Source organism: Salvelinus alpinus, chromosome 28, assembly GCF_045679555.1.
Source record: "Salvelinus alpinus chromosome 28, SLU_Salpinus.1, whole genome shotgun sequence".
Classification (NCBI taxonomy): domain Eukaryota; kingdom Metazoa; phylum Chordata; class Actinopteri; order Salmoniformes; family Salmonidae; genus Salvelinus; species Salvelinus alpinus.
Window position 1 is genome coordinate 32,667,591 of NC_092113.1, and position 144,179 is coordinate 32,811,769.

Sequence of the window (144,179 nt, forward strand, 5' to 3'; positions counted from 1 at the left end):
GAAGACTAAATGATCAGAAATTAAAATATCTGAAAGTTATATTATGAAAATTATAACTTTGTAATCTGAATATTTTCCTTGGTGCCCTGACTTCCTAGTTAATTACAGTTACATGATTAAGTAGTTTAATCACGTAATAATAATTACAGAGAATTTTTTATAAAGATAAGTCTTCAGTTTTAATGATGCCAAAGACACGACAGCTGCTTCCTACATACAGACTTGAAATCATTGGCCACTTTAATAAATGGATCACTAGTCACTTTAATAATGTTTACATATCTTGCATTACTCATCTCATATTGGGGCGGCAGGTAACCTAGTGGTTAGAGCATTAGGCCAGTAACCAAAAGGTTGCTCGATCAAATCCCCGAGCTGACAAGGTAAAAATCTGCCGTTCTGCCCCTGAACAAGGCAGTTAACCCACTGTTCCTAGGCTGTCATTGTAAGTAAGAATTTGTTCTTAATGTTCTTAACTGACTTGCCTAGTTAAATAAAGGATAAATTAATATATTGTATTTTATACCATCTATTACATCTTGCCTATGCCGCTCTGTCATTGCTCATCCATATATTTATATCTATATACATTCCTTTTCTTAGATTTGTGTGTATTAGGTAGTTGTTGTGGAATTGTTAGATTACATGTTAGATACTGCTGCAATGTCGGAACTAGAAGCACAAGCATTTCGCTACACTCGCATTAACATCTACTAAACGTGTATGTGACCAATAAAATTTGATTTGATTTTGATATGATTACTGCATACAATAGCCGTATGATCAGCAGAGGCATTCAGGGCAGTAAGAGGGCCATAAATTAGGTTACTTACATTGTGTCTTCCATCACCCCTGGGATAATGTACATTTGCTGACGCATTATGACAACTCAGCAACTCAGCAACACAATGAACTGGGCTTGATAAGTCATTGATAAGTCATTGTCTCAACGCAGCCTTATAATGCTGTGAAAGGATCCAGGAACCCAAATGATTTGGGTGGATCCCATCCTCCTTATAATACAAGCTTTGTTTCCAGAAGGTATCAAAATTGTCAATAAATGTTACACCCACAGAGCTGCAATAGTCACGTAGCCAGTTATGGAGGCTACAAGCCTGCTGGACCGTTCAATGCCATGATTTAGGGAGGGCAGAGTGACAGATATTATGGGGTGTTTGTTGGTGTCACGTAGTGACCCAATAAGTTCTTTCAAATCCATCTTCAGCTGTTCTGACCTACTGTTAGGTGTTCTTTAATAACGATTAATGAGGTGAAGATTCAGAAGCAGGAGCTGTTGATATGGTGCAGCAAAGTCTAGAAATAATACAGCATTCATATGGATGTCAATATTGACATAGCAGATGGAGATAAACTGGTCCTATATTTGCCATGACAGTAGCATAATCCCTGTATACATTCTACACAAATCATCAGATTTCTTTATGACTGTTGGAACAGAAGTCAAAGAGAAAGTAATTTCAAAACGCTAACAATAATGACATTTTCTCTGTAATGAACATAGTACTAATGTGTATCACAAATGTCGACATAATCCCAGAATACATTTGTCACAACTGATCTGATTTCTTAATAACATCGAAATGACTCAAGCAACAGAAGTCATTACATAATGCTAGATAATATGATCCGCTCCCCATAATGATCCTAGAATGAGTGTATCACACAATTAAATGTTGTGTGTGTATTTTCATGGATGTGTGTGGGTGTGTGCATGTGTGTGTATACATGTGCATTTTCAACCATGCTTGTGGGTGTGGGCTCTGTTAACATACTTGTGTGTATTGACCATGTATTGCTTCTTTTATGTGTGTGATCTGTGTGCAACAGTGTATTGAACTGTGTGTGTGTGAGCTGTGTGCAACAGTGTATTGAACTGTGTGTGTATGAGCTGTGCGCAACAGTCTATTGAACTGTGTGTGTATGAGCTGTGCGCAACAGTCTATTGAACTGTGTGTGTGTGTGTGTGTGTGTGTGTGTCAGTAATAGGAGCCGCAGGGGAGGTCAGGGGTCAGCAGTGTTTGTGTTTCAATGTCAGTGAAGTGTGCTGCAGGGGGAGATTTATGATGTGACTGTCTGGGAGACTGCAGAGTAGAGGATAATGAAGATAGATCAGATTCCTATCTCTCTCTCTTCTCTAACTCTCTCTCTACCTCTTTCTCTCTCCTTCTCTCTCTCTCCCCCCGCTTCTCTCTGTCTCTTGCCCCTCAGCCTCTCTCTCTCTCTCCCTCTCGCCAACCTCTCTCTCTCTCTCTCACCCCAGCCCCTCTCTCTCTTTCGCTCAATTCAATTTAAATTCAATTTAAGCGGCATTATTGGCATGGGAAACATATGTTTACATTGCAAAAGCAAGTGAAATAGATAATAAACAAAAGTGAAATAAACTATAGAAAATAAACAGTAAACATTACACTTACAAAAGTTCCAAAATAGTAAAGACATTTCAAATGTCATAGTATGTCTATATACAGTGTTGTAATGATGTGCAAATAGTTAAAGTACAAAAGGGAAAATAAATAAACATAAATATAGGATGTACTTACAATGGTGTTTGTTCTTCACTGGTTGGCCTTTTCTTGTGGCAACAGGTCACAACTCTTGCTACTGTGATGGCACACTGTGGTATTTCAACCAATAGATACGGTAGTTCTTTGTGGGTCTGTGTAATCTGAGGGAAATATGTGTCTCTAATATGGTCATACATTTGGCAGGAGGTTAGGAAGTGCAGCTCAGTTTCCACCTCATTTTGTGGGAAGTGTGCACATAGCCTGTCTTCTCTTGAGAGCCAGGTCTGCCCTTGGCAGCCTTTCTCAATAGCAAGGATATGCTCACTGAGTCAGTACGTAGTTAAAAATGCCCTTAAGTTTGGGTCAGTCACAGTGGTCAGGTATTCTGCCACTGTGTACTCTCCCGTTTAGGGCCAAATAGCATTCTAGTTTGCTCTGATTTTTTGTAAGTTCTTTCCAATGTGTCAAGTAATTCTCATTTGGTTTTGTCATGATTTAGTTGGGTCTAATTGTGTTGCTGTCCTGGGGCTCTGTGGGTCTGTTTGTGTTTGTGAAAAAAGCCCCAGGATCAGCTTGCTAAGGGGGCTCTTCTCCAGGTTCATTTCTCTGTAAATGATGGCTTTGTTATGGAAGGTTTGGGAATCACTTTATTTTAGAATTTAAAGGCTTTTTTATGGGTTTTGATAATTAGCCGGTATCGGCCTAATTCTGCTCTGCATGCATTATTTGGTGTTTTACGTTGTACACATAGGATATTTTTGCAGAATTCCGCATGCAGATTCTCAATTTGGTGTTTGGCCCATTTTGTGAATTCTTGGTTGGTGAGAGGACCCCAGACCTCACAACCATAAAGGGCAATGGGTTCTATAACTGATTCAAGTATTTTTAGCTAGATCCTAATTGGTATGTCAAATTTTATGTTCCTTTTGATGGCATATAAGGCCCTTCTTGCCTTTGATCTTGTATCACCAGATCATCAGCAAACAGTAGACATTTGACTTCAGATTCTAGTAAGGTGAGGTCGGGTGCTGCAGACTGTTCTTGTGCCCTCGCCAGTTCATTGATATACATTGGGGCAAAAAAGTATTTAGTCAGCCACCAATTGTGCAAGTTCTTCCACTTAAAAAGATGAGAGAGGCCTGTAATAAACAAATTATGGTGGAAAATAAGTATTTGGTCACCTACAAACAAGCAAGATTTCTGGCTCTCACAGACCTGTAACTTCTTCTTTAAGAGGCTCCTCTGTCCTCCACTCGTTACCTGTATTAATGGCACCTGTTTGAACTTGTTATCAGTATAAAAGACCTGTCCACAACCTCAAACAGTCACACTCCAAACTCCACTATGGCCAAGACCAAAGAGCTGTCAAAGGACACCAGAAACAAAATTGTAGACCTGCACCAGCCTTGGAAGACTGAATCTGCAATAGGTAAGCAGCTTGGTTTGAAGAAATCAACTGTGGGAGCAATTATTAGGAAATGGAAGACATACAAGACCACTGATAATCTCCCTCGATCTGGGGCTCCACGCAAGATCTCACCCCGTGGGGTCAAAATGATCACAAGAACGGTGAGCAAAAATCCCAGAACCACACGGGGGGACCTAGTGAATGACCTGCAGAGAGCTGGGACCAAAGTAACAAATAAGTAACACACTACGCCGCCAGGGACTCAAATCCTGCAGTGCCAGACGTCCCCCCCTGCTTAAGCCAGTACATGTCCAGGCCCATCTGAAGTTTGCGAGAGAGCATTTGGATGATCCAGAAGAAGATTGGGATATGGTCAGATGAAACCAAAATATAACTTTTTGGTAAAAACTCAACTCGTCGTGTTTGGAGGACAAAGAATGCTGAGTTTCATCCAAAGAACACCATACCTACTGTGAAGCATGGGGGTGGAAACATCATGCTTTGGGGCTGTTTTTCTGCAAAGGGACCAGAACGACTGATCCGTGTAAAGGAAAGAATGAATGGGGCCATGTATCGTGAGATTTTGAGTGAAAACCTCCTTCCATCAGCAAGGGCATTGAAGATGAAACGTGGCTGGGTCTTTCAGCATGACAATGATCCCAAACACACCGCCCGGGCAACGAAGGAGTGGCTTCGTAAGAAGCATTTCAAGGTCCTGGAGTGGCCTAGCCAGTCTCCAGATCTCAACCCCATAGAAAATCTTTGGAGGGAGTTGAAAGTCCAAAACATCACTGCTCTAGAGGAGATCTGCATGGAGGAATGGGCCAAAATACCAGCAACAGTGTGTGAAAACCTTGTGAAGACTTACAGAAAACGTTTGACCTCTGTCATTGCCAACAAAAGATATATAACAAAGTATTGAGATAAACTTTTGTTATTGACCAAATACTTATTTTCCACCATAATTTGCAAATAAATTCATTAAAAATCCTACAATGTGATTTTCTGGATTTTTAGTGTAAAAGTGTACCTATGATGAAAATTACAGGCCTGTCTCATCTTTTTAAGTGGGAGAACTTGCACAATTGGTGGCTGACTAAATACTTTTTTGCCCCACTGTATGTGTTGAAGAGGGTGGGGCTTAAGCTGCATCCCTGTCTCACCCCCCGGCCTTGTGGAAAGAAATGTGTGTTTTTTTGGCCAATTTTAACCGCACACTTGTTGTTGTGTACATGGATTTTATAATGTTGTATGTTTTCCGCCCAACACCACTTTCCATCAATTTGTATAACAGACCCTCATGCTAAATTGAATCTAAAGCTTTTTTGAAATCAATAAAGCATGAGAAGACTTCGTCTTTGAAGAAGAAAAGAGGAGAGAATGGAGGGAAGGGGGGATCAGGGAGAGAGGGAGAGGTTGAGAGGAGGGGAATCAGGGAGAGAGGGAGGGGTTTAGAGGAGAGGAATCAGGGAGAGAGGGAGGGGTTGAGAGGAAGAGAATCAGGGAAAGAGGGAGGGGTTGAGTGGGAGAGAGAGATGGAGGGAGAGATAGAGGAAGGGACAGGGAGCGAGAGAGACGGAGGGAGAAAGATAGTGAGGGAGGAAGGGAGGGAGAGACAGGGAGAGTGGTTTAGAGAGATAGAGTGACAGAGCAGGAGGAATAGAGAGTGAGAGGGAAGGAGATGGAGGGGATGAGTAGTGGAGGGGGTTAGAGGGAGGGAGAGGGTGGGCTGGTGCAGAGTGGAGGGGGAGAGAAGGACGAGAGAGAGAGAGGGAGGGAGAAAGAGAGGGAGAGAGAGAGAAAGAGAGAGAGAGAGAGAGAGAGAGAGAGAGAGAGGGAGAGAGAAAGGGAGAAAGACAGAGAGAAAGAGAGGGAGAGGTAGAGAGAGTGAGCTGGTGGCAGGTTTTAATCAGCTACAAGATGCCTATAATGAGATCACTATTTCCCTGCATTCAGATTGATGTCATGTGAAGTTTGGTCCCTTGGGGATGCAAGGCAGCCATGTGCACACACACACATACATGCAGACACAAAGACGCAGTCAGGCATGCAGACACACACACACACACACACACACACACACACACACACACACACACACACACACACACACACACACACACACACACACACACACACACACACACATAAATATACACTTACCTACTCACTCACTTACATATAGTCCGTTTTTAGTTAGCGAGTTAAATACACACCCTGTGAAATGAAGGAGATCATTCATTCAGCATGCTGGCAAAACACAAGTCTACACTCCAAATGCCATGAAGGAAAAACATACACACACAGAGGAATACAACTCAAAGGAAAATAAGATGCTAGGAGAACAGTATAATGTGTGTTAGACACACTACCACTAACACTACTAATACCACTACTACTACTACAACCACTACTACTACCACCACTACCACCACTACCACTACTAACACCATCTCCCCCACCACCACCACTACTACCACCACCTCCATCACCAGCACTACCACCACCACCTCCACTACCACCACTACTACTACTACCACCACCACTACTACTACTACTACTACTACTACTACCACCACTACAACCACCAATACCACCACTACTACTACTACTACTACTACTACCACCACTACAACCACCAATACCACCACTACTACTACCACTATTACTACTACCACAACTACTAGTACTACCACCACTACTACTACTACCACCACTACTAGTACTACTACCACTACCACCACAACTACCACCACTATTACAACTACAACCACCACTACTACTACCTCCACATCCACCACTACTACCACCACAACCAACACCACAACTACTACGACCACGACCACCACAAACACCACCACTACTACCACCGATACCGCCTCCACCACCACCTCCACCTCAACCACTAAAACCACCAATACCACCACTACAACTACTACCACCACCACAACCACCACCACTACCATCACTACTACTACCACCATTACTACAACCACCACTATTACTACTACCACCACTACTAGTACTACCACCACCACCACTACTACTACCACCACCACTACCAACACCATAAATACCACTACAACGATCGCTACCACCACCACCACTACTACTACCTCCACCACCACCACTACTACCACCACCTCCACCACCACCACTACCACCACCACCTCCACTACCACCACCACCACCACTACCTCCACCACCTCCACTACCACCACCACCACTACTACTACCACCACTACTACCACCACCGCCACTACTACTACCACCACCACTACAAACACCACCACCACCACTACTACTACCACCACTACCACCACCACTACCACTACTACTACCACTACAACTACCACCACTACTACCACTACCACTACTACTACTACAACCAGTACTACTACTACCACCACTACCAACTCTACTACCACCCCTACCACCACTACTACCACCACTACCACCACCTCCACCACTACTACTACTACTACCACCACCACCACTACCACCACTACAATCACCACTACCACCACTACTACTACTACCACCACTACAACCACCACCACCACCACTATTACTACTACCACCACTACTATTACTACCACCACCACCACCACCACCACCACCACCACCACCACCACCACTACCAACACCATAAATACTACTACAACGATCACTACCACCACCACCACTACTACCACCACCTCCACCACCACCACCACCACCACCACCACCACCACCACCACCACTACCAACACCATAAATACTACTACAACGATCACCACCACCACTATTACTACTACCACCACTACTATTACTACCACCACCACCACCACCACCACCACCACCACCACCACCACCACCACCACCACCACCACCACTACCAACACCATAAATACTACTACAACGATCACTACCACCACCACCTCCATCACCACCACCTCCACCACCACCACCACTACTACCACAACCAACACTAATACCGCTGTTACCACCACTACCACCACCACTACAACTACCACCACCACAACTACAACCACTGCCACCACTACTACTACTACAACCAGTACTACTACTACCACCACTACCTACACTACTACCACCACTACCACCACCACTACTACCACCACTACCACCACCTCCACCACTACTACTACCACCACCAGTACTACTATTACCACCACAACTACCACCACTACTACCACCACTACCAGCACCGCCACCACTACTACTACTACCACCAGTACTACTACTACCACAACTACCACCACTACTACCACAACTACTACCACCACTACTGCTACTACCACCACTACTGCTAATACAACCACAACTACCACCACCACCACCACCAGTACAACTACCAACACCACAACCACCACTACCACAACCACTACCACCACCACTACTACCACTACTACCACCACTACTACCACCACCACTACCACTACCACGACCACTACCACTATCACCACCACCACCACCACCACCACCTCCACTACTACCACCACTACTACTACCACTTCCACCATCACCTCCACCACTACCACCACCACCACCACCACCACCACCACCACCACCACCACCACTACTACTACTACCACCACCACCACCACTATTACTACTACCACCACTACAACCACCACTACCACCACTACAACCACCACTACCACCACTACTACAACCACCACCACCACTATTACTACTACCACCACTACTACAACCACAACCACCACCAGCACCACTACTACCACCACTACTACTACCACCTCCACCATCACCTCCACCACTACAACCACCACTACAACCACCACCACTACAACAACCAATACCACCACTACTACTACCACCACCACCACTACTACTACTACTACCACCACCACTACTACTACTACTACTACTACCACCACCACTACTACTACTACTACCACCACCACCACCACTACAACCACCACCACCACTACTAGTACTACCACCACCACCACCACCACTATTACTACTACCACCACTACTAGTACTACCACCACCACCACCACTATTACTACTACCACCACTACTAGTACTACCACCACCAGCACCACTACAACCACCACCACTACAACAACCAATACCACCACTACGACTACCACCACCACCACCAACACTACTACTACTACTACTACTACTACTACCACCACCACCACCACCACTACTACTACTACTACCACCACCACCACCACCACTACTACTACTACTACCACCACCACCACCACTACAACCACCACCACTACAACAACCAATACCACCACTACTACTACCACCACCACCACCACCACCACTACTACTACTACTACTACCACAACCACCACTACTACTACTACTACCACCACCACCACCACTACAACCACCACCACCACTATTACTACTACCACCACTACAACCACCACTACCACCACTACAACCACCACTACCACCACTACTACTACTACCACCACTACTACAACCACCACCACCACCACTACAACCACCACCACCACTATTACCACTACCACCACTACCACTACTACTACTACTACTACCACCACCACTACTACTACCTCCACCACCACCACTACTACCACCACCTCCATCACCACCACTACTACCACCACCTCCACTACAAACACCACCACTACTACTACCACCACCACTACAAACACCACCACCACCACTACTACCACCACCACCATTAAGACTGCTACTACCACCACTACCACCTCCACTACTACTACCACTACAACTACCACCACCTCCACTACTACTACCACTACAACTACTACCACAACTACCACCACTACCACCACTACTACAACCAGTACTACTACTACTACCACAACTACTACCACCACTACCACCACTACAATCACCACTACCACCACTACTCCTACTACCACCACTACCACTACCACCACTACAACTACCACCACCACTATTACTACTACCACCACTACTACTACTACCACAACTACCACCACTACCAGCACTGCCACCACTACTACTACTACCACCACTACTACTACTACCACAACTACCACCACTACCACCACTACTGCTACTACCACCACTACTACTAATACAACCACAACTACCACCACCACCACCAGTACAACTACCAACACCACAACTACTACCACCACCACTACTACCACTACTACCACCTCTACTACCACCACCACCACCACCTCCACTACTACTACTAACACCAGTACTACTACCAACACCACCAGTACTACTACCACAACCAATACCACTATCACTACCACCAACACCAGTACTACTACTAACACCACCACTACGACCACCACCACTACCACCACTACTACCACCACCACTATCACCACCACTACTACTACTACCACCAGTACTACTACCACTACCACTATCATTACCACCACCACTACTACTACCACCACTACTACTATGCTTAGAAAAACAATAAGCATGAGTTTATACACCAAAGGAGCCTGTGAGTGTGTGTGCGTATGTGCGCGAGAGTGTATTTTTGGGGTGCAATGAAGGGTTGTCCACACAGTTAGCGGCAGGCATGTGTGCCAGTTCATGAGCACATAGACCTATTCCCTAACATGTGTGACCAATGAAAGGTGAATGGCTCTCCTGTCTATACTTTCCTCAAAATCAGCCATGATGTCACCATGAACCCTCTGCGAACCCACCTCTGTCAAAAAACATTACTACAGCGCTCCCTCTTTCTGCTTAATTTTCTCTCTTTCTTTCCACTGCTCCCTCTTTCTCCGCTCTCTTTCCCTCGCTCTCTCTCCCTCTTTCTCCGCACTTTCCCTCTCTCTCTCTCCCTTTCTCTCTCTCTACGTTCTGCTTCCCTCTCTTCTCGCTCTTCCTGATTTCTTTCACCCAAAACCACAGTATTTTTCTTTCCTTCCACTTTTTTTTATTCTTTCTCGTATTCTTCCACTCACTTCCACCCCCTCCCCATCTTCCACCCCTTCCCCCTCTTTCACCCCCTCCCCAACTTTCTCTCCCTCTATCTCGCTCGCCCTTAAACCCCCCTCTTTCTCTCCCTCTCTCCCCCCTCTTTCTCCTCTCTCTTTCACCCTCCCTCTCTCCTCTCTCTCTCCCTGGCTGGCTCGTTCTAATTGAATCACCATAAGTTGCGGTGTAGAACCCAATGTGCCAAGATGTTCTGATTAAGATAGACTTTGTTTAAGCAGTAGTTTTGAAAAATTGCTCCGAGTGCTGTGGAGAGAGATAGAAGACTTCTGTGAAGGCAAAGAGCGAGAGAGCGAGTGAGAGAGTGAGAGAGCGAGAGAGCGACTAGAAAGCAGTCAGAGACACATATGGAAGTGATTCAGTAATTACAGCAAATCTGTTCTCTAAAGGAAAGGTCCTTTTTTCCATCCCTCCTTCTCTCCTTCCCTCCTGCTCTAAAGGAAAGGTATTCCTTCCTTCCCTCTCCATCCATCCTTCCCCCATCTCTCCCTGCACATAAAACTGTGAATCAATGACCCATAGTGTGATTAAAGAGTGATTAATACAACTCTAGAAAGATGCAGATGAGTTACTGTCTCCCATGCAGTTGTAAAGCCATGTTGAAATCAGGAATAATACCACACTTGAAATAGTTTTCTGCATTCTTTACTCATAAAGTGTGCTTTCTGAAGTTTAATCAGCCATTCTATAAGCAATCTAAACCAACTGTGAGGCAGGCTCAGCATGGTATAAACTATAAGCTCTCATCACCCACAGCTAAACTGGCATCACTTCACACAACAATGAACTCTTTCAGCCAAATGAAATGGTGTGTGAGAGAGAGACAGTGAGACAGCGTGAGAGCGAGACAGACAGTGATGACTGTCTCTTTAGCCCCGAGGCACAAGGTGTTTTGCAGGTGTCTGTGTTGGCAGCGACTTCTGTTCTGTTCTGTTCTGTTCCGTTCAGTGCCCAAACAGCGAGAGCACCCAGTAATTATTTGCGTGCCTTGCCATAATATGTTCTCATCAGGACATGTGCATGAGTCAGCCAACACACACTTCATAATTTGATGCACTTTGAATCTGACACCAAATGAATTCTGTCAGGGAATGATTTACATAAGAGCGGAGAGTGCTATATTTCCTGGCAGTACACATGTAGGCCTGCACACCTAATTTACAAATGGCTGGTTAAACGGTAGGTAGGATAGTAGCGCAGATTAAGCAGGTTTTGGTAGTTTCAGATAAAAAATAAACACAGTTACAACAAGTCTTAACGCAAAATTGCTTGAGAAAGACAAACAAATGAACAATGTGTTTACGCAACATCTTCATCATCAAGTAGGCCTAATAGACCTAGGTGTAATATCATGGTAACCTACTGCTCAATCCTAATAGTACAAATCACTACAAATTAATCTAAAGAACTCAAAGGCTGCGTTTACACATGCAGTTCAATTCGGATCTTTTTTTCCCCACTAATTGGTCTTTTGACTATTCACATCAGATCTTTTTAGAATTTATCTGATTAGCCAAAATACTAATTTGTGAAACATTTGTGAAGAATTGGGCAGCCTGTATAAATGTAAACGCATCCAAAGTTATGATAAATCAGTTATCTGCGCAATGGGCCATCTCGAACCATCGTCCCGAAGAGAAGGGGCTCGTTTGAGTGGTAAGGCTGAAGCAATCCACTGCAGATGAAAGTTGAGGAATGAAGTCGGGGGAGGTGCATCTGCAACAGCCAAGTCGGACACCAATGTGGTTTTCCAACAGCAAGGTTCAACGCAACAAGGCAGGATTGCCATTGTTTATAAAAGTTTTTATTAGTAATGAAATACACATGGCTCCAACCCCCATATTACACACTTACAAACTGTTAATATATGTGTGTATATTGTCCAATCAATTCAATTGGTGAGAGAGACTAAAGTATCACAATAATTTGTACTGTCACGTGGAGCGGAACAGGGGAACCCAAGAGCAGACTCAGACAAGGAGACTGGGATGAAGTAATCAAGGTATTTATTAAAACACAGGGGGGAAGTCTGAGTGCAGGACAGGGGAAGCTCAGACGGGTTGCCGGAAACCAGGTGCGGAGGCAGAGGCTGGAGCGAGAGGTGTTGGGACATGGTAAGCAGGTCCGGAGGGGAATCCAAGGGAGCCGTAGTGTGGAGAATCCAGGACAGAGTAGCAGGACTGACGAGAAGTCGGACTGGAGACAGGGACCACAGTCAGAGCGGGCAGAACTGTAGCGGTGAGGAAAACTGCGTCAGGCAAGGGAAAACAGGCCAACAGGATCTAAACAGGAACAAATGGCTAGAAACATGGACTGACTGAGCAGAGATTACGATCTGGCAGAGTGAAAGAGGCAGGACTGAGTATATGTATAGGTTTTGATTATGGAACAGGTTGCAGCTGGTGGGGATCTGCTCTGACTCCAGCACACCTGTCTCCGCCCACACAATCATACACACACACACAGAGAGAGGGGGAGAGGGAGAGGGAGATGGAGAGGGAGAGGGAGAGGGAGAGGGAGAGGGAGAGGGAGAGGGAGAGGGAGAGGGAGAGAGCACTGGGGGAGTGGCGGCAGATCAAGGAGACACAGGATGATTACTAGAGGGCGTGGCAGGAGCAGATGTAACATGAACATTGAAGTCTATCAATGTACAAATGACCTGTCATCAAGGCAAAGGGTGGCTACTTTGAAGCTACTCAAATATAAAATATATTTTGATTTGTTTAACACTTTTTTGGTTACTACATGATTCCATGTGTCATTTCATACTTTTGAAGTCTTCACTATTATTCAACAATGTAGAAAATAGTAAAAATAAAGAAAAACCCTGAATGAGTAGGTGTGTCCAAACTTTTGACTGGTACTGTATGTGTGTACATTGTACTATCAATTCAATTGGTGAGAGAGACTGAAATTTCACAATAATTTGTACATTGGAGTCTATCAAAGTACAAATGACCTGTTCCAGTCATGAATTTGGTCACGCATGCGTTGGTCAAACAAAAACACCCTAATGATTGGCTGACAATAGAGGCTCCCACAATGCAGCCGCTGTCTGCAACATGAAGTGGATGATGAGCAACTGCAGAAACTTGCAGTCGACTACAGTCAAAACTTCATGATCTTTGATCACATTGTTTTTGTAAAGTCATGCAGTTGTCATGTAGGTGCAAGTCAGACAATTTTGATTCTCATAATGCAACACACTTTGATAGGCTTGACAAAAGTGATCATCTTGAACTCACCCACACTTCAGAAAACTGAATGTGTGGAGAATTGAGGCTACAAAGATGGGTTTGCTGGCGTTGTAGCGCTCTCTAGTGACAAAATAATGAACTGCAATTGAATGTTACTGAGGTGATGCGAAAAATCCTGCCACAGTAAAATACTGTATGCTGAAGTGACAGCCTACATTTCCTCCACAAACACAAACACCCACTCACAAACACATTTAGGACAACATGTGTCACTTGTTTGTTTATTTGTTCCTAAGACACATGGTCTGAATGTTCGGACATCAACTTTAAGCGGCACAGTCCGCTACTAACAACTTCCGGACCAGTCACGGTGTGCGCCGCCCATTGTGCATGTGCCTCATCCGCCCACTTCTCGTTATCGCACGCTCGGTATTATGGTATGTATAAAATGTACAGTATGTCAGTAGGGCGGCGCACGCCCCTTGCACATGCAGAGCTCACATGCACCGTGGCTTTACTAAACGCGTAGCACGGTCACATAAGCGCATCAAATCTCCCCTCAGCTCTAGATACCGGCCAATGAGAACGCATTACAGAGTAAAAGGACGGAAGGAGAGAGTGAAAGGAGAGTTCAAATGGGACATATAGTGAGATGAGATACATCCAAACAGACACAACAGAAATTGAGAGAGGACGAGTCACATTTTTTAAGCCACCTGAAAACGTGATTGATGTGGAAGTGAGTGTGTGTATTATTTGGTCTAGTTTACTGTTCAGTTCATCCTCGGAGATGCTGATGGAGCTGTGAATTATTGGGATTTTTTATTAAAATCACTTGTTCTCTGCTCGCGACACTCCCTTCCGCTGAACCAAGCAACTCACTAGCACAGTGCAGAACGGATCCAGGTAGCATGCAATAATAATATATCCTGCACACCTGAGACAGTTGGACATAACTCTTCTGCATAGAATACAGCTGGACATAACTGTGCTTACAGTATACTACGGAGTGTTCTGTCGTTGACAGATCAATACGATTGTCTTCTTCTGTTCCATGGCTCAGGTATTTTACGCACAGGTAGTTCTCGACTATCACCTGTCTGTAGTTTAGTATTGATCCTGCATATTGACATTCAGAAGCAGCTGTATATTGACAAGTCGAGCTTCATTCATCACAGCAAACAAGACACACCAAGAAACATGGACAGTCCGGGTGGTAAGTGCTATGATTGCGATGATATGTTTTGTTATTTCCATTGATTGCTAATTTTCAAATTATATTTTGTTATTGCATACACTTTATATATCAGTCGCATAGCAATACTATTTTTTGTAGCTCAATATTGAATTTGGCATTGGAGTTATACATTTTGAGTTGAGTATGGTGATGATTTAAAAACATTTTTTTAAAGAGTATTTACCATGTTTTATTGTGTTTGTTTCTCTTTGCAGTCGTGCGTATTTGTGTGTAAAATACGTTCCCAAATGTCCTGCATGACGAGGTTTTACATTTAAGGTGTCTCTTCATCAGCATGTTAGAAAGGGGGTCGACTTAATACGATTTGAAACAGTTTTATAAGGCTGGTACTGTATGTCCAATTGTATATGTTTAGAAAGTAGCGAGATGGAGATGAGAACAATTCAACTTTATAACAGGACCGTCATGCTTTTTGTGCATTATCCTCCCATGCGTGAACTTGGAAAATGCAATGAATACTGACTGATATAAATTCTGAAACAGGTGTAATATCCAACAAGTGTATGTTTTCTTTCAAGCATACAAAGGTGCACTTGAAAAACTGCTAAAAAGATTGACGATGATATGTGACTGTGCTTGAAGTTCACGCAACTTCCCACATAAAAAATGACTACAGTTTACTATAGACTGCTACAATACTTACTATAGAATTCTGTAGTAAACTGTAGTATATTGTAGAATTGTACACACTGTAGCATCCCTCGATCATATGTATTACTTACTATATAATTTTGTAGTATACTGTACTACAGTATACTACAGATCGCAAAAACACTACAGTAAATACTACAGTAATGTCGGCAAAAACACTACAGTCCGCAAAAACACTACAGTAATTACTATAGTATATTATACTACAGTATTTATTTGCATATACCCTGCCCATTTTCCTCCCCATACCCAGTTTGTACTACCCATAAGTGTGAAACCTACATGCCAAGTATATATACAGTACCAGTCAAAAGTTTGGACACACCTACTCATTCAATGGTTTTTCTTTCATTTTTACTATTTTCCACATTGTAGAATAATAGTGAAGACATCAAAACTATGGAATCATGTAGTAACCAAAAAAGTGCTAAACAAATCTAAAATATATTTGAGATTTATTTGAGATTTGAGATTCTTCAAAGTTGCCGCTCTTTGCCATGATGACAGCTTTGCACACTCTTGGCCTTCGCTCAACTAGCTTCATGAGGTAGTCACATGGAATGCCACAGGTGTGCCTTATTAAAAGTAAATTTGTGGAATTTCTTTCCTTCTTAATGCATTTGAGACAATCAGTTGTGTTGTGACATGGTAGGGGTGGTATACAGAAGATAGCCCTATTTGGTAAAAGACCAAGTTCATATTATGGCAAGAACAGCTCAAATAAGCAAAGAGAAATGACAGTCCATCATTACTTTAAGAAATGAAGGTCAGTCAATCTGGAAAATGTCAAGAACTTGTAACGTTTCTTCAAGTGCAGTTGCAAAAACCACCAAGCGCTATGATGAAACTGGCTCTCATGAGGACAGCCACAGGAAAGGAAGACCCAGAGTTACCTCTGCTGCAGAGGATATGTTCAATAGAGTTAACTGCACCTCAGAGTTCAAGTACCAGACACATCTCAACATCAACTGTTCAGAGGAGACTGAGTGAATCAGGCCTTCCTGGTCGAATTGATGCAAAGAAACCACTACTAAAGGACACCAATAAGAAGAAGAGGCTTGCTTTGGCCAAGAAACACGAGCAATGGACATTAGACCGGTGGAAATCTGTCTTTTGGTCTGATGAGTCCAAATTTGAGAGATTTGGTTCCAACCACCGTGTATTTGTGAGATGCAGAGTAGGTGAACGGATTATCTCTGCATGTGTGGTTCCCACCTTCAAGCATGGAGGAGAAGGTGTGGGGGTGCTTTACTGGTGACACTGTCAGTGATTTATTTAAAATTCAAGGCACACTTAACCAGCATGGCTACCACAGCATTCGGCAGCGATACGCCATCCCATCTGGTTTGCGCTTAGTGACCCAAAACACACCTCCAGGCTGTGTAAGGGCTATTTGACTAAGAAGGAGAGTGATGGTAGTGCTGCATCAGATGACCTGGCCTCCACAATCCCCTGACCTCAACCCAATTGAGATGGTTTTGGATGAGTTGGACCACAGAGTGAAGGAAAAGCAGCCAACAATCAAGTAATCAGCATATGTGGGAACTCCTTCAAGACTGTTGGAAAAGCATTCCTCATGAAGCTGGTTGAGAGAATGCCAAGAGTGTGCAAAGCTGTCATCAAGGCAAAGGATGGCTACTTTGAAGAAAATAAAATATACAATATATTTTGATTTATTTCACACTTTTTTGGTTACTACATGATTCCATATGTGCTATTTAATAGTTTTGATGTCTAAACTATTATTCTACAATGTAGAAAATATAAAAAATAAAGAAAAACCCTTGAATGAGTAGTATACTAAAGCCCGCAAAAACACTACGTAATTACTATAGTATATACCATCAATTTTTTTCTACAGTATTTATACTATAGTAAACTGTAAATACTACGGTATACTACAGTCATGGCCGCAACACTACAGTAAACACTACTATAAAGTCTGCAAAAACACTACAGTAAATACTATACACTGTATGCTTGAAAGAAAACATCCACTTGTTGGATATTACAAAAAAGGTCCTATCTAGAACCTAAAATGGTTATTTGGCTGTCCCCATAGGAGAACCCTTTGAAGAACCCTTTTTGGTTCCAGGTAGAACCACATAGTGTTCAACATGGAAGCCAAAAGGGTTCTACATTAAACCAAAATGGGCTCTACCTGGAACCAACAAGGGTTATCCTATGCGGACAGCCGAAGAACCCTTTTGAAACCGTTTTTCTAAGAGTGTAGTATTTATACCATAGTATACTATAGTATTTTTTCATATGGGTAGGAGACACTTCCTGTTTTTCCTCATGAAAACAAACTCACATGGAGCGAGCTGTCACTGGTTCCAATGCATTCTATGCTTATTGCCAACAGACGGCAGGTGATTTTGTTTTCGTGTGTATCTATAAGTAAATGATTCTCTACCACCCAGTGTGCATTGAGATACTGAATAGATAGGAGAAGTGTTGTGATTACTACATTAATAATTAGGTGGGTGCCTATGTTTGTCCTATTTCACACATGTACAAGTGTGTGTTATACACATGTGAAATGTAAATGTGTTTTTTTGCTTATCCTTTCGGTTATTGCTCCAACGCTCTTAACCTCTAGGCTACCTGTCGCCTTTGGAGGCTGGGCCAGTGACATGGGTTGATAACGCAAAGCTTATAGCTATGGGAAACTATAGAGTTATGCATGGAACATTGGGCGGTGTTTCCACAAGGTTAGCCAAAGTACACCTGGCATCATAATATTTATTTACATATTCTACTTCCACTCCCAGCTGTTGAGTGGTGATTCATTTACTAACTCTGCAGTCACGTTTCAGTCCAGGTGATGGAAATGACTGTGGCAAACGGCCTGGGTCAAGGCGCCCTTCTGCATGTTCCATGTGTTCCACTGGTTCCATGTCAGTTATTATCTGGAGGACAAAACTTGGAGCTGTTCAGACCTCTGCATCCTACACTAAACTTACTTAGTCATTTATTTGTCAAAATGTTATATAAAAACGTTTTTATTAATTTATTCATCATCTACTTTATTGGCCTTAGATATTTTGTATGGGCTATTCGGGTAATCTAAATACTGTATACAATTTGCGGATGTTTGCATGATGTCAATACGGAGGTTAAAAGGTCACCGGTGCAGTAATGTGGGATATCTGATCCCCATGCCACAGCATTTTTCTGCCTGCAACTTGGAGGCGGTTTTGAATGGTGGCTCTCTCTCTTTTCTTCATTGAGAAGGTCATCCAACTTGACTCTATGAATGCATGGCTCAGTTAACCTACAGCTGGTGCCCCTGTTTGACCTTGATATGTATTGGTCTCAGAGGGCGAGATACAGTACATGCATTCTTGATTTATCTTATCAAACCAAGCAGAAGTAAACAAAATCAGATGTAATCCATATACATCCTAATCTAAATAACACAAGATAATTCAACTGATTGCATAATATTGAGAGTGAGGCTACTGCTGGTTTAACCCAGAGCCCCATATTCACCTGCTGCCCAATTAGGTAAACCTCACAGAGCAATGCAATGGGTGATGGCATTTAACTGAGAAGCCCGGATGCACACACACACACACACACACACTTTGGAACCATGCCAGTCAGGTCAAGTGTTGGCACAATCTGGGTGCTGTGAACTACATCTAAACGTACCCACAACCCACAGGATGTCTAATCAGATCATCCAACCTGTTGCCAGAACGGTAATCCAGTGTTTCTATGTGGTCAATAATGACCACTGTCTCTATGAATGATCGGTGCGGTGTGTGGGGGGGTCCTTGCAGTTCGCACGAATGATTCTAGCGCCCATTCAGAACATCCCCAACCAACCGTACACCATGCTCTATTTGCGTTTCCTCTAAAATTATAACAGAGGCTATAAAGCGCAGGTGGTGATTATAATTTCTGACTGCTGGTGATAGCTTCATGCAACGCGAGTCTTCCCACTGAATGCACTCCTCTCATTCTCGAATCGTCCTCACGTGGATGCATTTGCTAAGCCGCGTGCGGCGCGTGATTTCACAGGCCGATACAGTTCTCTCTCCCCATTTATTTTTTCTCTTCGCTCTCTCTCTTCCGGCACTTCTGTAGTGATGGTGCCTCCGGTGGTGGAAAGGGGGGAGGTTAGGTTGGAAAGTGTGTCAGAGATTTCATGCATTAACTTTATTTCTCGTCACGTTTTCCCATATTATGCGCGATTTATTGTAATCAAATGCATTAGTCCTGGATCCTATATCCCAAGTCCCCTGCATCAACATCAGTGGCGTCAGTTCATCTAAACCCAGGGTATGGCAAAGTGAGGTGTGGTGGGTTGGGGGATGTGATTGACCTCAGGCATTAATTATCACCGCAATATTGTGTTTAAAGGTGTGTGGAACGCCGTGGACAATGTCAACCACTACTCAACCTCATCATAAATTGTCTCATTTACTTGTGGAACGACGCATACAGTGCAACATGAAATAGATGCATAATACGTGCTATCAAGTCACAACAAGGCCGACTTCAAACAATGACATCAATGTGAAAGTAACCGGTGCATAAAACAGCTGACCGCAAATGCAAACTATGCCAGATAAATCCTATACATGAATAGAAATAAAAAGCATAGCCTACATCAAAGCCTACAATGACAACATTGCTTCGTGCACATGTATACATTTGCCTGTCTGCAGTTTTCGCCAGGGAAGGTAAACATTCTGCGAGTATTGAAGCAATGTATCAACATGGTTGCTCTGAGAATATTGAAACATTGTACCAACGAACGATGCAGCTTGGAGAATATTGAAACATGTTGTATCAACAAGGCAGCTACGAGAATAGTGATTGCAGCATAGTAGCCAACGAGGGGGCGCCTCGCGGATTTCCCCCGGGACAGCTTGTCTGTCTGATATTGTCACGAATCCCGCCGAGGATGGTGCCTCTTCCTGTTCGGGCGGCGCTCGGCGGTCGTCGTCACCGGCCTACTAGCTGCCATCGATTCTTTTCTTTTTGTTTCTGTTAGTTTGGGCTGATTGGGTGCACCTGTTTTGAGTTTAGTTTGGTGGGTAGGCTATTTAAGGGTAGGTAGCCCGCTGGCTGTTGTGCGGGCTTGTTCTCTGTTATTTGGTGTTGGATTTTAAGTGGATTCTATATTTTCCGGACAGTTTAGTCAGTGTGTGTTTGGACTGGTATTTTCATGCGCCCGTGTGTTTGGGCATGATCGGTTTTCCCTGTCTACAGGAAATAAAATCCACGTTCTTGAATACCTGCTCTCTGCGCTTGACTCCTCCACCCAGTACTCCTAGCAGCTCTGACAGAAGCCCGCACCACCATATGGAGTCAGCAGGAGCAGCGACCACCCCTCTCCCAACTATGGAGGAGCGTGTCCATCATCATACCGCTGTCCTTCATCGTATCGGGTCAGCGATGGACCAGATGATGGAGAGGATGGAACGATGGGAGAGGAGTGGTCTCCCGACGGCCCCTTCAGCTCCCCTGCAGACGACACAACCCACTCCTACAGGGTCATCGGCTGGGACCAGCACTTTGCGTCTCACCCCCCCGAGGGTGTACGATGGAGCAGCGGCTGGTTGCCAGGGATTTCTGCTCCAGCTTGAGCTTTATCTGGCTACCGTGCGTCCGACTCCCTCGGGTGAGGAGAGTGTAAGCCTCCTTGTCTCCTGTTTGTCGGGGAGGGCCCTGGACTGGGCCAACGCAGTCTGGAACAGCCCAGACTCGGCTCGGGACCATTACGCGGAGTTCACCCGCCGGTTTCGGGCTGTGTTCGACCACCCACCAGAGGGCCGAGCGGCGGGTGAGCGTCTGTTCCACCTCAGACAGGAGACGAGGAGCGCCCAGGAGTTCGCTTTAGAGTTCCGGACGTTGGCTGCTGGTGCGGGGTGGAATGACAGGGCCTTAATAGACCATTACCGTTGCAGCCTCCGGGAGGACGTCCGTCGGGAGCTAGCTTGTCGGGACACCACACTCTCCCTCGATGAACTGATAGACATGTCGATCCGACTGGATAACTTGCTAGCTGCCCGCGGGCGTTCAGAGGGGGTCCTGTCCATTCCACCTCCCAGCCCTCCCGCTCCAACTCCGATGGAGTTGGGAGGAGCTGCATCTAGGGGGACCAGAGGAGGTGGCTCCTCTTGCACCTACTGTGGCCGGAGAGGACACACTTCGGACCGGTGCTGGAGGAGTCCATCTGGGAGTCGAGATGGCAGGCGGAATACTCCTCGGCCACCCCAGGTGAGTAGGCACAAGACTCACCCAGAGCTCCCTGTTGGTCACATGTTTTTGGTTATTTTTTTCCCTGCGTTTTTCCCCTCTCTTCAGCATAAGGCGCTAGTCGATTCAGGCGCAGCTGGGAGTTTTATGGATCGCGGACTCGCCCGTAAGTTGGGTATTCCGCTGGTGCAGATAGACCCACCTTTTCCCGTGCACTCCCTAGATAGCCGACCGTTAGGATCAGGGTTGGTCAGGGAGGCCACGATTCCGCTGGACATGGTAACCCAGGGGGATCATAGGGAGCAGATCAGCTTTTACCTTATCGATTCACCTGGGTTTCCAGTGGTTTTGGGGGTTCCCTGGCTAGCCATTCACAATCCCCTCATTTCCTGGCGACAGGGAGCTCTTCAGGGGTGGTCAGATGAGTGTTCAGGTAGGTGTGTGGGAGTTTCCATCGGTGCCACATCGGTGGAGAGTCCAGACCAGGTTTCCACTGTGCGCATTCCCCCAGAATATGCCGATTTGGCTATCGCTTTTAGTAAGAAGGAAGCGACTAAATTACCACCTCATCGACGGTGGGATTGCGTGATAAACCTCCAGGAGAACGCTGCACTTCCCAGGAGTCACGTGTACCCATTGTCACAGGAGGAGACGTTGGCTATGGAGACATATGTCACGGAAGCTCTGGGACAAGGGTTCATTCGGCCCTCCATGTCACCCGTCTCCTCGAGTTTCTTTTTTGTGAGAAAAAAGGAGGGAGGTCTGCGTCCGTGCATTGATTATCGAGGTCTAAATTCAATCACAGTGGGATTTAGTTATCCACTACCTCTCATCGCTACGGCGATGGAATCATTCCACGGAGCACGTTTTTTCACAAAACTGGACCTCAGGAGCGCGTATAATCTGGTGCGTATTCGGGGAGGAGACGAGTGGAAAACAGCGTTTAGTACCACATCAGGCCACTATGAGTACCTCGTCATGCCGTATGGGTTGAAGAATGCTCCAGCCGTCTTCCAATCCTTTGTAGATGAGATTCTCAGGGACTTGCAGGGGCAGGGTGTGGTAGTATATATTGATGACATCTTGATCTATTCTGCCACACGCGCCGCGCATGTCTCCCTGGTGCGCAGGGTGCTTAGGCGACTGCTGGAGCATGACCTGTACGTCAAGGCTGAGAAATGTGTGTTCTCCAAACCAGCCGTTTCCTTCCTGGGTTATCGCATTTCCACCTCGGGGGTGATGATGGAGTGTGACCGCGTTAACGCCGTGCGTAATTGGCCGACTCCAACGACGGTAAAGGAGGTGCAGCGGTTTTTAGGGTTTGCCAATTACTACCGGAGGTTTATCCGGGGTTTTGGCCAAGTGGCGGCACCCATTACCTCACTGCTGAAGGGGGGCCCGGTGCGTCTACGGTGGTCGGTCGAGGCAGATGGAGCCTTCAACCAGTTGAAGGCAAGGTTTACTGAGGCTCCAGTGTTGGCGCATCCGGACCCTTCGTTAGCGTTCATAGTGGAGGTGGATGCGTCCGAGGCTGGTGTTGGAGCCGTGCTATCACAGCGCTCGGGCACACCACCGAAGCTCCGTCCTTGTGCTTTCTTTTCTAAGAAGCTGGAGCCGGCGGAGCGGAACTATGATGTGGGGGACCGGGAGTTACTAGCTATGGTAAAAGCCCTGAAGGTGTGGAGACACTGGCTTGAGGGGGCTAAATACCCTTTTCTCATCTGGACTGACCACCGCAATCTGGAGTATATCCGAGAGGCGAAGAGACTGAATCCGCGTCAAGCTAGGTGGGCCATGTTCTTTACTCGTTTTAGATTTACGATCTCTTACCGACCAGGTTCCCTCAACACTAAGGCCGACGCGCTGTCTCGTCTCTATGACACGGATGACCGGCCCATTGATCCGACTCCCATTCTTCCAGCCTCGTGTCTGGTGGCCCCGGTAGTATGGGAGTTGGACGCGGACATCGAGCGGGCGTTGAGGGTAGAACCTGTGCCGTCTCAGTGTCCTACTGGCCTGAGGTACGTACCGTTTGGTGTTCGTGATCGATTGATTCGGTGGGCTCATACACTACCTTCTTCGGGTCATCCAGGGATTGAGAGGACAGTGCGGGGTCTTAGAGGGAAATACTGGTGGCCCACCTTGGCTAAGGACGTGAGACTCTGTCTCTTCCTGCTCGGTATGCGCACAGAGTAAGGCTCCTAGGCACCTGCCTAGAGGGAAGTTACAACCCCTCCCGGTTCCACAACGGCCATGGTCTCATTTATCGGTAGATTTCCTGACTGATCTTCCCCCGTCTCAGGGGAACACTACCGTTTTGGTCGTTGTGGATCGGTTTTCTAAGTCCTGTCGTCTCCTTCCATTGCCTGGTCTCCCTACGGCCCTACAGACTGCGGAGGCTCTATTTACCCACATCTTCCGGCACTACGGGGTGCCGGAGGACATCGTATCTGATCGAGGTCCCCAGTTCACGTCCCGGGTATGGAGGGCGTTTATGGAGCGTCTGGGGGTCTCGGTCAGCCTTACCTCTGGGTATCACCCCGAAAGTAATGGGCAGGTGGAGAGAGTGAACCAGGAGGTGGGTAGGTTTCTGAGGTCGTATTGCCAGGACCGGCCAGGAGAATGGGCAAGGTACGTCCCATGGGCAGAGTTGGCCCAGAACTCACTCCGCCACTCCTCAACTAAGATGTCGCCATTTGAATGCGTATTGGGGTACCAGCCGGTCCTGGCTCCGTGGCATCAGAGCCAGACCGAAGCTCCTGCGGTGGAGGAGTGGGTACAGCGCTCTAAAGAGACCTGGCGGGCAGTCCAGGCCTCTCTCAGGCAGGCCAGTGAGCGGCAGAAGAGGAGCGCTGACCGCCACCGCAGTGAGGCCCCTGTGTTCGCACCAGGGGACAGGGTCTGGCTCTCGACCCGAAACCTGCCCCTCCGCCTGCCCTGCCGGAAGCTGGGGCCGCAGTGTGTGGGGCCATTTAAAGTCCTGAGGAGGATAAACGAGGTGTGTTATAGATTACAACTCCCTTCTTACTATCGTATTAACCCCTCGTTTCATGTGTCTCTCCTCAGGCCGGTGGTAGCTGGTCCCCTTCAGGAAGGTGAGGTACCGGAGGTCCCTCTGCCCCCTCTGGATATCGAGGGGTCCCCGGCGTACGCTGTACGAGCTATTCTGGACTCGAGACGCCGGGTGAGGGGCCTGCAGTACCTCGTTGACTGGGAGGGGTACGGTCCGGAGGAGAGGTGCTGGGTACCGGGGAGAGACATTTTAGATCCTTCCCTCTTGGCTGATTTCCACCGTCGCCACCCGGATTGTCCTGCGCCTCGCCCTCCGGGTCGTCCTCGAGGCCGGGGTCGGCGCGCTGCGGGAGCCGCGCGTCAGAGGGGGGGTACTGTCACGAATCCCGCCGAGGATGGTGCCTCTTCCTGTTCGGGCGGCGCTCGGCGGTCGTCGTCACCGGCCTACTAGCTGCCATCGATTCTTTTCTTTTTGTTTCTGTTAGTTTGGGCTGATTGGGTGCACCTGTTTTGAGTTTAGTTTGGTGGGTAGGCTATTTAAGGGTAGGTAGTCCGCTGGCTGTTGTGCGGGCTTGTTCTCTGTTATTTGGTGTTGGATTTTAAGTGGATTCTATATTTTCCGGACAGTTTAGTCAGTGTGTGTTTGGACTGGTATTTTCATGCGCCCGTGTGTTTGGGCATGATCGGTTTTCCCTGTCTACAGGAAATAAAATCCACGTTCTTGAATACCTGCTCTCTGCGCTTGACTCCTCCACCCAGTACTCCTAGCAGCTCTGACAGATATTATTGTGTTGTTTACGCATTTGGGTGATTATTATATATATATTTTTAAAAACAGCCCTACATCCACACTATAGTTACATAACTTTAATGACGTTTTAGCAACAAGATTGATCTGTAAGAATATCTCATTTTAATTGAGGAAGATGGACAAGCAAGACTGATAGCGTGGAAATGCATTATAACAGACAGAAGTAGGCAACAGGTAGGGATTTGGGATGCAGGAATGGGATGATGAAAAAGTAGGCCTACAGCAAGAAGTTTAAAAAAGTTATCCTAACTAAGTAACAATTAATGATTTGCATTATCTCAATTATCATTCTGTCACTGCATGACCATGTACATTTGTTATTGCCTACAATTGTTATTGTCTTTGAAGTCAAAATCATGACATCCATTTGGGGGAAATGCTCTAAATAGCACGTTCAGTTGTGTTTATTATCATACCACTATATGAAACCAAAATTATACTAGTCTACTGGTCAAATTAATTGAAATATCAATCAGGCCTACAGCTATCACAGCCTGTATTTTAATAGCAATAAAATAGCTTTTGGTTTCGAATGGTCACCTCACAATTCCGAATTGAAATAATTGATAACAAATATATATCTATCAGATAACAACAAGGCTTAGAAGGCCGAGTTCAAATGTCGACGTCAAATTCAAAGCAATTGGCGCACTGCCTAAACGGCTGACTGCCAAAGCAAACTGGCACTGTCTGCGCTCTGCTCTCTAAAAGTGAAAGAAAGGGTTGCAGGCTGGCAGCTGCTCTCCGCATGGTCCTAAAACCAGCCAATCATCATCGTTTAATTATAATCGGGATTGGAACGATTTTAGTCTACTTTGTTTTTGCCTACTTACCATTTTTGGTCTTGAGCTAGGGTATGGCGATACCCAACTAACGCCGCTGATCAACATCTCTCCCATCTCTCCCAAACTGAAGGTTCAGCGCACACATCCGCTAGGCTAGACTAAAGTGTGCTATGTACAGTTGGAACGTGACAGCCCTTCCTGTCAGTAGGCTATTTGTAGCCTGCAAAGTCATTCGATCCGCTGTAGTCCTCAGAGTGATGCTAAAACTGCTATAGGGCAATCCGTGACATCCTGCATTCTTGGTAATGCAGTGTGATGGAGATAATCTATTATAATCCCCAAATGATGCATCATGCATTTAGTCTTCATGGATATTTGGTGGCTGCCAAATAGTCCCATTGGTGTCATTCTTCTTTATAATGCAACCTAAATACCTGAAAAGAGTAGACTTTTGAATATACTTGCAATATAAATATACATAAATGCAATCCATAATATAAATTCAACTCCGTCTATTCAGGCCCCTCCAATGAATCCAATAAGATGGTATTTGTCACATGCTTCATGAACAAGAGGTGTAGACTAACAGTAAAAAGGTTACTTACAGGTCATTTTCCAACAATGCATAGTTAAAGATAAAAAAAAAAAAATTGAAATAGTGACGAGGAGTAAATACACTGTGAGTAACGAATAACAATAACGAGTAAAAATAAAATGGCTAAATACAGGAAGTACCAGTACCGAGTCGATGTGCTGGGGTACGAGATAATAACATGGCTGTATACAGGGAGTACCAGTACCGAGTCGATGTGCAGGGGTACGAGATAATAACATGGCTGTATACAGGGAGTACCAGTACCGAGTCGATGTGCTGGGGTACGAGATAATAGCATGGCTGTATACAGGGAGTACCAGTACAGAGTCGATGTGCTGGGGTACGAGATAATAACATGGCTGTATACAGGAAGTACCAGTACCGAGTCGATGTGCAGGGGTACGAGATAATAACATGGCTGTATACAGGAAGTACCAGTACAGAGTCGATGTGCTGGGGTACGAGATAACAACATGGCTGTATACAGGAAGTACCAGTACCGAGTCGATGTGCTGGGGTACGAGATAATAACATGGCTGTATACAGGAAGTAACAGTACCGAGTCGATGTGCTGGGGTACGAGATAATAACATGGCTGTATACAGGAAGTACCAGTACCGAGTCGATGTGCAGGGGTACGAGATAATAACATGGCTGTATACAGGAAGTACCAGTACCGAGTCGATGTGCAGGGGTACGAGATAATAGCATGGCTGTATACAGGGAGTACCAGTACCGAGTCGATGTGCTGGGGTACGAGATAATAACATGGCTGTATACAGGAAGTACCAGTACCGAGTCGATGTGCTGGGGTACGAGATAATAACATGGCTGTATACAGGAAGTACCAGTACCGAGTCGATGTGCAGGGGTACGAGATAATAACATGGCTGTATACAGGGAGTACCAGTACCGAGTCGATGTGCAGGGGTACGAGATAATAACATGGCTGTATACAGGGAGTACCAGTACCGAGTCGATGTGCTGGGGTACGAGATAATAGCATGGCTGTATACAGGGAGTACCAGTACTGAGTCGATGTGCTGGGGTACGAGATAATAGCATGGCTGTATACAGGGAGTACCAGTACCGAGTCGATGTGCAGGGGTACGAGATAATAACATGGCTGTATACAGGGAGTACCAGTACCGAGTCGATGTGCTGGGGTACGAGATAATAACATGGCTGTATACAGGGAGTACCAGTACCGAGTCGATGTGCAGGGGTACGAGATAATAACATGGCTGTATACAGGGAGTACCAGTACCGAGTCCATGTGCAGGGGTACGAGATAATAACATGGCTGTATACAGGGAGTACCAGTACAGAGTCGATGTGCTGGGGTACGAGGTAATTGAGGTAACTATTGAGGTAATAACTATGTACATATACATATGTACGTAGAGGTGACTAGGCAACAGGATAGATAATAGACAGTAGCAGCAGTGTATGTGGTGAGTGTTAAAGTGTGTGAGTGTTTTTGTGGCATCAGTATGCGTGTGTGCACGTGTTGTGTGTGTGTGGTTATAGGCCCGCTGCAGCATCTATGTCAGCCACGGAGCGCACATCCAAATACCATTGCACATTGTTACTGAGACAGTGGCCTACTCTTCTCCTAGCTGGATTAATGCAGTCTTTTAGAGACATAGTAACATGCTCCTCATTGTTTACTGTAATGTATTTACTTAGGATGCTTTGGCAGCTGTCATTTTGGATCCTGGCTTCAGCCACATACTATACATCAATAATTCACGAACTTTTATGATCTAGCTATAAATTACAGTGTTTGGAGCCAAATGGGTGAACTCCTCTACCTCAACCCTACCCTCTTCCTCCACCCTACTCTCTACCTCAACCCTACCCTCTTCCTCCACCCTACTCTCTACCTCCAGCCTACCCTCTTCCTCCACCCTACCCTCTTTTTCCACCCTACTCTCTACCTCCACCCTATCCTCTACCTCAACCCTACCCTTTTTTCCCACCCTATCCTCTACCTCCACCCTACCCTCTCCCTCCACCCTACTTTCTACTGTCTTCCTCCACCCTACCCTCTTTCTCCACCCTACCCTCTACCTCAACTCTATCCTCTACCTCCACCCTACCCTCTACATCCACCCTATCCTCTACCTCCATCCTACCCTCTACCTCCACCCTAACCTCTACCTCAACCCTAACCTCTACCTCAACCCTACTTTCTACCCTCTACCTCCACCCTAACCTCTACCTCCACCCTACCCTCTGCCCTCAACCCTAACCTCTACCTCAATCCTACTTTCTACCCTCTACCTCCACCCTACCCTCTACCTCAATCCTAACCTCTACCTCAACCCTACTTTCTACCCTCTACCTCCACCCTAACCTCTACCTCCACCCTACCCTCAACCCTAACCTCTACCTCAATCCTACTCTCTACTCTCTACCTCCACCCTACCCTCTTCCTCCACCCTACCCTCTTTCTCCACCCTACTCTCTACTCTCTACCTCCACCCTACCCTCTTCCTCCACCTACCCTCTTCCTCCACCCTACCCTCTACCTCAACCCTACCCTCTTCTTCCACCCTACCCTCTACCTCCACCCTACCCTCTGCCCTCAACCCTAACCTCTACCTCAATCCTACTTTCTACCCTCTACCTCTACCTCCACCCTACCCTCTACCTCAAACCTACCCGCAACCATTCCCTCTACCTCAACCCTACCCTCTACCTCAACCCTATCCTCTACCTCCACCCTACCCTCTACCTCAACCCTACCCTCTACCTCCACCCTATCCTCTTCCTCCACTCTACCTCAACCCTACTCTCTACCTCCACCCTATTCTCTACCTCAACCCTATCCTTCATGACAAGTCATTGCAAAGGCAAAACAAGCTAGGAAAACACTAGCAGCCTTGCCAGGCTTACAGCTGTAGCATAGTGTAGCACAGAGAACAAACCAGGGGAAGGCTATAATGGGGGGGGGGGGGGGGGGCAAGGATTGTTGTGCCTGTTAAGTGCTCAGCGCTCACGTTTCCCCGCCTGACAGCCTCAGCCTGCCTGACAGCCTGCAAACAGCCTGCCTGGCTCTACACCTCCACTCAGGCAGATAGATTAGTGGCAGAACGGGTTGGTTAAGGTCACGATGGGAAACTGCTCTCCTCACTTCCCAACCTGCTGCTGATTCCACAATTAACAGTAGTGTCTGTCTGCACTAACGTGCATTTTAACTAGCTTGTGCTAGTGAGTGTATGGCTCCTATTCTGTCTATTCCAAGGGTTACATTGGGTATCCTCTGGTGCGTGCTATAGGCTATGTGCTATCCTTCTGGCTGAACATCAAAGCCAATTTACATTCCTAAAGTCCTATGGCCCCCTATGGTTTTCTATACTCTCATGAGGGCCATGTTCTCTGAATTTGAGTTAGTTGACTTGACACAAAGGCCATATACTCTACTTAGCCACTGGTCAAGTAGATGACATATTATTGCAGTGCAGTATATAGCAGTATAGTCAAGCTTTGCCTTGGGGAGACTGTAAAAGCTGATAATTAATTTATCACATTTATGGCACCAGTTGAGGGCCCCTCACGCACACAAACTAACATAAAAGTAGCTCACGTGAGTGTTCAGGTGGACATGCCAAAATATTTGTGTGTGGGTGAAGGTGGGGCAAGTCCTGGCTGGGTCAGCAGCAGGCTGTCTGTTTCCAGTCTCAGGAAGTGGCAGGCCAGGGCAGGACCAGGAGGTCCCTGTCAAAAGACTAGCACTAGCTCTGCTGTGTTAACAATCAAGGGAAAAACAGGGAAGACAACAAGAGGAAAGAAAAATGACAGATGGTCATGTTTCCCTGTCACGATCGTTATAATAAGTGGACCAAAGCGCAGCGTGATCTGGGTTCCACATCTTTTTATTACTAAGTGAAACTCACAGCAAAACAAAATAAAACAATAAATCTCAAATGAAACGTGAAGCTAAACAATAGTGCTAACAGGCAACTATCCACAGTCAAGATCCCACAAAACACAAAGGGGAAATGGCTGCCTAAATATGATCCCCAATCAGAGACAACCATAAACAGCTGCCTCTGATTGGGAACCATACCAGGCCAACATATAAATATAAATCACCTAGATGACCCACCCTAGTCACACCCCGAACTAACCAACATAGAGAGAATAAACAGCTTTCTATGGTCAGGGCGTGACAGTACCCCCCCCCCCCCCCCCCCCCCAAAAGGTGCGGACTCTGACCGCAAAACCTGACTCAATAGGGGAGGGTCCGGGTGGGCATCTACCATCGGGGGCTGCTCCGGTGCGGGGCGAAGTACCCATTCTGCTCGCGGATACGTCATCTTCAATGGCGGCTCTGGTGCGGGGATCGTTGCCGGAGGCCCCGGACCGTGGGTCGTCGCCAGAGGAAACGGACCGTGGGTCGTCGCCGGAGGAACCAGACAGTGGGTCGTCGCCGGAGAAACCGGACCGTGGGTCGTCGCCGGGGACTCCGGAACCCCTCGACAACATGCCACTGAAAAGGCAGCGCCCGAAATTCAAAAATATTTTTTTGAAATATGTAACTTTCACACATTAACAAGTCCAATACAGCAAATGAAAGATAATCTTCTTGTTAATCTACCCATCGTGTCCGATTTCAAAAAGGCTTTACAGTGAAAGCACAACATATGATTATGTTAGGTCAGAGCCAAGTCAAAAAAACACACAGCCATTTTTCCAGCCGAAGATAGGAGTCACAAAAAGCAGAAATATAGATAAAATGAATCACTAATCTTTGATGATCTTCATCAGATGACACTCATAGGACATCATGTTACACAATACATGTATGTTTTGTTCGATAATGTGCATATTTATATCCAAAAATCTCAGTTTACATTGGCTCGTTACGTTTTGATTCCAAAACATCCGGTGATTTTGCAGATAGCTACATCATTTCACAGAAATACTCATAATAAACATTGATAAAAGATACAAATGTTATTCACAGAATTAAAGATAGACTTCTCCTTAATGCAACCGCTGTGTCAGATTTCAATAAATGACTGATTTGTTCCATAAAGTTCCATAAAGTCCATAATTTATGTCCAAACAGCCACTTGTTGTTAGCGTGTTCAGCCCAGTAATCTATCTTCATGAGGCGCGAGCACTATGTCCAGACAAAGACTTCCGTTACAGGTCATAGAAACATGTCAAACGATGTATGGAATCAATCTTTAGGATGTTTTTAACGTAAAACTTCAATAATGTTCCAACCGGAGAATTCCATTGTCTGTAGAAAAGCACTGGAACGAGAGCTAACTCTGTCGGGACCGCGCGTCATGAGCCTGAGACACTCTGCCAGACCCATGACTCATTCAGCTCCCATTCCCCCCTCCTTTATAGCAGAACCCTGAAACACGTTTCTAAAGACGGTTGACATCTAGTGGAAGCCTTAGGAAGTGCAACTTGACCCCATAGACACTGTGTATTCGGTAGGCCAAGCTTTGAAAAACTACAAACCTCAGATTTCCCACTTCCTGGTTGGATTTTTCACAGGTTTTCGCCTGCCATATGAGTTCTGTTATACTCACAGACATCATTCAAACAGTTTTAGAAACATCAGAGTGTTTTCTATCCAATACTAATAATAATATGCATATATTAGCATAGGAGGCAGTTCACTCTGGGCACGCTATTCATCCAAAAGTGAAAATGCTGCCCCCTATCCCAAACAGGTTTTAATGTAGACTGTACTATACTGACTCTGTTATAATTGAGAGTATTTTAACTTTTTGTATTGTTTGTTGGTTTGGCAATGCCACTGTCAACCAGAGAAATAAGCTGAGGATTATCACCACAGCAAGGTACTTGAAGTCAAACAGACAGGTCTGGATGAGATCTTTAAGGTCAGGGCCCTCCACAAGGCTCACAAAATAGTTTTAAACCCAAGCCACCCCCTGTACCCGGACTTTGAACTACTCCCCTCTGGGCGCAGGTATAGGGCACCCCTCAGCAGGAAAAACAGAACTAGACAATCATTTGTGCCAGGTGTGATATCCCTCCAAAATAGCTCAGGCTAATGTTCCTATCTACTCAGTAAGGCCAGCAGGCTAGTCTTTTTTTAATGTTTTATTGGTATGTAGCTGTTATGAAAGTTGTATTGTCAATTTTGTTTTGTATTTAAACGCCACTTTAAACGTGTACATGACACTGCAACAAAATTTCACCATGGGGACAATAAAGTCGGTAAGTAAGTACCTCTCTATTCCCGGGGCGCTCCCCCACCATACCTATATTTCTAAAATCATGGACCCATTTTTACATTTTAGCAGACGGTCTTGTCAATAGCGACTTACAGTAGTGTGTGCATTTATTTTCATAATTTTCCCCCGTACTGGTCCCCAGTGGATCCAACTGAGCCACACAGAACCGGGTGGTGATTGTTTTAACTATCTACACGAGACTGTGGATTTGGTCAGCGCATTAACGGTGTCAGGGGTCCATGTAAGTCTTCGGTCAGGTGTCTTGCTGCTAGCTGGCTTGGGCACAGTGCCAACAGAGCGGGCTATAGTATAGGCAGTATACCTCGCGCAAACATGTGAGCGCGCGCAGTGGTGTCTCAGCGCGTGGACAGCTCATGAACAACAGAGATGCGAGGAGAGAGGATGCGAAGGCAGCGAAAGGCGTAGGGGCCTAAAAACGTATGAAAAACAGAGATAAAACGCTACGTTAATTTCCTTACTGTTAGCCTATTTATAACGACCGAAAATAAATACTGTGGTTTGCCTGACGCAAAAAATATGTTTCAATAACCACGTTTCCATACACAGTTTTTATGCGAGTAGCCTAACGTCATATTTTATAAAACGAAATAATGACAGCTGTGATGAAAACAGGAAGTTTCTGTGTAATTGTATAAATGCAGACAGATATTATGTTCGTTCGACATGGTGGGATGTTTTTGTGTCGTTAAAATACAAACGTTTTCGCTTTTATAATAATCTCATCAAGTAGACTAGCCAACCCACACAGCCTACCCTTCACTGTATCTGTGAGCTATTGGCTACAGCACGCACGTGCCAAGACCAAAGTAGTCACGTTTTATATTTAACGCAAATTTGTTTGAAAATTAGAAAATGTGACTGAAACACATTGAATATTCGACTTTTATTCGCTAGGCCAACATGAAAACATAAGCGAAAAGGAGTCAGTTTGTTGGAAACACACCACTGTTGGGAAAATGTGCATATTTAGAATTTGGTTGACACAGAAGCCATGCACTGTGTTTCCCACATGTTTTACCTTGCTCCACTCTCCCTGCATGCGCTTGAATGCACAATTATACCTATTCAATTCATATCATATGATGAGGCAGGACGCTTGCAGCACATTCTCAGAGCTGACCTCCTTTGCAGGGTCAGAGGGATGTGCAACATGACATCACAGTAAAACTTGCTGTTCCAAAACATGTTATGCGCTTATATAAATTGCATATTTTTCAACACCAAAATTAATTCAGTACAGCCCTTTCAAATGAAGGTTTTTGCTTGTTGAATATGGCATCCTAAACTACAGCATGAACTTTGATACTTTAAACTCCTTTTCAGAGCAAACTTCTCAGCTCTTTTGTGTCGGCTACCTGACTAACTCCCTGCTCTATCTCTGTTTTGCGAACAGGTGGTGTTATTCTGTATGCGGGCTCCTCTGGCAGTGCCAGCCCCGGCAGCCCGTCCAGTGGGTACCAGACCGAGTCCCCCCCCTCCTCCCACTCCCAGCCCTCCTCCCCAGAGGAGATCACCTTCACAGAGCTCGGGCCCCTGGGGTCCCTGAAGGGCCAGAGAGGAGGAAGATGTACCCCTCCATCTTCCAAACTGGTGTTCCAGTTCCCAGAAGTCTACAATGTGGCTACATCAACATCCACCCACCAGCACACCTACCAACACCCCATCGCTGGGACAAGACCATGTGGATTCACAGGAACTTTCACCAGTGAGTTGTTTAGCAATGTGTTATTTTTCCTCTTTACTTCCTGAACCTGAATATCCACCTTATCCATTACCCATGTCCCCTGAATCTTTTAGTTGACTGTACACACCTTTTGTTGCTTGTACAATTGGTTGGTATTCACCCTCGTAGGCTCACTGATCTGATCACATTTCTGATTATCTGTGCCTCTCTCTTGCTATGTCTACAGAGGCTGGTGGGATGGTGCTCCTGTGCAAAGTGTGTGGAGACATTGCATCTGGGTTCCACTACGGAGTGCACGCTTGTGAGGGTTGCAAGGTAAAGACCATTACAAATAAACACAAACTGTATATGATATGATATGATTACATTACACAGTCTATATTATCATTAAAACCAACCAGGATGCAAACTAACTGTACATCTGCTTGTATTTCCTGTCTAGGGTTTCTTCCGTCGCAGCATCCAGCAGAACATCAACTACAAGATGTGTGTGAAAAATGAGAACTGCCTCATCATGAGAATGAACCGCAACCGTTGCCAACACTGTCGCTTCAAGAAATGCCTCTTCGTTGGCATGTCCAGAGATTGTAAGAGTTATAGTGAAATCTTAATGATAGTGCAGGCTCAAAATGGGGCAGAGAGTCTTTTGAGGCCATCCTATGAGAGTTTATCAGTTACTAGCTCCATCAGCACTGCACCGACCTTATCTTTTTATCGGCAGGTAGTCTAGTGATTAGAGCGTTGGGCCAGTAACCGAAAGGTTGCTAGATCGAATCCCAGAGCTGACAAGGTAAAAGTCTGTCGTTCTGCCCCTGAACAAGGCAGTTAACCGACTGTTCCTAGGCCGTCATAGTAAATAAATAAATCAAATCAAATGTATTTATATAGCCCTTCTTACATCAGCTGATATCTCAAAGTGCTGTACAGAAACCCAGCCTAAAACCCCAAACAGCAAGCAATGCAGGTGTAGAAGCACGGTGGCTAGGAAAAACTCCCTAGAAAGGCCAAAACCTAGGAAGAAACCTAGAGAGGAACCAGGCTCTGAGGGGTGAATTTGTTCTTAACTGACTTGCCTAGTTAAATAAAGGTAAAATAAAAAAATACATCTTTCACCTGAGACATTGCACTGGCCTACTGTTGAAGGGCAGACATAGGAAAATACCCTATATCCACACAGCCTCTTGCACATTCAAACGTTTCCAAGTCAGTCTGCCTTTTTCTTGTTCAGATTCCTCCTCTCTCCTCTCTTGTCCCTGCCCCTCTCCGTGTTCCTCTCCTCCATGTTCCATGACCTCTCCTCCTGTGCTCTTCCTCCATCCCACTCTCCTCTCCCTCCATCCCACTCTCCTCTCCCTCCATCCCACTCTCCTCTCCCTCTATCCCACTCTCCTCTCCCTCCATCCCACTCTCCCCTCCTCCATCCCACTCTCCCCTCCTCCATCCCACTCTCCTCTCCTCCATTACACTCTCCTCTGCCTCCATCACACTCTCCTCTCCTCCATTCCACTCTCCTCCATCCCACTCTCCTCTCCCCATCCCACTCTCCCCTCCCTCCATTACATTCTCCTCTCCTCCATTACACTCTCCTCTGCCTCCATCACACTCTCCTGTCCTCCATTACACTCCTCTGCCTCCATCACACTCTCCTCTCCTTCATTACACTCTCCTCTGCCTCCATCACACTCTCCTCTCCTCCATCACGCTCCTCTGCCTACATCACACTCTCCTTTGCCTCCATCACACTCTCCTCTCCTCCATCCCATTCTCCTCTCCTCCATCACATTCTCCTCTCCTCCATTACACTCTCCTCTCCTCCATCCCATTCTCCTCTCCTCCATCACTCTCCTCTGCCTACATCACACTCTCCTCTGCCTCCATCACACTCTCCTCTCCTCCATCCCATTCTCCTCTCCTCCATCACACTCCTCTGCCTACATCACACTCTCCTCTCCTCCATCCCACTTTCATCCTGTGCTCTTCCTCCATCCCACTCTCCTCACCCCCATCCCACTCTCCTCTCCGACAGTGATTTATGAGAACAGGAGCCTTGAAGTCCCAAAAGCTATCTGTCTTCCAGAAAACTGCAGCAAACAGGAATTATTTTGGGAAATTGGAACAGGGGCAACTTGATTACCTTGTGTACTGTTTGCCCTTATAACATCTTGTGGAATTAATTAGGGATACAGCAAACAATTAAGCTTGAGATGCAGGAACAAAACAGCCTGTCCTTGACACGCAATTAATCAATCGTATCATACGCTTTTAGTCTTAATAAGCTAAATATTGATAAATTGCCCCATCATAGCAGATTACGAGAATAAGTTTCGGTTTATCTAAAAAAGCTAAGCAAAAATAGTGGTTCCTCGTGACCTCTTTCGAATAGTTTGCCTGTCTCCTACTCTTCTTCCTGTCAGTATTGTTGTAGTTATCTCTAGTTTTCTCTATTGCTTAATCTATGAGAGAACCAAGCGTGATTTATGCATGCGGTCGACAGTTTGGTTGCTCAAAGGTTGAGTACAAGAAACGAGGGTAGTGTAGAGTTTTTTTAAGGGAACAAACACTCATATTGACCCTATTAAAAAATATGTTCTCGCAATTGTCAAGAACCGCAACCTAGAAACCTCTTTCCTTCTGCTGCAACCGTTGCGAAAACAGGAAAACCTCAGTCAACTGCCTACAGTCCACATGAAAGAATACGCCCTAAATTCTCAGGAGCCTGATGATGTGTGATTCTGTGTCTTGTGATACCGTATAGGCAAGGCAAATATTTCAGTCAGTTGGCACAGTAGTGGCATACTTTCCCTCCCTGAAACCAGTTAATCTTCTTAAAGATACAGTCCATACTGTAATGACTAGACGCTACAGACTAATTTCTTGCCATATAATAGTAAATCCATATAAACTAACATAGCAGATCTCCTCTAACCTCATGCCACTGTGTATAGCCCTTTAGCTCGATCTAGGTCAATGATCTTTAGGGACAGTGCAGAGACCCATCCAATCATGTAATGATGCCAGATATGTTAAAGGCCCAGTGCAGTAAAAAACATGAATATCCTGTGTTTATTATATACAGTTGAAGTCGGAGGTTTACATACAACTTAGCCAAATACATTTAAACTCAGTTTTTCACAATTCCCGACATTTAATCCTGGTAAAAATTCCCTGTCTTAGGTCAGTTAGGATCACTACTTTACTTTAAGAATGTGAAATGTCAGAATAATAGTAGAGAGAATGATTTATTTCTTTCATCACATTCCCAGTGGGTCAGAAATTTACATACACTCAATTAGTATTTGGTAGCATTGCCTTTAAATTGTTTAACTTGGCTCAAACGTGTTGGGTAGCCTTCCACAAGCTTCCCACAATAAGTTGGGTGAATTTTGCCCCATTCCTCCTGACAGAGCTGGTGTAACTGAGTCAGGTTTGTAGGCCTCCTTTCTCGCACATGCTTTTTCAGTTCTGCCCACAAATGTTGTATAGGATTGAGGTCAGGGCTTTGTGATGGCCACTCCAATACCTTGACTTTGTTGTCCTTAAGCCATTTTGCCACAACTTTGGACATATGCTAGGGGTCATTGTCCATTTGGAAGACCCATTTGCGACCAAGCTTTCACTTCCTGACTGTCTTGAGATGTTGCTTCAATATATCCACATAATTTTCCTCCCTCATGATGCCATCTATTTTGTGAAGTGCACCAGTCCCTCCTGAAGCAAAGCACCCCCAGAAGCAATTTTTTTCTTATTTTTACCATTTTAATTGAAAACAATCACAGTACCCAGAAATGATTTGATATTGAGATAAAAAAGCCTGCATTGGATCTTTACCACAGATGTTCACAGTTCACATCTGTAACTAAAGCAACACACATAACTCCTCCAATGTCATAGCTTAGTGCAGTATCTTGTTTTGCCCTCAAACACTGTAAGTTAGTTTGTTTCTACAACATACATTTATATGTTCATGATTGCACTCTTATTAATCATTCTTTATATTGATTTAAATTTTGCCTCATGCATTGTGCTGGCTTGGTTGAAGAACTTTCACGAGGCAGGACTGCCGTATGAAGTCTACTTCTTATCTCACATTCCACCTTGTGGCGTCTCACTCTCCTCACTCACCACTTTCTCTCTGTAATTTCCTACTTCATTCCTCCTCTTCACTGTCACTTACCCCCTCCTTCACTGCAACCTATCCTTCCTGCCTCCCTCCTTCTCTGCAACCTCTCCTTCCTCCATCCCTCGTTCTCTGCAACCTCTCCTTCCTGCGTGCGGAGAGCCTCTCTCTTTTTCTCTGTCCGCCACAGTAGCAGTGACATCATGTTCATGATGACCCACTGCCCTACTTACAGAGCAGAGAGGGAGGGAGGAAAGGAAGGGAGGAGAGACGGAGAGAGAGATGGAGAGAGAGGGGGTCTATCAATAGCATCTCCAGCAGATGGATATTTTTGAAGAGGGGATAGGGAGGAGGGGAATAGGGAGGAGAGGGGGTATGAAGGAGGAGCGGGGATAGGGAGGAGGAGCGGGGATAGGGAGGAGGAGAGGGGATAGGAAGGAGGAGAGGGAATAGGAAGGAGGGTAGGGAGGAGGAGAGGGGATAGGAAGGAGGGTAGGGAGGAGGAGAGGGGATAGGGAGGAGGAGTTGGGATAGGAAGGAGGAGAGGGAGTAGGGAAGAGGAGAGGGGAATAGGGAGGAGGAGAGGGGATAGGGAGGAGGAGAGGGGATAGGAAGGAGGAGAGGGAGTAGGGAAGAGGAGAGGGGAATAGGGAGGAGGAGATGGAGTTGTGGGGTCCACTACAAGACTAACACAATCTGCTCAGATTCATCCATATTGAAGATACAGCAAGATACAATTAACACATTTTAGTATTTAAGGATATGTGTGAATATTTTGGTTTCTGTACAGACCATTTAAACACATTACTCCAAGTGTTATCATGTAGGCTACTATAGGTGTTAACCATTCCCTTCTGTTTGTGTCTTCCTCAGCTGTGCGTTTTGGCCGTATCCCTAAGAGGGAGAAGCAGAGGCTTCTGGAGGAGATGCAAAACTACATGAACAGCCTGAACGAGTCTAACACCACCATGGACGTAGACTCCTCCCCCATCTCCGAAGCCCCTCTCAGCCCAGCAGAGGTTCCCTCTAAAGAGGCAATCAGAGCCATCTCACGGTCCTATCAGGACATCTTCGCCAGCAGCCAAGGCAGGGCAGCCAAGACGGGCATCAACATTAATAACAAAAATAACAACCTCCCAACATCCTGCCCCTTCAAGAGTAACGCATCTCAGGAGACCTCCCATGGCTCCTCCGGCTCTACCCAGGGGTATCAGTCCTGTCCTGCAGGCCCCGCCCCTTGCTGCTCAGTAACCAATGACAACCACCATACATTCCCGTCTGTGGACAACAGTTGCTATAGTTACTCTGCGACATCCAATCAGAATCATGGACAGTCCAATATCGACACGCCTCAACGGGGCAGCCTGACCGATCACAACTGTTTCTCCATTAAGGAAGAGACCCAAGAGACCCAAACTCAGACTTCCTGTCCATGGAAGTTAGCAGCGGGCACCAAAGTGCTGGTGAGTAAATGGAGAGTTTTTATAAAGTTGGTCTTAAACTTGACTTTTGTTAAGCTGCAAAACGAATAGTATAGTGTGATTATAATCTATCTGTATCTAACTGTCTATCTAATTAAATTCAAGGGGCTTTATTGGCATGGGAAACATATGTTAACATTGCCATAGCAAGTGAAGTAGATACCAACTTTACCAACTTTCTCTCTCTATCTAACCCTCTCTTAACTCTCTCAGGCTTGTCCTCTCAATGCGTGTCCTGTCTCTGCGGCCAGTCGTTCCGGCCAGCAGGTATGGGAGGCTTTCTCCCACTGTTTCACCCCAGCAGTGAGGGAAGTGGTGGAGTTCGCGAAGGGCATCCCTGGCTTCCAGGAGCTCAGCCAGCACGACCAGGTCATGCTGCTCAAATCAGGCACCTTCCAGGTAATAACTGCTTGGTTAGTCAAGAACTAGGCTTTATCTGGGCCCGGGAAACCGGCCCTAAATAAGATATTTGTTTGTAACTGCAGCTGAAATTAAGTAAAAAACACCTCTTAATTTTCTCTCCCAATACATTTAATCCCACTTCATGTTGGCTAACCTTCCATTGTGTCTTCTGTCTCGGTCAGGTGTTGATGGTGAGGTACTGCACCCTGTTCAACCCTGAGGAGCGGACGGTGACCTTCCTGAACGGCCAGACATACCCTCTGTCCTCCCTGCGGGCGCTGGGGATGGGGGCGCTGCTCAACTCCATGTTTGACTTCAGTGAGAAGCTGGGAACTCTAAGGCTGGAGCCTGAAGAGATGGCTCTGTTCATGGCCGTCGTGCTGGTCTCTGCAGGTGAGACAAAGAGCTGTTTAATTCCTTAATTTTTCAGTTAATCTCTGAAGCAAGAGGAGGAGTGTTTGAACAACATGACAATAGCCAGTTTAGAAAAAAAGAATTGCATTTGCACCTTGACCAGTATGGAGATAGGCTTACATTTGTAACTTGAATGGTGTAATTTTTTTTTAAATTTTTTTTTTGTATTTAATCATGAGCATAACGATAAACTAACCAACCACAAAGCTGTGCCAACATCCATAAATAGATATTGGTGTTTCTCAAACAAACTCTCACCCTGTCTCCTCTCGTCTTCTCAGACCGTTCAGGCATCGCTGACATGGGTGCAGTAGAACAGCTCCAGGAAGGGTTGATCCGCGCCATGCGTTCTCTCATCCACCGCCGTCGTCCTGAAGAGAGCGCTGCCATATTCCCCAAGCTGCTCCTGCGCCTGCCCGACCTGCGCACCCTCAACAGCCTGCACTCAGACAAGCTGCTGGCCTTCCGCATTGACCCCTGAACAGCCCTGAACACACACATCCACACACACACACAGCCTATCACAACTTGCCCACCACCACTTTCTAGGGCAGGACTGCCCGGAGACTTTCCATGAGAAGAACAATGATGACTTGGGGATATCAAAAAATATATATTCAAGAAGCATGTTTGAAAAAATACAATATTGAACAGATTTTGATCGTCATCCTGTTTTCATGCACACTTATACACACTTATACACACTTATACACACTTATACACACTTATACACACTTATACACACACACACACACAAATAACTTCAAGATCTCCATTTGGTGAAAGATGGTCTGTTAGAACGTACATCAGTGTTTTACGCTTACCGTTACCCTCCTGGACAGATTCATGTGTATTGCTGTTTACCCAGAGACCAAAAGACTGACTGTTCACTTACTTGTTTAACTCATTTCTAATCTACTGACCATCGCCAAACCACAGTTGAGAGAGAATCAGAGAAGAAGATGTTTGTGGACAATGATGAGTCAGGGACCATTATTGGTGACTGAATGTGTGGGGGTTTAATGTGTGAATAAGAGAAAGAGATCCTGTATATATAATAATAGTAATACATAAACTTTACACTTAAGATCATATGACTCCCATTTCAGTTATATACACGTCTGGGGTTTAAATATGCAATTAAGTCTATATATATATTCAACAGCCTGGGATTTCATATAGAAATGCTATTTTCTGTGTACTGTAACATCTGCATCAGGTTTAATGGAGACAGAGACAGCACTGTGTCTCTAAGCATGTTGGGTTTTGTACTCCATTTTGTTCAGATTATTTTGTTGTTGTAAATAATATATTGTCTTATTCAAATAATACCAATATATGGTGGATCTGCTGGGCAAAATCACAGTACATAAGACAAGTTTATGGATCAGAGCCTATAGAAATGTTATTGACTCTCTAAAGGGTGGAGGTTGGCAATGAAGAAGTGGACTATGCACTGGAGAAAGTCATGTTGGACAAGGCTCTGTATTGTATTGGGGAGAGGGATGTGCCATTAGCAGACACTCTTATCCAGAGTAGAGTAGTGAGTGCATGCATTTTCATAACTCACAGTGGTGTCAGATCAGATCGCATATTGAATCAAACCAGCAGAATCCCTGAATTCACCAGCTCTCCTCACTCCACAACCCACAATATGCACATTCTCCCCTATCCCCATCCCCAAGGTTTGTCATACAAACTGAAAAAGAGACTCGGGGTGAATAAGGATCTTACCTGATTGCTACAGATCTGAGCACATCTTCTACTGTTTGTAAATGTTGTTTCTTCTTGTTCCATAGAAATTATATAAAGATGAAATGATGTAACCTATTGAATTCTGCCTTGGGTTTCTTCTTTGGTGTCCCAGAATAATCTAACACATAACAAATCTACAAGCCTTACATTTCATGATATGCAGGTTTCCACAAAAATCCTGCTTCACTAATGCCGTACAACACACTGACCCAATTTAGTACTTAATCTATGAAAATACTGCAGTAAAAATCAAGTCCTAAATAAGACTTACTAGTGCCTATACCGCTTACTGTCTTTCAAATTGTTAAAGAGAGACAAACTGATTCTCAGTAGTAGGCTACAATTATACATACTTGCATGCATTTCAGATCTTTGGAATAAACAATAATGTTATGTATGAATCCTCATTGCATAATCATTTCTGAATAGATTATTATGCAAAAAATATACATATTCTGGATGTTCTGCAAGTGTAGCTCTTGGTCTTGACTCTCAGTTCCATTATATTACACATAAGAGTCATTGAAGGAAGGCCTCTTCTGTAGGGGGGAGTTTTATTAAGAGGCGCGACATTCGGGCTGAAAATGAACAGGCATCACTTGCAGTACGGTTTTGGAAGCATAAGGACATAGCCGCGAGAAGTAGTTTAGGGGTAGGGGTGCTGTGATTTTTTTGCCGACATAAAACATGCCTCACAAGTCCTCAACTGGCAGCTTCATTAAATAGTACCTGCAAACACCAGTCTCAATGTCAACAGTGGAACTATTTAAAGAAGCTGCCAGTTGAGGATTTGTGAGGCGTCTGTTCCTCAAACTAGACACTCTAATGTACTTGTCCTCTTGCTCAGTTGTGCACCGGGGCCTCCCACTCCTCTTTCTAGTCTGGTTATAGCCAGTTTGCACTGTTCTGTGAAGGGAGTAGTACACAGCATTGTACGAGATCTTCAGTTTCTTGGCAATTTCTCACATGGAATAGCCTTCATTTCTCAGAACAAGAATAGACTGACGAGTTTCAGAAGAAAGTACTTTGTTTCTGTCCATTTTGAGCCTGTAATCGAACCCACAACTGCTGATACTCCAGATAGTCCAAATACTAGTCTAAAGAAGGCCAGTCTTATTGCTTCTTTAATCAGAACAACAGTTTTCAGCTGTGCTAACATATTTGCAAAAGGGTTTTCTAATGATCAATTAGCCTTTTAAAATTATAAACTTGGATTAGCTAACAGGAGTGATGGTTGCTGATAATGTGCCTCTGTACGCCTATGTAGATATTCCATAAAAAAATTATCAGTTTCCAGCTACAATAGTCATTTACAACATTAACAACATTAACAATGTCTACACTGTATTTCTCATCAATTTGATGTTATTTCAATGGAGTTTTTTTTTTTTTTTTTTAACAAGGACATTTCTAAGTGACCCCAAACTTTAGAACGGTAGTGTATGTTTACCAGTTTCTTCAAGTACTTTGAAAATGCAACTTATTTCTATGTGAAAATGTAAATAGTCTATTCATTCCTTTTCCAATTTAGTAGACACTCTCATCCAGAGCAACTTACAGTTGTGAGTCCATACATTTTCATACTTTTTCGTACTGGTCCCCCGTGGGAATCAAACCCACAACCTTAGCATTGCAAGCACCATGCTCTAACACAGCACAGCACATCATCACATCACATCATCACAAACCACTTGATGTCTCAATGTACTCAATTACTGTAGTGGTCATTGTTTTTCTTCATGGTGATAGAAAGTCTACAGGTATAAACCTAGATTACCAGCCTATGTACAGGACAGTAATGTACATTAAGTGGTTTGTAAGGATGGTAAATTAATGCTGCATGAAAAGTGGTTGTTTCTATGTTATTTGATCAAGAAAAATATTTAATTTGATGTGGTTGTTTTGTGTCTTTGCCCATAACTTTGCACCTTTTGATGTAAATGTTTGAGGACAGGGTTTTGTTCTTTCTGGATTCCATTAGAATGACATCACAGAGAAAGAGACATGGCAACAACTCAAATCTAAACTATTGAACTATTGAATCCTGCAAGATACTGTTTCCTAATTATACTACTACCTTTTTAGCAAAAGCAGAGATGCTGCATAAAAAAATGCCCCCTGCTACAGAAGTCTATATCGGTCTGCTAATACTAGTAAAGGCCCAGTGTTTTACTTATATATTTTTTGTTATCTGATTTTTCAGGGGGTGCTACAGCACCCTCAGCACCCCTACTTCCCGCAGTTATGCATAAGGACCTTATATTTCGTATCAGCAAGAAATAATTGATTTGTTTTATTGATACACAACTTTATAGGGTTCCCACACAGCCATATGTCCATGTTACAGAGCTTGTTCACGGAAAACAGACAGAATACAGAGTAGACTACCTATTCGAATTAGCTATCTGCTTCTCTGAACACTGACAGACGCCACAAACTTGATGTCACTGAAGAATACCATTGGCTGGAACTGTGGTAAAACCAATAAAAACAGTGTCCAGTAAATTTGTATTTTGCATTTGTGAAATTATTTTGATTTGATATGAAAGTAAAGGGATTTATGTTTTTATAACTGTACTGCAATTGATAATCGATTCACGTTTAGATGGAGTATTTGGCTGGTTTGGCTTCCAGAGCCAATTCACCCTTTAAACAGAACATATAAGAAGGTCCTTGGAAGGTGTAACGTTAGGCTCCTTAAGTCCAATATTGGGCAACTGCAAGGTTTCCAGTAGTTACCACAGCCATAAAGTCAAAAATGGCTCGTAAAAATGCATGAAAACAAACATGTGCTTTTTGCACTTAATTTAAGGATAGGGTTGGCCATAAGGTTAGTAGTGTGGTTAAGGTTAGGTTTAAAAATGACATTTTAAGAAGATAAATTGAAAAAAGGTTTATGACTTTGTGACTGTGGTAACTAATGACGACCCTACTGCAAGTGCAGAGATGGAAGTCATGCTCAATCGGGATAGAAAAACAAAGGCTGCCCCCAAGTGGTGAAACTGTTATCAGAACCCGGAAATAGGTGGTGAAATTAGGACGTTGTAGAACACGGATTGTCGGAGCTATCTCCTCTTCTTACTCGTAGTTAAAGAACTTTAAACCCTACTTTAATTTTAAACAATATGGTAAGCATATCAGTCAGGTTGTTTGACAAGTTTCGGTAGCTAGCATAATACAAAAAGGATTATGGTGAGCGAGATAGCTAGCTAGCTGTGTATCTAGCTCTGGTCCATTGGGTTACGTGCGGCTTGAGCTTCCTTCAGCGCCCTACATCGAAATATTTTTTTACAATTAACCCAGTATAGACCACAGCCTTTCGTTTCCAATGGGAAACTCCAAAATAATCAATTCCTCGACTTCTATTTCTGGGTGTCAAGCTTCTATTCCGACTTCTAAGATTCTGTATTTTTGCAACGGATTAAACTATTTTCCGTAGACTACTTCGAGAACACAAACTCTCGAATCTTTCACAGCAAAAAAAGAGCGAGGGAGAGAGATGGGAGAGGCACAGCCTGGCAGAACCGTGCATCGGTAATCAAAAGATGTATGGTAGGCTGGGCTATCGCAATTTACTGGCTTTGTAATGTCTCGAGTAAGTTCACTAAAGTAGGGGTTATCAATGAAAAGGATGAGATATTCTACACGCAATAGACCGAAGACACACTAAAGTTTTTCATAGCGAAGAGAAAGGGGAGCAGGCGAGGGAGAGGGGATTGGAGTAGGCTGAGAGAAAGGAAACCCTGGCTGGCTGTTGATGTCCTAGGTCTCTACGAAAAGGGTTGGAGAGCCCTGTCCTAGGCAGTAGATCGCAAAGTAGCATCCCCGCTAAACATTTTGGAAATGACAAGTTCACTTTCTCATCCGTAAACACAGTCAAGTGGAAATACGATTCAGTAGCTCAAATCAGCAGGATGTGGGCATTGTTATTGGGAATAACGTCTAACATGGATGGTTCGATAAAATCATGTTTATGATCACACTTTATACATTTAAATATTATGGGGAGACCTATACATTTGGCAGCCAAGCACGAGTTATCAGTGTAGCGTATTGTCGTGTGGACATGACGTTGAAATTAATGAAATATCTGCACGTCTACAATTAAAAACCTCCAGGCTCCCGTCATAAGAGTAAATTTGAAATAATAATAATTACAGGGGGCAGTTTGGAAAAACTAATCCTGTGTGAATTGGCCTCTGGAATAACGCACATGCTTGGATAATAATTACAAAACCAACGTCTCTAGTAGTAATATCTGTCCGAATAGGGCTGTAACATGGCAACGAATAGGTTTATCAGAATAGAGTGCGCCGCATCCCATGGGATCCGTCAAGGCTGCAGACAGCTGAAATATTATAGTTTCTACACATCACCTTATATATTCAAACAAAACGGGCAGCCTCATGTTCATATCAGTCTTCTAGAACGCAAATGTAGTCTTCCTACTAGGACTGCAATAATGAGATGGTGTGTATGTTTATGCACATCCGTTTGTGTGTTTTGGGAGTCGACTCCAATCACAGGAATCGGATTTGGAGTCGACTCCAAAAATCCTGGAGTCTTGCACCACAAATGAGTCATAGTGGGCAGGACAAGGGGGGCAGCCAAAAACTAACTAGCAAGATCCTATTGGCCCATTCTAGCATGTATTTGCGTATTTCCGATGGGGAACGCCTATTGAAGTATGTATGTGCAATAACTCGCACTTGTACTCCTTATAAACAATGCAATTTTATTTAACTTGGGCAAAAGGTAAATCTACAAAACTCCACTCTGTTCTTAACAGATTCTACTTTTGGGAACAGAAAACTGTATTGAGATCAAATGTTTCATCTATGAGAAAATGTGCATAATGTCAGCCAAAATCCATCTCTCACCTGATACTTCATATTTATACTCCCAGTGAAATATCATATCAAATCAAATTGTATTAGTCAAATGCGCCGAATACAACAGGTGTAGTAGACCATACAGTGAAATGCTTACTTACGAGCCCCTAACCAACAATGCAGTAAAAATAAATAAGGATAACAATAAGAAATATAAGTAACAAGTAATTAAATAGCAGCAGTAAAATAACAATAGTGAGACTATATACAGGGGGGTACCGGTACAGTGTGTGGGGGCACTGGTTAGTTGAGGTAATATGTACATGTAGGTAGAGTTATTAAAGTGACTTTGCATAGATGATAACAACAGAGAGTAACAGTGGTGTAAGGGGGGGGGGGCATGCGAATAGTCTGGGTAGCCATTTGATTAGTTGTTCAGGAGTCTTATGGCTTTGGGGTAGAAGCTGTTTAGAAGCCTCTTGGACATAGATTTGGTGCTCCTATACCGCTTGCCGTGTGGTAGCAGAGAGAACAGTTTATGACTAGGGTGGCTGAAGTCTTTGGCAATTTTCTGGGCCTTCCTCTGATCATGTTGAGGGATAGGTTGTTGTCCTGGCACCACACGGCCAGATCTCTGACCTCTTCCCTATAGGCTGTCTCGTCGTTGTCGGTGATCAGGCCTACCATTGTTATGTCATCTGCAAACTTAATGATGGTGTTGGAGTCGTGCCTGGCTGTGCAGTCATGAGTGAACAGGAGTACAGGAGGGGACTGAGCATGCACCCCTGAGGGGCCCCTGTGTTGAGGATCAGCGTGGCGGATGTGTTGTTACCTACCCTTACCACCTGGGGGCGGCCCGTCAGGAAGTCCAGGATCGAGTTGCAGAGGGAGGTGTTTAGTCCCAGGGTCCTTAGCTTAGTGATGAGCTTTGGGGGTACTATGGTGTTGAACGATGAGCTGTGGTCAATGAATAGCATTCTGACATAGGTGTTCCTTTTGTCCAGGTGGGAAAGGGCATTGTGGAGTGCAATAGAGATTGCATCATCTGTTGGGGCGGTATGCAAATTGGAGTGGGTCTAGGGTTTCTGGGATAATGGTGTTGATTTGAGCCATGACCAGCCTTTCAAAGCACTTCATAGCTACAGATGTGAGTGCTACAGGTCAGTAGTCATTTAGACAGGTTACCTTAGTGTTCTTGGAGATAGATATCTATCTGACCCATTGTTCTATATATCTATCTGTGCTACATCTTTCCATTGAGAGAACTAGTAATGACGGCTTTTTGTAGGCACTAACTTTGCAATGGTTTGTTGGACAAAGCCTATGGGGAAATGAATGGCGTTTTGTAGGGTTTTTGGATAAACAGCGAAAATAAGGTCAGTGGTAAACACAGGCTTGTTATACATTTAGTTCTATGTGATAATCTTTATCAGTTAACATCACTTTTTGTTTAAAGCACAAAGGCTTCATAATTCCTAAAGGTCATGTTAACTGACTGATATTATTTCATATAACAAAACATATAAGCACAGAGTTTATAAACCCAGAGGCGCAACATCGCAAGACTTCTGGGAACACTTGCGAAACAGACCAAACAGACAAGGCCGGAGTTTGTGGTTTTAGAAGTCAGTGAGAGAAGTGACAAATTCTTCCTTAGTTGTTAATTTTCTCAACCTAAGACACAACCTAGATTTGAGCCAATGTCTTCAGTAGTTGAACATGTTAATGCTCCAAACTCGTGAAGGCGACAAACTGACACCTTTTCATTTTGGTCAAAAACAACTTTATATTGAAGGAGTGTCTTTAATTTGACAGCCTGCACATGTGCAGTTCAGCGCGAGACGACCGTTAGACCCGATGACGTGTTTCTACACATGAGCTCAGCTAGCCAACGTCGCCATGGCATCACCTACAAGTGTGATCAGGGATTTCTATTGGAGAAGCAGTTTTAGCTTATCTTCAAACCACAGGAGGTTGGTGGCACCTTAATTGGGGAGGACATGCTTGTGGTAATGGCTGCAGCGGAATCAGTGGAATGGTATCAAACACATGGTTTGGTGCCATTCCATTTGCTCCGTTCCAGACATTATGATGAGCCGTGCTTCATACTGTACCGAAATAATCAAATATGTCAGTTGTGTATCTTACTTAGTTTTTCTTTGATTACTTTATTATTTTTAATTCCTTAGTCATCATCTCTGCTCAGGCAGTAGTACTCGTTACATTTTGAATTCTTAGCAGGACAGGAAAAGTTTCCAATTCACACACTTCTCAAGAGAACATCCCTGGTCATCCCTACTGCCTCTGATTTGGTGGACTCACTTAACACGCATGCTTCGTTTGTAAATGATGTTGGAGTGTGCCCCTGGCTCCGCAATTGCGTCACACCCTCCGTAAGGAGCCTCTGGACTACATTTCGCAGATCAAGCATAAATCGGCTTTTACATTTTACATTTTAGTCATTTAGCAGACGCTCTTATCCAGAGCGACTTACAGTAGAGTGCATACATTTTATTACATTTTTACATACTGAGACAAGGATATCCCTACCGGCCAAACCCTCCCTAACCCGGACGACGCTATGCCAATTGTGCGTCGCCCCACGGATCTCCCGGTTGCGGTGTATTGAAAGTTAACGGTGGTTTGAGTGCTCCTTTTAAAGTGTGTAGAGGTATTAGGCAGGGATGTTCTTTGTCAGGAATGTTATATGCCATTGCTATAGAGCCACTACTAAATAGCATTAGAAGTCGCATTGCAGGGGTGTACCTTTCAGAGGATATTCCTCCTATTCGTCTCTCAGCCTATGCTGATGATGTAGTTGTGTTAGTGAAAAATCAAGCGGAGGTGGATAGTTTGAGTCTAATGGTTGATCGTTTTAGGGGAATATCCTCTGCAAAGGTAAATTGGGAAAAGAGTTGTGCTTTACAGATTGGAGAATGGTCTGGAGGGATCATGGCTTTGCCAGGGGGGCTAGAATGGTGTAAGGGAGGTTTTAAGTATCTTGGAGTGTACCTAGGAGATGAGGGGACTATGGAAAAAAATTGGAGTGGGGTGGTTGAAATGGTGGAAGGGAGGATGAGGAGATGGCGTTGGTTACTATCTCGTATGTCATATAGGGGGCGCACTATTATAGTTAACAATGTGATTGCCTCTGCACTGTGGCATCGGTTGTCAGTTTTAGAACCACCATCTGACCTTCTGGCTAAGATATAGGCAATTATTGTGGATTTCTTTTGGGATAAATATCACTGGGTTTTAGTCAGCACTCTAGTAACAAAATCCTCCGTGGGATGAATGGAAAGATGCAGGCTGTTGAAGAAAGTCATCCGTACGTATTGGCCTGGACCAGAGCTACTAATGTTATCTGCCAAGCTTATGCTAGCTGTTTAGCTATCTTTTGGAAGCAAACTTACAAAATGTACATTGGTATCCAAGGAGGTTGCTACCTGCCAGATCTTTAGTTTGAAAAGTATTTTGCTGCACCTGCTATAATGCCTCGTTCACGTCATGTCGGAATCTCTGAAATCTCTGACTTGCTAACCTTGGCGGGAGAGTGGGATGATCCCGAGTTTCCCACTTAGGAGGTATCGGAATCAACCAATGGGAAGCTCGACGCAAATAACTTACATTCATTTTAACTCAGAGGTCCCGAGTTTCCGACATGATGTAAAGGTGGCATAACACCTGCACATCTGTGTAAACAATAAACTTTGATTTGATTTGTAGTCATCTCATGCAGCAGTATCTAGATGAGATGACAACCCTAAGCAAACATCTTCTTTAGATAGCTAGTATGGACGCCACGTTTACATAACTAGGCTTTAAGTTATTTATGTTGGTAGATATTCACAATAACTGTCTTTATGGTGCCATTAGTAATAGAGTCTGTCTCCGCAGCCTTTGACTGAGCCACAACGGATAAGACAGGAGTGAAGAGACCTCCCCGCCCCTAACAGTCACACTTGGACAAACCCATCATGTTGGTGACAGCCTACCTGGCCATAGTGGTCCTACTGGTGCTATGTGTCTGTCTGGAGCTAACGGCACGTCGCCTCACCCCACCTCAACCCACCCCCTCTGCCATGGGCACCAACCCTGCCTTCCGTAGGTTCCAGACCTTGTTCCTCCGAGGCTACCTCTTAGCCTTGTCGGCTGACTGGCTGCAGGGGCCATACCTCTACAAGCTCTACCGCCATTACAGCTTCCTGGAGTCCCAGATAGCCATCCTGTATGTCGTTGGCCTGGCCTCCTGTGTGCTGTTTGCCCCCGTGGCTAGCTGGCTTCCTCAGGTAACAATAACCAGGACCACACTGTAAATAAATCAAATTAAACTGATCTAAGTTTATTCATCAAGTACACCATTTACTGCAGGTATAAATGATAGTGTAATGTCTACTTGCAAGCTCCCTCAACAGTGCAGTATCAATATAATCCAAATTTACATTTAAAAAAAATAACAAGTAGTAGAAGAAAGTGTTATGCATTTTAGTAATAAAACTGATATACAGTATAAATTATGAATGTGCTATGTCAAGTGTGACTATTTACAAATAGGAAGTCAATAGTGTCTTGGGTGGGCAATTGAGTAAAATAGTATATAAATAGAACAGCAGAGTTGACTGTGTGTGCGCTTGTGTGTCAGGGTTGGCTGTGAGGAGAGTCCATGTAAATAGTCTTTAAGGTGCAGGTCTGAGCAGGTAGACAGCTAGCGTTAGCCGTTCAGCAGTTTGATGGCCTGGTGGTAGAAGCTGTCTCGGAGCCTGTTGGTCCGAGAACCTGAGAGCCAATAAAAATAAGTCCTTAAACCATTGTTTCCCAATCCTGGTCCTGGGGACCCAAAGGGGTACGCAGTATTGCTTTTGCCCTAGCACTAACACACCTGATTCAAATAATCGAAGACTTGATGATTAGTTTAATCAAGTTTGTTAGTGCTAGGGCAAAAACCATAACGTGAACCCCTTTAGGTCCCCAGGACCAGGATTGGAAAACACTGCGTTAGATTTTGTACAATATATATATTGTTGAACTGCTATGACTGAGGTAACTCTATGTATTTAAAATGTGCATTAATTAATTCAGGTCCTGGGGCGGAGACGGACCTGCCTGCTCTTCTGCGTGGCCTACTCAGCCTGTTGCTTCACCAAGCTGTCCCGTGACTACTTTGTCCTGATCCTGGGTCGCGTGCTAGGAGGCCTGTCCACCTCTTTGCTCTCCACAGCCTTCCAGGCCTGGTACGTGCACCGACATGTTGACGTCCACGACTTCCCTAAAGAATGGATCCCCAGTACCTTCACCAAGGCTGCTAGCTGGAACCACGGGCTAGCGGTGGGGGCTGGGCTGGTGGCTAACATGCTGGCTGAGTGGCTCCACCTGGGGCCTGTGGCGCCCTTCCTCCTGGCCGTGCCCTGCCTTGGGGCCTGTGGCTGGGTGGTGCTGACTGATTGGGGCCTGGAGGAGAAGGATGGAAGCCTGGAAGGGGACAACAAGAAGCCCTTGCTCGGTCCTTCTAGTTCAGCACCACTGGCCCGGGCTTCTGCGCGGGCCCGGTTCTGGCGCAGCTGTCAGGAAAGCCTCCGCTGTCTCTTATCAGACAGACGGGTGATGCTGCTAGGAGGAGTCCAGGCTCTATTTGAGAGTGTCCTCTATATATTCATCTTCCTGTGGACCCCCGTCCTGGACCCCTACGGCCCTCCACTGGGCATGGTCTTCTCCTGTCTAATGGCAGCCAGTATGGCGGGGTCCCTGCTCTACCGCCTGGCCACCTCCACCCGCTACCGCCTCCAGCCTGGTCACCTCCTCTGCTTCTCCATGCTGCTCGCCTTTTTCTCCTTCTTCATGCTCATCTTCTCCACCGCCCCGGGCCAGCCCAGACCCCGCGAATCCCTGCTGGCCTTCCTGATGCTGGAGCTAGCCAGTGGCCTCTACTTCCCCGCTGTCAGCTTCCTCCAGGGGAGGGTGATCCCTGAGGAGAAGAGGGCCGGAGTGCTGGCCTGGTTCAGGCTGCCCCTTCACCTGACGGCCTGCCTGGGGCTGCTGGCGCTCCACAGGGAGGTGTCGGGGACCGGAGGGGGCGAGGGAGGTAGTGGAACCAGGCATATGTTTGGTGGTTGTGCTGTTTTGATGCTAGCTGCACTCTTGGCTGTGGTCAGTCTCTTTACACTGGGAAGGAACGATGTGGATCTCAGACTGGATGGGCCCAAAGGAGAGGGAGATATATGACATTTAGATTCAGAAAACTGAACTGTCCCAACATTGGGCAATGCCATGGTGGAGAAGGCTTTGTTTACAGCGATGAAGACTTGTTTGGGAACTGAACAACTTTTGTATGACTGAAAACTGAAGCTTAATCAACATAGGAGTTACTAATATAAGACAATGATTTAAAATAATCTGGTGTTGGTAAGGTATATATTTTTTGTTGCAAGATTTCCTGATATTTATTTGTTTTAATTTTGTTAAGACTAGCAAATATCTTATTAGATTGTTGAGTATATGAAGAAAATGAGTTTATTTGGATTTACTATGTGGCAGTCTGCATCTTCTCAAGGGGTTGGGTTAAATGCAGAAGAAACACTTTGGTTGAATGCATTAAGTTGTGCAACTGACTTATTTCTTTAAACACACACACACACACACTCTGACGCACTTGCTTGTGTATTAATGTTGCACCCGTTGGTAGCTCCAGGATGTTATTTATATCTCACCCTGACCACGTTGTAGGGTTTATCAACTGCATTGTTCAGGGTGTACCTCTCAGCCAGGGCAGAACAAAGCTTCCATCACTAGCGTTGTTCAGGGTGTACCTCTCAGCCAGGGCAGAACAAGGCTTCCATCACTAGCGTTGTTCAGGGTGTACCTCTCAGCCAGGGCAGAACAAGGCTTCCATCACTAGTGTTGTTCAGGGTGTACCTCTCAGCCAGGGCAGAACAAGGCTTCCATCACTAGGGTTGTTCAGGGTGTACCTCTCAGCCAGGGCAGAACAAGGCTTCCATCACTAGTGTTGTTCAGGGTGTACCTCTCAGCCAGGGCAGAACAAGGCTTCCATCACAAGCGTTGTTCAGGGTGTACCTCTCAGCCAGGGCAGAACAAGGCTTCCATCACTAGGGTTGTTCAGGGTGTACCTCTCAGCCAGGGCATAACAAGGCTTCCATCACTAGCGTTGTCCAGGGTGTACCTCTCAGCCAGGGCAGAACAAGGCTTCCATCACTAGTGTTGTTCAGGGTGTACCTCTCAGCCAGGGCAGAACAAGGCTTCCATCACTAGCGTTGTTCAGGGTGTACCTCTCAGCCAGGGCAGAACAAGGCTTCCATCACTAGTGTTGTTCAGGGTGTACCTCTCAGCCAGGGCAGAACAAGGCTTCCATCACTAGCGTTGTTCAGGGTGTACCTCTCAGCCAGGGCAGAACAGGCTTCCATCACTAGTGTTGTTCAGGGTGTACCTCTCAGCCAGGGCAGAACAAGGCTTCCATCACTAGGGTTGTTCAGGGTGTACCTCTCAGCCAGGGCAGAACAAGGCTTCCATCACTAGCGTTGTTCATGGTTTACCTCTTAGCCAGGGCAGAACAAGGCTTCCATCACTAGTGTTGTTCAGGGTGTACCTCTCAGCCAGGGCAGAACAAGGCTTCCATCACTAGCGTTGTTCAGGGTGTACCTCTTATCCAGGGCAGAACAAGGCTTCCATCACTAGCGTTGTCCAGGGTGTACCTCTCAGCCAGGGCAGAACAAGGCTTCCATCACTAGTGTTGTTCAGGGTGTACCTCTCAGCCAGGGCAGAACAAGGCTTCCATCACTAGCGTTGTTCAGGGTGTACCTCTCAGCCAGGGCAGAACAAGGCTTCCATCACTAGTGTTGTTCAGGGTGTACCTCTCAGCCAGGGCAGAACAAGGCTTCCATCACAAGCGTTGTTCAGGGTGTACCTCTCAGCCAGGGCAGAACAAGGCTTCCATCACTAGGGTTGTTCAGGGTGTACCTCTCAGCCAGGGCATAACAAGGCTTCCATCACTAGCGTTGTCCAGGGTGTACCTCTCAGCCAGGGCAGAACAAGGCTTCCATCACTAGTGTTGTTCAGGGTGTACCTCTCAGCCAGGGCAGAACAAGGCTTCCATCACTAGCGTTGTTCAGGGTGTACCTCTCAGCCAGGGCAGAACAAGGCTTCCATCACTAGCGTTGTTCAGGGTGTACCTCTCAGCCAGGGCAGAACAAGACTTCCATCACTAGCGTTGTTCAGGGTGTACCTCTCAGCCAGGGCAGAACAGGCTTCCATCACTAGTGTTGTTCAGGGTGTACCTCTCAGCCAGGGCAGAACAAGGCTTCCATCACTAGGGTTGTTCAGGGTGTACCTCTCAGCCAGGGCAGAACAAGGCTTCCATCACTAGCGTTGTTCATGGTTTACCTCTTAGCCAGGGCAGAACAAGGCTTCCATCACTAGGGTTGTTCAGGGTGTACCTCTCAGCCAGGGCAGAACAAGGCTTCCATCACTAGTGTTGTTCAGTGTGTATCTCTCAGCCAGGGCAGAACAAGGCTTCCATCACTAGTGTTGTTCAGGGTGTACCTCTCAGCCAGGGCAGAACAAGGCTTCCATCACTAGCGTTGTTCAGGGTGTACCTCTCAGCCAGGGCAGAACAAGGCTTCCATCACTAGTGTTGTTCAGGGTGTACCTCTCAGCCAGGGCAGAACAAGGCTTCCATCACTAGCGTTGTTCAGGGTGTACCTCTCAGCCAGGGCAGAACAAGGCTTCCATCACTAGCGTTGTTCAGGGTGTACCTCTCAGCCAGGGCAGAACAAGGCTTCCATCACTAGGGTTGTTCAGGGTGTACCTCTCAGCCAGGGCAGAACAAGGCTTCCATCACTAGCACAACTGCTTGCTCCGGCAGAAATATCACCCAGTCTAATATCACATAACAAGTACTTCAGTGTATCAATTCAGTTTCAGCTGTAACTTTGCAATCAATTGACATTACACATTGTCAGTGTAAGGAAAATATATTATGAATGGTTTGTTGTGGATCATTTCATCATAATTTCCTTCTTTTTTTTTTTTTAATAGCTGTTATAGAAACAGAACTTGTATGGGGCTTGTCAGACCTGAATACATCTTGGAGAGGCATTGGTACTTGCCTTATTTTGAAATCCTTGTCCTCCAGGACCTTCAGTAAAACAGGACATGTTGTAAATATCTAATAAATACGATTTTAATATCCTCTGCCATTTTGTGGTCCTTTGAATTGCAGTGATGATGCTGTTAGACTGATTTGTCATAGATAACATCAAGGCATATTCTACAGTCTTACATTAATGTTTTACAAGTAGGAGATTCTAGTATTTTCATGAATGTAGTAGTCGTTCAGGAATGAACCGTAGAATGCTGAATCATTGCATTACCTAAAAATAGACCATTTTAAACTTTGTTTTTTCTTGCTCTTAAGTTACTACAGAAAAATATGAATGCTGTTTTTATTTATAGCCTAACTGCTTCTGACAGGGATGTAGAGGGTAAACACAACTTTCAGAACATGTAATACCATCTACGTCATCCTATATATATTTTTTTACTGCAGACCAAATATTCCAGTTCTCTCTGGCCCTATCCTTACTTGACTCACACAATGATACATCTGTACCCCCCCTTTTTTGCCAAGCGTCTTGGTACAGTCCAATCTTCCCACAGCACTGCTGCTTCACCTGGATGTTGCTAGAATGTTCCTTTTTGGGTAAGGGGGGGGGGGGGGGGGGTCTGTGAGAATCCTAACTGCGTGGCTGTTGGATTAAGAAGCTGCAGCATCAGAAAGGGTTTAATCTAAGAGAAGCAACAGCAGAGAGAGACCTAGTGTCAGTCCTTTTATTTTGACTACAAGTACATCTGGGCAACAAGGATACATATAAGGATATAATAACAAAAGGAAACCAGAGCTTCTTTGACTGGAGCAGAGAGATAAATAAACCATTGTAGTATCTGCTGCAGACACCAAACACAGCCATTATGACCCAGGGCAAGGTAAGGGCCTTACAGATACATCCTACAGATCTCATTCTATCATTCTATGCTCTGTTCATTCCATGCTCATTCTGCTGCAAGAATATAGTCAAATAAGTTTCTTAGCTTCTTTCCTTTTTAATGCGTTGTGGCAGCATGTACATAGGCTGTGTGTCTGTCTCTGCCATCCTCTCATGTGCCTTTATTGTGGAGCTCATCTCATTGTGTTGCTCAGTAATGATGCAAAGTCTGTTCCGCAGCAGATAATAGTATTGTCATCAGAGAATGAATAGAGGCAAATAAAATGACAGCTATAAACTAGATTGTATGGCGATAGAGAAAAGGTAGTGTTTAGCCTGCGTCACTACCTTCACTCCAGAGACGTACTACTCCTCCTCTGTCTCACATTGCTATTTCTCTCACAGCCAAGTGCTAAATGTCAAATCTGAAATGTTGCTGTTATGCATTGACTGGAGGCTGATGAAATAATAAAAATATATTTAGCCTACTTATACGAATTACTGTAAATTAGCTCATAAGACTGCTAATTATATTTCTATGCAGGAAATATGGAGGTACAGAGATACAGGAGATGGATATTCATATTCTTTGGTACTTAGCTCAGGGCCAGATAAGCCATCTGGACAGTGTTGTGTAATGTCTAATTCACTGATTCTGGAACAGTCTGGGGTTCTGGAGCTATGCTACAGCAGAGGACTTGTCTAAGAACTGATCTCAGTCCACATCTTACAGTCAGCGATCAGAGAATCAGATAACATTTCAAATTCACCTCAAATTGTGAATGCAAGTTATTTGTGTTTTCTGCTTAAAATGTGGATTGTTTTTGTTGTTAAAAAATGTACATTTTCAAAGCAAATACAATGAAATTGGATTCACAAGTTGGGGCTAATTTCAGATCAAGTATCACTTCTTAGTTGGTTAGATTGGCTCATAAGAACTCTCTGTCAATTATTAAAAAGTATTTACAGACAGCTATTTAGTCCTGAATGGGGATCTTATGTTATTTACCCCCAGCTTTCAGTCGCGAACAAGGCTGCTGAAGCAGGAGAGAAGCAGTATGGCACTTCAAGTGGAGAAGCAGGAGGGCCACCAGCCCCTCCCACCTATGAGGAGGCCACTGGCACAAGTGAGAAAGGTATGTCAGTGTCGCAAAAACAAACGCCATATCTCCACCACTCTCTATCAATGAAAGTGAGAAAAATAACTGCCCATTTACTGTGTGTGTATGTGTTGAACTTGTCAGCGGGCCTCAGCGGCAGCCCCTGTTACAGTGGGACTTATCCTGGTGACGGGGAGATGCTAACAGAATTCAGCTGGAGTGATAAAAACATCCGGCGGATCTTTATCCGCAAGGTAGGCGATAATTAAAGCTATTACTACCACATTACTACCAATGACGTATATAAACCCTGGTTTGCTGATGCTATGTATTAGCCACCGGTTGGCCATATTGGCACATCCTAGTAGGAGCAGTCCTCCATAGGAATGAATAGAATTCTACAGTATTTCAATTACATGTTTGAAGGACAAAATTACATGTAAGTAATGTTTTGTTCTAATGTGGACAGTAGCATTAGTACTCTCTAAAATAAACACTTTAAGGAAAATGTTTGTATATATTTTTTCATTTTATTTTTTTATGTTTATCTCACATAATATAATTTAAAAGTATGCATTAAGGTGTCTGTAATAGAATAAACGTGTCACAAACAAATGTAGTCATGAATAAATACATTTCTATTGCTTCCAAAATCTTTTTTACAATTGAGGAGTGCCAAGATGGACACACCTACTTATTTCAGAGTTTTTCTTAATTTTTACTATTTTCTACATTGTAGAATAATAGTGAAGACATCAAAACTATAAAATAACACATGGAATCACTTAGTAACCAAAAAAGTGTTAAACAAAATATATTTTATATTTGAGATTCTTCAAATAGCCACCATTTGCCTTGATGACAGCTTTGCACACTCTTGGCATTCTCTCAACCAGCTTCATGAGGTATTCACCTGGAATGCATTTCAATTACCAGGTGTGCCTTGTTAAAAGTTAATTTGTGGAATTTATTTCTTTAATGCATTTGAGCCAATCAGTTATGTTGTGACAAGGTAGGGGTGGTATACAGAAGATTGCCCTGTTTGGTAAAAGACCAAGCCCATATTATGGAAAAAACTGCTCAAATATGCAAAGAGAAATGACAGTTCATCATTACTGTAAGACATGAAGGTCAGTCAATCCGGAAAGTATCAAGAACTTTGAAGGTTCCATCAAGTGCAGTCTCAAAAACTATCAAGCGCTATGATGAAACTGGCTCTCATGAGGACCGCCACAGGAAAGTAAGACCCAGAGTTACCTCTGCTGTAGACGATAAGTTCATTAGAGTTAACTGCCCCTCAGATTGCAGCCCAAATAAATGCTTCACAGAGTTCAAGTAACAGACACATCTCAACATCTACTGTTCAGAGGAGACTGTGTGAATCAGGCCTTCATGGTCGAAATGCTGCAAAGAAACCACTACTAAAGGACAGCAATAAGAAGAGGAGAATTGCTTGGGCCAAGAAACACGAGCAATGGACATTAGACCGGTGGAAATCAGTCCTTTGGTCTGATGAGTCCAAATTTGAGATATTTGGTTCCAACCGCTGTGTCTTTGTGAGACGCAGAGTAGGTGAACGGATGATCTCTGCATGTGTGGATCCCACCATGAAGCATGGAGGAGGAGGTGTGATGGTCTGGGGGTGCTTTACTGATGACAGTGTCAGTGATTTATTTAGAATTCAACTTACACTTAACCAGCATGGCTACCACACTATTCTGCAGCGATACGCCATCCCATCTGGTTTGCGCTTAGTGTGACAATCATTTGTTTTTCAACTGCACAATGACCCAACACACCTCAAGGCTGTGTAAGGGCTATTTTAACAAGAAGGAGAGTAATGGAGTACTGCCTCAGATGATCTGGCCTCCACAATCACCTGACCTCAACCCAATTGAGATGGTTTGGGATGAGTTGGACCCCAGCGTGAAGGAAAAGCAGCCAACAAGTGCTCAGCATATGTGGGAACTCCTTCAAGACTGTTGAAAAAGCATTCCATGTGAATCTTGTTGAGAGAATGCCAAGAATGTGCAAAGCTGTCATCAAGGCAAATGGTGGTTACTTTGAAGAATCTAAAATATGAAATATATTTTGATTTGTTTAACACGTTTTTGGTTATTACATGATTTACATGATTACATGTGTTATTTCATTGTTTTGATGTCTTCACTATTATTCTACAATGTAGAAAATAGTAAAAATAAAGAAAAACCCTTGAATGAGTAGGTGTATCTAAACTTTTGACTGCTATTGTCTACCTATTGACTCTTCAAGAATATAACTTATCAATGCCTCATGAGCTTAGTTTAACTGTTTAACACCCCATCAGAGCCAAAAATATAAGCTTGTTTTACTCCAACATTTGTAAGCATTGTAAATGTAAACAACTACTATAAAACCTCAAAATATGCTTAAAACTATCATTTTGATATATTGCATGGTCAGTCCTTGCATCCATAGCTCTGTCTATGACTGTCATAGTGGTTACACTTCTCCAGACCCATCCTTCAGCTTTTACCACAGTTGTGTTTTTTCGGGACCTCCTTTTAGGTTTACTCCATCTTGATGATCCAACTTCTTGTCACTCTTTCTATAGTGGCTCTCTTCACATTCTGGTAAGTCTTCTAATACCTCTGAATATGGATGCTACTTTTCACCCTTCAATAGTTCTATCTGGTCAGGCCTGGTCAGAAGTCCTACACTTTGATACAGTAATGCTCCATCACTCTGTGAACCAGACATGAACCATTCAGTAATGCTCCATCACTCTGTGAACCAGACATGAACCATTCAGTAATACTCCATCAGTCTGTGAACCAGACATGAACCATTCAGAACACTCCATCACTCTGTGAACCAGACATGAACCATTCAGTAATACTCCATCACTCTGTGAACCAGACATGAACCATTCAGTAATACTCCATCACTCTGTGAACCAGACATGAACCATTCAGTAATGCTCCATCCCTCTGTGAACCAGACATGAACCATTCAGTAATGCTCCATCACTCTGTGAACCAGACATGAACCATTCAGTAATACTCCATCAGTCTGTGAACCAGACATGAACCATTCAGTAATACTCCATCACTCTGTGAACCAGACATGAACCATTCAGTAATGCTCCATCCCTCTGTGAACCAGACATGAACCATTCAGTAATGCTCCATCACTCTGTGAACCAGACATGAACCATTCAGTAATACTCCATCAGTCTGTGAACCAGACATGAACCATTCAGTAATACTCCATCAGTCTGTGAACCAGACATGAACCATTCAGAACACTCCATCAGTCTGTGAACCAGACATGAACCATTCAGTAATACTCCATCAGTCTGTGAACCAGACATGAACCATTCAGAACACTCCATCACTCTGTGAACCAGACATGAACCATTCAGTAATACTCCATCACTCTGTGAACCAGACATGAACCATTCAGAACACTCCATCAGTCTGTGAACCAGACATGAACCATTCAGAACACTCCATCACTCTGTGAACCAGACATGAACCATTCACAGGAACTAGATAGGAAGCTGCAAGTTTTGAGATGACTCATACGGAACGGTTAACATAAAATGAAGAAAACACATATACCAAATACTTTGAGAGAAATGGACAAACATTGCATACTTACAATTCTTTGTGCTTCCTTCATCAGTGAACCAGTGAAGAACTACATTCAGTCCAACCCTGGATGGTACTGGGCTTCTTAGTAAGTCACAGCTTTGATCTTGCGTACATCATTACTATGTTGATTTCATTCTGAAAGTACTAAAATATATGTTTTATTTCTTTACACAGTGCTGTATTCTTTGTCACATACATTACACTCGTCTGCTGTCCTGGACCAAGGTGGGTTTAACACTTTAATGTGTGTGGTTAACGCCATTTCAGTTATTACGATAATAGAGAATGTATCATTTTAGCAGAATATAACGACAGTACTTCTATGTTTTATTTGTATTTCCGATAGGAGACAGTTTCCATGGAATCTGATCCTGCTCGCCGTCTTTGTAAGTATCATGTAGTGTTTAAAACAATAACATTTATACACATTTATACACATTGTCTGAAGACAATACCTCACATAATTCAGACTCACATACTTTTCCTTTGAGTGTAACCTACAATAGGTTTTCTCAGTAATGTCTCTTTACTTTGTAATCTCTCCTGTTGCAGACCCTCTCTCTCTCCTATATGACAGGGATGCTATCCAGGTACAGTCTTTCATAGCTGTGCCTACAGTTGGTTTGCCTCTGTTGTCTTACTTCTCACTGTGTCTGTCTCGTCCACTATGCTTTACATGCCTGCTTCTTCAGACTGATATGGCTAGTATGATGTTTTTTGCAGCCAGGTAAACTGCTAATGTAATATTAAAGCTAGTTAAGGTCTTGGTGAGCTAATCAGGTATGCTAAATGAGGGTTGTACTGAAAGGAATGTAGATCTCCAGGAAGAGGGTTGGGCAGCCATGCATGAAACTGTGTCAGTGTCAATCAGTTATGCCAAAGGTATACATGGTCTTACTAACAGGGACTTACGATACGTCACCATATCACTGCTGCACTGTTGTAGATTTTAGCTTTGCTTTGTTACTGTGTATTTACCAAAATAAGTCATTCAAATGTTATTACTGTATGATAACCATTTTAGTATGTCATTTCTTAGAAACTAAATACTTGTCAAATCATTTCTCAAACATATATTTCCCCTTTAATAGTTATTACAACACCAAGTCAGTGGTGATGTGTCTGGGTATTACTGCTATGGTCTGTCTGACCGTCACTCTCGTCAGCTTCCAAACTAAGGTCAGTCTGCCTGAACGTTCCTCCAGCGAAAAAGGAACTGCTACAATTTAAAAGAAAGCTACTATGAATGACAAATTGTTCTAAGTTCTTATTTTTAACTCGTGATCAAGTTACCTTCTCTTTTCTCTCCTATCTTCCCTTCTGTCCTATTCAGTTTGACGTGACCTCATGCCAAGGCGTATTGTTTACCTTCTGCATGGTCATGATGGTGTCTGGACTGGTCTTGGCCATCGCCCTGCCCTACGGATATGTAAGATAATAATACACTTTATTTGTAGAGCACATTGTCATACAGGAAGACTGCTAATCAAAGTGCTGTACATAGTAAGAAGTTAAACTACCCTAATCAGAACCTATATAATTAATTAGATGAATAAGTTAATGCAGATGGAGACTAACATGAAGAACTAGACAGAGGTCTCTACCAAGCCTATAGCTGGGTCAGATCTAATTGAATGTGTTGGATATGATATTTCATAGATATAATATCACATGTCATGTGCTGCAGGTGCCCTGGGTGCATGGTGTCTATGGCGCCTTGGGAGCGTTACTGTTTACCATGGTAAGTGTAAAACCGATATAGTCTGATTTACTACACAGTCTATCAATGACAACTATCAAAGAGAGATGTACAGTCGTGGCCAAACGTTTTGAGAATGACACAAATATTAATTTTCACAAAGTCTGCTGCCTCAGTTTGTATGATGGCAATTTGCATATACTCCAGAATGTTATGAAGAGTGATCAGATGAATTGCAATTAATTGCAAAGTCCCTCTTTGCCATGCAAATGAACTGAATCCCCCAAAAACATTTCCACTGTATTTCAGCCCTGCCACAAAAGGACCAGCTGACATCATGTCAGTGATTCTCTCGTTAACACAGGTGTGAGTGTTGACGAGGACAAAGCTGGAGATCACTCTGTCATGCTGATTGAGTTCCAATAACAGACTGGAAGTTTCAAAAGGAGGGTGGTGCTTGGAATCATTGTTCTTCCTCTGTCAACCATGGTTACCTGCAAGGAAACACAAGCCGTCATCATTGCTTTGCACAAAAAAGGGCTTCACAGGCAAGGATATTGCTGCCAGTAAGATTGCACCTAAATCAACCATTTATCGGATCATCAAGAACTTCAAGGAGAGCGGTTCAATTGTTGTGAAGAAGGCTTCAAGGCGCCCAAGAAAGTCCAGCAAGCGCCAGGACCGTCTCCTAAAGTTGATTCAGCTGCGGGATCGGGGCACCACCAGTACAGAGCTTGCTCAGGAATGGCAGCAGGCAGGTGTGAGTGCATCTGCACGCACAGTGAGGCGAAGACTTTTGGAGGATGGCCTGGTGTCAAGAAGGGCAGCAAAGAAGCCACTTCTCTCCAGGAAAAACATCAGGGACAGACTGATATTCTGCAAAAGGTACAGGGATTGGACTGCTGAGGACTGGAGTAGTCATTTTCTCTGATGAATCCCATTTTTCCGATTGTTTGGGGCATCTGGAAAAAAGCTTGTCCGGAGAAGACAAGGTGAGCGCTACAATCAGTCCTGTGTCATGCCAACAGTAAAGCATCCTGAGACCATTCATGTGTGGGGTTGCTTCTCAACCAAGGGAGTGGGCTCACTCACAATTTTGCCTAAGAACACAGCCATGAATAAAGAATGGTACCAACACATCCTCCGAGAGCAACTTCTCCCAACCATCCAGGAACAGTTTGGTGACGAACAATGCCTTTTCCAGCATGATGGAGCACCTTGCCATAAGGCAAAAGTGATAACTAAGTGGCTCGGGGAACAAAACATTGATATTTTGGGTTCATGGTCAGGAAACATTCCCAGACCTTAATCCCATTGAGAACTTGAGGTCACTCAAGAGGCGGGTGGACAAACAAAAACCCACAAATTCTGACAAACTCCAAGCATTGATTATGCAAGAATGGGCTGCCATCAGTCAGGATGTGGCCCAGAAGTTAATTTGACAGCATGTCAGGGCGGATTGCAGAGGTCTTGAAAAAGAAGGGTCAACACTGCAAATATTGACTCTTTGCATCAACTTCATGTAATTGTCAATAAAAGCCTTTGACACTTATGAAATGCTTGTAATTATACTTCAGTATTCTATAGTAACATCTGACAAAAATATCTAAAGACACTGAAGCAGCAAACTTTGTGGAAATTAATATTTATTTCATTCTCAAAACCTTTGGCCACGACTGTACTAACTCTTCAATTGTTTGCTTCTCTGTTTAGTTTTTGGCGTTTGACACACAGCTACTGATGGGGAACAAGCGCTACACAATAAGTCCAGAGGAATACGTCTTTGCCACTCTCAACATCTACCTAGATATTATCTACATCTTCTCCTTCTTCCTGTCCCTGTTCGGAACAGAGAGGACAAACTGAATCCACATCCAGGCCAGCATCGCAGATCACCATCTACACAGGATCTGTATTCATAGTCTCAAACTGCATTTACACATGTAGACAAATTCAGATCATTTTTTCACTAATTGCTATTTTGACCAATCAGATCAGCTCTAAAAAAATGTCTGATGTGAAAAGATTAGATGTGATTGGTCAAAATACCAATTAGTGGAGAAAAGATCTGACTTGGGCTGCAGCTTCAGAGTAGTAGTGTTGATCTAGGATTTGCCATTTAGATCATAGTATTATATACAGGGGGATCTGATCCTAGATCAGCACTATCAGCTATAAATGCAGGCTCTGATCTCACCATCATTATGTACTGTACACAACCCATTGATCCTTGATCCACCACCTCCTCCCACAGTCTCTGCCCCTCTAGCATTATATGGACCTATAGTACTGTACCAGTATTGAGTTTTTTAGCTTGTCTGTTAAGCTGTTGATCTCAGCACTAATGTACAGCAGTTTTCACCCATAGGGTCACAGATCTATAGATTTACATTGCTCACAGTAGACAGATGTGAAAGAAAAAATAACACGCAAAAATACTGAGTCTAAAATCTATAACTGACCGTAGGTGTTTGTGTCATGCAGATGTGAAGTCCTTGTGTTCTCCTATCTTTTAACAACAACAGTCATCTATGACACTGCTCTAAAGGAGATCCCCTCTTACCACTCCTGAACACATGAATATCAGAATCACCTTTATTCGCCAACTACATTTAAATATACCCGGGATTTGATTCAGTAAAATGGTGGTGAAAAGGCTCCTTTCCGATTGGCTTGAAGGGCATTCTGGAGTGTGCATTATTTCCCTATAATGCACAGTATATTTGCATGGTAGAATTCAATGGCTATATTTCATTTTACATGTTTTGTTTGAGCTGCTTTTTAAAGCAAAAGTCGAAATGAAAACAGTATTGCTATTTTTTTTATTTTTTTTTCATAATAACTAGTACTAATGGTTTGAGCGTTCTCTGGCACTCCAGGATGGAATGCCGTTTGAGTCTTTGCGTGTCAAAAAAGATACATGTCAAATAACACTATTTGATGTGTCAAATAATACTATTGCATTGGTGTTAGCCTGGTACCAAGCTAAAGCTAGCTAGCTACCCCAGAAGTTGCTAATAACAGCTGCATCAAAGATATTTGCAAACATTTTTGATCCTGCTCTTTTGATCCTGATCTAATTTCAAATGCTCACTCAGATGTTTTCCCATTCGGTCGAACAAATAATGACTTATTACCAACACAGTATTGTACAGCTTTGACAGTGATCGTAATAATGGTGGTGCTTGGCTTGCACGTGCAAATCCAGCACACACAACATTCCATAATGGAATTGTGTTATTTGACGTATCAAATTAAAAGCTTATTTGAACGTGTATATTTTTTGACACATAAAGACCCAAACGGCGTTCCATACTCCAGAGTGAATTTACAAACGCACCCTACATCAGTGTTTTTAAATTTACATTTAACCTTTATTTAACTAAGCAAGTTAGTTAAGAACAAATTCTTATTTACAATGACGGCATACCCTGGCCAAACCCAGACAACGCTGAGCCAATTGTGCGCCGCCCTGTGGGACTCCCAATCACGGCCAGATGTGATACAGCCTGGATACTGGTACTCAAAGCTCTTTACATAGTAGAGAGGAACCAGGGACTGTCATGACACCTCTTACACTGAGATCCATTGCCTTAGATCTGTGCGCCAGTTGGGAGCCCCTCGATTACAGATGTAGGATCTTAATTTGATCACCCTGTTGCAGGAGAACTTTCCGGCAATGCAGAAAATGTAAATTGTAGTGTGTTTGAGTTTTAAAATGTATTTGGGAGTTTGTCATTTGAAAATGGATCAACCCCTACAGAAATGTCTATTAATTATAATCCACATAATAATTCACATTTCCTGTTGCTGCAGGATTATTTTCCTGCTGCAGCAAACTGGCTCAAATGAAGATCCTACATCTATAAATGGCACCTGTGCACAGTGTGTCTGTGGTTTGTTGTTTCTCTAATGCCTGTCCTCTGGTCTGTCAGCTCTGAGCCTACTGGTTGAAATCTCAAACGAACATAAGATCCAGAGTATGCAGGCAATTGAATCCAATTCTGAATAAATTTGCATGTGGGCTAATTGCTTGGTTTCCATGGCTGCTTTAAATCAAGTTGCACTTAAACTGGAGATGCAATCCTGTCTATATGATGAGCCATAGTCCAATGATGTCCAATGATGTCAGTAGGGGTTTCACCACTCAACCCTGGTTGGCTGCTATGAAGTTCTAATTTATTTATAGATGGTCTAAACCAATGACTTCATACCCATTCTTTGCTGAGCATGTTTTGGGGGTCAATCTGGACAACTTTTAAAATGTAGGGTTGTGGTAAATGTATTTGCTCCAGATGTTATAAGTTCATGACTGAACTTTGTGGTTGTTACTGTTTTTATAGAGACCAAAAGAGTTGTTATATTTTGTAAAATCAAAAAATGTTAATTATTGTAAAAGTTAATAGTTTTGAATATTGTAACTAAAAATAGTTAATCATGCTTGCAACATGCCTGATGTGTACATGACAAAAATAATAGCACATTCTATTCGACCTGAAAAATAGGAAACATACAGTACCAGTCAAAAGTTTGGACACACCTACACATTCAAGAGTTGTTCTTTATTTTACTCTTTTCTACACTGTAGAATAATTGTGAAGACATCAAAACTCTGAAATAACACATGTGGAATCATGTAGAAACCAAAAAAGTGTTCAACAAATCAAAATATATTTTTGATTTTAGATTCTTCAAAGTAGCCACCCTTTGCCTTGATGACAACTTTGCACACTCTTGGCATTATCTCAACCAGTTTCACCTGGAATGATTTTTCAACATTATAGAAGGAGTTCCCACATGTGCTGAGCACTTGTTGGCTGCTTTTCCTCCACTGCGGTCCAACTCATTCCAAACCATCTCAATTGGGTTGAGGTCGGGTGATTGTGGAGGCCAGGTCATCTGATGCAGTACTCCATCACTCTCCTTCTTGTTAAAATAGCCCTTACACAGCCTGGAGCTGTGTTGGGTCATTGTCCTGTTAAAAAACAAATTTTATACCCCCTAAGGGCAAACCAGATGGGATGGTGTATCGCTGCAGAATGGTTGGTTTTGCAGCAATTCGACCATGAAGGCCTGATTCACGCAGTCTCCTCTGAACAGTCGATGTTGAGATGTGTCTGTTACTTGAACTCTGTTAAGCATTTATTTGAGCTGCAATCTGAGGTGCAGTTAACTTTTACCAAATAGGGCTATCTTCTGTATACCACCCCTACCTTGTCACAACACAACTGATTGGCTCAAACGCATTAAGAAGGAAAGAAATTCCACAAATTAACTTTTTACAAGGCACACCTGTTAATTGAAATGTATGAGGTGACTACCTCATGAAGCTGGTTGAGAGAATGCCAAGAGTGTGCAAAGCTGTCATCAAGGTGAAGGGTGGCTACTTTGAAGAATCTCAAATATAACATATATTTTGATTTGTTTAACACTTTTTTGGTTACTACATGATTCCATATGTGTTATTTCATAGTTTTGATGTCTTCACTATTATTCTACAATATAGAAAATAGTAAAAAATTAAGAAAAACCCTGGAATTAGTAGGTGTGTCCAAACTTTGACAGGTACTGTATTTTCTTACATAACACCCTGAATGGTTCATATGTGTATGAAATTTGTGGCCTTGGAATAGTATTATCTGAACAAATTGTAATGAATTTGCAGGTGTAAATATGCGCCTCTTGGCTAAATGCATTGAGTGTTATTCAATATGAATGTGTTAGGAAAATAATTTGTATTTACAATTCTTGCTGTACATAATACATATGTATTTATTAGAACGGGAATGTGAATGTTTATTGCATTTACCTCTAAAATAAAATTTTAAAAATGGACTCACCGATCTTCTAGTTTTTTTTGTATCTCAGACACTAAATAGAACACAACAGAAAAATCCGTGTAGAATATAATATGCGTGTCGAAATCTGTGAACATCATCAAAGTAGCGCCAGAAAAAAAGCACTCCAATCAGCCAATCACGTTTCAGAATACTTTAATCTACTCGAGTTACTCATCCAATGAAAACGTTTCATGGTTGAACTTCGAGCTCAGCCATGTTGTGGTTTTGAATGAGGAAGAAGCGGGAGAGGTTATCATTTAGTGAGTTTATACACCGTATTTTTGTATTTGAAGTATTACATTGGGTTATTTAAGAAACATCAATTGCATTGTAGAATGTGGTACTAGTGATTAAACTCAGTCAAGTGCTGATTAAAATCCTAGTAGCTAAAGCCACATACAACCAGCTTGTTAGCTAGCTAGTTTAGCTAACCAGCTTTCAAGCTTGTTAGCTGTGCGAGCTAAATAACTAACTCATTTCAAGGGAAGGAAGGGGGAAGGTAACCTGATTAGTAGTGTTGGTCAGCTAGCTAACTAGCTACGATTTACTTGCCCCGGCCGAATGACGTTGGGTGGCTTTATGTGCTTTTGGCTGCGCTGGCAGGCAGGTTGGAAGCAACCATAGCGATACCTTTTTTCGCGGGCGGGAGGTTTTAAACTTCTCTAGGTAAACATGTTCAATAAATTTTACGAATGGATTGGAACGGGTTTCGCTAATCTCCGCTACGGAGTGCCAGCTCCCGACCAACAGGATAACGTTGATACACACGGAATACAACAACGGCGTCCGATCAGGAGAAAAAGACCTATCAACTGGTAAGTTAAGGTTAATATTAGCTACAATAGCTAACTATCTGTTATTATATTTGTTGTGTAGTAAGTTAGTTAGATAATTTAGCTTAGTTTCAGTTGGTGGTGACAAGCGATGACCAGTCAGTTTGTTTTTTGACATAACTAGTTGTCTGTTAGTTATGTGTGAGTTGTACATTTGCTGTCTAGTTCATTAGAAATTGTGGTGAGATGCTAGCAGGTATGGCACACATTGTCTGACATGTTTAAGTGGGTTGTTGAGCAATCTAACTTGCATACTCAACAACCCCTATGTATGGAGTGGATTATAACAGGTCGCTGTCTAAAGTGAATGTAGTTAACTAGCTATGAGAGTTCTAATGACAATCCCCGCCATCACTGACTAGGTCTCTGGCTTATTCTCATTTTGAGTGTTTTCCCCTTTTTCTCAAAGTTTGGAGGACGGAGAAGCCGTTGACCATGATGACCAAGCCCTAGCAGTGAAGAAATTCCGGATGGGTAAGCTTTGCTGCTTTGCTTCAGCCTTGGCCATGCAGTCATAGGCATATATATTGTGTTGTCTAACATGTTCTTGGCACTATGTATACTGTAATCTATAAACAAACCATGGCTCCCTGACTTAGACTGCATTTATGTCTATTACAGGGAATCTTGTTGATACTGTAAAGACTACGGCTGAAGGGGTGAAGAGCCATAGCACCGATGTGGCTTTGTGGGTACGGAACAGTGTGACCCCTACCTTGAGGAACATACTGCCTGCTTCCCCTGGGCCTCTAGAAGAACACCCAGGGGAAGAGCCTCCAGAAAAGCCCCAACTGGAGCCCTCAACCTTTGCACCCCCTCCCTCCCATGTCTGGGAAGAAACGGAGGTATTGGAGTTCTGTTTCAGGGCCCATAATTTGCAAAGCATCTCGGAATAGGGTGTGCTGATCTTGGATCGGCTTTGACTTTTAAATCATAATAATTACGAGGGGGGACCTGATCCTAGATCAGCACTCCTTCTCTTAAGATACTTTTTTAATATGGGCCTAGTAGTAGATTTCTACGCATTCATTACTCCAGTTTACTGCAGTCCAGAACTTTGTTTTATTCATATTGAACATTAATATCCTGTGTTTTTATGGTGGTGTTTTCAGGTCCTCGAGGTGAGGAACTCTACTCCTCTGGATGGGACGGTTGTTGCTCCCTCAACTCTGAATTGGAAAAGCTCTAAATCAGGCAAGACTATTGTACATTTTCTAAACTCTATTCTAAGAATGTCTTTGCCGGCTGGAAATGTCGCTATGGAAATGGAACAGTTGTTTGACACTCTCTTTCCTCCTTCACTGCAGAGTCCTTTAGAATTGAGAAGTCGATGATGGGATCGACGGTCTGCAGACGGCAAGTTTGCATGGCTCTTACACATCGTGAAGGACCCAAAACAAATGGGCACTCTGTCAGTCAGCCTCCTTCCTCCAGCAGCACCTCTAAGCCATGTCCCTCTCCCCACCCGGGAAGGACCCACTTCAGAACACCTACATCAAATAGGTATGCTCATATTGTCAATAGATATAGGCCTTCATTTCTCACTGATGAAAAAAGTAATTCTGCTATTAATTAATCAAGCATTGTACGGGTGCTTGAAATCCTCAAATTAGATTGATTTTGAACCGTACCATTTCAAGGTTGTGAAAGTGTTTGATTTTCAAAAAGTGCTTTATTTTCTGTGCGTGATAGTGCTCCATTCACAATAATCTAATTTAATTCTCTGTATCTCCGTCTGTCCGCAGACGGTTTACCTCAGCAGGGTTAGGTACAGGAAGTGGCTCCATCACCAGCATGAATGAGAAGACCTTCCCTATCCGCGTGGTGCAGAGTCCTTCACACGGCAGCTCCTCTTACCGCCTCCTCAGAGCCAGGGCTCGCTGCACTGCACAAGAGGTCACATACCACCTACCAGTATTTTTATGAATCCCACTCGCTGCACCGTTTGCTGAACTTTTGATATTGGGCTGTTTTGGATGAACTTTGTTATATTACTATTATTCTGCTTTGTCAGCCAAGATAAACCTGGATAGATACAATATAATAACTTTCCCCCAGAGGGAAGTTTGGTTAAGATGTAATGTTGCATCTTTTCCATATAAAAGCCTCATTTATAATATAGTGTTGGGTCCTCTGGGTGTCTCCAGTCTGTCCGTGAGGAGGAGAAGGAGGTGTACAGACAGCTACTGGCCATGGTCTCAGGTGGACAGTCCTCCTCGTGTCACAACGGCAGCTCCCATGGCTTTCCGCGCTCACACAGAGACTTGTGAGTACAACAATCACAAAGCCAATACTACATTCCTCTCACTTCCCCAGTCTACACAGACAATTCAAACCCAATCTTTATTGGTCACATATACACATTTTTAACAGATTATGTTGTGGGTGTAGTGAAATGCTTGTGTTCCTAGCTCCAACGGTGCAGTAATATCTAACAACTCACAACGATATACAAATCTAAAAGTAAAATAATAGAATTAATAAATGTATAAATATTTGGACGAGCAATGTCGGAGTGGCATATTCTAAAATACAGTAGAAATAGAATACAGTATATACATATGAGATGAGTAAAGCAGTATGTGATGAGTAAAGCATTATTAAAGTGGCCAGTGATTCCATGTATATGTGGCATCAGCCTCTAAGGTGCAGGGTTGAGTAACTGGGTGGTAGCCAGCTAGTGATGGCTATTTAACAATCTGAGGCCTTGAGATAGATGCTGTTTTTCAGTCTCTCAGTCCCAGCTTTGATGAACCTGTACTTTGTTCAAATATTTTTTATTGAACACACACAAGAATGGTGTATAGGTATAAAAGACAAGTATGCAATTCTTATCTCAACATGAAAGAGCGGACAGGAACAACAAGACCCAGAGTCCTGGGTACAAAACAAATAATACAAAACAAGACATACAGAACAAGGACAGGTAGAAAGAGGCTAGATGTCACCCCCCCCCCCTCCCAACTGCTCGGGTGCCGGGGCCAGCACATGCTGCCCAAAGGTAGATTCAAATATTACAATTGAGAGTGCGTTAAAATGTACAAATTCACAGCGCCGACTGGTCCAAGTAAGAGAGGAAAGGCTGCCAGATTTGATCAAATGTTGATCATTTATTGTTCAGAATATATCTAATTCTTTCTAAGTGTACAGTGTTTGCCAATTAGCTGAGCCATAATTTGGTAGAGGGAGCTTCCCTCCTTTTCCAAAACAGCAAGATACATTTTTTTGCCGAAATGAGACTGTAAGAGATGAGTTGTTTTTGGGGGTTGGTTAATCTGTTTAGGGAATCAGACACTCCCAGGATTATCAGAAGCGGGTCTGGGTCAATTGAAGTCTCCAGAACTTCAGAGAGGATCCTAAAAATTCCACACCAATAACCATACAAGCTAGAGCATAGGGCAAAGCAGTGGAGTAGTGTACCCTGTGCAGCATGACATTTATCACACATAGGGGATGTATCAGGAAATATCCTATGCAGTTTTGTAATAGTGTAATAGCTTGAATTGTATGAGACGATGTCTGGAGTTAATGGAACAGGTGTGGATATACTCCAAGCTATCTTCCCAGTCTGCCACAGAAATGTAAGTCCCTTGTTCTTCCTCCCATTTTGCCTTAATGGCATCTGTAGAAGGTGTGCTAACAGATTGAAGAGCGAGATATAGACGAGATGTCAATTTGTCTGAGGTGGGGCATATTTTTATGCGTCTGTCAAACATGGAAGGTTTAGCATTCCCAAATGTTGGGAGGTGTTTTCTAACATAGTCTCTAATTTGTAGGTATCTGAAAAAGTTACTTCTGGGAAGATTCTAAGTTTCCTTCAGCAACTGAAAGGAGGCAAAGGTCCCTCTATATATAGTTCCTCTATGGTATTCATCCCTAGCTCTCCCTGTCGCTCAAAGGTGTTATCAAGGTTAGCGGTGGCAAAGGAGGGATTCCTCGCAACAGGGAGCATGAATGATATTGGTCTAAGATCAAAGTGGACTTTAATTTGCTTCCAGATTCGGACTGCTATTATAACGACATCTCCAGATTGACAGGCGACAAAATCACAGCGCCAATAGAGAAGGGGTGACACTCCTCACGCGCCGTACTAAGCCAGCTGGATGACGGAAGGATACACCTGTACTGACCTCGCCTTCTGGATGGTAGCGATGTGAACAGGCAGTGGCTCCGGTGGTTGTTGTCCTTGATGATCTTTTTGGCCTTTCTGTGACATCGGGTGGTGTAGGTGTCCTGGAGGGCAGGTAGTTTGCCCCCGGTGATGCGTTGTCCCTCTGGAGAGCCTTACGGTTGTGGGCAGAGCAGTTGCCGTACCAGGCGGTGATACAGCCCAACAGGATGCTCTCGATTGTGCATCTGTAAAAGTTTGAGTGTTTTTGGTGACGAGCCAAATTTCTTCAGCCTCCTGAGGTTGAAGAGGTGCTGTTGCGCCTTCTTCACCACGCTGTCTGTGTGGGTGGACCATTTCAGTTTGTCCGTGATGTGTACGCCGAGGAACTTAACTTTCCACCTTCTCCACTACTGTCCTGTCGATGTGGATAGGGGGGTGCTCCCGCTGCTGTTTCCTGAAGTTCACGATCATGTCCTTTGTTTTGTTGACGTTGAGTGTGAGATTATTTTCCTGACACCACACTCCAAGGGCCCTCACCTCCTCCCTGTAGGCCGTCTCGTCGTTGTTGGTAATCAAGCCTACCACTGTAGTGTCGTCTGCAAACTTGATGATTGAGTTGGAGGCGTGCATGGCCATGCAGTCATGGGTAAACAGGGAGTACGGGAGAGGGCTGAGAACGCACCCTGCTATGGCCTGCTATGGTTGTCTGCAAACTTGATGATTTGAGTTGGGGTGTGTGTGGCCACGCAGTCGTGGGTGAACAGGGAGTACAGGAGGGGGCTGAGTATGCACCCTTGTGGGGCCCCAGTGTTGAGGATCAGCGAAGTGGAGATGTTGTTTCCTACCTTTAACACCTGGGGGGGGGGGGCCTGTCAAGAAGTCCAGGATCCAGTTGCACAGGGCGGGGTTCAGACCCAGGGCCCCGAGCTTGATGATGAGCTTGAAGGGTACTATGGTGTTGAAGGCTGAGCTGTAGTGAATGAACAGCATTCTTACATAGGTATTCCTCTTGTCCAGATGGGATAGGGCAGTGTGATGGCGATTGCATAGTCTTGTGGATATATTGGGGCGGTAAGCAAATTTAAGTGGGTCTAGGGTGTAAGGTAGGGTAAAGGTGATTTGATCCTTAACTAGCCTCTCAAAGCACTTCATGATGACAGAAGTGAGTGCTATGGTCATTTAGTTCAGTTATATTGGCTTTCTTGGGTACAGGAACAATGGTGGACATCTTGAAGCAAGTGGGGACAGCAGACTGGTATAGGGAGAGATTGAATAAGTCCGTAAACACACCAGCCTGCTGGTCTGCGCATGCTCTGAGGACGCGGCTAGCAATACCGTCTGGGCCGGCAACCTTGCGAGGGTTAAAACGCTTAACTGTCTTACTCACGTCAGCCACGGAGAACAAGCGCCCACAGTCCTCTGGGGCACTTGTTCACCGGGCCGCGTCAATGGTGTTGTGTTATGCTCAAAGTGGGCGAGGAAGGTGTTTAGCTTGTCTGGGAGCAAGACATTGGTGTCCCTGACATGGCTGGTTTTCCCTTTGTCTTGTGACTGAACTGTTGAATTGCGACTCCACTTTGTATCTGTACTGAAGTTTTGTACTGTACTGAAGTGGTTCGAGCTTCCAGTTTTGCGCGAATGCTGCCATCTATCGACTGTTTCTGGTTTGGGCAGGTTTTAATAGTCCCAGTGGGATCAACTTCCTGATGAACTCAGTCACTGTGTCCGTGTATACATCAATGTTATCCGAGGCTACCCGGAACGTATCCCAGTCCGCGTGATCAAAACAATCTTGAAGCATGGATTCCGATTGGTCAGACCAGCGTTGAATAGACCGTAGCATGGTTATTTCCTGTTTGAGTTTCTTTAGTCATGCTCAATGACATGTACTGGCAAGTTGATGCAAGTGCACATGTTTTCTACTTCTCCTTGGGGTTTATAATCCTACATTTAGTCCATACATTTTTGTGTACTGGTGCTCCATTCTAGTATTCTCCTCCCCTTTCCCTTAGTTCTGACCTGCGTCCGTCTCTCGCCCTCACTCACTCTCAGCACCAGCTTCCTGAATACCAACAGACGTCTGCTCCAGTGTTCGTCCCCTGCCGGGTCAGGAGATGCCTCACGAGGCCCCAGTGGACCCCCAAGCCCCCGTCCAGAGTCCAGCCAGGGGTACAGCAACGTCCCCAGCCCAGGGCAGGGCTCTTCCAGTGGGGCAGGGAACCAGCCATGGGCCTCTGACTCAGACCTCAGCCCCAGGGGACCAGAGCCAAAACAATCTGTCCCTTCCCCAGTTACCATACTGGACACCTCTTCTCAGGACTCACAATCATCAGGTAATGCATGAGACAATAATTTTTCAGTTCCTCCAAGGTGATTCAATTCAATTGATATAAACTTAATTCATTCCTTTCAATTGCTCGTAGGGAATGAATAACGTTTATTGAATTGATGGTTGGATGCTGTAGAACCAATTAGTGTTATGCGTCATGTTTCCGTTAAAACCTACCTGTTTGTCTCTCCTCACCATCATGTAGTTGTGGTCACCTCTTGTCTTCTTCTGTACAGTTCATGATGGGGACTCCGTAATCATTGTGAAAGAGCAGAAGGGCAAAACCCCAAACAGTTCAAGGTAAGCATTTTGAATAGGTTGTTTTTGGTTCTGTTGTGGGTGTTTTGTTATGTGCTTTGTTGTCCCCATCTAACCTGGTTACTTTCTATCTCTGTCTCTGCAGTGTACCATGTTTCCAAGCTGAGCTCTGGATCAAAGAATTGTAAGTCCCCTGATTCCTTACATTCATGATTGGTACTGTTTTTGTTTCTTGGTAGATTCATAGTTAGCTGTATATCGCCATGTGCATACTAGATGCTACGCAGAAATAAAAATGAAACCTTCTTACCCATTACAGAAGTCCTTTCCTCAAGTCAATTTGTGTGTCTGTTTCCCAGGACTAGCATGTACGACTTCCGTGCCCGGGAGAGACGGAGGCAGATAGAGGGGCAGGAGGCCCTAGCTGCTCAGCTGCTGCGACAGGTACTTTCTCTGTCCTCCTCATTGGTGTGATGTCAGCCGTCAGCCGACATAGTCCTACACATACCGCAGGTCCACATAAATAAGTTCTTCCTCTAGGCTTTATTCATCATTGCATAAGAATATGAAATGAGATGCTCTTTTACCACTCTGAAATAAACATTCCCTTTGCAGCGGTAGCTCTTAACCTAACCCTCTTCTGCTGTGGTCTGGTGGTCCAGCGTATAACAGATGACAGCCAGCTGGGCCACAGGGCTGTGGAGCTGCATGTTAGAGTCCCTCTGGAGAAGGAGGTTCCTCTGGCTCCCTTCATAGAGGAACCCAAACCCACAGAGGAGAAACCAGAGTTCCCCGAGCTCACGGAGGTACATTCACTGTCTTTTAGTTTTGTCTATTGTGAGAAAAAGCATTGCCAGTAAAATGCATTATTGTTAAGTACATTGAGGTGTTTTAAATGCAGTTTAAATAAATCAAATTGATTTGATCACTGTGTGCATCAGGAATGTATATAATAATAATAATAATAATAGATTGGATTTATATAGCACTTTTTATTTAATTTAACTAGGCAAGTCAGTTAAGAACAAATTCTTATTTACAATGATGTTCAAACCCGGACGACACTGGGTCAATTGATACAGCCTGGATACTGGTACTCAAAGCTCTTTACATAGCAGGGGAAAACTCACCTCATCCACCACAGTGACCATTTCTGTGCCAGAATGCTCACCACACATCAGCTATCAGGTGGAGAGGTGAGGAGTGATATATGCCATTTAGCCTTTAGCTGGGCCGTCTTGTTTGTGTGTCCGTGCCATCCAGGATATGGAGGGGGAGGTGGGCCGGGCGCTGACGGTAGGCAGCCAGGACGAGGTGCTGAGTGAAGGCTTCAGACTCACCATCACACGCAAAGACCTTCAGACCCTCAGCCACCTCAACTGGCTCAACGATGAGGTGAGAGCTCATCACGCTGTTTCTGTTTGTCATGCTGCTGCCTGCTCATTTTTCTGTGCCTAATGTGAGTTGTTTTCATTTAGTGTGGGTGTGAGTGACAACTGAGTGTACTGGACAGGTGTCTATAGTGTACTGGACAGGTGTCTATAGTGTACTGGACAGGTGTCTATAGTGTACTGGACAGGTGTCTATAGTGTACTGGACAGGTGTCTATAGTAGATTTTTCAACTCCGATACCGATTTTTGAAGGACTAAAAAAAGCCAATACCGATTAATCTGCCAATTAATTTTTTTGTGTATGTATGCATACAGTTGAAGTCGGAAGTTTACATACACCTTAGCCAAATACATTTAAACTCAGTTTTTCACAATTCCTGACATTTAATCCTGGTAAAAATTCCCTGTTTTAGGTCAGTTAGGATCACCACTTGATTTTAAGAATGTGAAATGTCAGAATAATAGCAGAGAAGGATTTATTTCAGCTTTTATTTCTTTCATCACATCCCCAGTGGGTCAGAAGTTTACATACACTCAATTAGTATTTGGTAGCATTGTCTTTTAAATTGTTTAACTTCTTATGGGCAGGTGGGACGGTAGCGTACCACCTGGCCAACATCCGGTGAAATTGCAGAGCGCGAAATTCAAAATACCAAATTTAAATATTTAACATTCTTGAAAATGTGTTATACATCAAAATAAAGCTTAACTTCTTGTTAATCCAGCCGCTGTGTCAGATTTCAGAAAGGCTTTATGGAGAAAGCAAACCATGCGATTATCTGAGGACAGCGCCCACATACAAACACATGAAAATCATATTTCAACCAGGCAGGTGCGCCACAAAAGTCAGAAATAGCGATATAATTCATGCCTTACCTTTGAAGATCTTCTTCTGTTGGCACTCCAAAATGTCCCAGAAACATCACAAATGGTCATTTTAGTTCGAATTTCTCCCTCATGATGCCATCTATTTTGTGAAGTGCACCAGTCCCTCCTGCAGCAAAGCACCCCCACAACATTCTGCTGCCACGGTTGGGATGGTATTTTTCAGCTTGAAAGCCGCCCCCTTTTTCCTCCAAACCTCACAATGGTCATTATGGCCAAACAGTTCTATTTTTGTTTCATCAGACCAGGGGACATTTCTCCAAAAAGTACGATCTTTGTCCCTATGTGCAGTTGCAAACCGTAGTCTGGCTTTTTTATGTTGGTTTTGGAGCAGTGGCTTCATCCTTGCTGAGCGGCATTTCAGGTTATGTCGATATAGGACTTGTTTTACTGTGGATATAGATATTTTGTACCTGTTTCCTCCAGCATCTTCACAAGGTCCTTTGCTGTTGCTCTGGGATTGATTTGCGCTTTTTGCACCAAAGTACGTTAATCTCTAGGAAACAGAACTCGTCTCCTTCCTGAGCGGTATGATGGCTGCGTGGTCCCATGGTGTTTATGCTTGCGCACTATTGTTTGTACAGATGTACGTGGTACCTTCAGGCGTTTGGAAATTGCGCCCAAGGATGAACCAGACTTGTGGAGGTCTACAAAATCATTTCTGAGGTCTTGGCTGATTTCTTTTGATTTTCCCATGATGTCAAGCAAAGAGGCACTGAGTTTGAAGGTAGGCCTTGAAATACAGCCACAGGTACACCTCCAATTGACTCAAATTATGTCAATTAGCCTATCAGAAGCTTTTTCCAAGCTGTTTAAAGGCACAGTCAACTTAGTGTATGTAAACTTCTGACCCACTGGAATTGTGATACAGTGATTTTATAAGTGAAATAATCTATTTGTAAACAATTGTTGGAAAAATTACTAGATGTCCTATCCGACTTGCCAAAACTGTAGTTTGTTAACAAGAAATCTGTGGAGTGGTTGAAAAACGAGTTTTAATGAATCCAACCTAAGTGTATATAAACTTCCAACTTCAACTGTATGTATGTATGTATGTATGTATGTATGTATGTGTAATAATGACAATTACAACAATACTGAATAAACAATGTACACTTTATTTTAACTTTAAATAGATTTTATGTATTATATTGTCTCAAATAAATAATGAAACATGCTCAATTTGGTTTAAATAATGTAAAAACACAGTGTTGGAGAAGAAAGTAAAAGTGCAATATGTGCCATGTAAAAAAGCTACCGTTTAAGATCCTTGCTCAGAACATATGAAAGCTGGTGGTTCAATATTCCCAGTTAAGAAGTTTTAGGTTGTAGTTATTATAGGAATTATGACGCGTCGACTATTTCTCTCTCTACCATTTGTATTTCGTATTCCTTTGACTGTTGGATGTTCTAATAGGCACTTTAGTGTTGGCAGCCTAATCTCGGGAGTTGATAGGCTTGAAGTCATAAACAGCGAAGTGAATCAAGCATTGCTAAGAGCTGCTGGCAAACGCAGTAAAGTTTGAATGAATGCTTACGAGACTGCTGCTGCCTACCACCGCTCAGTCAGACTGCTCTATCAAATGTCAAATCATAGACTTAATTATAATATAATAAACACAGAAATACGAGCCTTTGGTTATGTCATAATTATGCCAAATTCCTGCAAATTAGTTTGCAACGAGCCAGGTTAAAAAATATATACTTCTGTGTATTGATTTTAAGAAAGGCATTGATGTTTATGGTAAGGTACATTGGTGCAACGACAGTGCTTTTTTTCGCGAATGCGCTTTTGTTAAATCATCACCCGTTTGGCGAAGTAGGCTGTGATTCGATGATAAATTAACAGGCACCGCATTGATTATATGCAACGCAGGACAAGCTAGTTAACTACACATGGTTGATGATATTACTAGGTTAACTAATGATTATATGAAGATTGATTTTTTTTATAAGATAAGTTTAATGCTAGCTAGCAACTTACATTGGCTCCTTGCTGCACTCGCGTAACAGGTAGTCAGCCTGCCACGCAGTCTCCTCGTGGAATGCAATGTAATCGGCCTCCAAAAATGCCTATTACCGATTTTGTTATGAAAACTTGAAATCGGCCCTGATTAATCGGTCAAGTCTATAGTGTGCTGGACAGGTGTGTAGAGCAGCCAATCTCAACCAGTGGGTCGCAAGTGTCTGCGTAAAATTGTTTGTTTTTATGAAAACGACTTAAACCAGGTAGAAAGTGTGTAGAAATGATAATGAACTTACATTTAAAATATTTAAACCTCCTGATGTATTTAATATTTTCAATATAGAGAGATTAGCAGCACTATGTATGGTGATTTTCTGGTCTCAAGCCAGTGAGTTTAACATCATCAAGTATATGGGCAAAATTGTATTATTGACAATGAAAAAGTTCCCTTGTCATATAATTTATACATTTACTATCAATATAGCATTAAATTGTTTTCCAGATTGTATTTTGGTGAATCTTTTTCGAAATGTGAGTTGGGTCGTGACAGAGAACCTGGTTCAATTTGGGTCCCGAGGAAAAACCAGTTGAGAACCACTGCAGTAGTGTACTGGACAGGATATTTACAGTAGTGTACACAGTAGTGTACTGGACAGGATGTGTACGCGGTAGTGTACTGGACAGGATGTGTACGCGGTAGTGTACTGGACAGGAAGTGTACGCGGTAGTGTACTGGACAGGAAGTGTACGCGGTAGTGTACTGGACAGGAAGTGTACGCGGTAGTGTACTGGACAGGGTGTGTACGCGGTAGTGTACTGGACAGGGTGTGTACGCGGTAGTGTACTGGACAGGATGTGTACGCGGTAGTGTACTGGACAGGAAGTGTACGCGGTAGTGTACTGGACAGGAAGTGTACGCGGTAGTGTACTGGACAGGAAGTGTACGCGGTAGTGTACTGGACAGGAAGTGTACGCGGTAGTGTACTGGACAGGAAGTGTACGCGGTAGTGTACTGGACAGGAAGTGTACGCGGTAGTGTACTGGACAGGAAGTGTACGCGGTAGTGTACTGGACAGGAAGTGTACGCGGTAGTGTACTGGACAGGAAGTGTACGCGGTAGTGTACTGGACAGGAAGTGTACGCGGTAGTGTACTGGACAGGAAGTGTACGCGGTAGTGGTCTACCTATGTTGTATTTTCTTCATCCGTTGCCTCTCCTTTTACTCTGCAGGTGATCAACTTCTACATGAACCTGCTGGTGGAGCGCAGTAAGGATCCCAGCCTGCCGACGGTCCACACCTTCAACACCTTCTTCTTCCCCAAGCTACGCAGTGCAGGCTACTCTGCCGTACGCCGCTGGACCAAAAAGATGGACATCTTCTCAATGGACGTCATACTGGTGCCTGTCCACCTGGGGGTGCATTGGTGCCTCTCTGTGAGTACTGAACAGCAGCCCTGTTATAACTAACTATTATACTGCAACTCTCCTCCAGTCAGCAATGCCTGATTCCATCTAAAGAGCCGAGCTGTACTGGGCTGGCCTGGAACCTTTCAGGAAAGGACGGTGTCAAAACAAAATATCAGAGCCAGGACAGTGCGGTTCAGTTGGGCCCTGTAGTATGAATCACACTAACATCCTTCTCTTCTCAGGTAGTGGATCTACGTAAGAAGAGTATCACATACTTTGATTCAATGGGAGGGAACAATGACGAAGCCTGCAGGATACTGCTGCAATACCTGCAGCAGGAAAGCAAGGACAAGAAGGGCAAAGACCTGGATACCGCAGAATGGACTGTGCAGAGCAAGAAACGCCATGTGAGTGTTATATCTAACAGGGATCTCTGTCAACTCAACATTCGTTAACACATCACTGACTGATGTTGCCATCTTTTAACATTTATCTCCAAAATATTTCTCCCATTAGGAGATTCCTCAGCAGATGAACGGAAATGACTGTGGAATGTTCACATGTAAATATGCAGAGTACGTCACCAAAGACAAGCCAATCACATTCACACAAGTAAGTACTGTAAAACTTCAATAAATATCCCGGGAGTTTCTGATTCAACCGCCAAGCTACCCCTGTGTCTGTTGGAGACAGGCTTGTATTGGAGGCCAGTGTTTAATACAGTCTGTGTGCAAAGCCCGGGTCACCCTGTTATGATTCAGTTTTCTGACTCATCGAATGTTCTATCACCAATATCCCTGTTTGATATTCAGAACACTGGTTGCATATGGAATGACCTGCATCTGTTTCAAACGGGATGAATTGATTAGTATTTTTCACTGGTTACATGGACAGACTTGCGTTTTGACAAGCACGGATCAATAATTTAGCGTGAGGTAGATTCTACTGGAGCAGACTGGCCTAAAGCGGGCACGCATCATTTTACACCCGGCACTTGTAAGAGACTGACGTTTATTTGCTCAAATGTGAAGCGATGGCCGGTCACTATATGAGACTTGTTGGAGACTCTGGGTGTAATGGAAGTGTTACGGTAAGCATGAGCAGTCCTGCCAGTACAGGAAATGTCCTACAATCCAATGACTTGACTATGAGTAACTAACTCAATATTTCCCTTCCCTCCAATTGACAGAAACACATGCCCTACTTCAGGAGACGCATGGTCTGGGAGGTATTGAATCGGAAGCTGTTGTGATGAAATCGTGGAGAGATTTGAACTGATAGCTACAGTTTGTTCAAGGGGAGGTGCCTGCAATGATGATGGTGCCTAAGACGCTGTGGCTGTTAAACTGGAGGAGGATTCAGCTGTCCGCTCCTGGATGGGAAGAGACTCAGAACAGGGACCTATGACCTTAGTCAGGTGGAGCTCTGAGGTCCCCCCCACACAAGTCCAATCCAGTGGAGGATCTGACTCTGCCATCTCTAAGGGTTTGCTTATTTGGTCTTGAGCTTGAAAGGAGGAATGGAATAGAAAAGCAAAGCACTACCTCATCTCAGTGTTTTATGTTGTCATCCACTTTCACAAGTTGGGAAGTCTGGGGTCATTTTCTATCATCCAGCAAAGTTTGAATTGGTGTTTTCAATAACAAATCATACTCATCAGAACTTCTGTCTAGTGAAGTTGGACCAACCAGTATTTTGTCACTGATATTTTTGTAAACTACTTAAGTACAGCTTAAAGAAAGTTTGGTGTTCTGATCTGAAGCAGTGACATTATTTTATTTATATCTGGACACACACATTTGATTGTTTTGAGCTAAATTGAAAATATGCAACTGATTACGGTATGTGTACCATTACCTCAGAGTATAATTTGTAAAGTTGCTATTGTATTGTACTTTTTTATTTTACATTTATTTAAGAATAAATTCATATTTACGATGCTGGGCCAAATTGTGCGCCGCCCTATGGGACTCAATCACGGCCGGACGTGATACAGCCTGGATTCGAACCAGGGTGTCTAGTGACGACTCTAGCACTGAGATGTAGTGCCTTGTGCCACTCGGGAGCCCCATACTTGAGGTGACACTAATATCTTCATTGGTAATTGGACCCCAAAACAGATAAGCTGCAGTGATGCTTCCTTGATCAAGAGTCCTATAGTTTCAAGACTAAATTGTAACTTGACGTTTAGTCTATTTTGTTTAAATATGCAAAGCAAAAAAAACTGTTTAGGGCTTTTGTCAGGATATTTTCAACATTGTACATACAGTTTCTTGGATAATGTATTTAATATACATTTTGTACCTTTTGTTCCTCGATCAATCTTTTTTAGAAATAAATCAAGTATTGTGTATATGCCTCTGTTTGGAAAGGTGTACTGTACATACACAAAGTAATAAAAAGCACATGGACAAAAACATTTTTTATTAAAAAAAAGCACCAAGTTCAAAAACCTCAAACCAAAAAACCTCTTAAAGCTGTGTTTGTCTAGAACAGGACAATTAAGACCTGCTAGTGTGGCACATGAGAAGTGAATAAAAGTACAATCACTAGAACCCACTTCTCTGCAAACCTTCAAATCCTAAATTGCAGCAAGATGTTTCAAGTGGACTCTTCATGTACATCACATGTCACTCATTCCACGGAGGGCAGAGAATCTGCTGGTTTTTCGCTCTTCCAACTTGATTGATGAATTAAGGTCACTGATTAGTAAGTAACTCCCCTCACCTGGTTGTCATTTGGAAAGTATTCAGACCCCTACTCTTTTTCCACATTTTATGTTTCAGCCTTATTCTGAAATATATTTTTTCCTTGTTAATTTACACACAATACCCCATAACAGATTTTTAGACATTTTTGAAAATGTATTTACAAAAGTATTCAATCCCTTCACGTTGTTAAAGCACCTTTGGCAGCGATTACAGCCTCGAGTCTTCTTGGGTATGACGCTACAAGCTTGGCATACGTGTATTTGGTGAGTTTTTCCCATTCTTTGCAGATCCTCTCAAGCTCTGTAGGGTTGGATGGGGAGCATTGCTGCACAGCTATTTTCAGGTCTCCAGATGTTCAATCGTGTTCAAGTCCGGGCTCTGGCTGGGCCACTCAAGGACATTGAGACTTGTCCCAAAGCCACTCCTGCGTTGTCTTGGCTGTGTGCTTAGGGTCGTTGTCCTCTAGGAAGGTGAACATTCGCCCCAGTCTGAGGTTCTGAGCGCTCGGGAGCAGGTTTTTGTCAAGGATCTCTGTACTTTGCTCCGTTCATCTTTCCCTCGATCCTGACTAGTCTCCCAGTCCCTGGTGCTGAAAAACATCCCCAAAGCATGATGCTGCCTCCACCATAGAGATGGTGTCAGGTTTCCTCCAGACGTGAGCCTTTGCATTCAGGCCAAAGAGATCAATCTTGGTTTCATCAGACCAGAGAATCTTGTTTCTCATGGTTAGAGTCCTTTAGGTGCCTTTTGGCAAACTCCAAGCGGGCTGTCATGTACCTTTTAATGAGTGGCTTCCGTCTGGCCATTCTACCATAAAGGCCTGATTGGTGGAGTGCTGCAGACGTGGTTGTCCTTCTGGAAGGTTCTCCCATCTCCACAGAGGAACTCTGGAGCTCTGTCCGAGTCACCATCGGGTTCTTGGTCACCTCCCTGACCAAGGCCCTTCTCCCTCAATTTTTCAGTTTTGCCGGGCGGCCATCTCTAGGAAGAGTCTTGATGTTTTCAAACTTCTTCCATTTTAAGAATGATGGAGGCCACTGTGTTCTTTGGGACCGTCAATGCTGCAGAAATGTTTTGGTACCCTTCCCCAGATCTGTGCCTCGACACAATCCTGTCTTGGAGCTCTACAGACAATTCTTTCGACCTCATGTCTTGGTTTTTGCTCTGACATGCACTGTCAACTGTTGGACTTATATAGACAGGTATGTGCCTTTCCAAATCATGTCTAATCAATTGAATTTACCACAGGTGGACTCCAATCCAGTTGTAGAAACATCAAGGATAATCAATGGAAACAATGCACCTGAGCTCAATTTTGAGTCTCCTAGCAAAGTGTCTGAATACTTATGTAAATACATTTCTTCTACAAATCTGTTTTCACTTTGTCATTATGGGGTATTGTGTGTAGATAAGGAAAACATTGTATTTATCCATTTTATAATAAGGCTGTAATGTAACAATGTTGAAAAGTGAGGCGGTCTGAAAACTTTCCAAATGCACTGTAGGTCTTAATTGAAAGGGAAAACCAGCAGACACTACTAGGCCCTCCATGGAATGACATTGACACCCCTGAATTAATATCTGAACTATGGAAAAGGGCAAGAGCATTTTCACATTTCAAACTAAGGCTGAACATTTTATTTGAGTGAAACAACAATCTGGAATGATGACGGCCTCAAAATAAATATGACGGATAGTGTATCAAACATTGACTTGTGGTTTCCTAAGACATACTACATATCTAAGAGAAGTATTCCTGTTTATCAAACATTTGCAGACAATGGATGAATGTTTCCAGATAGCAATGTAGTGTGTAGCTCCCTTTAAATCCCCTCTTGATGAAATCTAAGGCATTTCTGTGATTCTTACTTCCTACCACAAATGAATTAATGGCATAATTCATAGAGATTATTACTAGTGTCAACAAATCAATGGAAAGGAACAAGGAAAAACAAATTACAGATTTATTCTACAGCATTGATGACTTAGAAGAAATGTTCAAATGCCTACCGGAAGTCGTCTTTGGTAACAAACAAAAAAAATCTACTAATATTTGGTTAACCAACTATAAGGACCCTATCTGGATGGACAAGGTAGTCTGTGTACCATTGTTAGGAGATGGTGTGAGGCCTTTTGCAAGATAGCTGAGGGATTTGCTCCAATCTCATGAACCATTCCCTTTTATGCAGCCATCTCACTGTCACTATGACAACAATGATAGTCTCACAACTAGAGGTTTTGGATTAAGTTAAACTCAAATGAAAGCCACTGATAGCAGAATGATACATTTGTGTTTCAAAAGTCACTATTGACAAACAGTCCATTGTTGTCACCTGAAATATAAGTATTGCATTATTGTAGACAATAAATTAATTGCATAGATCACTGGCCATTTTGAGAAATAACAGTCGGATTAGAGGTTGGACCTCGGATGGTGGCCTAGTTTCTGAACATAGGACAGAAGAGTGAGGATATGGACACAGTACCTGCTGTGACTGAGAGCCGCCTTGAGAACCATGGAAGTTGTGACCTCAAACATCTCAGAACCTTGCACATTAACATTGGTTCTACATTGCTCAAGGAGGTAATATAACTTTTCAGACACTATTCCCTAACCGCTGACTGACTGAATGATTACAATTTGGGACACATTTCAGAAATTATTTGTAAGAGGTATAACACATTATCTTGGACTGATGAGCAGTAAGCACACCAGTGTGAAAGTTCCAAAACCTGTTGACACAGACGGATTGGAAATCTCAAACATTTAAAGCCTTTTCCATGTGATTGAAAATAAAACCAGAGATGGAGAAAAACAAAAACACAGTTCTCACTAGCAGGAATACTGCTATGACTGGAAGTGCCTTCTTCGTATCAGGTTAGGAGAATTTACGAAGCAAGTTAGGATAATTATCGTGGCAGGTTAGGAAAAGGGTTAGGGTTAGCTAAAATGTTCTAAGCTGCTACGAAAATTAACTTCCGGTCGTAGCTGTATTCCTTGTAGTCACAACCCAAAACACAAATGACAGTAATGGCAGACAAAAGAAAAAGCCAACAAATATATTTTTTCACTTGAATCTACTGTCCAAGGAAACATGTACCTACTCAATGCATACTACCAAAAATAACATTGATCAATCTTAAAAGTACTAAACTGATTTTTTTTTTTTTTATCAAGAAAACTTTCTTTAAATAAACAACATTTTCACTCATAATCAAAACAAACAAACAAAAACAGAGGAATCAACAAACAGACAGAGAGAAAGCTGGAATCAAAAAGACAAAGTATCTCAGTACTGGCCATACTTTTTGGATCTCTAATTTACTTCTTTAAACTACTAGCTCAACACTCAATGATATGAACTCCTAAGAGTAGCAGCTTAACAGTAGCAGCTTAACCCACTAAAACCAAATTGAAAGACTTATTTATGTTGTTGGGTAGCATTGGAGCAATTTAGCAATAAATTCACAAAATATAACCAACAACTAAATTACTCTGTCAAATTTGATTGTGTGTATATTTTTCATTTTCCCTGTATAGTTGTATTATAATTGGCCAGAATCTGGAAATAATAATTTCAATATATTTGATTGTCTTAAGCGTTCTTTCTAAATATCTATTTAAATTGTGACAATTTTAACTAGGGTCCCAAGTGCTGAAACAGTAAGACCACTTCCAATAATGTTTCATTCTCCTGCAATACTTGTCCCTTTAGAGAGAAAACAGTTGATACCACCAGATTTGACACACATCTAAGTAACTTGAGCAGTTTGTTCAGCCTTCTCTCTTCAAACAATTACACAATTAAAACAAGCAGCGTGAAGTGAACAAAAACAACAATGGCATTGTGAAATTAAGAAACAAATCAATGATCATTTACTTTTTGAATCTGTGCAACAAAAACAAACTGAAGAAAGCTTAAAAATAACATGACCCCAAAAAATCTGCATATAAAAAATGTAAAAGTAAAACTAAAGGACGACTAAAATGACACATGGTGGTGTAACTTATATTGCTGGTTTTCATTCTCCCCAGACTAGTGTGAAAAATAATTTGTTAATACGTGCACAGAAAATAATGTGTGTGTGTGTGTGGTGTGTTTTTCTCTTTCTTCGACTATAGAGTCATGTTCTGTTATCAAAATAGATGTTCCACGTGTCCAACAGTTTACCATAACCTCTGATTTGAAAATATCCTTTTGTCTTTAGTGTGACAGTCTGGTCCGTATTCCTCCGTCTGTCTGGTGTGTACTGCCCAGAGTCACTATGAGCTGAGCTGTACGGACGGCAGGTTGCCCAGGAGACAGACTCTAGTAAACCCACCAGTGTCTCCTCTTCACTTGCTGTGCTGGTAGGAGTAGTCTGGGTGTTCTGTGGGCGTCTCCAGGGCAACCTGTTGTAGGACGGGAAGTTTCTGTTAACATATTGAAGAGGTGAGGAGGATCAACTGATCATTGAACCGTCAGTGAAGTGACTGTGTAGGAGGACGTTTCTTACCTCGACTGAAACGTTGGTTTGGGGCACTTGGGTGTACTGAGGGATGTAGGTCCCTTGCATTGATGTGTTTGCCGGCATGTACTAAAATAGAGAGGAGAAACATATTAGAAAGGAATCATTTTAGAATCTATTCATGTGTCTGATTAAAACTGTCTTTATGGGGGGATGGAAAGTGGCATTAGGAATTGCACTGCGAACACAATGTCTTTGTCCAATGTATGTATCTAGGTGTCTATAGTTGTGTTCTGTGGGGACTGACCGTGCCACTGCTGCCCATAGAGAGGTGGCTGAGCTGCTGTGTGGGAGGCCCCATCATAGAGGTGGGCTGGATGGACATGGTGTGGTCCATGCCCTGTGTCAGGAGTTGGCCCTAAGGACACACACAAATAGTTATCATACACACAGACAAACAGAAATGCATGTATGCACATACACACAGGTGTCTCAGCTCAAACATCACAGAGAGCATTTGTTTATCCTTAGCAGGTGTGTCTCTCTCAAACAGAGAGAGATACACGGAGACGGATCACACTGATTCACTAATAGGCAGTAACAGACCCACAATAACAGTTTTGGTGGGTACAACTTACTGAGGTCTGCATGAGGTACGACTGATGATGCATCCAGGACTGTGGACTGTGGATCTGCAGCAGAGTGAAGACACAACATAAGATTGATTTTTGCAGATTTTCAAAATAAGAAATACATCCTCTTTACACAGTAATACATCCATAGCAATACAACAGACTGTGTACTGACCAAGTAGGTATTTACAGGAGAAATACAATAGACCATGTACTGACCAGGTAGGTATTTACAGGAGAAATACAATAGACCATGTACTGACCAGGTAGGTATTTACAGGAGAAATACAATAGACCATGTACTGACCAGGTAGGTATTTACAGGAGAAATACAATAGACCATGTACTGACCAGGTAGGTATTTACAGGAGAAATACAATAGACTGTCAGGGGCGGAGCCAGGCCCAACCAATCAGATTGAGCATTTTTTATGCTTTTTATTTGTCAGTGTTTTACCTAAACATGCAAACACCATCAGACCGATTCCTAGCAAGCAGGGCACTGGGTTGGTCAGATATGATTAAATATAACAGAACAGTTGAACTGGAATGACATTCACGCTCACGGAATTGGTTGCCAAAAATAACTAACTGAAAGCCACACCCCCAATAAGCCACCAATATGACCACATTGAGGCATATGTCACTGTGCTTCTATTGCTGTATGCACCATGCCACCGCCTACTTCAGTTGTTCATTTAGCAAACAAGACAGCTCATGATCCAGTGCCTTTATCACAGTCAACATACCTATATTTAAGCTTTAATTAGCTTTAAAAATGCAACATTTTCTCTCAGTCCCATGTAAACATGTGTAGAATAGCAGGAAATTAGCTTAAAATAACATTTTCTCTCTGCCTCATTGCAAAAAGTGTAGAATAGCATGAGATTTGCTATAAAACAGCACATTTTTCTCTTTGACCCAGACCCATGGACAAATGTGTAAGATTACATGAAGTTAGCTGCTTCCCTCCCCCAAAACAGACGGTGTACTGAGCTTTTAGGTATTTATAGGAGAAATACATACACATTTTATTAGTTTAGCAGACACTCTTATCCAGAGCAACTTACAGTAGTGAGTGCATACATTTTCATACTTTTTTGTACTGGTCCCCTGTGGGAATTAAAGCCACAACCCTGGCATTGAAAGCACCATGCTCTACCAACTGAGACACATGGGACAACTGACAGTGTACTGACCTGGTAGGTATTTACAGGAGAGATACAACAGACTGTCCTGACCTGGTAGGTATTAACAGGAGAGATACAACAGACTGTCCTGACCTGGTAGGTACAGTATTTACAGGAGAGATACAACAGACTCTCCTGACCTGGTAGGTATTAACAGGAGAGATACAACAGACTGTCCTGACCTGGTAGGTACAGTATTTACAGGAGAGATACAACAGACTCTCCTGACCTGGTAGGTATTAACAGGAGAGATACAACAGACTGTCCTGACCTGGTAGGTATTAACAGGAGAGATACAACAGACTGTCCTGACCTGGTAGGTATTAACAGGAGAGATACAACAGACTGTCCTGACCTGGTAGGTATTAACAGGAGAGATACAACAGACTGTTCTGACCTGGTCGATACAGTATTTACAGGAGACATACAACAGACTGTCCTGACCTGGTAAGTATTAACAGGAGAGATACAACAGACTGTCCTGACCTGGTAGGTATTAACAGGAGAGATACAACAGACTGTTCTGACCTGGTAGGTATTAACAGGAGAGATACAACAGACTGTTCTGACCTGGTAGGTATTAACAGGAGAGATACAACAGACTGTTCTGACCTGGTAGGTATTAACAGGAGAGATACAACAGACTGTCCTGACCTGGTAGGTATTAACAGGAGAGATACAACAGACTGTTCTGACCTGGTAGGTATTAACAGGAGAGATACAACAGACTGTTCTGACCTGGTAGGTATTAACAGGAGAGATACAACAGACTGTTCTGACCTGGTAGGTATTAACAGGAGAGATACAACAGACTGTCCTGACCTGGTAGGTATTAACAGGAGAGATACAACAGACTGTTCTGACCTGGTAGGTATTAACAGGAGAGATACAACAGACTGTCCTGACCTGGTAGGTATTAACAGGAGAGATACAACAGACTGTCCTGACCTGGTAGGTATTAACAGGAGAGATACAACAGACTGTCCTGACCTGGTAGGTATTAACAGGAGAGATACAACAGACTGTCCTGACCTGGTAGGTATTAACAGGAGAGATACAACAGACTGTCCTGACCTGGTAGGTATTAACAGGAGAATGCATGTAGGGGGAGAGGGAGGTCTGAGCGATCATTCTGTTAGGGGCCATACTGTAGGGAGCTGAGTAGAACCTGGAGACACACACACACAGAGAGACAGAGACAGACAGAGAGAAGAAACCCATCAGTATCCAACACATACTGCTTCCCCTGCAGTACATATGTCTAGGATTATCTCTGTGAGGTTTAGTGGAGTATCTGAACTCACCCGTTCTGTAAGGCTGTGGTGTGGTCATAGGTCAGTGTCATTCCTGCCTGTGGTCAAACAGATACATGCAGTAAGCACACATACAGTATTACATTAGATTTTTTATTTTCTTTAACCTTTATTTAACTAGGCAAGTTAGTTAAGAACAAATTCTTAATTACAATGATAGCCTACCCAGGCCAAACCCTCCCCTAACCCGGACGACGATGGTCCAATTGTGCGCCACCCTATGGGACTCGGGATCAAATCAGGGTCTGTAGTGACACTTCTAGCACTGCAATGCAGTGCCTTAGACTGCTGTGCCACTTGGGAGCCCCTGCATTTGACTGAGAAATACCTCACCAGATAGAAGTTGGAACAAGACAGACATATTAGCTTTAACATTATTGTACTTGATAGAGTAGAAAATGACCTGAACAGCCTTGATAAAATGACCTGAACAGCCTTGATAAAATGACCTGAACAGCCTTGATAAAATGACCTGAACAGCCTTGATAAAATGACCTGAACAGCCTTGATAAAATGACCTGAACAGCCTTGATAAAATGACCTGAACAGCCTTGATAAAATGACATGAACAGCCTTGATAAAATGACCTGAACAGGCTTGATAAAATGACCTGAACAGCCTTGATAAAATGACCTGAACAGCTTTGATAAAATGACCAGAACAGCCTTGATAAAATGACCTGAACAGCCTTGATAAAATGACCTGAACAGCCTTGATAAAATGACCTGAACAGCCTTGATAAAATGACCTGAACAGCCTTGATACAATGACCTGAACAGCCTTGATAAAATGACCTGAACAGCCTTGATAAAATGACCTGAACAGCCTTGATAAAATGACCTGAACAGCCTTGATACAATGACCTGAACAGCCTTGATAAAATGACCTGAACAGCCTTGATAAAATGACCTGAACAGCCTTGATAAAATGAGAGGCTACGGGGACGATAGCAGACTGTTTACTGTCTGAATGAGAACTCACCGTTTCTCCATCTCTTGTCCAGGGACGACCATGCTGCAGGTACTTTCCCTGGCTCTGTCTCTTCTTCTGTCCTCCGTCTGCAAACTTACATAACAGGGGTTCCGAGGGCACTGTGGAGGGGAGGAGAGGAAGAGGGTTGAGTGACTGTGGAACACTGAAGGGGCGTATTCTGTGTGTATATTGTTTATTAAAATAGGACAGTGACTCCAGGTACTGTGGAAGAGCCTTTCTGTTACTCCTGACCTGCTCCTTCGCTTCATACAGAACTGTCTGATAAAAATAACACCTGTTCAGATAGACATGTCTCACCTGGAACTCCAGGTGGAGTCTTGATATATTTGCCGTTGAAATGTTGAATGATAGTCTCACATTTCTCTGTTGACTCCATCCTGAAAAGAAAGTGTGATTTAAAGGAGGATGTGATGTACTATCGCCAATGACCAGCAGAGGGTCAGGCAGATAGTTGAGTTCACCTGGCAAGCCAGCTATGCCTTAACCTGACGTAGCAGGCGTAAAGAAACATCTGAGCGGGGTCTACAGAAACCGGAAGCATTAGGTTTTCAGGCTCCGCCTCTTCCTCTATGCTTTTGCCCTAAACCGGGTGCTTCCGGTTGCGTACGACCCTGCTGATGGTGGCCACGCGTTGACAAAGATATATGTACCCATAACATTGCATTTGTCACTGTTTAAATATCGAGGTACGCATTACTCAGCACGAGGGAGTCTGTTTATGCTTCTCCTACATAGCTGTGAACTTAGACTTTGTTTTCAGGTGAGAGGTGTAGAAATGGTTTACCTGGCAAAGCCCACTCCTCTGCTGGTGCCATTGGCGTCTCTGAGGATGCGTGTAGAGATGACCTGACTGAAGGGCTTCAGTATATTCTCCAGCTCCTGCTCATCCAAAGACACAGGCAGGTTGGAGATGTACAGGTTAGTGGGGTCCTGCTCCTGTTGCTGTGGGGAGAGGGAGAGAGAGAGGGAGGGAGGTACAGGGTTAAATCTGCTCGTCCATAGACACAGGCAGGTTGGAGATGTACAGGTTAGTGAATGGGGTCTTGTTCCTGTTGCTGGATTACAGACAGAGAGATGAAAGAGAGTGAGAGGCCTTTAACAACATACACACCTGAGGCAGGGCTAGGCTACGGCATTCAGTTGCCTTTCTAAACTTGAGGAAATTATATAAGATATCTGGCAGAAACAATTGTGAGATATTATCTGTGTGGTTCCTACGTGGATGATAAATGGGAGCTGAAGGAGGGAAACAGGAAGATAGAAGCAGGGTAGAGGTAAAATAGGGGGATGAAGTGGAGATCTAGAGAAAGACAGTCTGGCTGGACTTCATCTGACCTCACTGAAGAGAGGGTTCTTTCTCTCTACCTCTCTCTCTGCCTCACTCCCTCTCTCTCTTCCTCTAACCACCTCTCTCTCTGCCTCACTCTGCTTCTCTCCCTCTAACCACCTCTCTCTCTGCCTCACTCTGCCTCACTCCCTCTAACCACCTCTCTCTCTGCCTCACTCCCTCTAACCACCTCTCACTCTGTCTCACTCCCCCTCTCTCTGCCTCACTCCCCCTCTCTCTGCCTCACTCCCCCTCTCTCTGCCTCACTCCCCCTCTCTCTGCCTCACTCCCCCTCTCTCTGCCGCACTCCCCCTCTCTCTGCCTCACTCCCACTCTCTCTGCCTCACTCCCCCTCTCTCTGCCTCACTCCCCCTCTCTCTGCCTCACTCCCCCTCTCTCTCTCTCTGCCGCACTCCCTCTAACCCCTTCTCTTGCTCTGCCTCTAACCCCCCCTCTACCTCAGCCTCACTCTCTCTCTGCCTCACTCTCTCTAACCCCTTCTTTCGCTCTGCCTCGCTCTCTCTCTGTCCCCCCCCCCCTCTCCCTATCCTCAACACGTTATTATACAGCCAGTCACTGAGGAGAGAGAAAACAGGTCCATTGTGTTAGACTAGCTGTGTTAACAGGACAGAGGGTTCATGCTTCAGTCAGGTAATATCATATCGCAGTATAATTGCTATGCAATGGGCTCTGAGTCTCCACAGATATTCTCTACAATGATTGTGTGATCTTTGGACAGAGATCTACAGACTTTTGGAAATCATTCTGATTCATTTCTATGGCTCCACACACCATCATATTCCCAATGGGGATCTGACCAGGGCATGACAAAATGTGTCAGTCACATGCATAATGCATCCTGACCTTGAATTCATATGCTCTACTGGATTGCATATATCAGTAAAATGATGGTACTGGCCCAATGCTCTTCAGCTATGACAAATGCCATCTGAAACTCAGAGTCAAGAAGTCCTCGGAAAAACTTTGAGTTTTTCTTGAAATACCTGAATTATGCTTTTGATTAATTCAAGTGATTTTCCACTTCTACTCCATATGCTACCTGCTTGCCCAAACAAACTGAATTTGAATAACAGCAAAGTAAGATAGCTGTATGATAGCGTATCTGAATCTCAACCAGAACGGTTTTGCATATTCATTAGTGTGTCGATGTGATTAAAACACTATAAAATGCATTTCAGATTAATCTACATCATGAATTATGCATAGTTTAATCACTGTGACCTGTATTGAAGGTGATTCCTCTCTACGAGGAACACAGAGGGACACACTCACACACACAGCCCGCGAGGAACACACACACACACACACACAGCCCGCGAGGAACACACACACACACAGCCCACGAGGAACACGCACACACACAGCCCACGAGGAACACGCACACACACAGCCCACGAGGAACACACACAGCCCACGAGGAACACACACACACACAGCCCACGAGGAACACACACACAGCCCACGAGGAACACACACACACACACACAGCCCACGAGGAACACACACACACAGCCCACGAGGAACACACACACACAGCCCACGAGGAACAAACACACACACACACACAGCCCACGAGGAACACACACAGCCCATGAGGAACACACACAGCCCACGAGGAGCACACACACAGCCCACGAGGAACACACACACAGCCCACGAGGAGCACACACACACACACACACACACACACACACACACACACACACACACACACACACACACACACACACACACACACACACACACACACACACACACACACACACACACACACACACACACACACACACACACACACACACACACACACACACACACACACACACACACACACACAGGATCAGAACAAAGCAGAGGAGAATTTCACCAGAAATGACTCACGAGGGCCTCCCCAGTAGCGCAGTGGTCTAAGGCAGAGGCGTCACTACAGACCCAGGATTCAATCCCAGCGTGTCGCAGCCGGCCGCGATTGGGAGAACCATGAGGCGGCGCACATTTGGCCCAGCGTCGTCCGGGTTAGGGGAGGGTTTGCATGCACGCTGACACGGTCGCCAGGTGTACGGTGTTTCCTCCAACACATTGGTGCGGCTGGCTTCCGGGTTAAGCGAGCAGTGTGTCAAGAAGCAGTGTGGCTTGGCGGGGACGTGTTTCGGAGGACGCATGGCTCTTGACCTTCGCCTCTCTCAAGTCCATACGGGAGTTGCAGCGATGGGACAAGATTAACTGCCAATTGGATATCACGAAATTGGGGAGAATAAAGAGTAAAAAGTCAATTTTAAAAAATGACTCACTAGGTTGTAAAACTCCTAATGAACAATGAGGTTGTAAACCACCCAATGAACAATGAGGTTGTAAACCTCCCAATGAACAATGAGGTTGTAAACCTCCCAATGAACAATGAGGTTGTAAATCTCCCAATGAACAATGAGGTTGTAAACCTCCCAATGAACAATGAGGTTGTAAACCTCCTAATGAACAATGAGGTTGTAAACCTCCTAATGAACAATGAGGTTGTAAACCTCCTAATGAATGCCAGACAAACAGACTGAAATAATACATGTGAGTTATTCGGTATGCGAGAACTAAAGTTGCAAAAAAAGGAATGCCGGAACAAGGAGGACATCCGGTATCCGCCAATCAGGATTTCTGGAAAATCAGTGAATGTATTGAAGTTCCCGCAATTTTGCAACGCTAGTGAGAACCCTTTTGTGAATGTCAGTGATCCAGCCCAAGGTGAGATCAGCTTCTCTGTGGTGTTTGGCGTGTGACGGTGATGGTTGGAACAGTATGTGTGTGGTTTTAAAGTGTGTGTTTGGTGTGTGTTGTTGATGATGTGGCACTGAGGCTGAGGTTGGAGCTGTGTGTGAGAGTTTATGGTTTCCAAATGTGTGGTTTGAGATTGTGCCGAGGGGCTGGCCGGTGGGCCGAGGCTCATGGCTGGGCCCTGGTGACTGGGCTGGGAAGGCTGGGGGAGAAAGCTGCTCAGACAGTGACGCAGCCTCCTGCCTCACCACCAAGGAGAACAGGCTAGCCCTTTGTACAGGGTGCTGAGGAAGCAGTAGCTGCCTGCCTGGACACACTCCCCGAGCACCTCTCTAAGACACACACCACTCGGTGCACACACATACATACGAAAGTCCCCCCACACACACTCATAGGCAGGAGACGAGTTAGGGAGGACGAGACGTCTTACCTTAGCCATCTGAGCCTGGACTCCACCAGCCTTCAGTGCTGTCACTGCTTTCTGTGCCGCTGACGGACTGTCAAAGTCTACAAAGCCATAGCCTGCAGACACAGACAGACATACTTTGATTTGTGACACTGAGAAATACACAATGTGGCAACAGGCCTAGGGGCAGGAGTTAAACTGTAGCTAGGGCCCAGAGTTGTTCCTGGACAGGTAAAGGGTCATGATAATGAAAATCTCCTGGCCCTTTAAAGTACTATCTTATCTTATGCCTGACATCAACTTCTGGAAGCACTACTGTGATGTACCCAGGTAATGTACAGTACGCTTTGAATGGAGGTAAAACAGCAGGCAGGTTTGGGATCATGTTGAAGAACAGAAAAAGTCTGCCGTGGTCAGATGTGGAGTTATGTAACCAATGCTCCCGCTGTCCAGTGGTGTTATGGTTACATCATGACACACATGCTGAGAATAAACAGACAGGCGCTCTCTGGGATGTTCGAGCTTTGTGTGACATACATCGACATGTAGGTGCAGTGTGGGTGTTTGTCACAAAACACTTCTCCTCACCTTTGCATGTGTTAGTGGTCTTGTCCAGGATGGCTTTTGTGGACACAATTTTCCCATACCTGTAAAACACAAAGGTGGATGGATGGTCAGGGTTTCTAGGGACCAAACAATGCTTCTACTCTACAGACCAATTTTTTCATTACTATCATCATAGCAACGTTGACAGGATTGAAGTATTATAATGGCTTTGGGGTTTAATCTAGTTCAAAGTGATTATGGTATGTGAATTGAACAAATCGATCTGTGGAGATAAATGTTTTGAGAGGTGGAACGTGGTAGAGAGTAGAACCAGGGACTAATTCTCTTAAGGAATCCCACATCCTACTGGAATGCGGTTTTAACCAATCAGCATTCAGGATTAGACCCACCCGTTGTATAAAATCCAACATCACTCCATCAATGTCTATGAGGTGCATCATAAACCTGTCATGTCAAGATGGAGGACACAGTGAATTGGAGTGTTGTTGTATTAAAAATGAACAGACATGCAGTCCTGTGATTCAGACAGAATCACAGGACTGCATGTTCTGAATGGAATTTGTAGATGAGCAATGACACCCTGTTTAGTTGTGAATATAAATAAACCCATACGATTTCCCTCTGTTGCTGAGCAACCAGACATGGCTGTATAACTAACTCATTGGCAATTCCATGATAATGGAAGTACGATGCAACTCAGATTTTTCACTTTAAAAAGTATACCAAACAAAAAACATTGATTTCAAAGTTTAACAAACTATAGAACTCTATGCACAAAGACTACTTTTAACAATAATCCACAGAAATGTTTACTTAACCATCTACATTTCAGGAGGAACATATAGGGTCTGTACATTGCTGTTTAGTAACGTTGCAGACCTACAGTAGCTATACAGAGGAACATAGGGACGAAAGCTATTGCTGTCTAGTAATGAATATTGTAGACCTAGCTTATAAAAAATGCATGATTGATCATTAGTTTGTTGTAGTTGGATTGCTGTCTAGTAACTCTTGGTACTGTAGACCTAGCTATACCATCTCCCGTTTCTGAGCCAACACTGCAGCAGGGTGCTATCAGCTCTCATCTCTCTAGACATGTGCATGTTCTGAAATCTCTCTCTCTCCTTGCCTTGGCTGTGCTGTTCTGAAACGTGATCTCTCTCTCCTTGCCTTGGCTGTGCTGTTCTGAAACGTGATCTCTCTCTCCTTGCCTTGGCTGTGCTGTTCTGAAACGTGATCTCTCTCTCCTTGCCTTGGCTGTGCTGTTCTGAAACGTGATCTCTCTCTCCTTGCCTTGGCTGTGCTGTTCTGAAACGTGATCTCTCTCTCCTTGCCTTGGCTGTGCTGTTCTGAAACGTGATCTCTCTCTCCTTGCCTTGGCTGTGCTGTTCTGAAACGTGATCTCTCTCTCCTTGCCTTGGCTGTGCTGTTCTGAAACGTGATCTCTCTCTCCTTGCCTTGGCTGTGCTGTTCTGAAACGTGATCTCTCTCTCCTTGCCTTGGCTGTGCTGTTCTGAAACGTGATCTCTCTCTCCTTGCCTTGGCTGTGCTGTTCTGAAACTTGATCTCTCTCTCCTTGCCTTGGCTGTGCTGTTCTGAAACGTGATCTCTCTCTCCTTGCCTTGGCTGTGCTGTTCTGAAACGTGATCTCTCTCTCCTTGCCTTGGCTGTGCTGTTCTGAAACGTGATCTCTCTCTCCTTGCCTTGGCTGTGCTGTTCTGAAATGTGATCTCTCTCTCCTTGCCTTGGCTGTGCTGTTCTGAAACGTGATCTCTCTCTCCTTGCCTTGGCTGTGCTGTTCTGAAACGTGATCTCTCTCTCCTTGCCTTGGCTGTGCTGTTCTGAAACGTGATCTCTCTCTCCTTGCCTTGGCTGTGCTGTTCTGAAACTTGATCTCTCTCTCCTTGCCTTGGCTGTGCTGTTCTGAAACTTGATCTCTCTGTCCTTGCCTTGGCTGTGCTGTTCTGAAACTTGATCTCTCTCTCCTTGCCTTGGCTGTGCTGTTCTGGTACCTGATCTCTCTCTCCTTGCCTTGGCTGTGCTGTTCTGAAACTTGATCTCTCTGTCCTTGCCTTGGCTGTGCTGTTCTGAAACTTGATCTCTCTCTCCTTGCCTTGGCTGTGCTGTACTGGTACCTGATATCTCTCTCCTTGCCTTGGCTGTGCTGTTATGTGCTGTAGAAGCAACCCTGGCTGGCTGACATCCACAACCACACTCTCTGGGCAACACAACAGCCAGAACAGAGCCTCGTCTCTGGGTCCTACTGCCCCTCTATCTACCTAGCATAGCTATCCGAGTGCCACTGCAGGGTATAGCAACACATTAACTAAAGGAGTAAGGGCTGCCCTTGCTCTCTCTCAGCACCGATTTTACTACAGTAAATGAACATCATACTTGTTAAGGAGACAGGTGTTTTGAAAATCCATATCGCTGATGATGATATTGTAGTATTGATACAGTGAATCTATGAAGAATAGAACAAGTGGTAGTAGTGTGATAGTCCCTGAGAGTGTTTGAGAGAGTGTGATAACCCAGGTGTTGATATAGTCCCTGAGAGTGTTTGAGAGAGTGTGATAACCCAGGTGTTGATATAGTCCCTGAGAGTGTTTGAGAGAGTGTGATAACCCAGGTGTTGATATCCTTGTGAAACAAACCTCTCATTGTTCCTCAACCTGCACTGTGCTAACAGAGCCAGACAGAACAGGAAGTAGAGCCCCCCCTTGTCTTTTTATGTAGACTTTCCTCCAACTGTATACAGGTATTTGGTGTGTGTGTGTGTATATACAGTGGGGAGAACAAGTATTTGACACACTGCCGATTTTGCAGATTTTCCTACTTACAAAGCATGTAGAGGTCTGTAATTTTTATCATAGGTACACTTCAACTGTGAGAGACGGAATCTAAAACAAAAATCCCGAAAATCACATTGTATGATTTTTAAGTAATTAATTAGCATTTTATTGCATGACATAAGTATTTGATACATCAGAAAAGCAGAACTTAATATTTGGTACAGAATCCTTTGTTTGCAATTACAGAGATCATACGTTTCCTGTAGTTCTTGACCAGGTTTGCACACACTGCAGCAGGGATTTTGGCCCACTCCTCCATACAGACCTTCTCCAGATCCTTCAGGTTTCGGGGCTGTCGCTGGGCAATACGGACTTTCAGCTCCCTCCAAAGATTTTCTATTGGGTTCAGGTCTGGAGACTGGCTAGGCCACTCCAGGACCTTGAGATACTTCTTACAGAGCCACTCCTTAGTTGCCCTGGCTGTGTGTTTCGGGTCGTTGTCATGCTGGAAGACCCAGCCACGACCCATCATCAATGCTCTTACTGAGGGAAGGAGGTTGTTGGCTAAGATCTCGCAATACATGGCCCCATCCATCCTCCCCTCAATACGGTGCAGTCGTCCTGTCCCCTTTGCAGAAAAGCATCCCCAAAGAATGATGTTTCCACCTCCATGCTTCACGGTTGGGATGGTGTTCTTGGGGTTGTACTCATCCTTCTTCTTCCTCCAAACACGGCGAGTGGAGTTTAGACCAAAAAGCTCTATTTTTGAATCATCAGACCACATGACCTTCTCCCATTCCTCCTCTGGATCATCCAGATGGTCATTGGCAAACTTCAGACGGGCCTGGACATGCGCCTGCTTGAGCAGGGGGACCTTGTGTGCGCTGCAGGATTTTAATCCATGACGGCGTAGTGTGTTACTAATGGTTTTCTTTGAGACTGTGGTCCCAGCTCTCTTCAGGTCATTAACCAGGTCCTGCCGTGTAGTTCTGGGCTGATCCCTCACCTTCCTCATGATCATTGATGCCCCACGAGGTGAGATCTTGCATGGAGCCCCAGACCGAGGGTGATTGACCATCATCTTGAACTTCTTCTATTTTCTTCTATTTTCTAATAATTGCGCCAACAGTTGTTGCCTTCTCACCAAGCTGCTTGCCTATTGTCCTGTAGCCCATCCCAGCCTTGTGCAGGTCTACAATTTTATCCCTGATGTCCTTACACAGCTCTCTGGTCTTGGCCATTGTGGAGAGGTTGGAGTCTGTTTGATTGAGTGTGTGGACAGGTGTCTTTTATACAGGTAACGAGTTCAAACAGGTGCAGTTAATACAGGTAATGAGTGGAGAACAGGAGGGCTTCTTAAAGAAAAACTAACAGGTCTGTGAGAGCTGGAATTCTTACTGGTTGGTAGGTGATCAAATACTTATGTCATGCAATAAAATGCAAATGAATTACTTAAAAATCATACAATGTGATTTTCTGGATTTTTGTTTTAGATTCCGTCTCTCACAGTTGAAGTGTACCTATGATAAAAATTACAGACCTCTACATGCTTTGTAAGTAGGAAAACCTGCAAAATCGGCAGTGTATCAAATACTTGTTCTCCCCACTGTATATATATATGTTACTAAAATATCCTATTCTGCATATACTACAATGGTGGTTTGATTGAATGAACCCAGTGTCTACAATTCCAAACAACTCTAGAGAATTGGCTAAAGGACATTCTCCACCATACTGTAAATGTGCTTTATAGCACATTTGACCTGCAAAGCATTTGACCTCAAATGTAACATTACTATTTCACATTACATTTCCTGATCTATGCAGGATGCCATCAGTTACATTATTCTTTGGCATAACATATCCATTATTTTCTAGTAACATGAACAATACGTTCATTAGTTATTTATGGATAAACATACATTTTTAATTCCAGCCCCTGTCCATAAAGGAAGCCTTTTGCCTCTTGGTAGGCCGTCATTGTAAATAACAGTTTGTTCGTAAGTGACTTGCCTATTTAAATAAAGGTTAAATAAGAACATTTAAAAAACAATTGATAGTATTGCTCTGTGTGCACATGAAAAAAAAAACTTTGAAAACTGCATTGGGGCAAGTTAAAGGTTGGTCATGGCTCACATCAACACCATTACCCCAGAAACCCTAGACCCACTCCATTTTGCATACCACACCAACAGATCCACAGATGATGCAATCTCTATTGCACTCCACACTGCCCATTCCCACCTGGACAAAAGGAACACCTACGTGAGACTCCTGTTCATTGACTACAACTCAGCGTTCAACACCATAGTGCCCACAAAGCTCATCAATAAGCTAAGGACCCTGGGACTAAACACCTCCCTCTGCAACTGGATCCTGGACTTTCTGACGGGCCACCCCCAGGTGGTACGGGTAGGTAACAACACATCTGCCACGCTGATCCTCAACACGGGGGCCCCTCAGGGGTGCATGCTCAGTCCCCCCCCCCCCCCCCCCCGTACTCCCTGTTCACTCATGACTGCACAGCCAGGCACGACTCCAACACCATCATTAAGTTTGCCAACGACACAACAGTTGTAGGCCTGATCACCAACAACAACGGTAAGACAGCGTATAGGGAGGAGGTCAGAGACCTGGCGGTGTGGTGCCAGGATAACAACCTCTCAATGTGATCAAGAAAATATATGATTGTGGACTACAGGAAAAGGAGGACCGAGCACGCCCCCATTCTCATCGACAGAGATGTAGTGGAGCAGGTTGAGAGCTTCAAGTTCCTTGTTGTCCACATCACCAACAAACTGTCATGGTCCAAACACACTCAGACAGTTGCGAAGAGGGCAAAACAAAACCTATTCCCCCTCAGGAGACTGAAAAGATTTGGCATGGGTCCTCAGATCCTCAAAAAGTTTGACAGCTGCACCATTGAGAGCATCCTGACTGGTTGCATCACCACCTGGTACGGCAACTGCTCGGCCTCCGACCGCAAGGCACTACAGAGGATAGTGCGAACGGCCCAGGAATCCAAGATTCCTGCCATCCAGGACCTCTATACCAGGCAGTGTCAGAGGAAGTCCCAAAAAATTGCCAGCCTCCAGCCACCCTAGTCATAGACTGTTCTCTCTGCTACCACACGGCAAGCGGTACCGAAGCGCCAAGTCTAGGTCCAAAAGGCTCCTTAACAGCTTCTACCCCCAAGTCATAAGACTGCTGACTAGCTACACAAATGCCAACCTGGATTATTTGTATTGACCCCCCCCCCCCCCCCCCCCCGCATCCATTTTTACACTGCTGCTACTCTGTTTATTATCTATGCATAGTCACTTTACCTCTACCTACATGTACATATTACCTTGAATAACCTGTGCCCCCGTACATTGACTCTGTACCTCTACCCCCTGTATATAGCCTCGTTACTGTTATTTTATTCTTGCTACTTAATATATATATAAATATATATATATTTTTTTTTTAACCTCAGTCTATTTTAGTAAATGCTTTCTTAACACTTTTTTTCTTCTTAAAACTGATTGTTGGTTAAGGGCTTGTAAGTAAGCATTTCATGGTAAGGTCTACTCAGCCATGTGTGAGGAGAGAACCCAGAACCCAATCTTTTAAATACTTTTTCTGTTCTTGATTAGGCTGGCCTGGTGCATTGGAACCAATGGAAGAGTCTCACAAGTGCCCATCTGGCACACAATTGGCATGTGCAATCACGCATTCAAATTATTTGGATGAAAACAAATACTGTTTGAACCCAGCTTTGGGGGTTCTGCCTCCTAGCCCCTGCAGAGCGCTTCTTTTGGTGGCTGACTGGCTCTGGCCTGGCTCCAGCTGACCATGGGCACTGTGCTACGCTTGACACTGTACTCAGCTCTCTCACACATGGCTGAGTCTCCTGCCCCTCCAACCTCCCTCTCTCCACATTATATAGCTACGGAGTCAGACCTCCCCGCTGAATGCAATAGTAGACAGGCATCTCTCCATTGTGCGACTAAGGATTACCCCATCAGAGCTCAGAGCGCTTTACCTCCCATGGAGCAACTGGCAGTTGGTGAGTTATGTCAGCTACACATTGGGGGAGAGGGCTGTAGTTTTCACTTCATCAATTTCATGACTTTTATTCAGGTTCTTCCCTGTATCACCAAGCTCTCTATAGAACATATATACAGTAGACCTTACTGCTCTCTATAGAACATATATACAGTAGACCTTACTGATCTCTATAATAACATATACACAGTAGACCTTACTGATCTCTATAGAACATATATACAGTAGACCTTACTGCTCTCTATAATAACATATATACAGTAGACCTTACTGCTCTCTATAATAAGATATACACAGTAGACCTTACTGATCTCTATAGAACATATATACAGTAGACCTTACTGATCTCTATAATAATATATATACAGTAGACCTTACTGCTCTCTATAGAACATATATACAGTAGACCTTACTGCTCTCTATAATAACATATATACAGTAGACCTTACTGCTCTCTATAATAACATATATACAGTAGACCTTACTGCTCTCTATAGAACATATACACAGTAGACCTTACTGCTCTCTATAGAACATATATACAGTAGACCTTACTGCTCTCTATAGAACATATATACAGTAGACCTTACTGCTCTCTATAGAACATATATACAGTAGACCTTACTGCTCTCTATAATAACATATATACAGTAGACCTTACTGCTCTCTATAATAACATATATACAGTAGACCTTACTGCTCTCTATAGAACATATACACAGTAGACCTTACTGCTCTCTATAGAACATATATACAGTAGACATTACTGCTCTCTATAATAACATATATACAGAAGACCTTACTGCTCTCTATAATAACATATATACAGTAGACCTTACTGCTCTCTATAATAACATATATACAGTAGACCTTACTGCTCTCTATAATAACATATATACAGTAGACCTTACTGCGCTCTATAATAACATATATACAGTAGACCTTACTGCTCTCTATAGAACATATACACAGTAGACCTTACTGCTCTCTATAGAACATATATACAGTAGACATTACTGCTCTCTATAATAACATATATACAGTAGACCTTCCTGCTCTCTATATTAACATATATACAGTAGACCTTCCTGCTCTCTATAGAACATATATACAGTAGACCTTCCTGCTCTCTATATTAACATATATACAGTAGACCTTACTGCTCTCTATAGAACATATATACAGTAGACCTTACTGCTCTCTATAGAACATATATACAGTAGACCTTCCTGCTCTCTATATTAACATATATACAGTAGACCTTACTGCTCTCTATAGAACATATATACAGTAGACCTTACTGCTCTCTATAGAACATATATACAGTAGACCTTACTGCTCTCTATAATAACATATATACAGTAGAACGTACTGCTCTCTATAATAACATATATACAGTAGACCTTACTGCTCTCTATAATAACATATATACAGTAGACCTTACTGCTCTCTATAGAACATATATACAGTAGACCTTACTGCTCTCTATAGAACATATACACAGTAGACCTTACTGCTCTCTATAATAACATATATACAGTAGACCTTACTGCTCTCTATAGAACATATATACAGTAGACCTTACTGCTCTCTATAATAACATATATACAGTAGACCTTACTGCTCTCTATAATAACATATATACAGTAGACCTTACTGCTCTCCATAGAACATATATACAGTAGACCTTACTGCTCTCTATAATAACATATATACAGTAGACCTTACTGCTCTTTATAATAACATATATACAGCAGACCTTACTGCTCTCTATAATAACATATATACAGTAGACCTTACTGCTCTCTATATTAACATATATACAGTAGACCTTACTGCTCTCTATAGAACATATACACAGTAGACCTTACTGCTCTCTATAATAACATATATACAGTAGACCTTACTGCTCTCTATATTAACATATATACAGTAGACCTTACTGCTCTCCATAGAACATATATACAGTAGACCTTACTGCTCTCTATATTAACATATATACAGTAGACCTTACTGCTCTCCATAGAACATATATACAGTAGACCTTACTGCTCTCTATAATAACATATATACAGCAGACCTTACTGCTCTCTATAATAACATATATACAGTAGACCTTACTGCTCTCTATAGAACATATACACAGTAGACCTTACTGCTCTCTATAATAACATATATACAGTAGACCTTACTGCTCTCCATAGAACATATATACAGTAGACCTTACTGCTCTCCATAGAACATATATACAGCAGACCTTACTGCTCTCTATAGAACATATACACAGTAGACCTTACTGCTCTCTATAATAACATATATACAGTAGACATTACTGCTCTCTATAATAACATATATACAGTAGACCTTACTGCTCTCCATAATAACATATATACAGTAGACCTTACTGCTCTCTATAGAACATATATACAGTAGACCTTACTGATCTCTATAGAACATATATACAGTAGACCTTACTGCTCTCTATAGAACATATACACAGTAGACCTTACTGCTCTCTATAATAACATATATACAGTAGACCTTACTGCTCTCTATAGAACATATATACAGTAGACCTTACTGCTCTCTGTAATAACATATACACAGTAGACCTTACTGCTCTCTATAGAACATATACACAGTAGACCTTACTGATCTCTATAATAACATATATACAGTAGACCTTACTGCTCTCCATAGAACATATATACAGTAGACCTTACTGCTCTCTATAGAACATATATACAGTAGACCTTACTGCTCTCTATAGAACATATATACAGTAGACCTTACTGCTCTCTGTAATAACATATACACAGTAGACCTTACTGCTCTCTATAGAACATATACACAGTAGACCTTACTGATCTCTATAATAACATATATACAGTAGACCTTACTGCTCTCCATAGAACATATATACAGTAGACCTTACTGCTCTCTATAGAACATATATACAGTAGACCTTACTGCTCTCTATAGAACATATACACAGTAGACCTTACTGATCTCTATAATAACATATATACAGTAGACCTTACTGCTCTCTATAGAACATATATAAAGTAGACCTTACTGCTCTCTATAATAACATATATACAGTAGACCTTACTGCTCTCTATAGAACATATATACAGTAGACCTTACTGCTCTCTATAATAACATATATACAGTAGACCTTACTGCTCTCTATAGAACATATATACAGTAGACCTTACTGCTCTCTATAATAACATATATACAGTAGACCTTACTGCTCTCTATAATAACATATATACAGTAGACCTTACTGCGCTCTATAATAACATATATACAGTAGACCTTACTGTGCTCTATAATAACATATATACAGTAGACCTTACTGCTCTCTATAGAACATATATACAGTAGACCTTACTGCTCTCTATAATAACATATATACAGTAGACCTTACTGCGCTCTATAATAACATATATACAGTATACCTTACTGCTCTCCATAGAACATATATACAGCAGACCTTACTGCTCTCTATAATAACATATATACAGTTGACCTTACTGCTCTCCATAGAACATATATACAGTAGACCTTACTGCGCTCTATAATAACATATATACAGTAGACCTTACTGCGCTCTATAATAACATATATACAGTAGACCTTACTGCTCTCCATAGTAACATATATACAGTAGACCTTACTGCGCTCTATAATAACATATATACAGTAGACCTTACTGCTCTCCATAGAACATATATACAGTAGACCTTACTGCTCTCTATAGAACATATATACAGTAGACCTTACTGCTCTCTATAGAACATATATACAGTAGACCTTACTGCTCTCTATAATAACATATATACAGTAGACCTTACTGCTCTCCATAGAACATATATACAGTAGACCTTACTGCTCTCTATAGAACATATATACAGTAGACCCTACTGCTCTCTATAATAACATATATACAGTAGACCTTACTGCTCTCTATAATAACATATATACAGTAGACCTTACTGCTCTCTATATTAACATATACACAGTAGACCTTACTGCTCTCTATAATAACATATATACAGTAGACCTTACTGATCTCTATAATAACATATATACAGTAGACCTTACTGCGCTCTATAATAACATATATACAGTAGACCTTACTGCTCTCTATAGAACATATATACAGCAGATTTTACTGCTCTCCATAGAACATATATACAGTAGACCTTACTGCTCTCTATAGAACATATATACAGTAGACCTTACTGCTCTCCATAGAACATATATACAGTAGACCTTACTGCTCTCTATAGAACATATATACAGTAGACCTTACTGCTCTCCATAGAACATATATACAGTAGACCTTACTGCTCTCTATAATAACATATATACAGTAGACCTTACTGCTCTCCATAGAACATATATACAGTAGACCTTACTGCTCTCTATAATAACATATATACAGTATACCTTACTGCTCTCCATAGAACATATATACAGTAGACCTTACTGCGCTCTATAATAACATATATACAGTAGACCTTACTGCGCTCTATAATAACATATATACAGTATACCTTACTGCTCTCCATAGAACATATATACAGTAGACCTTACTGCGCTCTATAATAACATATATACAGTAGACCTTACTGCGCTCTATAATAACATATATACAGTAAACCTTACTGCTCTCCATAGTAACATATATACAGTAGACCTTACTGCGCTCTATAATAACATATATACAGTAGACCTTACTGCTCTCCATAGAACATATATACAGTAGACCTTACTGCGCTCTATAATAACATATATACAGTAGACCTTACTGCGCTCTATAATAACATATATACAGTAGACCTTACTGCTCTCCATAGAACATATATACAGTAGACCTTACTGCTCTCTATAGAACATATATACAGTAGACCTTACTGCTCTCTATAGAACATATATACAGTAGACCTTACTGCTCTCTATAATAACATATATACAGTTGACCTTACTGCTCTCTATAGAACATATATACAGTAGACCTTACTGCTCTCTATAATAACATATATACAGTAGACCTTACTGATCTCTATAATAACATATATACAGTAGACCTTACTGCTCTCTATATTAACACATATACAGTAGACCTTACTGCTCTCTATAATAACATATATACAGTAGACCTTACTGCTCTCTATAGAACATATATACAGTAGACCTTACTGCTCTCTATATTAACATATACACAGTAGACCTTACTGCTCTCTATAATAACATATATACAGTAGACCTTACTGCTCTCTATAATAACATATATACAGTAGACCTTACTGCGCTCTATAATAACATATATACAGTAGACCTTACTGCTCTCTATAATAACATATATACAGTAGACCTTACTGCTCTCTATATTAACATATATACAGTAGACCTTACTGCTCTCTATAGAACATATATACAGTAGACCTTACTGCTCTCTATAGAACATATATACAGTAGACCTTACTGCTCTCTATAGAACATATATACAGTAGACCTTACTGCTCTCTATAATAACATATACACAGCAGACCTTACTGCGCTCTATAATAACATATATACAGTAGACCTTACTGCTCTCTATAATAACATATATACAGTAGACCTTACTGCTCTCTATAATAACATATATACAGTAGACCTTACTGCGCTCTATAATAACATATATACAGTAGACCTTACTGCGCTCTATAATAACATATATACAGTAGACCTTACTGCTCTCTATAATAACATATACACAGTAGACCTTACTGCTCTCTATATTAACATATATACAGTAGACCTTACTGCTCTCTATAGAACATATATACAGTAGACCTTACTGCTCTCTATAATAACATATATACAGTAGACCTTACTGCTCTCTATAATAACATATATACAGTAGACCTTACTGCTCTCTATAATAACATATATACAGTAGACCTTACTGCTCTCTATATTAACATATACACAGTAGACCTTACTGCTCTCTATAATAACATATATACAGTAGACCTTACTGCTCTCTATAATAACATATATACAGTAGACCTTACTGCTCTCTATAATAACATATATACAGTAGACATTACTCTTCTCTATATTAACATATACACAGTAGACCTTACTGCTCTCTATAATAACATATATACAGCAGACCTTACTGCTCTCTATAATAACATATATACAGTATACATTACTGATCTCTATAATAACATATATACAGTAGACCTTACTGCTCTCTATAATAACATATATACAGCAGACCTTACTGCTCTCTATAATAACATATATACAGTAGACATTACTGCTCTCTATAGAACATATACACAGTAGACCTTACTGCTCTCTATAATAACATATATACAGTAGACCTTACTGCTCTCTATAATAACATATATACAGTAGACCTTACTGCTCTCTATAATAACATATATACAGTAGACCTTACTGCGCTCTATAATAACATATATACAGTAGACCTTACTGCTCTCTATATTAACATATACACAGTAGACCTTACTGCTCTCTATAATAACATATATACAGTAGACCTTACTGCGCTCTATAATAACATATATACAGTAGACCTTACTGCTCTCCATAGAACATATATACAGTAGACCTTACTGCGCTCTATAATAACATATATACAGTAGACCTTACTGCGCTCTATAATAACATATATACAGTAGACCTTACTGCTCTCCATAGAACATATATACAGTAGACCTTACTGCTCTCTATAGAACATATATACAGTAGACCTTACTGCTCTCTATAGAACATATATACAGTAGACCTTACTGCTCTCTATAATAACATATATAGAGTTGACCTTACTGCTCTCTATAGAACATATATACAGTAGACCTTACTGCTCTCTATAATAACATATATACAGTAGACCTTACTGATCTCTATAATAACATATATACAGTAGACCTTACTGCTCTCTATATTAACACATATACAGTAGACCTTACTGCTCTCTATAATAACATATATACAGTAGACCTTACTGCTCTCTATAGAACATATATACAGTAGACCTTACTGCTCTCTATATTAACATATACACAGTAGACCTTACTGCTCTCTATAATAACATATATACAGTAGACCTTACTGCTCTCTATAATAACATATATACAGTAGACCTTACTGCGCTCTATAATAACATATATACAGTAGACCTTACTGCTCTCCATAGAACATATATACAGTAGACCTTACTGCTCTCTATAGAACATATATACAGTAGACCTTACTGCTCTCTATAATAACATATATACAGTAGACCTTACTGCTCTCTATATTAACATATACACAGTAGACCTTACTGCTCTCTATAATAACATATATACAGTAGACCTTACTGATCTCTATAATAACATATATACAGTAGACCTTACTGCGCTCTATAATAACATATATACAGTAGACCTTACTGCTCTCTATAGAACATATATACAGCAGATTTTACTGCTCTCCATAGAACATATATACAGTAGACCTTACTGCTCTCTATAGAACATATATACAGTAGACCTTACTGCTCTCCATAGAACATATATACAGTAGACCTTACTGCTCTCTATAGAACATATATACAGTAGACCTTACTGCTCTCCATAGAACATATATACAGTAGACCTTACTGCTCTCTATAATAACATATATACAGTAGACCTTACTGCTCTCCATAGAACATATATACAGTAGACCTTACTGCTCTCTATAATAACATATATACAGTATACCTTACTGCTCTCCATAGAACATATATACAGTAGACCTTACTGCGCTCTATAATAACATATATACAGTAGACCTTACTGCGCTCTATAATAACATATATACAGTATACCTTACTGCTCTCCATAGAACATATATACAGTAGACCTTACTGCGCTCTATAATAACATATATACAGTAGACCTTACTGCGCTCTATAATAACATATATACAGTAAACCTTACTGCTCTCCATAGTAACATATATACAGTAGACCTTACTGCGCTCTATAATAACATATATACAGTAGACCTTACTGCTCTCCATAGAACATATATACAGTAGACCTTACTGCGCTCTATAATAACATATATACAGTACACCTTACTGCGCTCTATAATAACATATATACAGTAGACCTTACTGCTCTCCATAGAACATATATACAGTAGACCTTACTGCTCTCTATAGAACATATATACAGTAGACCTTACTGCTCTCTATAGAACATATATACAGTAGACCTTACTGCTCTCTATAATAACATATATACAGTTGACCTTACTGCTCTCTATAGAACATATATACAGTAGACCTTACTGCTCTCTATAATAACATATATACAGTAGACCTTACTGCTCTCTATATTAACATATATACAGTAGACCTTACTGCTCTCTATAGAACATATATACAGTAGACCTTACTGCTCTCTATAGAACATATATACAGTAGACCTTACTGCTCTCTATAATAACATATACACAGCAGACCTTACTGCGCTCTATAATAACATATATACAGTAGACCTTACTGCTCTCTATAATAACATATATACAGTAGACCTTACTGCTCTCTATAATAACATATATACAGTAGACCTTACTGCGCTCTATAATAACATATATACAGTAGACCTTACTGCGCTCTATAATAACATATATACAGTAGACCTTACTGCTCTCTATAATAACATATACACAGTAGACCTTACTGCTCTCTATATTAACATATATACAGTAGACCTTACTGCTCTCTATAGAACATATATACAGTAGACCTTACTGCTCTCTATAATAACATATATACAGTAGACCTTACTGCTCTCTATAATAACATATATACAGTAGACCTTACTGCTCTCTATAATAACATATATACAGTAGACCTTACTGCTCTCTATATTAACATATACACAGTAGACCTTACTGCTCTCTATAATAACATATATACAGTAGACCTTACTGCTCTCTATAATAACATATATACAGTAGACCTTACTGCTCTCTATAATAACATATATACAGTAGACATTACTCTTCTCTATATTAACATATACACAGTAGACCTTACTGCTCTCTATAATAACATATATACAGCAGACCTTACTGCTCTCTATAATAACATATATACAGTATACATTACTGATCTCTATAATAACATATATACAGTAGACCTTACTGCTCTCTATAATAACATATATACAGCAGACCTTACTGCTCTCTATAATAACATATATACAGTAGACATTACTGCTCTCTATAGAACATATACACAGTAGACCTTACTGCTCTCTATAATAACATATATACAGTAGACCTTACTGCTCTCTATAATAACATATATACAGTAGACCTTACTGCTCTCTATAATAACATATATACAGTAGACCTTACTGCGCTCTATAATAACATATATACAGTAGACCTTACTGCTCTCTATATTAACATATACACAGTAGACCTTACTGCTCTCTATAATAACATATATACAGTAGACCTTACTGCGCTCTATAATAACATATATACAGTAGACCTTACTGCTCTCCATAGAACATATATACAGTAGACCTTACTGCGCTCTATAATAACATATATACAGTAGACCTTACTGCGCTCTATAATAACATATATACAGTAGACCTTACTGCTCTCCATAGAACATATATACAGTAGACCTTACTGCTCTCTATAGAACATATATACAGTAGACCTTACTGCTCTCTATAGAACATATATACAGTAGACCTTACTGCTCTCTATAATAACATATATACAGTTGACCTTACTGCTCTCTATAGAACATATATACAGTAGACCTTACTGCTCTCTATAATAACATATATACAGTAGACCTTACTGATCTCTATAATAACATATATACAGTAGACCTTACTGCTCTCTATATTAACACATATACAGTAGACCTTACTGCTCTCTATAATAACATATATACAGTAGACCTTACTGCTCTCTATAGAACATATATACAGTAGACCTTACTGCTCTCCATATTAACATATACACAGTAGACCTTACTGCTCTCTATAATAACATATATACAGTAGACCTTACTGCTCTCTATAATAACATATATACAGTAGACATTACTCTTCTCTATATTAACATATACACAGTAGACCTTACTGCTCTCTATAATAACATATATACAGCAGACCTTACTGCTCTCTATAATAACATATATACAGTATACATTACTGATCTCTATAATAACATATATACAGTAGACCTTACTGCTCTCTATAATAACATATATACAGCAGACCTTACTGCTCTCTATAATAACATATATACAGTAGACATTACTGCTCTCTATAGAACATATACACAGTAGACCTTACTGCTCTCTATAATAACATATATACAGTAGACCTTACTGCTCTCTATAATAACATATATACAGTAGACCTTACTGCTCTCTATAATAACATATATACAGTAGACCTTACTGCGCTCTATAATAACATATATACAGTAGACCTTACTGCTCTCTATATTAACATATACACAGTAGACCTTACTGCTCTCTATAATAACATATATACAGTAGACCTTACTGCGCTCTATAATAACATATATACAGTAGACCTTACTGCTCTCCATAGAACATATATACAGTAGACCTTACTGCGCTCTATAATAACATATATACAGTAGACCTTACTGCGCTCTATAATAACATATATACAGTAGACCTTACTGCTCTCCATAGAACATATATACAGTAGACCTTACTGCTCTCTATAGAACATATATACAGTAGACCTTACTGCTCTCTATAGAACATATATACAGTAGACCTTACTGCTCTCTATAATAACATATATACAGTTGACCTTACTGCTCTCTATAGAACATATATACAGTAGACCTTACTGCTCTCTATAATAACATATATACAGTAGACCTTACTGATCTCTATAATAACATATATACAGTAGACCTTACTGCTCTCTATATTAACACATATACAGTAGACCTTACTGCTCTCTATAATAACATATATACAGTAGACCTTACTGCTCTCTATAGAACATATATACAGTAGACCTTACTGCTCTCTATATTAACATATACACAGTAGACCTTACTGCTCTCTATAATAACATATATACAGTAGACCTTACTGCTCTCTATAATAACATATATACAGTAGACCTTACTGCGCTCTATAATAACATATATACAGTAGACCTTACTGCTCTCTATAATAACATATATACAGTAGACCTTACTGCTCTCTATATTAACATATATACAGTAGACCTTACTGCTCTCTATAGAACATATATACAGTAGACCTTACTGCTCTCTATAGAACATATATACAGTAGACCTTACTGCTCTCTATAGAACATATATACAGTAGACCTTACTGCTCTCTATAATAACATATACACAGCAGACCTTACTGCGCTCTATAATAACATATATACAGTAGACCTTACTGCTCTCTATAATAACATATATACAGTAGACCTTACTGCTCTCTATAATAACATATATACAGTAGACCTTACTGCGCTCTATAATAACATATATACAGTAGACCTTACTGCGCTCTATAATAACATATATACAGTAGACCTTACTGCTCTCTATAATAACATATACACAGTAGACCTTACTGCTCTCTATATTAACATATATACAGTAGACCTTACTGCTCTCTATAGAACATATATACAGTAGACCTTACTGCTCTCTATAATAACATATATACAGTAGACCTTACTGCTCTCTATAATAACATATATACAGTAGACCTTACTGCTCTCTATAATAACATATATACAGTAGACCTTACTGCTCTCTATATTAACATATACACAGTAGACCTTACTGCTCTCTATAATAACATATATACAGTAGACCTTACTGCTCTCTATAATAACATATATACAGTATACCTTACTGCTCTCTATAATAACATATATACAGTAGACATTACTCTTCTCTATATTAACATATATACAGTATACATTACTGATCTCTATAATAACATATATACAGTAGACCTTACTGCTCTCTATAATAACATATATACAGCAGACCTTACTGCTCTCTATAATAACATATATACAGTAGACATTACTGCTCTCTATAGAACATATACACAGTAGACCTTACTGCTCTCTATAATAACATATATACAGTAGACCTTACTGCTCTCTATAATAACATATATACAGTAGACCTTACTGCTCTCTATAATAACATATATACAGTAGACCTTACTGCGCTCTATAATAACATATATACAGTAGACCTTACTGCTCTCTATATTAACATATACACAGTAGACCTTACTGCTCTCTATAATAACATATATACAGCAGACCTTACTGCTCTCTATAATAACATATATACAGTAGACCTTACTGCTCTCTATAATAACATATATACAGTAGACCTTACTGCTCTCTATAATAACATATATACAGTAGACATTACTGCTCTCTATAATAACATATATACAGTAGACCTTACTGCTCTCTATAATAACATATATACAGTAGACATTACTGCTCTCTATAATAACATATATACAGTAGACCTTACTGCTCTCTATAGAACATATATACAGTAGACCTTACTGCTCTCTATAATAACATATATACAGTAGACCTTACTGCTCTCTATAATAACATATATACAGTAGACCTTACTGCGCTCTATAATAACATATATACAGTAGACCTTACTGCTCTCTATAATAACATATATACAGTAGACCTTACTGCTCTCTATAATAACATATATACAGTAGACCTTACTGCGCTCTATAATAACATATATACAGTAGACCTTACTGCTCTCTATAATAACATATATACAGTAGACCTTACTGCGCTCTATAATAACATATATACAGTAGACCTTACTGATCTCTATAATAACATATATACAGTAGACCTTACTGCGCTCTATAATAACATATATACAGTAGACCTTACTGCTCTCTATAGAACATATATACAGCAGATTTTACTGCTCTCCATAGAACATATATACAGTAGACCTTACTGCTCTCTATAGAACATATATACAGTAGACCTTACTGCTCTCCATAGAACATATATACAGTAGACCTTACTGCTCTCTATAGAACATATATACAGTAGACCTTACTGCTCTCCATAGAACATATATACAGTAGACCTTACTGCTCTCTATAATAACATATATACAGTAGACCTTACTGCTCTCCATAGAACATATATACAGTAGACCTTACTGCTCTCTATAATAACATATATACAGTATACCTTACTGCTCTCCATAGAACATATATACAGTAGACCTTACTGCGCTCTATAATAACATATATACAGTAGACCTTACTGCGCTCTATAATAACATATATACAGTATACCTTACTGCTCTCCATAGAACATATATACAGTAGACCTTACTGCGCTCTATAATAACATATATACAGTAGACCTTACTGCGCTCTATAATAACATATATACAGTAAACCTTACTGCTCTCCATAGTAACATATATACAGTAGACCTTACTGCGCTCTATAATAACATATATACAGTAGACCTTACTACTCTCCATAGAACATATATACAGTAGACCTTACTGCGCTCTATAATAACATATATACAGTACACCTTACTGCGCTCTATAATAACATATATACAGTAGACCTTACTGCTCTCCATAGAACATATATACAGTAGACCTTACTGCTCTCTATAGAACATATATACAGTAGACCTTACTGCTCTCTATAGAACATATATACAGTAGACCTTACTGCTCTCTATAATAACATATATACAGTTGACCTTACTGCTCTCTATAGAACATATATACAGTAGACCTTACTGCTCTCTATAATAACATATATACAGTAGACCTTACTGCTCTCTATATTAACATATATACAGTAGACCTTACTGCTCTCTATAGAACATATATACAGTAGACCTTACTGCTCTCTATAGAACATATATACAGTAGACCTTACTGCTCTCTATAATAACATATACACAGCAGACCTTACTGCGCTCTATAATAACATATATACAGTAGACCTTACTGCTCTCTATAATAACATATATACAGTAGACCTTACTGCTCTCTATAATAACATATATACAGTAGACCTTACTGCGCTCTATAATAACATATATACAGTAGACCTTACTGCGCTCTATAATAACATATATACAGTAGACCTTACTGCTCTCTATAATAACATATACACAGTAGACCTTACTGCTCTCTATATTAACATATATACAGTAGACCTTACTGCTCTCTATAGAACATATATACAGTAGACCTTACTGCTCTCTATAATAACATATATACAGTAGACCTTACTGCTCTCTATAATAACATATATACAGTAGACCTTACTGCTCTCTATAATAACATATATACAGTAGACCTTACTGCTCTCTATATTAACATATACACAGTAGACCTTACTGCTCTCTATAATAACATATATACAGTAGACCTTACTGCTCTCTATAATAACATATATACAGTAGACCTTACTGCTCTCTATAATAACATATATACAGTAGACATTACTCTTCTCTATATTAACATATACACAGTAGACCTTACTGCTCTCTATAATAACATATATACAGCAGACCTTACTGCTCTCTATAATAACATATATACAGTATACATTACTGATCTCTATAATAACATATATACAGTAGACCTTACTGCTCTCTATAATAACATATATACAGCAGACCTTACTGCTCTCTATAATAACATATATACAGTAGACATTACTGCTCTCTATAGAACATATACACAGTAGACCTTACTGCTCTCTATAATAACATATATACAGTAGACCTTACTGCTCTCTATAATAACATATATACAGTAGACCTTACTGCTCTCTATAATAACATATATACAGTAGACCTTACTGCGCTCTATAATAACATATATACAGTAGACCTTACTGCTCTCTATATTAACATATACACAGTAGACCTTACTGCTCTCTATAATAACATATATACAGTAGACCTTACTGCGCTCTATAATAACATATATACAGTAGACCTTACTGCTCTCCATAGAACATATATACAGTAGACCTTACTGCGCTCTATAATAACATATATACAGTAGACCTTACTGCGCTCTATAATAACATATATACAGTAGACCTTACTGCTCTCCATAGAACATATATACAGTAGACCTTACTGCTCTCTATAGAACATATATACAGTAGACCTTACTGCTCTCTATAGAACATATATACAGTAGACCTTACTGCTCTCTATAATAACATATATACAGTTGACCTTACTGCTCTCTATAGAACATATATACAGTAGACCTTACTGCTCTCTATAATAACATATATACAGTAGACCTTACTGATCTCTATAATAACATATATACAGTAGACCTTACTGCTCTCTATATTAACACATATACAGTAGACCTTACTGCTCTCTATAATAACATATATACAGTAGACCTTACTGCTCTCTATAGAACATATATACAGTAGACCTTACTGCTCTCTATATTAACATATACACAGTAGACCTTACTGCTCTCTATAATAACATATATACAGTAGACCTTACTGCTCTCTATAATAACATATATACAGTAGACCTTACTGCGCTCTATAATAACATATATACAGTAGACCTTACTGCTCTCTATAATAACATATATACAGTAGACCTTACTGCTCTCTATATTAACATATATACAGTAGACCTTACTGCTCTCTATAGAACATATATACAGTAGACCTTACTGCTCTCTATAGAACATATATACAGTAGACCTTACTGCTCTCTATAGAACATATATACAGTAGACCTTACTGCTCTCTATAATAACATATACACAGCAGACCTTACTGCGCTCTATAATAACATATATACAGTAGACCTTACTGCTCTCTATAATAACATATATACAGTAGACCTTACTGCTCTCTATAATAACATATATACAGTAGACCTTACTGCGCTCTATAATAACATATATACAGTAGACCTTACTGCGCTCTATAATAACATATATACAGTAGACCTTACTGCTCTCTATAATAACATATACACAGTAGACCTTACTGCTCTCTATATTAACATATATACAGTAGACCTTACTGCTCTCTATAGAACATATATACAGTAGACCTTACTGCTCTCTATAATAACATATATACAGTAGACCTTACTGCTCTCTATAATAACATATATACAGTAGACCTTACTGCTCTCTATAATAACATATATACAGTAGACCTTACTGCTCTCTATATTAACATATACACAGTAGACCTTACTGCTCTCTATAATAACATATATACAGTAGACCTTACTGCTCTCTATAATAACATATATACAGTATACCTTACTGCTCTCTATAATAACATATATACAGTAGACATTACTCTTCTCTATATTAACATATATACAGTATACATTACTGATCTCTATAATAACATATATACAGTAGACCTTACTGCTCTCTATAATAACATATATACAGCAGACCTTACTGCTCTCTATAATAACATATATACAGTAGACATTACTGCTCTCTATAGAACATATACACAGTAGACCTTACTGCTCTCTATAATAACATATATACAGTAGACCTTACTGCTCTCTATAATAACATATATACAGTAGACCTTACTGCTCTCTATAATAACATATATACAGTAGACCTTACTGCGCTCTATAATAACATATATACAGTAGACCTTACTGCTCTCTATATTAACATATACACAGTAGACCTTACTGCTCTCTATAATAACATATATACAGCAGACCTTACTGCTCTCTATAATAACATATATACAGTAGACCTTACTGCTCTCTATAATAACATATATACAGTAGACCTTACTGCTCTCTATAATAACATATATACAGTAGACATTACTGCTCTCTATAATAACATATATACAGTAGACCTTACTGCTCTCTATAGAACATATATACAGTAGACCTTACTGCTCTCTATAATAACATATATACAGTAGACCTTACTGCTCTCTATAATAACATATATACAGTAGACCTTACTGCGCTCTATAATAACATATATACAGTAGACCTTACTGCTCTCTATAATAACATATATACAGTAGACCTTACTGCTCTCTATAATAACATATATACAGTAGACCTTACTGCGCTCTATAATAACATATATACAGTAGACCTTACTGCTCTCTATAATAACATATATACAGTAGACCTTACTGCGCTCTATAATAACATATATACAGTAGACCTTACTGCTCTCCATAGTAACATACAGTACCAGTCAAAAGTTTTAGAACACCAACTCATTCAAGGGTTTTTCTTTATTTTTACTATTTTAACATTGTAAAATAATAGTGAAGATATCAAAACTATGAAATAACCCATTTGGAATCATGTAATAACCAAAAAAGTGTTAAACAAATCAAAATATATTTTTTATTTGACATTCTTAAAATAGCCACCCTTTGCCTTGATGACAGCTTTGCACACTCTTGTTATTCTCTCAACCAGCTTCATGAGTTAGTCACCTGGAATGAATTTCAATTAACTTCTCTAGGATAGGGGGCAGCATTTTCACGTTTGGATGAAAAGCATACCGAAATTCCACTGCCAGCTACTCATCCCCAGAAGATAAGATATGCATATTGTTAGTAGATTTGGATAGAAAACTCTGAAGTTTCTAAAACTGTTTGAATCATGTCTGTGAGTATAACAGAACTTATTTAGCAGGCGAAACCCCGAGGACAAACCATTCAGATGTTTTACTTTTAGGTCACTCTCTTTTCAATGAGATTTAATTGGGAAACCAGATTTCTAATTGACTTGCTTGCAGTTCCTACCGCTTCCACTGGATGTCAACAGTCTAGAGAAATTGGTTGAGGTTATTCCTTTGCGTAATGAAGAAGTACGGCCATCTTGAACGAGAGTCACAATAAGTGTCCTTAGATAGAAGCGCGTAACCAGAAAGCTGGCTATAGTTGGTTTTAATCCTGTATTGAACACAGATCATCCCGTCTTCAATTTTATCGATTATTTACGTTAAAAAATACCTAAAGTTGTATAACAAAAGTAGTTTGAATTTTTTGGCAAAGTTTACAGGTAACCTTTGAGATATTTTGTAGTCACGTTTGAGCAATTTGGAAGCTGTGTTTTTCTGGATCAAACGCGCCAAATAAATGGACATTTTGGATATATATCGACGGAATTAATCGAACAAAAGGACCATTTGTGATGTTTATGGGACATATTGGAGTGCCAACAATAGAAGCTCGTCAAAGGTAAGGCATTCATTATATTTTTATTTCTGCGTTTTGTGTCGCGCCTGCAGGGTTGAAATATGCTTATCTCTCTTTGTTTACAATGGTGCTAACTCAGATAATAGCATCGTTTGCCTTCGCCGAAAAGCCTATTTGAATTCTGACACATTGGCTGGATTCACAACCAGTGTAGATTTAATTCGGTAACTTTCATGTGTGATTTAATGAAAGTTTGATTTTTATATTAATTTTCATAGTAATTAATTTGAATTTGGCGCTCTGCATTTTCTCTGGCTTTTTGCCAAGTGAGACAGTAGCGTCCCGCCTAAACTCAGATTTTTGGATATAAATATGAACTTTACCGAACAAAACATACATGTATTGTGTAACATGAAGTCCTATGAGTGTCATCTGATGAAGATCATCAAAGGTTAGTGATTAATTTTATCTCTATTTCTGCTTTTTGTTACTCCTCTCTTTGGCTGGAAAAAATGGCTGTGTTTTTCTGTGGCTATGTACTGACCTAACATAATCGTTTGATGTGCTTTCGCCGTACATCCTTTTTGAAATCAGACATGTTGGCTGGATTCACAACATGTGTAGCTTTAATTTGGTGTCTTTCATGTGTGATTTCATGAAAGTTTGATTTTTTATAGTAATATATTTGAATTTGGCGCTCTGCATTTTTACTGGCTTTTGGCCAAGTGGGACGGTAGCGTCCCACATATCCCAGAGAAGAAGTTAACAGGTGTGCCTTGTTATAGGTTCATTTGTGGAATTTCTTTCCTTCTGAATGCATTTGAGCCAATCAGTTGTGTTGTGACAAGGTAGGGTTGGTATACAGAAGATAGCCCTATTTGGTAAAAGACCAAGTCCATATTATGGCAAGAACAGCTCAAATAAGCAAAGAGAAACGACAGTCCATCATTACTTTAAGACATGAAGGTCAGTCAATATTATTTGACCAAGAAGGAGAGTGATGGAGTGCTGCATCAGATGACCTGGTCTCCACAATCACCCGACCTCAACCCAATTGAGATAGTTTGGGATGAGTTGGACCGCAGAGTAAAGGAAAAGCAGCCAACAAGTGCTCATCATATGTGGGAACTCCTTCAAGACTGGAAAAGCATTTCAGGTTAACTTGGTTGAGAGAATGCCAAGAGTGTTCAAAACCGTAATCAAGGCAAAAGGTGGCTACTTTGAAGAATCTCAAATATAAAATATATTTAGATTTGTTTCACACTTTTTTGGTTACTGCATGATTCCATATTTGTTATTTCATAGTTTGTATGTATTGACAATTATTCTACAATGTTACTATATATTTCCCTCCACTGGAACTAAGAAAAACATGAAAAACTGCCCCAGACCATTATTCCTCCTCCACCAAACTTTACAGTTGGCACAATGCATTCGGGCAGTTAGCGTTGTCCTGGTATACACCAAACCCATATTCGTCCGTCGGACTGCCTGATGGTGAAGTGTGATTCATCACTCCAGATGGTCCAATGGCGGCGAGCTTTACACCACTCCAGCCGATGCTTGGCATTGCATGGTGATCTTAGGCTTGTGTGTGGCTGCTCAGCCATTGAAACCCATTTCATGAAGCTCCTGACAAACAGTTCTTGTGCTGATGTTGCTTCCAGAGGCCGTTTGGAACTCGGTAGTGAGTGTTGCAACCGAGGACAGATGATTTTTACGCGCTACGTGCTTCAGCACTCGGCAGTCCCATTCTGTGAGATTGTGTGGCCTACCACTTCGCGGCTGAGCCGTTGTTGCTCCTAGACATTTCCACTTCACAATAACAGCACTTACAGTTGACCAGAGCAGCTCTAGCAGGGCCAAAATTTGACAAACTGACTTGTTGGAAAGGTGGCATCCTATGACGGTGCCAAGTTGAAAGTCACTGAGCTCTTCAGTACAGGCCATTCCACTGCCACTGTTTGTCTATGGAGATTGCATGGCTGTGTGCTCAATTTTATACACCTGTCAGCAACGGGTGTGACTGAAATAGTCGAATCCGCTAATTTGAATGTCCACATACTTTTTGTAGCCATGTAGTGTATATATAGTAGACTTTGCTTATCAACATGCATTACTGTTTTATTGCCTTTTTTTAAAATAGCATATTTTCATCTCAGTAATGGTACACAAAACTGTACACCTTTTTTAAAGCTCTCCTCTACTCAAAAACAAATTTCATGAGTGATTTGATCTACTCTGTAAAAACCACAGTAGAAACCTAACTACCCACATACCACCAGTCTGATACAGAAAACCTTAGCTCCCTATATTCCTCTGTCTGATTATCCCGCCTATATTCCTCTGTCTGATTATCCCGCCCTCTCTCCGTCCACCCCCCCTCTCTATCCCTCCCTCCTTCCCCCTCTTCATGCCATTGGTCTTGTTTGTCTTTCCTTTTCCCCTGGGCTCGGGGTTTCCTGTAGGGTTGGGCAGCCTCATGTGAGCCATATCTTCCAGACAGCTGTAAAATAGCAGGCCTCACTCCCTTTCCTTCTCTCCTGCCCCAACTCTCTCTCTCTCTCTGAATTATTCCCTACCTCTCTCTACTTCCCACCCTTTATCGCTCTCCTTTTCAGTCTCTCTCTCTCTCTCTCTCTCTCTCTTTCTCTCCCCACCCTTTCTTGTTCTCCTTCATTCACTCTCACCCCCCCCTCTCTATCTCTCTCTCTCTCTCGCCTCCCCCTGCCTCCCCCCGCTCTCTCTCACCTCCCCTCTGTCACTCTCTCGCACCTCCCCCCTCTCTATTACCTCTCTCTCTCTTGCTTCCCCCCCTCCCTCTCTCTCACCTCCCCCACTCTCACCTCCCCCCTCTCTCTCACCTCCCCTCTGTCTGTCTCTCGCTCTCTCCTTCCCACCCTTTCTCGCTCTTCTTCATTCTCTCTCACCTCCCCCACTCTCACCTCCCCCCTCTCTGATTCTCGCTCTTCTTCATTCTCTCCCGCCTCCCAATCTCATATATATATATATATATAAAAATCTCACTTTCCATTCATTCTTCCCTCTCTTTCCCCTTCCTTCCATCTCTCTCCTCTCAATGTCTTTCTCTCTCTCTTTCCACCATTTTGTTTCTCACCAGGCTCCAGTTTTCAGAAGCTCATTCATCTTCACCCGACTGTCTCTTTCCTCTGTTTCACTGAATATCTAACAAACACAGACCAAGTGACTCTGGCATTCCGTTCTTGTTATCACTGTTGTGTGTATAATGCATATTGATATATCAAGGTAAAGCACATGTTTGTGACTGCAATCATGTGGGTTTTATTATTCAGAGATACCAACCACTCCAACCACTGGAAGCTTAGTGAGCCCATTCCCTGGTGATGGCAAGACCATCATACAGAGAGGAAGCACCAGGGAGAACAGCTAGCAGATGTCTGTGACCAGTTGCAGGTGGTTCCTTTTCATTTAGAAAATGCTCCGTTATTAAATAAATACATGTTTTGCTCCATGAAGGAATCCAAAGATGTGTACGTCGCTATCTTGTCTATTTCATCACGGCGGCATACACATCATTGGATTACTTCATGGAGCAAAACATGTATTTATTTATTATAATAACGGAGCATTTTCTAAATTCAAACGAACCTCCTGCAACTGAACACAGACATTTTAGAAAATACATGTTTGGCCGAATCGAGAATGAAGATTGTATCATCAAATTAATTAATTGTCTGGGCTACGCCAAACAGTACCTATCCTGTAACAGTTAATAGAACTGCAGCACATTAGCCCATTACAATCTGCTAACTACAGGGAGAGAGACAAAATATGCTTTGTAAGCTAGCTGTTGGAAAGTCTCCCCTCAATTCAAGCGATTCATAGATGCTAACTACCTTTAGCGCCTATTGACGATAGTATCTTCTGGCCGGGGGAGTTTTGTTAAGAGCCTCGTCGCACGTTCTGAACTTTAAAACACATCACTTTCGGTATGGTTTTGGAAACATAATCTGAACAGTATCTTTCATATCAGCAAGAAATTATTTCCAAAAAACCTGTGTGTAAACGGAAGACGGATGCACGCCACAAACATGTTGTCACTGAAAAATACTGTCGGCTGCAACTGTGTTAAAACCGGTTAAAACAGTCTACAGTAAAGTGTATATTTTGCATTTGTGAAATTATTTTGATTTGAAATGAAACTAGAGGGGTTTATGTTTGTAGATCCGTGCCCGTAATTGAGAATTGATTCATGTTTAGATGGAGTATTTGTCTGTTTTGGCTTCCAGAGACAATTGGCCTCTAAACAGAACATGTAAGGCCCTTGGACAATACGAAGTGGTGTCACTCTGAAAGGTTTGAGGTTGCAACCCAAGCTCCTGTTGATCTTTCCACAGGCCACAGACTGGTGACATACATTGCATTATTTCAGGCCCCCATTAACACAATTTCCTCAATCACTATCCTCTTCTAGCTTAGTTCATTTATATCACACAGATCCATAGATTTATTGTGAGGTGTTGTGTGGTGGAAGAGTAGTTTGTTGATGAGCTACTCACGGCTGACACAGTTTGGCCAGGTCCTGATCTGTGGTTCCCGGGTGGAGGCCGCGGATGTAGAGGTTAGTTTTGCTCAGCTGCTCTCCACTGAGGCTGCCGCTACTGCTGCTGCTGGTGGTGTGGTTGGGGCTGGGTGGAGCCATCTGGTGGCTGGAGGACACATACGTCGGCTGGGGCAAGACAGAGACAGGATATGACATCAGCAACATGATACGATGACATTGGGTAGTAGCTGGCCAGCATGTTACGGGAGATTTGGTTCTGGGTGAGATTAGACATCTGGTGGTAATGTAACAGGGGGGGTCTGGTAAAACAAATTTGCGTGTAGAGTAGGCTAACCTTGCTTGAGTTTAGATTTTATGCCTATAGGCTTTAGCTCAGAAGGCAAATATGTGCAGGAGACACAGATTTAAATGGCAAATTGTCACAGTGCAATCCTACAATCCTCTACAGTCCACCATCCTGAAAAGGCCCAACCATCAGATAAAATCAGTGCTGTTATCAGTCAACTCTCCAGGGGCCTCATTTGTCAATATTGCATAGAAACTATTTAAAATTACTACTTATGAACGGAATTTAGAATGGTCGTACACATAGAAAGTGTAATTTATCAAACAATCCTACGAGCGTCATACACACACCGGTAGGAGATAATCATTGATAAATACCAATTGTTCTTGTGCACGACCATGGCTGTTTGCATTTCGAAACACCCCTAACTATCCATATACTGTATGGTCAAAATCATCTCTTTAAAACCTGTGGGGAATATGACTACCGGCTCTCACAGTCTACATCAGAATCAGATGTTCATCCATGTATCTCAAATGTCGAAGTTATCCTAAACGTTAAAATTGGCAGAGTTTAAGGTTAAGTTTAGGCATTAACTCAGAATTGTTAAGGTTAAGTTCAGGCTTTAACTCCAAATTCTTAAGGTTAGGCATTAACTCTAAATGGTTAAGATAAGTGTTAAGGTTTGGAATAGGCTTATAAGAAAAATATCAAAAACAACTTTCTATTGCAGGAATTGAAATTCCAACCTTTGGAATCAGGGGCAGATGCTTACGCCCATCCCCGTCCGCAAAACTGAAACCAACTTGAAGGTAACAGCGCTCACTATTGCTTCTAGTGGCCGGTTTCCACGTCATCTCCCGACATCCTTAGACATGGATGGACGTTGAATACTGACAGGTGACGTGGCTGGAATATACAATGCTGTGTCATGAAATACAATGGCGCTAAGAAAAAAAGTTTCAGAGACTGAAATAGACGTGCTAGTGTCAGAGATTGAGTACAACCAAAAGGTTTTATTTGGCTCACTCAGTTGTGGCTTGACCAGTAAAAATAAAAACATAGCTACAAAGATATGACCATTAGGACAACTAAAGATGCTTTAGCAATGGCAAAATATACTTAAAACGAGTAGGCAACACTCATCCATCCTCAACAGCTCCCTCCTGTAGGAGTATAGGCCAACATTGCTGTTCTGCAGAAGGTTTGAGTTGTGCATTCCACTTGGCCACCACATTCAGCAGTGTCTTCTGCACATCACATCACCTGCACATTAAGAGTAGAAGCCTTTTCTGTTCACATAGTTGAAATCATTTTGGAATGGTGATTTTATGGCAATGTGGGGGCCATTTGTATTTGGGAACCCATTGATGGCATCATGGTAATGAAACCCCTCTTGACTTCAAACTGTTGTTCAATGGTGTATGGAAATTGTATGTGCTACGGTTCATTTTGCTGATTAAATGTTTTATTTTAACTAGGCAAGTCAGTTAAGGACATATTCTTATTTACAATGACGGCCAATTGTGCGCTGCCCTATGGGACTCCCAATCACGGACGGATGTGATACAGCCTGGATTCGAACCAGGTACTGTAGTGATGCCTCTTGCACTGAGATGTAGTGCCTTAGAACGCTGCACCACTCTGGAGCTGATGATTGCATCCAAAACATTGGCTCATCGAGGGCTGTGAGATGCCGATGGACAAGCTCCCCCTGAAAAGTGCCAGTTGCCAAAAATAGGACTTGGATGTGCACCGGAATGGCATGTGTTCACCTTTTTAAAGTAGGTCTTAAAGCTGCAATTGTTAACTTTGTGGGCGACCCGACAAAATCCTATAAGATTGGTTTTGGGAAACGATATCTGATGAGCCAATCTGTACTTTCTGCAAAAAAAAGTCCCACCTGTCTCTAAAAATGTGTTCTCTGCGAAATGCAGCATGTGCCAAATCTAACAACAGAGCAAGATCAGACATCTCATTCGATTTCTCATTATCTCAGACTTTTATAGTATTTCAACAATGGTTTCACTTTCACACGTCCCTTTAATTTAACAAAATACTGTACATTATATGGATTATTATCGTAACAAATGAACTGATTTGGTCAGATTATATAGCATGTCAATATGTTGCATGAATTCACAATGGAAATACAATGAACTGAAACATTTTGATTTATTATTGCGCTCACAATTTCACACATTTTCAACATATACAGTATTTTCCCCATTCTACTCTTGCAGTTCCCTTATTTCACCACTTGACACTGTGTGTACGCATAGTCATGGCTGTGTGTAAATTTACCACACTCTCAAGCAAACGTTCATATGGATAAATCTCACACTTTGCGTGGAAATGATCCCACGCATGGTTTACACATAGATTTGTGTCTACACATGATTGATGAATGAGGCCCCAGGCTTCTCATGGCCCCACTGAGTGTAGCCTAATTTACACAAATCAATGAAGAAAACAATTAGCAAAAAGGCAACATTTCAATATGGTACCCTACAGATCTGGGGTCAGGGCTGACAAATCAATAGCAATTTGCTTAGGGTGGCAGGTAGCCTAGCAGTTAAGAGTGTTGGGCCACTAATCAAATGATCATTAGTTCGAATACCTGAGCTGACAAGGTGAAACATATGTCGATGTGCTCTTGAGTAAGGCACTTAACCCTAATTTGCTCCAGGGGTACTGTTCTACTATGGCTGACCCTGTAAAACAACACATTCCACTGCACCTATCTGGTGTATGTGACAATAAAACAGTTTTTGTAATCTAACCACACTGCCTGCTAGATAGGCTTTCAGTATAGGAATACCCTGATCTGCTAATAGGGCAATATTAACATAAACATTACCATCTTGACCTATAATCACCAGACCATGGATACACTTCTAGACAGAGAACTCTTCACATTAATCACATTTCACATTAATCACATTTCAGTTGAGTCAGCACTTTACACGGCTGCTACAGCAACAAGTACATTTATATCAATACTGAGCTAACCGCGCTTTGGAGTGGAGATCAGTTACTGTTCAAACCAATGACAGGCCCCTGTGAATCCATGCTGTCAGTTTGGTGGAAAAGGAGATTGCGCATATTAGATACAGTAGAAGGTGAAAGCAAGCAGTGTGTCTCAAAATGGATGAATCTCAGTTAGCCTAATGAGCTTCATTCCAGCCCTCTGTGATCACCTCCCACTCTGTTAATAACCCCCTGCTCCACTCTGCTCCAGTACTGACCTTGTGGTGTCCAACTAGCTGGGACCATTGTTTCCTTTGCGCGTGATTGGTGACATGCTCTAATGAAACGGTTCCTCCTCTTTCCCCTCCTCCTCTCTCTCTAACAACTTACATCCTTCCCCAAACCACAGTTGTTGTCACACCCTGATCTGTTTCACCTGTCCTTGTGATTGTCTCCACCCCCTCCAGGTGTCACTTGTTTTCCCCAGTGTATTTATCCCTGTGTTTCCTGTCTCTCTGCGCCAGTGTATTCATCCCTGTGTTTCCTGTCTCTCTGTGCCAGTGTATTTATCCCTGTTTCTCTGTGCCAGTTTGTCTTGTATGTCCATGTCAACCAGTGTGGTTTTCCTGTGTGCATGCCTTTTCTATTCTCGTTTTGCTAGTCCTCCCGATTTTTGACCGATGCCTGTTTCTGGGCTCTGTACCCGCCTGCCTGACCATTCTGCCTGCCTTGACCTCGAGCCTGCCTGCCACTCTGTACCTCCTGGACTCTGAACTGGTTTTGACCGTTTGCCTGTCCACGACCATTCTCTTTCCTACACCTTTTTGGATCAATAAACATCTAAGACTCCAACCATCTGCCTCCTGTGTCTGTATCTGGGTCTCGCCTTGTGCCCTCGCCTTGATAGTTCTACTCTTCCTCTCCCTTTCTGCTGCTCTCCCTTTCTGTCTTTCTATTGCTCTACCTTTCTGACTCAATCACATTTATTTATAAAGCCCTTTTTGCATCAGCCGATGTCACAAAGTGCTGAACAGAAACCCAGCTTAAAACCCTAAACAGCAAGCAATGCAGATGTAGAAACACGGTGGCTAGGAAAAACTCCCTAGAAAGGCCAGAACCTAAGAAGAAACCTAGAGAGGAACCAGGCTCTGAGGGGGGGCCAGTCCTCTTCTGGCTGTGCCGGGTGGAGATTATAACAGAACATGTCTTCTACTGTCTTCTACTCCTCTACCTTTCTGACTGTCTTTCTACTCCTCTACCTTTGTCTGTCTTTCTACTCCTCTACCTTTTTGACTGTCTTTCTACTTCTCTACCTTTCTGTCTTTCTACTCCTCTACCTTTCTGACTGTCTTTCTACTCCTCTACTTTTGTCTTTCTACTCCTCTACCTTTCTGACTGTCTTTCTACTCCTCTACTTTTCTGTCTGTCTTTCTACTCCTCTACCTTTCTGACTGTCTTTCTACTCCTCTACTTTTGTCTTTCTACTCCTCTACCTTTCTGTCTGTCTTTCTACTCCTCTACCTTTGTCTTTCTACTCCTCTACCTTTCTGACTGTCTTTCTACTCTACCTTTCTGACTGTCTTTCTACTCCTCTACTTTTGTCTTTCTACTCCTCTACCTTTCTGACTGTCTTTCTACTCTACCTTTCTGTCTTCGCTCAGTTTTGTATTCAACATGGCCTTCACAACATCCAGGAGCACCGAGCCTTGAACCCCTCCATGAATCAGAGGAGTTTTACCACCCCTTCATTTATCACTGTTGTTACTCTCACAGAGCCCCTTCTTTCATCATGCCCATTCTACACCTCTAATCTGCATCTCTTCAGCATCAATAGTAAGCAGTGCATTGTTTGTTTTCCTACAATCACAACCTCTTCCTGTCTGGAGACCCTATCAGGAGGGATGCAGCTGCCTGGGTACTGGGTAGATAGGATCTGTACATGGCTGGTGAATGGATAGAGCTGGGACTGGGGATGGCTATAGAATCTGTATGATACTGGATGGAGGTGTATGGAGCCTGGTGGTGGACAGGAATTGTATGCTTAATAGTTATAGAATATGTATGCTGGAAGGAGCCTAGGCCTAGATGAGACCTGTCTGGATCTGTCTGTTGGTTGGATGATGGGGCTGGATAGATGGGCCTGGGCCTGCCTATAGGATTTGTGTGATGGATGACAGAGGATGGAGCCTGGGCTTGGTGCTGATTAGAGCTGTGTGCTGCTGGATGAGGCCTGTCTGGATGGGTCTGGATGGATTGGCGTGGGCCATTGAGGCCTGTCTGGATCTATGTGTTGCTGGAGGAAGCCTGTCTGGATGGGTCTGGATGGGCGTGGGCCATTGAGGCCTGTCTGGATCTATGTGTTGCTGGAGGAAGCCTGTCTGCATGGATGGATGGGTCTGGATGGATGGGCGTGGGCCATTGAGGCCTGTCTGGATCTATGTGTTGCTGGAGGAAGCCTGTCTGCATGGATGGATGGGGCTGGATGGATGGGCGTGGGCCATTGAGGCCTGTCTAATTGGGGTTGTGAGCTGGTTAGCAGAAGGCGCTAATCCCTCTCATGTGCTCTCCGGTCAGAAGGTACTGACTCATTAAGGCTGCTCTGCTATGCTCTGTTCATTCTGAGAAAAGGAAAATGGCAGAGAACCAGAGAATCAGATGGGAGCCTTTTTTGCACTTTTTTTGCACTAGGCTCCCACCTGCCTGCTGCCTGCCTGCCTGCTGCCTGCCTGCTGCCTGCCTGCCTGCTGCCTGCCTGCCTGCCTGCTGCCTGCCTGCCTGCTGCCTGCCTGCCTACCAGCTACAGGTGTTATCTTCTGACACACAGAACAGCAGGGCTCCCATGAAAAAGAGATGAAAACATTCCTGACCTGGCATGTGTCTGTGTCCACAATGTACAGTATGTAACTGTACGGCTGCACATGATGGAGTTTTGCTCACACAACTCACACATGAGGTGAATCTCAAAAGTAGTTTTCTCGATTCCTCGAATCCACTCTCCTTGCCTCCTTCTCAAAGCTTCACAGGGAAGCAAGGAAAGCCTTTGAGAAGAAAATCCAAGGAGTGAAACGATCCTAGTGTCATTTATACTCAGTTCTCAATAAAACACACTTTCTAAATCTGTCAACATTGCACATTTGGCACAAACACATCAAACATTGCACATCACTCAATTTCTGCAAAAAGTATTCCATTGTTTTATCTTAGACTTCTATCTGAAAAAGCAAAGGGCTACCTGCTTGGCACAAGTGATTTTCAGAGGCACTGTACAGAATATAATGTTTATGAAAATACACAAGCTCTCTCTATTTGCTGCCTGGTACTGTATTCTGTTACAGTGTGCAGAAAAGGTTTTGGGAAAAACAAAAGATGGTGGAAAACTAGCGATGGCAGTTTTGTGATACGTCGACTGCAACCTCACCAACAATTTAGAGACATCTGGTGAGTCTTCATTCTTCTCTCCCTCTCTGAGTCAATCTAGTTCTACATTCAAAAGTGCAAAAAGCCTAAAACAGCAAACTGTTGTTTTAGATGTGCAAAAAAGACATTGAAGAAAGACATTGAAAGACACCGAAGAAAGAGGAACACACAGGATTTGAGAAAAGCGGTTAAGTTCAGTCTGTACAGAGAAAGGAAATATTTGCTGGCTCCCTGGTCCATGGGAACAGAACCACTGACAGCCAAAGAAGTCAAGGTATGTAAAACAGAGTGTGAAAAAAAGAAGAAAATGGGAGAGGGGGAGAAGAGAGAAGGGGAAGGGATTGGTGTGTAATCAAAAGCAGGAGAAAGAAAGAGAAAAAATCTGTAAATTCTTCTCTTTGCTAGACCCTTTTTTCTCGTAGTAAAAAGACACAGAGCAGAGTTTACCACTTGACGTTGGTTTTACAAGTTTTCCCTCAGTAACTTTTGAGCTCTCACAATGAGACTAAACGTTTTCCTGGCAAAAAAAGGCTTGAGTTTGCAAATGCAGAGTAACAGACACCCCTTCTATCCTGAAATGAGCACATTGTTTGAAACCAGAAGTGGCATCCCAAATGGCACCCTACTTCCTATGTAGTGCACTGCTTTTGACCAAGGCCCATAGCACTCTGGTCAAAAGTAATGCACTATAGGGAATATGGTGCCATTTGGGACGCAAACAGAATTCCATGAATTCCAGGTCATTAATCTGAGCAATCTGAATTCCTGCCAACCACGAGGCAGGGAAAGGAATAACACAGCCCGGGAGGGGGAGCTAGTGTTATGTTTCAAGAAAGTTAAACACTACCTAGGCCTGTTTCAGCAATGTTCAGAAACAAGACACATGTGAAAGCATCAGGATGAAAACTAGGATCACAAAAAAGAATTCTAATTTTGAATTGTACAATTACCTGTGGAAAAATATACGCTTTATAGTTTCTTCATTTAAATTCCCTTAATATCTCACCGTCTAACACCATAGTCAACTTCAGCATTATATTCTGTTCTTTGGATGTTCCATAGCAAATCATCAGAGTACATCTTTAAAGTGGCAATCAGCAGATGAAACAATAACAAAGTGTCTTCCCCACCACTGTTTCTGTAAAAAGATGGCCGATGAGGCTGGAGAAATGTAACCACCCTCAAATTCATAGGCAGGGAGAGCTATGGATGCAAGGACTGACCATCCATGATATCAAAATGATAGTTTAAACCAGGTTTTGAGGCTATACAGTGTTTGTTTACATTTACTTTGTTTACAAACATTGGAGTAAAACAAGCTTACATTTTGTGTTCTGATGGGGTATGACAGTTGAATTAAGCTCATGAGGCATTTATACTTCAAGAATCAATGGGGACATATAATTAATTTATAAGTCAAGAATTGGATGTAGCACCTGCAGATTGCACTTTAAATGGTTCATTTTAAAACAAAATACATCTTATCAACTATCAATCAATATCATTATCATTACAAACTGCTTCAGCTGTTGCAAATATGTTACATAATAATCAATCAGCATATTCAATTTAACTATTTACAGTAGGCTACAGTATTTACAGTAGGCTACAGTATTTACAGTAGGCTACAGTATTTACAGTAGGCTACAGTATTTACAGTAGGCTACAGTATTTTCAGCTGTGCACTAGCATTTTACATTCAGACAACTCTAATGTGGATGCAACATTAGATAATTATTGGTTAATAATGCCAATAGTAGACCTATATACACTACCGGTCAAAAGTTTTAGAACACCTACTCATTCAAGGGTTTTTCTTTCTTTTTATTATTTTCTACATTGTAGAAAAGTAGTGAAGACATCAAAACTATGAAATAACACATATGGAATCATGTAGTAACCAAACAAGGGTAAACAAATCAAAATATATTTTATATTTGAAATTCTTCAAATAGCCACCCTTTGCCTTGATGACAGCTTTGCACACTCTTGGTATTCTCTCAACCAGCTTCATGAGGTAGTCACCTGGAATAAATTTAAATTAACAGGTGTGCCTTGTTAAAGGTTAATTTGTGGAATTTCTTTCCTTCTGAATGCATTTGAGCCAATCAATTGTGTTGTGACAAGGTAGGGTTAGTATTCAGAAGATAGCCCTATTTGGTAAAAGACCAAGTCCATATTATGGCAAGAACAGCTCAAATAAGCAAAGAGAAACGACAGTCCATCATTACTTTAAGACATGAAGGTCAGTCAATATGGAAAATGTCAAGAACTTTGAAAGTTTCTTCAAGTGCAGTTGCAAAAACCATCAAGAGCCATGATGAAACTGGCTCTCATGAGGACCGCCACAGGAATGGAAGACCCAGAGTTACATCTGCTCCCAAGGATAAGTTAATTAGAGTTACCAGCCTCAGAAATAGAAAGCCTCAGAAATAAGCCCAAATAAATGCTTCAAGAGTTCAAGTAACAGACACATCTCAACATCAACTGTTCAGAGGAGACTGTGTGAATCAGGCCTTTATGGTCAAATTGCTGCAAAGAAACGACTACTGAAGGACACCAATAAGAAGAAGAGACTTGCTTGGGCCAAGAAACACGAGCAATGGACATTAGACTGGTGGAAATTTGTCCTTTGGTCTGGAGTCCAAACTGGAGATTTTTGGTTCCAACCGCTGTGTCTTTGTGAGACGCGGTGTGGGTGAACGGATGATCTCTGCATGTGTATTTCCCACCGTAAAATATGGAGGAGGAGGTGTTATGGTGTGGGGGTGCTTTGCTGGTGACACTGTCTGTGATTTATTTAGAATTCAAGGCACACTTAACCAACATGGCTACCACAGCATTCTGCAGCGATACGCCATCCCATCTGGTTTGGGCTTAGTGGGACTATCATTTGTTTTTCAACGGGACAGTGAACCAACACACCTCCAGGCTGTGTAAGGGCTATTTTACCAAGAAGGAGAGTGATGAGTCAGATGACCATGCCTCCACAATCCGCCGACCTCAACCAAATTGAGATGGTTTGGGATGAGTCGGACCGCAGAATGAAGGAAAAGCAGCCAACAAGTGCTCAGCATTATGTGGGAACTCCTTCAAGACTGTTGGAAAAGCATTCCAGATGAAGCTGGTTGAGAGAATGTCAAGAGTGTGCAAAGCTGTCATCAAGGCAAAGGGTGGCTATTTGAATTATCTCAAATCTAAAATATATTTTGATTTGTTTAAAACTTTTTTGGTTACTACATGATTCCATATGTGTTATTTCATAGTTTTGATGTCTTCACTATTATTCTACAATGTAGAACATAGTACAAATAAAGAAAAACCCTTGAATGAGTAGGTGTTCTAAAACTTTTGACCAGTAGTGTATATTGAACAAAAATATAAACACAACATGTAAAGTGTTGGTTTCATGTTTCATTAACTGAAATAAAAGACCCCAGAAATGTTCCATACACACAAAAAGCTTATTTCTCTCAAATTTTGTGCACAAATTTGTTTACTTCCCTGTTAGTGAGCATTTTTCCTTTGCCAATATAATCCATCCACCTGACAGGTGTGGCATATCAAGAAGCTGATTAAACAGCATGAACATTACACAGTTGCACCTTGTGCTGGAGACAATAAAAGGCCACTCTAAAATGTGCAGTTTTGTCACACAGCACAATGCCACAGATGTCTCAAGTTTTGAGGGAGCGTGCAATTGGCATGCTGATTGCAGGAATGCCCACCATTGATTGCAGGAATTTCCACCAGAGCTGTTGCCAGAGAATAGTATGTTAATTTCTCTACCATAAGCCACCTCCAATGTAGTTTAAGAGAATTTGGCATTACATACAACCGGCCTCACAACCGCAGACCCCTTGTAAACACGCCGGCCCAAGACCTCCACATCCGGCTTTTTCACCTGTGGGATCATCTGAGACCAGCCACCAGGACAGCTGAGACCAGCCACCAGGACAGCTGATGAAACTGCACCCATGTGAAATGTGAAATCCATAGATTATGGCCTAATGAATGTATTTCAATTGGCTGATTTCCTTATATGAACTGTAACTCAGTAAAATCATTGAAATTGTTGAATGTTGCGTTTATATTTTTGTTTGGTATATATTCAGCATTTCTATATCTGTAAGAGTAACTGTTTTATATTAGGAAAACAAAGCCAACGTTCCCAGCCATTTCAAGGGGTGGGGCAAATCTTTACGCGTAAAGAAAGCTATTATATTTGGTTAACTTACGTTGCGATCTATTTAAAGAGAGACCTTATTCTCATCAATATGTAAAACTGATTTGACACATCCAACAATTGGTCGTTGGGTTTACAATTAGCCATTGGTTTAAACCCGAGAATGAGCGCAAAATTATCTCTAGGATATTCGCAGCGCAAATTTAATCCATGCATTGACTTTCTCTGTGCCTATGGATAAAGAGAGGAAGAACACTAACGTTCGGGTCGCCCCCGACGCATAGCCTATAATTAATTCATTATACCGGTATTATATTCTATTATCTATTCCCAATCTTATTTGGAGGATAGAAAACAGTTCAAAACAATGTTAAATCTACAAAATAGCCTACAGTTGATTTCTATATGGTCCACTTTCAAGGACACTGCAGTTTATAGCCGAGCAACCTAACTGCCAAAGCCGATCCAGGAATGATAGCGGCATATACTATACACTACCATTGGCATAACATTCAGATGGAGTAAATAGAATACAGTATCGCTTTACCTTTTTACTAAGCCTGCTGGTATAGCCGTTGTATGGGTTGAATCCTGTCCTTGGCGGCACAGAGAGCAGCATTTTTACAGCACTATGTCCGGAGCAGAGAGTACAGCCAAGCAGGCAGTCCTCAGCTGACGTCAGCCAAGGAAATTCAGATTGGAAACTGACTGGGGTTGTGATTTGAGTGGCGCTCTCCCAGCTCTCAGCCATTGGTGTAGCGGCAGCCTATGTACTGTATATGTGCGTTGAAGAGCGCGCTTTTCTGTGTTCCTTTTTCCATGTATGGCTATTTAGTAAACCTGGATACCACCAGACAGATAACATGTAGGCTTTAGACATAATGACTTTTTAATGTTCCTATTAAGTGTAAATGTCTGTACATACATTTAACTTTCATTGGTATTGTATAAAGGCTTTTATAGTCCTCAAAAAGATTAGACATTATAAATACATATCATTAATCATATCTAACATTTGGACTAAAAGTCTAATAGGCCTATAGGTTAGTAATATTGACCATGGCCCAATTTATATTTTACCAAAGGTGCATGGCATTACACCATCACCATCACTATAAAGTATGGCAGTGGGTCATGAATGATCTCTAAACCTTATGTCATGTTCAGGACACTGATGTCTTTGGATGGCTCTTCTAATTATGTAATGATATTGTTTTTATAATCAACTGCAAGTCGCTTGGCAACACAGTCAGTCCCTCAACCCTCTCTCTGCCTTGGCTCCTTGTGTATCTACCCTGATTAGCCCTCAAGGGTGCACAACATGTGTATGCAAGTGTTCACTCTCATCTACATAGTAGTATGAATGTGCATAGAACAGAATAACATAGAAAAACTTGATTATTTCCAGAGAGAACTTCGGTTGTGGCATTCGGATTAGATAATAAACACATAACAGCACAATGAATTCATTCACATGACAGATTCAACTACAAATGTTCTTTCAGATACTGAAATACACCGCCACAAATGACAGTTCAAAACTCCTTTAAAGGCCAGTTTAGGCCAGTTTGGACTAGGCAGAACACAGAAATAGGCTCCCATTTATCTCATTGACATATTAGGAAAAGTGGGATTTCACCCAGATTTCATCATAGTGTCTAGTCAGAGTAGAAGCACAGCGGAATGTATAACAATTGTGTTCCGTCTGTTACGAGCCAGAACAGTGTGACTAAAGTGACTTATACCAAATCAAGGGAATGTTATTACCGGATGGGTGCAGGAGCATTGCAGTTTGATCTGAGTTATAGTTTGGACTTGAATTAACACAGAAACATTGAGCATATTTTAGAGGATATTGTTTTATTTTCATGGGGGGACATGTAGGCAATAACAATTGTAAGCAGGCTATAATGTATGTACCTACATTGTTATTACCACAGACAATATAACAATGTTCTATATCTCTGGTTGTTACATTGTAACTACCAGCAACCATGTAAATACACAGGTTTTTGACACCTGTTGTGAGCTAAAGAGGGGCCAGAACTGTAGGTTTGGACACTTGTTGTAAAGTCGGACAAAAGTGGACCAGCAGTGTCAATGTTCAGTCCTGGCCAGACAGGGTGTGTTTCCTTCTTCCCAAGAACAATTTGTAGAGTGACTCAGTCAGTTTGTGTCAGAGCCAGCACACAGCCCACACTGGGTATGGTTCCAAAAGGCACCCTATTCTCTATATAGTGCACTACTTTTGACCAGAGCCTACAGGGTCTACAAAGCTCTGGGTACCATTTGGGACGCAGCCTGTGACTTCAGCAGAAGTGTCCTCATCACCAGTAACGGGAAAGTATTCAAGAAAGGGGCCTAGCTACAGTGACTGAGGTAAGGATGGAGGGTAAAGGTTAGGACACAAATTCCAGACGCAGACTTATTCATAAAAAATGTTTTTCAGTCTTTGGGCAAAACTCTGTTGTGTTGTGCAATGATGTACTTTTTACATTCACCCCTCGATATACAATTTGGTCTTTGCCCCAAACACATTCCATTCAGCCTTGTACCAAAGTAATGTCAATACATGTACCAACAAGTTTTGTGTATTTTACAGGTAATCTATGAATTCTGTGAAAGCGAACAGAGTGCGATGTCGAGGAGGGGTTGAGAGAGGTAGGGAAAGGGGGGCGAGTGTAGCAGGGAGGAAGTGAGGGGGTGAGTGTAGGGAGGGAAAAAAGGTTGAGTGTAGTGAAAGGAGGTGGAGGGATACCAGTGTAGTGAAAAGGAGGTGGAGGGATACCAGTGTAGTGAAAAGGAGGTAGAGGGATACCAGTGTAGTGAAAAGGAGGTGGAGGGATACCAGTGTAGTGAAAAAGAGGTGGAGGGATACCAGTGTAGTGAAAAGGAGGTAGAGGGATACCAGTGTAGTGAAAAGGAGGTGGAGGGATACCAGTGTAGTGAAAAGGAGATGGAGGGATACCAGTGTAGTGAAAAGGAGGTAGAGGGATATCAGTGTAGCAGGAGAGGAGGTGGAGGGATACCAGTGTATTGAAATGGAGGTGGAGGGATACCAGTGTAGGGGATGAGGAGCTGGAGGGATACCAGTGTAGGATGAGAGGAGGTGGAGGGATAACAGTATAGTAAAAAGGAAGTGGAGGGATACCAGTGTAGAGGGATAGGAGGTGGATGGATACTAGTGTAGTGAAAAGAAGGTGGAGGGATACCAGTGTAGGGGGAGAGGAGGTGGAGGGGTACCAGTGTAGGGGGAGAGGAGGTGGAGGGATGCCAGTGTAGGGGGAGAGGAGGTGGAGGGATACCTGTGTAGGGGGAGAGAAGGTGATGTATTACAAAGGGGATGTATTACAGACAGAAATACTCCTCAGGTTCATCAGCTGTCCGGGTGGCTGGTCGGACACATTTGTGGCCTGCTGGA

The 144,179-nt window shown here is 42.4% G+C and overlaps 5 protein-coding genes and 1 long non-coding RNA gene across 7 annotated transcripts; 4 read left to right on the forward strand and 2 right to left on the reverse strand.

Annotated features, from left to right (window-relative positions):
• Nucleotides 1-12,693: 12,693 nt before the first annotated feature.
• Nucleotides 12,694-27,464, reverse strand: LOC139557723 (uncharacterized). Its single transcript, XR_011671454.1, has 2 exons — nucleotides 26,890-27,464; nucleotides 12,694-13,141 (listed from the first exon to the last, which is right to left on the reverse strand). It is a non-coding gene; the product is annotated as an uncharacterized lncRNA (long non-coding RNA).
• On the forward strand, nucleotides 14,582-43,620 carry LOC139557722 (nuclear receptor subfamily 1 group D member 1-like). The gene is made up of 8 exons (XM_071372851.1): nucleotides 14,582-15,324; nucleotides 35,081-35,392; nucleotides 35,598-35,686; nucleotides 35,814-35,958; nucleotides 40,362-40,951; nucleotides 41,183-41,368; nucleotides 41,554-41,764; nucleotides 42,067-43,620. Exons 1-8 carry the CDS (start codon nucleotides 15,309-15,311, stop codon nucleotides 42,264-42,266), a joined length of 1,749 nt encoding a protein of 582 aa, XP_071228952.1. The 5' UTR covers nucleotides 14,582-15,308; the 3' UTR covers nucleotides 42,267-43,620.
• A 2,929-nt stretch (nucleotides 43,621-46,549) lies between these two features.
• LOC139557724 (molybdate-anion transporter-like) lies at nucleotides 46,550-57,578 on the forward strand. Of its 2 annotated transcripts, none has more exons than XM_071372853.1 (3): nucleotides 46,550-46,668; nucleotides 52,270-52,661; nucleotides 53,452-57,578. In XM_071372853.1, the coding sequence occupies exons 2-3, from the start codon at nucleotides 52,350-52,352 to the stop codon at nucleotides 54,589-54,591; spliced, it is 1,452 nt and encodes a 483-aa protein (XP_071228954.1). In that variant the 5' UTR covers nucleotides 46,550-46,668; nucleotides 52,270-52,349; the 3' UTR covers nucleotides 54,592-57,578. The 2 variants fall into 2 exon arrangements, with proteins under 2 accessions (XP_071228954.1, XP_071228955.1); XM_071372854.1 differs by lacking the exon at nucleotides 46,550-46,668 and adding an exon at nucleotides 46,701-47,092.
• A 525-nt stretch (nucleotides 57,579-58,103) lies between these two features.
• LOC139557725 (protein lifeguard 2-like) lies at nucleotides 58,104-70,636 on the forward strand. The gene is made up of 12 exons (XM_071372855.1): nucleotides 58,104-58,365; nucleotides 59,380-59,500; nucleotides 59,609-59,718; nucleotides 62,015-62,079; nucleotides 63,134-63,187; nucleotides 63,277-63,327; nucleotides 63,449-63,488; nucleotides 63,655-63,692; nucleotides 64,194-64,281; nucleotides 64,436-64,531; nucleotides 64,790-64,843; nucleotides 66,515-70,636. The coding sequence occupies exons 1-12, from the start codon at nucleotides 58,351-58,353 to the stop codon at nucleotides 66,665-66,667; spliced, it is 885 nt and encodes a 294-aa protein (XP_071228956.1). The 5' UTR covers nucleotides 58,104-58,350; the 3' UTR covers nucleotides 66,668-70,636.
• A 201-nt stretch (nucleotides 70,637-70,837) lies between these two features.
• Nucleotides 70,838-86,173, forward strand: LOC139558000 (sentrin-specific protease 1-like). The gene is made up of 17 exons (XM_071373367.1): nucleotides 70,838-71,456; nucleotides 71,884-71,948; nucleotides 72,096-72,319; nucleotides 72,587-72,668; nucleotides 72,782-72,977; nucleotides 73,220-73,370; nucleotides 73,622-73,740; nucleotides 77,638-77,918; nucleotides 78,151-78,214; nucleotides 78,318-78,356; nucleotides 78,532-78,616; nucleotides 78,835-78,978; nucleotides 79,436-79,567; nucleotides 83,646-83,849; nucleotides 84,065-84,229; nucleotides 84,339-84,434; nucleotides 85,012-86,173. Exons 1-17 carry the CDS (start codon nucleotides 71,314-71,316, stop codon nucleotides 85,072-85,074), a joined length of 2,253 nt encoding a protein of 750 aa, XP_071229468.1. The 5' UTR covers nucleotides 70,838-71,313; the 3' UTR covers nucleotides 85,075-86,173.
• A 1,983-nt stretch (nucleotides 86,174-88,156) lies between these two features.
• LOC139558001 (RNA-binding motif, single-stranded-interacting protein 2-like) lies at nucleotides 88,157-141,434 on the reverse strand. Its single transcript, XM_071373368.1, has 13 exons — nucleotides 141,306-141,434; nucleotides 129,895-130,064; nucleotides 100,215-100,273; nucleotides 99,651-99,742; nucleotides 95,894-96,051; nucleotides 95,407-95,486; nucleotides 95,098-95,207; nucleotides 94,108-94,154; nucleotides 93,878-93,971; nucleotides 91,621-91,674; nucleotides 91,290-91,400; nucleotides 91,031-91,111; nucleotides 88,157-90,926 (listed from the first exon to the last, which is right to left on the reverse strand). Exons 1-13 carry the CDS (start codon nucleotides 141,375-141,377, stop codon nucleotides 90,870-90,872), a joined length of 1,185 nt encoding a protein of 394 aa, XP_071229469.1. The 5' UTR covers nucleotides 141,378-141,434; the 3' UTR covers nucleotides 88,157-90,869.
• Nucleotides 141,435-144,179: the final 2,745 nt, after the last annotated feature.

What these genes read in the sequence shown, in the direction of transcription:
- LOC139557722 (XM_071372851.1), top strand. An exon ending in CGTTGGCATGTCCAGAGATT is followed by an intron (nt 35,959 to 40,361) that starts GTAAGAGTTATA and finishes TGTCTTCCTCAG; the next exon opens with CTGTGCGTTTTGGCCGTATC. An exon ending in TCAAATCAGGCACCTTCCAG is followed by an intron (nt 41,369 to 41,553) that starts GTAATAACTGCT and finishes TGTCTCGGTCAG; the next exon opens with GTGTTGATGGTGAGGTACTG.
- LOC139557724 (XM_071372853.1), top strand. Translation starts at nt 52,350, where the DNA reads ATGTTGGTGACAGCCTACCTGGCCATAGTGGTCCTACTGGTGCTATGT. An exon ending in TGGCTAGCTGGCTTCCTCAG is followed by an intron (nt 52,662 to 53,451) that starts GTAACAATAACC and finishes TAATTAATTCAG; the next exon opens with GTCCTGGGGCGGAGACGGAC.
- LOC139557725 (XM_071372855.1), top strand. An exon ending in ATGACAGGGATGCTATCCAG is followed by an intron (nt 63,693 to 64,193) that starts GTACAGTCTTTC and finishes CCCCTTTAATAG; the next exon opens with TTATTACAACACCAAGTCAG. An exon ending in TCGCCCTGCCCTACGGATAT is followed by an intron (nt 64,532 to 64,789) that starts GTAAGATAATAA and finishes CATGTGCTGCAG; the next exon opens with GTGCCCTGGGTGCATGGTGT.
- LOC139558000 (XM_071373367.1), top strand. Translation starts at nt 71,314, where the DNA reads ATGTTCAATAAATTTTACGAATGGATTGGAACGGGTTTCGCTAATCTC. An exon ending in TTGGAAAAGCTCTAAATCAG is followed by an intron (nt 72,669 to 72,781) that starts GCAAGACTATTG and finishes CCTTCACTGCAG; the next exon opens with AGTCCTTTAGAATTGAGAAG. An exon ending in AGTTCCCCGAGCTCACGGAG is followed by an intron (nt 78,979 to 79,435) that starts GTACATTCACTG and finishes CGTGCCATCCAG; the next exon opens with GATATGGAGGGGGAGGTGGG.
- LOC139558001 (XM_071373368.1), bottom strand. Translation starts at nt 141,377, where the DNA reads ATGCTGCTCTCTGTGCCGCCAAGGACAGGATTCAACCCATACAACGGC. An exon ending in GACTCCACCTGGAGTTCCAG is followed by an intron (nt 95,208 to 95,406) that starts GTGAGACATGTC and finishes TCCCCTCCACAG; the next exon opens with TGCCCTCGGAACCCCTGTTA. An exon ending in AAACCAACGTTTCAGTCGAG is followed by an intron (nt 90,927 to 91,030) that starts GTAAGAAACGTC and finishes GTCCTACAACAG; the next exon opens with GTTGCCCTGGAGACGCCCAC.